The following is a 144,179-nucleotide window of genomic DNA, read 5'->3' as shown; positions in this document are numbered from 1 at the left end:
TTTAATGCTGCTCTTTTACAACAGGCACAAGTAAATAGTTTTCATTCATGCTTTAATTAATCAGATTAATGTAAGCACTAGTTGGAGGGAATGAATGTTTGTCTTCTCCATTCTTCTGCGTTATGATTTGCTTATTGGGAAGTCAGCTCCGTTTCAGATAGCTTAGAGGAATAATTCTGCTTATTCAAGCATACTGACCGAGCTGGTTCCAGCAAGTAATATCCCTTCATCTCAGACTATGGCTCAGAGGTATATTCAGAGAAAATACCATTTCTATCAAATCAGGCAGGAACATTTGTCCCAAAGAAATGAAGCAAAAGGCAATTTCTTTTTAGGCCCAGCTGAATATTCTTAGAGATTACTTCCTTATACCACATTAGTCTTTGTGGTAAGACACCCCCACTTTCCCGCTTAACTCTTCTCTTTCTGGTCTTACTTATTCTCGAGCACGTTGCTACATAGTGGTTATTTTTGTAATTAAACAGTACACTTTTTTTTGCCTTGATTCTGACACATACACATAATAGATTAGTTATCTGAGGGGTGTAAACAAAGAGAGTGTGGAATCGGAACAGGTGAAACCTTGGCCCAAGTATTTACTGGTTCTTTGACCCTAGAAGCTTTGATTAATAGTCTTCATGTCAGGGGACATTTCAGGGATACATGATAATTCTCAGTTGTGACAGGCAAGTAAAGGATGTAGTAGAGTGCCTAGAGCAGAGAGAGTGATTATGTGTAGCGTGGGGTGTCTACAAATGATACCCTAGACTATGAAAAGCTTGCATTCCCACTTGGTATTTTTTGTTTGTTTGTTTTTTGGCCAAAGAATGAAACACATGTTTAGAAATAAATGGGGTTCAGAATCTATTTATTTTAAATATCTCATCATATAACCTTAAAAGCCTCTTCTGGAATGCTAACAGATTCATGCTTTTGTCTCTTAAAAAACTAATGTTTAAATTCCTCCAAATCAAAATTTGCTGTATTCTTAGTTTTTGTAGCATATAACATCTTCTATGGCTTAGTCTTTCCCATACGTTATAGGATCTGTTTTCACTTAAAAAATTTTTTTATTTTATTTATATATACTTATCTCAAATTAAAAATACTTATTTTTATTTGCCTAAGTGTTTTTTTCTTAGCTATTTTTCTAAAGATTTATTTATTTGTTTATTTATAAGTACACTGCAGCTGTCTTCAGACACACCAGAAGAGAGCATTGGATCCCATTATAGATAGTTGTGAGCCGCCATGTGGTTGCTGGGATTTGAACTCAGGACCTCTGGAAGAGCAGTCAGTGCTCTTAACCACTGAGCCATCTCTCCAGCCATGCATGAGTGTTTTGACTGCACATTTTTCTGTTTACCATGGGTGTGCAATGCCCGTGGAGCTCACAAAAGAATATTGCATCCAATGGATCTTGAGTTACAAATATCTATGAACTGCCATGTGAGTGCTGGGAGTCAAACCCGATCCTCTGGAAGAGCAGCCTGTGTCCTCAATCACCTCTCTAGCACAATTTATATTTATTTAAGTGTCTTTGGCTTTTGAGACAAGATGCCACGTAATGCACATCAATTGAGACCTCCTGCTCTTCCAGCCTCTGCCTCCCAGTGCTGGGATTTAGCCATGCACCTCCACACTTGCCAGCTTTCCACACTTCAGTCATTCTGGCCTCTCCTCAGCCTTTCTTTCCCAAAGAATAGATCAAGTTGACAGTTTCTGGAAATTTAGTTCTTTAGTTTATGGGGAAGCAATGAATTACCTTTAAACTTCTAAATATCTATGGAGAAAGGAAACTTCCATAAAAAGAAGTTTTGTGTGGCACACTGGAAACACATAGAGGAAACTACACACACACACACACACACACACACACACACACACATACACACACACACACTAAAATATTTTGAACTTCCTATCCATCTGCCTCAGTTTATATTGTGAAATTCTAATTCTGAACCTGAGATCTTTGAAGACAGAACACTCATTGACACTCTTATGAAAGAGAACCCAGAGGGCTGACACACCACTTCTGCCATGTAAAGTCAGACAAGAAGAGGGCCATCTGTGAGTCAGAAAGCAGACCCTCACTAGATAGATTCCCCCAGCCCTTGATCTTGGACTGCCAGTGTTCAGGTGTCAGGAACGATTTCCTGTTATGTACACAATAGCGCTGGTATTGTTGCAATGCACTTCATTTAAGCACCATTTGGAGAGAATGGTTCCAGAAAACTTCAGAATTCTTTTCAACAAAGGTTGCTGTGTATCTGAGGCACCCACTTAAAGGAACAAAGTCAGGACAGTTTCTGACACCCTGCTGGTAGGTAAACTGATGGAAGCCGGGGCACAGATCTGGGGAAGAACTAAAGTGGAAAATGTGAGAGGAAGGCACAGACCACTTCATCATTTGTTTCTAGAAGGAACAACAAAGTCACAGTGATACAAAGCAAAACAAAACAATCGTAAGAATGGAAACCCTTTGTCTTTCAAATTTAATCACAAAGAAACAAAAAATAAGACCCCCAAAGGGTCCTTCATAAGTTGAAGAAATAATGAGAGATTTGTGCATAGACTACATAGAATTTCTACATATCTATGGTTTAAAAATAACCTAATCACATAAAATGGATAAAGTGTTTCAATAGACATTTCTTCAAAGAAAATATGAAGTGCCCATTAAATGAAAAAAAGAGTACAATATCAATCACTAGATGTGTGTGTGGGGTTGGAGTGGTGGCCCTTTATTCAAGGGCATTTGAAGACTTGGGCCCTAGTTAGTGATGCTGTTCGGGGAGGCTTAGGCAGTGTGACCTTGCTAAAGGAAGTGTCATCGAGAGTGCATTGTGGCTGTAAAGCTCGCTGACACCATAGCTTGACCTCTCTGCTTCATGTTGATGGTTCCAGATGTGAACTTCAGCTTCTGCTTCGAGCTCTCATCACCATCTCTCCCTGCTGCCACAAGTCTCCATCACTGAAGGAAGGCGTGGCAGGATCCCAGGGATGTACCGGGAATCGGGGGCAGAGGCAGAAGAAATGGAGGGTGCTGCCCACAGGCTTGCTCTTCATGGCTAGCTCAGCCTGCGCTCTTAGAGCAAGCAAGACCACTAGCCCAGAGGCAGCACCACCTACGCGGGCTGGGCTTTCCCACACCAATTACGAATTAAGAAAATGCCCTACAGCTTTGCCTACAGCCCAGTCTTATGGAAGCGTTTTCTTAATTGAGATTTTTCTCCTATCAGATAATTCTACCTTGTGTCAAATTGACATAAAACTAGCCAGCATGGTCATTTAAATGGAGTCACTGAATCCATCAGGGAGTAAATTACATAAAAAGGTGAGTCAAGGGTACAAAATGATGGAGAAATACCATGTGACATAAACAGAAAAATATGACCTTGTGCTTGGTAATTGTAGTATATTGGTAACCTGAGGGAAAATGGTTTCTGGAGACTAGAGGAGATGAAATTACATTGTAATCATCAAGGGTAGAGCAAGAGATGTATCTATGACTCCTGCTTAGCTTTCTCTGACAATGTATCTAAGCATGAACACAGGCAAAGGACAACCCGTCTGACTGGTCTGACATTTTGACATTGTGGTATGACCTTGTTATGTATACAAAGGTTCCAGATGCATTCAAAATTACACAAAGCAATGCAAAAACTTCTCATAATGTTCTTTTAAAAGTTGATTTTTGTGTTGGGCCACACGTTTAGCTATCTTGGAGTCCATGTAACCCTTGTGGGGCAGGTTGAACACGCCTGCAGATCTGAACAACATTTAATCTTTTTTCCATCTTACCTAAGTTTAATAATAGTAACCTCTTCTACAATGTGGTGCTCGAGTTACAGGAATTGAAAGGCTCCTCTTACAGTGTTAGTTCCAAGTTCCTATTCGCCATTTTCAAGTGGGATGACTTTCAATGCTGGCTCTAAAATGGGCCCATGTTTTACAATTTTAACATTATCTCTAAGAGTCTTATTATACTGAATAAATAACAAATTCTGGTAAGGAAAACACATAAATTTTGTGGGTCTTAACTATGTATACTTGCAATGGGAAATGGACCTGCTGATTTGCCATCAGCAACCATCAAACAACCCAAAGTTACTGTTCACTCTTTTTTAACTTGAAATAAAGAGAAAAAAATTGTAGTGTTAAAAATAGTCAAATGACCTCAAATATGTGGATGTATTTCTGAGCTCCAAATTCTATTCTATTGACATATTCATCATTCCTTGTGCCAACTGTTATACTGTCCAGGTTACTATAGCTTACTGGTAGATTATGAACATAGGAAGAGTTAATTCTTTAGTTAATTTTTACATTTTATAGAAGAAGTCAACAAGAGTTGCTTAAAGGTTTTGAAGGAAACATAAGAGCCTTGGAAAGTTTTCCAACTTTTTATTATTTTTGCATGTGTATTACGTGTATGTGTCCATTCCTGTCACCTTATGTGTCGAGATCAGAGAGGTCAGTTCTGTAGAACTGGCTTTTCCTTTTGGCTTTCCATGGTTTCTGGGGATCTAACTGAGTCTGTTGAATTTGGTAGCAATGCTTTTCATGCTGAGGCGTCTCACAAATCTTTGGAAGTGTTCGAACCTGTCCGTCTAAGACTGCATTGACAATATTTAAAAAGCATTAAGTTTTCTTCCTGATAGCATTTGGAGTTTCACGTGAGGCAGATCATTTAGGTAGATGGTCCAGGGAGTCACATCTAAGTGCCATCAACAAAGTAGCTACTGCACGCAGATTTTCCTCATGACTTGAGAACTTCAAGGAAAGAAATGTGCTGCTATAAGTATTACCCACTTCTTCACGTTCATAGAAACCATTAAAATAGAGCAACACAGGGGCAGGATTATAGAACCCATTTCCTCCAAGTTTGGCTTTGGACACCCTGCCTTCACCACTGTCCCTTTCTGGGAGTGTCTAGTGGCATTTGGTAACCTTGACACCCTGTGTTTATCTCCTTACTTTCTAACATCCACCCAGTAGTACTTTTTGAAATACATTTTGCCAGGTTCTCAGTTCCTACAGCATGAGGGACGCCCACATTGCATTTAGTTTCAGACAACTAATGTGTAACTTACACTTGGTCAGAACTTATTTTCTGTTGTCACCAAGACTGATTCAAGACTGTACATAAATCCCAATCCAAGAGAAAAGTTGGGAAAAGCAGATCCTTGGCACAACCCAAAGGAGATATGCTTTCCTTACACCCATACTAGGACTATAATGACTTTAATATGGAGCTCCCGGAGGCCACCTGGAATGACAGGGGAGAGCATGCCTAGAAGTACTATCGATTGTGAGTAAAGAAAGGAAAGAGAACAGAGAGTATGAGCCTTGGCTTCCAAATGGCAGGAGCCAAAGATCTAGATGCCATTCCAATTAGTTCTACATCATTCTTCCTGAAATGTATACTTCTTGGCAATTGGAAAAAGACTGGGCAGTCTTTTTGGTGAGCAGTTAAAGTTCCATGTAAAGCTTTATAAATCGTAAGTTGAGGTTGGCTGAACAAATGACTTTTTTTTCCCAAATGATGTTGATGTTTACACACACACACACACACACACACACACACACACACACACACAAACGGGGCAGGGAAGGGAGAGGGAGAAAGAGGGAGGAGAGACACACAGAGAGAGAGAGAGAGAGAGAGAGAGAGAGAGAGAGAGAGAGAGAGAGAGAGAGAGGAAACCTTTTATTTGCCAAGTGCTCAGGGAAAACAGCAGTGGATAAGTGATAACAGTCAGAAGCACTTTTAATCTTAGCCCTTGAGATTCTTTTTAATTACAAATAAAAGGTATTAATCATGTTTTATTTTATTTTTGTTTTCCATCCACACAGGGCTTTGCTTCCACCTCCCAGCAGATGAACTGGGCTTTTAGGAAAATGTCTTCCAGCCTATTTGTGATTGTTTTGCATATTTACAAAGGCATCAAAGCGTCCTGCAGGAGTAGTGTGGAACCCAGTTGCAATGCCCTTAATGTGTTAAAGAGACACGGCAGGAGTCTACACTCTGCATCCTGCGTTTTTCTTTGCATTTGAGATCTAATAACAACCCTAGGATTATTGAACGTGGGCTCTATGAGGCTGAGTACTCATGTCCACATGATTGGGCCACAAGATACCCAGGTGTGTGGAACATTATTTATGAGCCTGTGTGTGTGTGTGTGTGTGTGTGTGTGTGTGTGTGTGTGTGTGTGTGTTTGTGGATGACATTAACGTTTGAACTGGGATGGGAGTGAGCATCCTTCTGTTCATTAAGGACAGAGAAACTGAGTAAGGAAGATTTTATCTCTGCCTGAATATCTCATCCCTGAATAAGGGGATGGCTCTCCTGTTTCTGGACTAGAATTAATGGGCTTCCTGAGTCCCCATATTGTTGAATTCTGTCTCCTTGGAGCCTCAGCCTCCAGAATTGCTCAAGCCATCTCCTGATAGTAAGTATATCATATGGTCTTCCGTCTGTCTAATTTTTTACATTTTGATCTTTTTTCTTCTATGTCTATCTCTATATCTATCAGTCTTCCTTGCTGTCTGTCTGTACACACTGTAGTTTCTGTTTCTCTAGAGACCCTAGATGAGTACAAACTCTCTCTGTGTTCTCACACAGAGATGCTGATTTCAAATATTCATTGGAAATCTCTCCTAGCAAATCACTATAGTTTCTAAGAGTGGCTGAAGAAGCTGGGTACGTTGGTTTTTTTTTTTTTTTAATAATAGAAAAAGACTTGACATTGTAAATAGTCATATGGGTATATGATAATCTCACATAAGATAAGGGCACAAGGCACTATCCGACAAGTATTCTCACATAAGAAGAATGCCCCAGTTCCTATGGTTAACCAACTGTCTACCTGCATGCACGTAACCTGGGTAAATGATCAGATTTGGTTCCCTTCTCTGAAATGGCCATATCACCCAAGTGTGGCCATCTAAAGCCAGTCTCACATTATCCCAGTCTCTGGGCCTGACTCAGTTGGAGTGCTTCCTGAGATTTAAGTTAGCACATAGAGTAAGGTGCATGCCTTCTGACTTTTCAATATTGCTGGATGTCAGCCATGATCTTAGAGTAGTCCATGACAGAGAGCCTATCTAGATAAGGAAGCACAGGAGCCAGACATAAAGAGAAATGGATATTTATTTTTGTAACAGAGTCTGGAACTCATTTTGTAGCCTAGTAGACCAGGCTAGCCTTGATCTTATAAATAAAGATCCACTTGTGCCTTCCATGACTTGGGATTAAAGGCATGTACCACTGTGAACTCTTGCTGAGGACTTAGACACGGATGTGCACTAGTTCCTACCCATTTAATTCCACAAGACCTTTATAATCTCTTCATCTTTAGTTCATTGAGATCCAGGTTCAACCGGTTACAGCTCACAAAGCCAAACACAACTAATACTAAAATAGGTATCTGAGTCTTCTTTAAACTGTTTTTCTCAAAGTGCACATTATTCTGATTTACAGACACTGTTCTGTTCTGTGTCTCTGACTTTAGGACATTTACATTTTCTAAGTCTGCTATCCATTTTTTTTCCAGGCTGTTTCTGTAGTGCATGAATAGGAGCAGTCCCAATCTGGGGCCCCCAAACACCTGTGCATACTGTCGCCTTCCCACACACAGCATGTTAAAAGCCTGGCTGGCTGTGTTAACAACCCTCTTCCATGTGCTACAAGCTCCCTGTGACCAGGGAGCCATCCACTCTTATTCACAAGCCACCACCTTGCACAATGACCGCAGCAACTTACTCGATAATTTTTTTTTTGAGTAAATGAACACCTCACAATTATTTTCGATGCGTCGAAATCATTCCCTGACATTTTTGGAAGAATTGTCTTGACTTGGTGCATCCTTTCTCAGTGATTGTGTGTATATATATATATATATATATATATATATATATATATATAGTATATATATGTATATATATGTATATATATTGTATATATATGTGTGTATATATATGTATATATATGTATATATTGTATATATATGTGTGTATATATATGTATATATACATATATAAATCATATATATATAAATCATATATATCATATATATCATATATATATAAATCATATATATATATATCATATATATATAAATCATATATATGATTATGTTTACACACAAAACAAACTGAAAGTACCTTTTTTTAAAAAATTTATCCCAATACTCAAACCTCAGAAACGAATGCCAATTCTTTCCATTTTCCATACCTAAAGTATCGCGCTGATCAGACCAGCCTATTTACTGGTGTTTCCAAACATACACACGACGTGAAGCAAAAATCTTCCTCTAATCTTGGCTGCTATGTTCTTAGCCTCAATCTTGCAGATAGATAAATAAATAAATAAATAAATAAATAAATAAATAAATAAGGGGCTGGTCAGAGTAAATTAGTGAACTCTACATGAAGGCTGGAAGCTGACGCTTTAAAAACAGTAAGACTAAATCAACAGCCAATGTTTATCCAAGTGCTTACCATTGTCCAGCCGAGACGGAGCACCTGCCTTGGTCCTAACTAGCATTTAACTACTGGGTCTTAATTCCAGGAATTATTCTAGAGTCAAAAGTCTGTGTTTGCATGCTCTGAGCTTCTGTTTGGCTCCCCCCTGAGCCTCCCTTGGTCCTTGCCCGCCCCTCCACTCCATCAGACTGCCTGGGGCAGGAGCCAACACCAGGGTTGAGTCTATTTATTTTCTTCATGACAGCTCCGTCTCATCCACCCCACTCCACCTGAGCCTGAACAATTGAGGCCAGGTGTGCTGAGTCACAGGCCAACAAGGACCAAAGCCAGGTCAGCTGTCTTCTTAGGTGATGGAGGAAAAGACCTTTCTAGAAGGCTAAACATTGCTAATTTGACCTGAATTCTGTTTGTAGCTTGGGAAATGCTTTAAGGAAAGGTAAAGGCATTGCTTGTTATTTTGTTTTTGTTTGTTTGTTTGTTTTTCTTTTTTTCTTTCTCCAAATAGATTTAATAATTTGTTTTTGAGACTTTCTTATGTGAATATTGTGTTTACATTGTTTCCATCCCCTGTGTCCTCCCTCCAACTAGTCCAGTGCCAGTGTCCTGAATCCTACCTGTCCTCTCATGTTCATTGCCCCCTTTTCTTTCTTTTTTTTTTTTTATTAACTTGAGTATTTCTTATATACATTTCAAGTGTTATTCCCTTTTCCGGTTTCCGGGCAAACATCCCCCTCCCCCCTCCCCTTCCTCATGGGCGTTCCCCTCCCAACCCTCCCCCCATTGCCGCCCTCCCCCCATAGTCTAGTTCACTGGGGGTTCAGTCTTAGCAGGACCCAGGGCTTCCCCTTCCACTGGTGCTCTTACTAGGCTATTCATTGCTACCTATGAGGTCAGAGTCCAGGGTCATTCCATGTATAGTCTTTAGGTAGTGGCTTAGTCCCTGGAAGCTCTGGTTGCTTGGCATTGTTGTTCATATGGGGTCTCGAGCCCCTTCAAGCTCTTCCAGTTCTTTCTCTGATTCCTTCAACGGGGGACCTATTCTCAGTTCAGTGGTTTGCTGCTGGCATTCGCCTCTGTATTTGCTGTATTCTGGCTGTGTCTCTCAGGAGAGATCTACATCCAGCTCCTGTCGGTCTGCACTTCTTTGCTTCATCCATCTTGTCTAATTGGGTGGCTGTATATGTATGGGCCACATGTGGGGCAGGCTCTGAATGGGTGTTCCTTCAGTCTCTGTTTTAATCTTTGCCTCTCCCTTCCCTGCCAAGGGTATTCTTTTTCCTCATTTAAAGAAGGAGTGAAGCATTCACATTTTGATCATCCGTCTTGAGTTTCGTTTGTTCTAGGGATCTAGGGTAATTCAAGCATTTGGGCTAATAGCCACTTATCAATGAGTGCATACCATGTATGTCTTTCTGTGATTGGGTTAGCTCACTCAGGATGATATTTTCCAGTTCCAACCATTTGCCTATGAATTTCATAGACTCGTTGTTTTTGATAGCTGAGTAATATTCCATTGTGTAGATGTACCACATTTTCTGTATCCATTCCTCTATTGAAGGGCATCTGGGTTCTTTCCAGTTTCTGGCTATTATAAATAAGGCTGCGATGAACATAGTGGAGCACATGTCTCTTTTATATGTTGAGGCATCTTTTGGGTATATGCCCAAGAGAGGTATAGCTGGATCCTCAGGCAGTTCAATGTCCAATTTTCTGAGGAACCTCCAGACTGATTTCCAGAATGGTTTTACCAGTCTGCAATCCCACCAACAATGGAGGAGTGTTCCTCTTTCTCCACATCCTCGCCAGCATCTGCTGTCACCTGAGATTTTGATCTTGGCCATTCTCACTGGTGTGAGGTGAAATCTCAGGGTTGTTTTGATTTGCATTTCCCTTATGACTAAAGATGTTGAACATTTCTTTAGGTGTTTCTCAGCCATTCGGCATTCCTCAGCTGTGAATTCTTTGTTTAGCTCTGAACCCCATTTTTTAATAGGGTTATTTGTTTCCCTGCGGTCTAACTTCTTGAGTTCTTTGTATATTTTGGATATAAGGCCTCTATCTGTTGTAGGATTGGTAAAGATCTTTTCCCAATCTGTTGGTTGCCGTTTTGTCCTAACCACAGTGTCCTTTGCCTTACAGAAGCTTTGTAGTTTTATGAGATCCCATTTGTCGATTCTTGATCTTAGAGCATAAGCCATTGGTGTTTTGTTCAGGAAATTTTTTCCAGTGCCCATGTGTTCCAGATGCTTCCCTAGTTTTTCTTCTATTAGTTTGAATGTGTCTGGTTTGATGTGGAGGTCCTTGATCCACTTGGACTTAAGCTTTGTACAGGGTGATAAGGATGGATCGATCTGCATTCTTCTACATGTTGCCCTCCAGTTGAACCAGCACCATTTGCTGAAAATGCTATCTTTTTTCCATTGGATGGTTTTGGCTCCTTTGTCAAAAATCAAGTGACCATAGGTGTGTGGGTTCATTTCTGGGTCTTCAATTCTATTCCATTGGTCTATCTGTCTGTCTCTGTACCAATACCATGCAGTTTTTATCACTATTGCTCTGTAATGCTGCTTGAGTTCAGGGATAGTGATTCCCCCTGAAGTCCTTTTATTGTTGAGGATAGCTTTAGCTATCCTGGGTTTTTTGTTATTCCAGATGAATTTGCAAATTGTTCTGTCTAACTCTTTGAAGAATTGGATTGGTATTTTGATGGGGATTGCATTGAATCTGTAGATTGCTTTTGGTAAAATGGCCATTTTTACTATATTAATCCTGCCAATCCATGAGCATGGGAGATCTTTCCATCTTCTGAGGTCTTCTTCAATTTCTTTCCTCAGTGTCTTGAAGTTCTTATTGTACAGATCTTTTACTTGCTTGGTTAAAGTCACACCGAGGTACTTTATATTATTTGGGTCTATTATGAAGGGTGTCGTTTCCCTAATTTCTTTCTCGGCTTGTTTCTCTTTTGTATAGAGGAAGGCAACTGATTTATTTGAGTTAATTTTATACCCAGCCACTTTGCTGAAGTTGTTTATCAGCTTTAGTAGTTCTCTGGTGGAACTTTTGGGATCACTTAAATATACTATCATGTCGTCTGCAAATAGTGATATTTTGACCTCTTCTTTTCCGATCTGTATCCCCTTGATCTCCTTTTGTTGTCCGATTGCTCTGGCTAGAACTTCAAGAACTATATTGAATAAGTAGGGAGAGAGTGGGCAGCCTTGTCTAGTCCCTGATTTTAGTGATCGCCCCCTTTTCTTAATTATCGTTAAATATGTGAATGTACATGTGGGATAGTGGACCATGTCAGGAAACTTGGTACGGTTGAGTGGATTCAGAGTCCCTGGCATTCAGGTACCATAAGACGGTAGGTGGATTCCTGACTTTGAACAGGATGCCACACTTCCCACATAAGGAAATGTGACTTATGATCACATAGCCCCAAAACAGAGTTCTCCATGCTAGAGGTCCTGAGGGTTTTACCAATGAGCTCCCCTTCCCAGACATCATGCCCTGCAAATGGTATTTAATCTCTGGTGGCATTCATTCCCCACAATGAACAGTCGAACAAACAGTACGGATAAACATGTACTGTCTCTTCCATTGAAACCACCATGGGGAGCCTGGAGAAGGCCTTCACCTACAGAGGCACAGCTAAGTCTCCCATAGAAGGCTCCTCTGTGCTTCCAGACAACCTCTACTACCTTCGCTGATGAGCTAAGCTGGAGTCTGCCCCCATTTCCCCAGCCCAGTTGTCTTCACCCTCAGCAATGGTCTTTTAATGCTTCCGGCCTCTTTGTGGGCCTGTGGACCCCTGATTCTTTGTTTCCTACTCCTCTGTGCTGCAGCCCAGCACCCAGGAGTAAGGGAACGCTAACTTTGGCTTCCCCATCTTAGACTTTGTGAGCAGTGTAGATGCTTCCCCAAAGCAGTGGTGGCAGCTGTGCTGGGTCAACAAGCACTCCCCAAGTTTTACCTACCAAGTGGTGGGACATGGACCAACACACACACACACACACACACACACACACACACACACACACAGGGCCTGCTGGCTTTGTTAAGTGCTGCCCTCACAAGGCTGACCACTTGGTACTGAATACCTAATTAGGGGATCAATACAGTCAATAATTGCATATAGTGCTCCATCTAGGATTGGGCCTTGTGAAATGAGATTTCCCTCATCCACATTGGCATGTCAAATGGTGTTATCATTGTTCAGATCTTGTTTAGGCAATTATACTGTTAAGGTTTCATTGTTACAGATTTCATGTAGCGTATAGAAGATACAACCTTGCAGTAGATGTCTTGGTCTTCTGGATCTTGGAAGTTTTCTGCTCTGTCTTCCTTCCTGGATGGTCCCTGAGCCTGGGGTATAGATATTATATTGTAGATATATCAATTGGGTTGGACAATCTGGGGTGAACTGTTTTCTAAGTTTTCACCAGATGTGGATCTCTCCGCCGCAAAATGGAGCTTCTTAGATGAAGAATGAGATCTATACTTACTTGTGGGTATAAGGATACATATACAAAATTAAGTTAGAAATTGTACTGGTTTAGGATAATTGACAGTAGTGGATTTTCCTTTAGGTTCCCTAGCCTTCCTAGCCACTTATAGTCGGTGAGGTTTTTAGCACAAATTTCCTCCTATCAAGTAGGACTTAAATTCAATTATATGGTCCATTATCTCAAAGATATAAGTGCTCTCTGCTGTAAGCACTGGAGATATCTTGCATTTATGGTCATTGTTGTAATTCATAGGCATCACAGCTGGGAAGAATTCTTGCTTTTCTATCTTGGAAGTTTGAATACCACAGTAATATGAGGTACTAGTCTTCAGAGAGATATCAGAGAATCTTCACCATCTATACACTGAAAGAGAATCAATATCTAGAATATGTAAAGAACTCAAAAAATGAAGAGTTAAGAAATCTGCAAGGTACAAATGACCTCATTAAAAATGGGCTATGGACCACAGCTTTGTAAACTGCACTTAAGCCACACTTGATCAGCATGTGTTAAGATAAGAAAACAACTCACAATACATGCTGTGAGGATCTGTGAAAAGGTGTTGGGCCCTACCTTGGGGTGCATCCTTTCCCCCTCACTGAGCCTTTTAGCCTGCTATAGCAAGAAGTTGTTTACACCCTTGGCAGCTGCTCTTGGTCCCTGATTTGGGGCCAGGACTTTCCATGGCACCCTTCTCCCCCACCTAGCCTTCCAGCTTGTTGTTGTTAAGAAGTTGTTTATGCCTCTGATTGGGCCCAGGACTTTCCACCACACAGACTTTTCCTGTTTTCCTGGTTGGGGATTTTCACCTGCCTTGTTGTTTTTCCATGGCTTTTGCCTTGGGTAAATAAGGAGATCTCAATAAAGTCTTGGTGGCACTCTGGAAATGGGTGACCCGTGTATGTGTTTTCTTTCTATCCTGCAGACCTACACCTGATTGTCACACACTGGGAGCGCAGGCGCCGTCAAAAAGGTAGGCCCTATTCACTGTTGGTGGAGTGGCCAGATGGAGCAAAGTATCTGGAGATCAGTGTGGAGATTCAGAAGGCTAAAAAGAGACCTACCTTTAATACCACTCCTTGGCATGAGACAAAATGTCTTGGCACACTACACTTCAGATGCTTGCTCAGTCAGGTTCATTGCTGATCTGCTCACAATAACCAGGAAATGGAAACAACCTAGTGTCCTTCAAGTGATGGATATATAATTAGAATGTGCTATATACACAGTGGGGGTCTACTCAGCTGTAAGGAAATAAAATCATGACCCTTTCAGGTGAATGAATGGATCTAGTCCTTGAGGTAACCCAGATCCAGAAAGACAAATGCACCACACGTCCTTTTTCATCTGCAGTTCTTAGCTCCAAATTCTGTGTGTATGTGTGAATGAATGTTTAATATATATGTGAACATAAATACATATGTATGTGTATATGTATATACATATAACAGTAACCACAGAAATTAAAATAGTGAAAGGAAATGAGAGAGGCTCTAGAGAGAGGACGTTATGATACAAATACAGGTACTATAAAAAGGGAACTGGAGAAGGTGAGGCTAGGAGGGAATGGAGGAGAAAGGACAAATATAGAGGAAAAGAGTACAGATAATGACACTAAGGATGTTTGAAAAAGTCATAGAAAAATATCATTAAGCTAAAATTACATTATGTATATACACCCTACACACACACACACACACACACACACACACACACACACACAGAGGTATATCTCATGGATTGACAAAACTATCCAAGAGTCATGGACTTTTATCAAAATCCCAGTTTCAGGCATAAGGAATTTGCACCATTTGAAGTTTTGATCAGGGAAACCAAGAGACAAACCCCTGCCACAAACAAACAAACAAACAAACAAAACAAAACAACCCCATAGGCTATTGGCAATGCCCTTCATTGCCTCCCAGAATTTGAGGGTAGCCCCTCCCTATTGCTGAAGATACCTTGTACTTCAACCTAGGACTCCAAGATATGACTTGGGAGCTCAATAGATATTTAAAAACAAATAACTTGTGTTGTTACTAGATACCATGTACTACCAAAAATATGCCATTGTGTTGTAAAATATTTTTAAACTGTTTGATACCAATTACCAAGAGAGAAAGAATTAATTTTGACCTATCCAAGTGGATAAGATCTGTTGTAAATTGGTAGTTATTTTCCAGAGAGCCAGATTTTTGTATGTGTACAATTACCTCTAAGTTCTTTCTGTCCTCAACCCTTAAAACACATTTGCTACTTTACCACTGGTTCTTTCTCTCCCAGTGGCTATGTGACTGCTGCCCTTTCACTGGGGCAAGCTGTGAAAACCATTGTTGGTAAACTATTCTCCATTCCGAAAGTATGTGTCTCTGTACACAGCCATTAAGGCTTCCTTGAATTAGAACAACACAAGTTTTCTTAACCAGGGCTTGGTTACAGTGATCATTCCTGCTATAGGAAGGAAAGAAACAGTCCTCTCGTGGGTGATTGCCATTGTTTTCATTGGATCACTATGATCTTCCAAAATTCATTACCATGTACTGTGTAACAAGTGACCACTCAGAAAACTCGGTGATTACAATAATCACTAAGAGTCTTAAACTTTCATATGTTTACAAGCTATCAAATGGTTTAGCATATTTAATAATCATGGCTACGCACAATAAATGATGGAAGGGAAGTGTGTTCTTAATAGAACGTCAAATGTAGTATAGGCGATGGGTTTTCTTTTTTTTTTTGGAGCTGGGGACCGAACCCAGGGCCTTGCGCTTGCTAGGCAAGCGCTCTACCACTGAGCCAAATCCCCAACCCCGGGTTTTCTAATTCATTAGCTTTTATTGCCTAATTATACAAATTAAACTCAAGAACAAAGAAGTCTAGTGCATTTATCATCACATACAATCACTGCAAAGATTTTTATCAAAGTTGTTTAATCAGTCTTTTTATTTCTGTCATTTTAGAACAAATTTCCAATTTTATAATGTTATTTCCCTGTTATTTCAGTGAGAATGTACATTTCAAACATGCTGGGTTTTTTTCATAAAACCCAAATTTATAATTACTCAGAATAAAATAAAGTATCTTGCATTTACTTAAAAATGTGCCTATGACGGTTTGTTTATGCTTGGCCCAGGGCGTGGCACTGTTGGGAGGTGTGGCCTTGTTGGAGTAGGTGTGACCCCGTGGGTGTGGGCCTTAATACCTGTCCTACCTGCCTGGGAGCAAGGATTCTGCTAGCAGCCTTCAGGAGAAAATGTAGAACTCTCAGTTCCTTCTGCACCATGCTTACCTGGATACTACCATGTTTCCACCTTGATGATAAAGGACTGAACCTCTGAACCTGTAAGCTAGCCCCAATTAATTTTTTCTTTATAGGATTTGTCTTGGTCATGGTATCTGTTCATAGCAATAAAACCCTAAGACAAAAGTGAGTACCACGAGTGGGGTATTGCTGTGATAGGCCTAACCACGCTTTGGTTGGAGGAATATGGATTTTGGGACTTTGGAAAACAGTGGAATGCTTTAAGTTGGGCTTTTTGGGCTGTCCTGGTATGAATATGGAAGACTTTGTTACTGAGAGTGATGTGAATTGTGTGACCTGGCTCAAAAGGTTTCGGTGGAGAAAATCAATACGTGGCCTAGAGGCTGTTTTTGTAGTACTTTGATGAAGAATGTGGCTACTTTTTGCCCTTGTCTGAAAAGCCTACCTAAGTCTAAGGTAAAAAGACTTATATTCATTGCATTGACAAAGAAAGTCTCAAAGAAGCCAAACAGATCTCTGAGTGCAAAGCCAGTCTGGGACAAAGGAGGTTCTAGGTGAAGAAAAACTTAAATCTAGGCATGGTGGTACATGCCTTTAATCCCAGAATTACAGGAGACACAGGCTTGCACATCTCTGAGTTCAAGGTCAGTCTACAGAGCAAGTTCCAGGAAAGCCATGCTTAGGCAGTGCAGAAGTTGGAAAACAGACATCTGGTAATAGAAGGGGTGGAGGGACATGCTCCAGCCCCAACAAGCAGTAGAACACGGCAGCTTCAGCCATGTGGCTCTGGTTTTAGAGTGAAAAATAGAAGGGACTACTGGCATAATTGACGCTGGTTAACTGGAGCTAAGAAAATAGTAGTAATTAAGAAGAGACCAACATCACTGAGGTAAAATCTTCTGGTAAGTGTTTTCTGAGAGCACAAAGAAACTGTGTTCCAGAGATAGACAAGGCAGTACCTCATGTTGCAACTGTACTAAGTAATGTGCAAGAGTCACCCATGTGGTACAGGTTTTGAAGGCATGAAAGGGTCATGAAGAACAGTTGAGGCTTGGCACTGTGGAAGGCCATGGAAGGTCATTGGTGAAAGTGTAGCCTCAGCTGTTGATGGCCCAAGACTAAAGGGGTAATGCAAAGGATTTGAGGCTTGATGCCATGAAGAAAGTCTATAAGAAGCTATTGGTGAAGCCTAATTGCAGCAGAAGACCCTAGTGTATTGCAGATGCCAGTACTATAAGATGATCACTAAGAACAGCAGTGGCAGTGGAGTGGATCAACCTGAGCTTAGAGTGTTACAGAGGGCAGAGCTGGAGAAGTGACTCCAGCCCTTTGGAGGAGCCCAGAAGATCATGTGTGGATCCCAGACTTTGAAGCAAGAAGCTGTAACATTGAAGTTGCCTTGGAGATCTCACGATTTTCGAGATGCCAGAGCCCTAGGATATCTGCTGAGGAGTGCTGCTGACAGGGAGTAGAACCAGCCCAGAAAAAAGGTTTGTTGCCATTCACAAAGATGAAAAGGATTTGGAGATCTGGAAAGTGCTTTAATATCAGACAAGGAGATGCAGAGTTTCCAGTTTGCAGAGCTGGTTTCCTATTTAGGGCTTCAGGGATTACAGTTAAGTGATTGGATGGATCTCAGAAGAGACTTTGGACTTTTGATATTGTTGATACTGTTATAGGGACTTTAGTAGTCAGACTAAATGTACTTTTTAAGTTATGCTATGACTAGATATGACCCCCATAGATTCGTGTGTTTGAACAAACCTATGGGGTCCAGGGAGTAGAATGTAATGGTTTGTATATGCTTGGCCCAGGAAGTGGCACTGTTGGGAGGTCTGGTGTTGGGAGGCCCTTGAAGCCCTCCATTGTTGATGTTATTATTATGGTTAGAATTAAGTATGACCCCAGCCAGCAGCAGAAGACTAATACAAATCTGGTGGTCAAAAAAAAATATGATAAAATTCTCCTGCTGACTAATAGATATGACAAACCTGTGACTTTTCTAACAACCTGTCAACATCAGCCGACTCCCTGACCACACGAATATTGTGTCCTTGGCCTGTGTAAATGTTTCTTACTTCCCCCCTCCCTCTGTTACCCCTGTTATGGTATAAATTCAGCCTTAGAAAAAAATAAAATTGTTGCCTTGATCAGACTCTTGTCTTGGTGTCCTTCTTCGAGACTCTTGTTGCCCATTCTCTTCCAGGTACCCTCGGACACCCTTTGCTTACAGTCTGGCCTTGTTGGAGTAGGTGTGGGCTTTAATACCCTTGTCCTAGCTGCCTGGGAGCAAGTATTCTGCTAGCAGCCTTCAGGTGAAGATATAGAACTCTCAGCTCCTCCTGCACCATGCTTACCTGGATGCCGCCCTGTTCCCGTCCTGATGATAATGGACTGAACCTCTGAACCTGTAAGCTAGCCCCAATTAATGTTGACCTTATAAGAGTTGTTTTAGTCACGGTGTCTGTTCATAACAGTAAAACCTTAACTAAGACAGTACCCATCTTAAAATTTTCTTTTTTTTCCCCCCTTTGAAAACAGCTTTTCATATTTGGTTGATTAAACTTGAGAAGGGGCTGCCAGTCATAGATACTTGATTCATGGGTTTAAGGTTGATGACTGGTTAAAGCAGGTGGTGAAAGCTGATTAAAGATTTTGGTGAACAAAGTAGCATGGTGATAATGGTATTCCAGCTAGCATCCTTGGCAATAGCAGGCTTCATCTGGGCTGGACCATCAACCATAAAATGATTTCTTCCTGAATCTGTAAGGAAGGGCTGTGAGGATAACAGTGATGTGGAAACAATGGTGAGCTGAGGACCGGAAGGTTTCTGTGATGAGAAATTGATCAGAATCAAGGAAACAAGGACACAAAGATGTCTGCTGCACAACTAAACTGTCATAATTAAAATAATCATATGTAACTAAAAATAAAATCCTAGTTTTTATTGGGGGCAATGACTGCACCACGTTAAGTAGATTACATACATTTGTTTTTATTTAACCACCCCAAGCATATGAGCTAGGTGCTAGTATTATCTTTATTTTAATGATACTAGAACTACATCTTCAAGAAGTCAAACAACTTGTTCCTGATCACACACAAGCCAAATCTGGATAAGATGCTAGTGTCTACTGAGATTTCACTGTTGATGAAAGAGTTGGGTGGAAGCGGTAGCTTGGTGGGGGGGGGGGCGGGGAATGATAAATTAGTTATTTATACTTTTGGCAGTAAAAGAGGGGAGATAAGCCCTGAAAATAATATTTTGTGTGTTTTGCTACTTGATGAGGATAGGACATCAGAATTCAAACAAAACAAATTTGTATAACAAAAATTAATGTTTATTTCTCACATGGGTAAGTTGTAGCATGAACCTTAGGTTCGTGTCCATAGTCAAGATTAATGCCAAGACAGCACACTCTCCAGGTTCTGGATGGCATCTTCTGGCCACAAAGGAAAGGAAGTCCTTATGTTAAACTGTATTGCTTGCTTCATATCTTAAAGAAAACTACCTGGTCCAGACAACTCATTAACCAAAAGAAGATAAGTGCAAAACAGAGGGTGTTAAACTAGAAAAAATATGTGTCACTCATAGCAAATGCAACTCCCCAGATCTGGGTTAGACGACCAGCACCCACCTCTCTGTTTTCAAATTACACTTCTCACTATGTTGTGAGCTTAGCAACTCTGAAGACGGTCCTGGTATTGTAGTTGTTAAATTTATCTTTGAAAATAAAAAAGGTAAATAAGAATACATCTTTCATAGAATAAAGTTTTAGAACACAGTCTGTCTTCTGGGCTAAGAAGACCTGTGATCTGAGCCTTGTTTCCTATCTTTCTGGTTTTAGACTAATTTTTATGCCTGGGCATCAAGTCAGGAACATTATGCAAACATGTACTGGTTACAGTCTCCTTTAGAACTAACGAATATAAAACAAACAGTAAAAACATAAAGGAAGCTGGAAAATGAGGCAAGTCAACATTTTCAAGAATAAAACATAGAGCTTACAGAATTAAAATCTCACTGCTAGTCACTTGATCATATACAGATTGGACATGGCTGCTTACATATGCTATGTATTAGATGTTGGAATGAAATATTGTCTACCTGCATCATGCCATGCACTTTCTTGTTATTATTAGTAATGGATGCTAAAGCCTTGTGGAAAAAACAGCAGTGATTTTTTTTCCCCTTAGCTTGGATGATCTGACAATCTGACAGTGTGTGTAGGAAAAACGAAAAGGCCTGTTGCTTAGCCACAAAGCCCTAGAGTGGAGAGTGTGTGCATATGGGTAAACAGATGATCTGGCAGCCCTTCCAGAGAGCAGCAGAAGTGTACAGCTCCTGGTACCTGCCCTTGTCACATCTGTCGCTCCCTAATGAAATCCCCACTACAACTCATGGGCACTTGCAGGCACCTGAGAATATTTAGTCATTTGAATGGATGATGCATTTCCACATCTAATGTATGCAGATCTGTGAAATGCAGCAGTCAGGTTGATGTCTTGCAGTGAAGGACAGGTTGCCATGCATTACTGGTGGCAGAGCAATCTTCTCTAACTCAAAAACAAAACAAAACAAAACAAAACAAAACAAGAACACCCTTGTTGTACCTCTTCCTTGGACTGCACAGCTTTGTGGCTGTTTCTCCAAATGGGAGAGTCCTATAACACAATAACATGTAGGTGGCATCATGGTGCTATCCTAGCATGGTGCATGCCTGTCATGTTCTGGGAAACTGTATGAAGCAATTTAAAAAGGAAATAGGCTGCAGTGTTTGTTCTCAAGGAAGCCATAGTCTTGTGAAGTGTTGATGATGACAGGTGGAAAGAAAGTAGTCTCTAGGGTATAGAGAAAAGGTTTTCTAAGTCATTTATGGGAAGTGCAACAGGATATCAAGTTCATTACCCTCGCCGAGTATTCTGGGGTAATTAGCAGTTGCCCAGGTGTTAGCTGGAAATTGGGATAATAACGGCAGTAAAGGAAAGTAATTTTAGATAGAACAGAGCTGCACAGGCGAAGTCATTCAAGATAACACTGTGATAAGAAGCTCTACATCCATAGTGCAGAAGGCGAGCTGCACTAGAGACCACATGGAAATTGAATATGTTTTACTGTACTCCTATTTTATAATAAAAGTTAAAATACGTTAATCTTGCTGAATTGAAGCATACCTAATTAATACATCATACCCAATTAGTAACTATGTCTAGACTATTTGAGTCCATGATAATCATTCCATGGAGTAGGTATATTTTATTTACTTGTTTTGTATTTGTGGGGCACTGTGTGGGTGTCGTACACTTACTTAGCATTGATGAGTGCATATGTGTACCCAAGCACCGACAAATATGTTTGCACATGTATGTAGAGGCCAGAGATCTATGTTGGGGTGTTTTTCCCTGACCTACATTTTCATTTTTTGAGATAGAATCTCTTCTTGAACTCAAAACTCATCAATACAACTAGGCTGGCTGACCAGCTAATGAGTTTCAGGCATCCACATCTACAGAGTTAGGTTTCAGTTCAGTACCTCATGCCTGGCTTCTTATGTGGGTTCTGAGGATATGAACTCCAGACCCCACATTTGTTTGCAGGCACTTCACTGTATGAACCATCTCCTCAGTCCCTCTAGTAAGTAGATTTTACACTGACAATTGTCAAGATTTCTAACCTAATTCTACCACCATGTAATATTTGTTCTCTGCATCTGGTTTTCTAACAGAAAGGCGTGAAACTCATCTATACTCCCTAGTTTTTAAAGACACTTCATAGCACGCGGGTATTATAACCAAGAAAGTATTTTATTGTCTTTCCAGAAGAGGACCACTTGTTCTTTTCATCATTACATTATTATATATTAGGCACTGAGCTAGCTAAGCTACTCTCATATGTACACATGTACATCCTACAATGTGAAGTTGATTCCAGTGTTGCAAAGCCATGAGCACCAAGAGGTGTTAGCCTTGCTTTTTCCACAAATGAAAACACATGGGAAGCAACTTTGTCTTCAAGGTAACAAGACAGAGGTCTTGTCCATTCTGAATGAAGAAGAATTCCAGGACACACTCACCATACCCGAAGGCATCATCCAGCATGCAACAGAAAGAGGGAATGGCCAAAGGACAAAGAAGTATAATGGACATGAAGGTGCATCGTTAATGTATTTGGCATGTTGCATTTTTTGTTTAAATGGCATTGATGTGAGTGAGCTGTGTTATTATGTGCCTTGGAAGACTAAAGCAAAAGGATAATGAAGTCCAGTCTGGATACCACAGCAACATGGAGCTCTAGAAATCCTCACATGAATAAAACTGTAATGTGGGGCTTTAAGTAAAGGAGAAACATAAGCGGGAAATCCTGAGGGTCCCATTCATCTCTCCTTCATTCACCTTTTCCTCTCTAGAGGTGACAACAATCAAATTGTCTGTGTGTATAGGCAATTGGAAGCACAGTCCTCATCATGACCTTTCTCGTCCATTCTTGCCTGTCTTAGGGTGAGACAAACCACTGTTCTTTACTTCCGCCATTGTGATTCATGTAGCCCTCTTTTAAATTTAATAATGACATTTTGTATGTGCCAGCCTTCTTTCTCTTCAGCTGTGAATTCGTGAGAGACATCTTGGCACCTGAATTCCTGTCCTTCATCTATGTTGCTATGCCAGATCAAGGGCAGCCCACCATTCTTTCACCCATCCTCCTGCTGGGGAATGCTTGGGTGGCTTCCCATTCGTTTAGACTGTAGTCATGCAGTCATGAGCACTCTTGTCCACACACATATTTTCACTACATACTGGCAAGTACCGTCACTTGCTCTGAAGGTACGCTTGTGTTCAGTTCGAGCTAACTCCACACTGTCTGAAAAAAAAATGGTTGCACTAATTTCTATTTGCACGAGCACCTCTAAAAACCTTATAAATAAATCAATCAGCATTGTAAATTTTAGCCATTCCATTGTATAAGTAACAGGATATAATGGTTTGGCCCAATAGTGGTCTCCTTCATAACACTGCTTGGGGGACGTCATGCTCTAGAACATATGAAATGGGGTTAAAATCCTGGAATCCTTTCAGAGTCCGTAGGCACTAAAACAAAATATTCTATGGTTGTGCAGCACTTAAAAATCAGAGTCAACCAAAATTAAGGCTCTTACACATTGTTCTTGCAAACCTCAAGGATGCAGAAACCTAAGGATGAGGAGCTGAATCCCAGGGAGGGAGCTGGAAGCTGGGAGTCTACCCCTCTGATTCATTCAGGATGCACTTACCAAGCGTGATGGTTGACCTTAGTAGTATACTTTTCTGGATCTGGAGTCAACTAAAAGTGTGAGAGATTGGCTGAAGATTTATACTATGAGGCACCATGAATCTTCACAGTTTTGTGGGGTTGGTCTATGATTTGACATTACAGGTATCGATGCTGGGATTGTCAAGTATATGCCTTTGTAATCAAAATGGCAGATAGGCTTTTATGGATGTTACAGAAATTGTTGGAAATTCTGTCCTAATTCCAGATACTACCCACCTAATGATTTTTATGAACCTCGAATCGACTGCATGGAGTGACTTTAAATACTAAACATTTGAATACGACACAATCCACAGGTTACTAAATTGGTACCTGCTGAAGAAGGACAGTAGGAAAATATTAAAGTCTTTGTTTTCGATAATTAGGCTATTGTGCTTCTATAGGAGCGGAACACTTTGTAGATACAGTGAAATCACTGCACTTCATAGCACAGATCGATTAATCTCACTCCAGAGGGGAGGTGACTCAGGCAGCATTCTTCACCACTGCCGAATGATGGCATGGGCGGTGTGTATGCTGGGTACTCAGGACCATGACTGCGGTGAGTTTCAGGATGTGAGGTCAGGGGAAACTCCTGGAGTCTGATATATAGTGGGTTCAATTTTGTGTTTTGTCACAGTGTACTGATAAACCTGTTACAACTGACAGGTTTTTAACAAGCCCAGTGGTCAGTTGCAGTATCCACAGGTGGGTCTGAGTCATCCAGCGCAAAGCTTTGGTATAGTGTTCCGGGCAACCAATCACTTAGATGTAAGACGGAGCGATTTGAGAGGACAACATGTAGATCCAGGTTACTGTGGCATAGAATGAGAGATCCAAGTAGGATTATCTGAACATTCTAAGGTACCAGATGTTGTGCCTCACTGGGCAAATGACCACACAGTGCTTGACCTCAGGGGTGCTGAAAACAACGGGCAATGGGTAAATACTTGGGGTAGAGAGTTCACTCATGTCTTGCCTTCTTTCCCAAGGGCAGGAAAACAAGTCACACAGACGTGTGACCTGGTCAGCAGAGCTGAAAACACACTGGGTAAACAATGGCCATCAGCACATAAACCCCAGCTGCCCTCTTGATAAGCATGACACAGGTGATTGGGCCCATGGCTAAGTGTGGACAGGTGACATCTTCGAGTCGGGGAAGATTCTAGACATCAGCAGACAGGTCTAGCAGTCTACTTACACAAGGAAGGAATAGCCAGGGACCATTTCGTGCTTTTTCTACATGCGTGTTTCCTGGAGCTTACCCCTCTATGAGATGGGGAAGTAACTCAGGAAACAATACACCGATTTAACATAAACTTGAAATGGAACAGAAGAGCCTTGGGTGACTCTCTTTATCTGGATCTAATCTCCCCCTTAAAACATCTCAGAATAGCATCTGCCTCAGAGGAGAGTCCTGGTCTTGTGAACTACAGAACTCTGACTATAGGACATAAGGAAATCGTTCCCAGAGACAAATGTTGATTGGCTTGAGAACATCCCTTTTCTATCATCAGGCAAAACGGGGACAATAATTTAAAAATAAAGTAGACATTTTTTATTTCTTGAACACATGGCTAAAAATGTGGTGTCCAGTGTATTTTTCTCGTGTTTGCTAGGAGTAAACTGCTTCCTGACAGAAAATCATGGTCTAGCCTTGTCTTCAAGGCTGGTATATTGTCCACATGGTTCCATGTAAATGTACATTTGTTGCATCAATATGTACTCTCAAAGAAGCAAGCTTATTTTAACCACAAGGTTCTTCTGGAGTCTATGCATGACACCAGGAATAGCTGAAATCCATCTTGAAGAAGGTAAGCTAAGGCTGTCAGAAGTAGCTAGTTGGTAAATTATCTGTCCTAGAAGCATGAGAACCTCCTTTAAAATCCCCAGCTCCTGGCCTCAGCCCTCTCCTAGGCAGCATTGGAGAGCTGGCCCCGAGGGTGGGAGAGCGGTGAGCTTTAATGGTCTGGACGCAGGAGAGCTGGTAGGCTGACCACCCCAGCTACCACCCAGGCCCTGATCCAATGCTTTGAATTGGCCCACTCCAGCATCTACCCTATCTATAAACGGCTGGACCGTGTGACTGTGAGTGGTCCTATAGATCCAAGCTGCAGGATCTCCCTGACACAGGGCAACAACAGGATATCTGAGAGGAGTCCCGGTGTGGTGCGGGGATCCAGTATTGATAGTGTAGCAGAAGCCAGAGGTCTCGAACCAGACCAATGACTCATTGCAATGAGTGTTTGCCAGTAAAGCAGCGAGGACAAAAGATTTACTGCCGGACACTGTGACACACCGCGGCTTCCAAGGTGAGATTTTGTTTTGGGAGGAGGGGTCTCGAAGGCAGAGGGGCTGATACAAAGGGATAGGGAGATGAGTGGGATTGGGGTGCATGATGTAAAATTCACAAAGAATCAATAAAAAAGTTTAAAAAATTCCTCACCACCCAAGACAATGCCAAAAACAAAGACAAGACATTTGCTTCTCTACGTGTTTTAAAGACAACCTCTGATCTGAATATATCTCCCTTATTTTTATTTATTTTTTATGTGTGTGTGGCATATATATGTGCTCATTTAGGGGGTGTGCATGTGTTCATGAAGGGATAGGGTATGTGGGGGTTGACCTTAGGGGTCTTCCGCGGTCTACCTCCAGCTCAGCTTCTGAGACGGCTGTCCTCAATGCCCGCAAACAATCCAATGGTCAAACTTACCTAGCTTCATCGAGATACAGAATCCTTCTAGACTCACATATTAACTTTTTGTATTTTACCAAAATAAAGCCAAAACAAAACAGAGAAATAAAAAAAATATGAAAAGATTACATCTGCCTATATGTTATACTGTTTTCTAAGAAGCCAGATTTTCCACCTTGGTGGGAAAATAACTCATCTCAGAAGAGCAGAGTTAGAGAAGATTTTCTGAAAACAAACGATTTCTATATCAAACAATAGAAAATTTAAAAAAAAAGAGGCGTGAAAGGTTAACTGTGCACACTCGTGTGGTAGCTAGGTTACCCCTGCTCCCATCATCTCTCTGCTGTCACCGTGGGGCCATTACATGATTCATAATGTTTCCACACAGGTTTACCTCCTGCCTTCCAAAGAGATGGGGAATAGCAGCAGTGTTTTGTCGTTTGCGCAATGGCGTGTGTCTGCCAGTAGATGGCAGTGACACGTTGAGTGCCGCCAACCTTTTCTTTTTTCTTTCTTTTTTTTTTTTTTTCCCTTCCAGGGCCGTTTTCTGATATATGTTGGGTACCATAGAGTGAATCTCAGAACAGGAAGCGGAGGCATAAGCAGAGAGGATTCTGGAAAGGTCTCTTTGTTTTCATGTCCACAGAGAAAGCAAGGGGGAAAAATTGAATGTAATTTGCAAATCCCTGTGGCCCAAATCTGAAGAACTACAGGGGGTGGCACCGTCCATTCTAACCATCTTGGATGCTGTCCTTTGTTGAGCTGTGATTCCTAAGGCTCTCCATCAGGTAAGCTGACAAGACATTTAATTATTTGGACTGTCGAATCTAGCCGGCAGCTCATCTTCTCCTTTTAAAATCCTCTCCTCCGTGCTGCCATTTTTAAAAAATGCCTAATGCTTAAATGTAAATGATAAGAACTCAAGGCATCTTTTGATTTGTAAACTGCTTACTATTCCTTTATCTTTCAAAGGAAACAGCTTCGGTCTGGAAATGGTGATTTACGATACAGACCAGGAATTAAGGAGTGTGGTGTGTGTGTGTCTGTGAAACAAGCAGATGTTTGGGGTTCATTGTATGGAGAGAACATCTGTTTTGTTAGAGTTAATGTCAACCTCTAGGTTTCACGACGACACCGCCTATTCGGTGTCTTTACATCATAAATGCTCAGTGAAATTGGAACTATCTTTTCCATGCTTTAGGGTTTTCTTTTTTGTTTTAATTTTTTATTTTATTTTATTTATTCAGCAGCTCTGGAGAGGTCATAGAGCCAGACGGTGATATCAATATGAAGGTGTTTGGCTATTTAGACATTCTCATTTCTCTTCGAAATTTATCTGCATAGGGGGAAAGAGATCACCAAGAGTAACATTAGAACACATTTGATTTGTTAAAAATGAAATGGCCCAAGGATTCTTATATGTTCCATAGCCTCCTTTTCTGTTGCCTTTTAATGCACATAAGCTCGATAGCTGGGTAGGTTTCTTTTCTTCCTGGAACATTTCGTGGTTTGGTTTTTATTATTAGTCCTATTACTACCAATCACCAGAAAAACTCACTTGAGGCCAAATGAGAATAATTTACATTGTGTAGAGTCTGTGCTTGTCACTAAAATATTTTACACCACTCTCATGCTTTATTCAGTTAGCAATCGCACCACTACCACATTAGCAGAAGACCTATAGGCACTAGTTGAAAGACAAGTTTTTAAGATTATAAAGCTCTGTGTGTATGTGTGTGTGTGTGTGTGTGTGTGTCTGTGTGTGTCTGTGTTTGTGTGTGTGTGTCTGTGTGTCTGTGTGTGTGTTTGTGTGTGTCTGTTTGTCTGTGTGTGTCTGTGTGTGTTTGTGTGTGTGTGTGTCTGTCTGTGTGTGTGTGTGGTGTGTGTGTGTGTCTGTCTGTGTGTGTTTGTGTGTGTCTCTGTGTGTGTGTGTGTGTGTGTGTGTGGTGTGTACACACAATAGGTATTACAATGTCTCTTTCGAGGACAAAGATCTTCATCATTAGGTTTGTGAGAATCTGCATGGAAATATTACATCTAATCTAGTCTGAGCAGTGTGTCCTATGAGAAAGAAAAGACCTGTGGTTTCAACCCAGGCTTTGGTCAGCACTAAACAAAGGGCCTAAGAAAACAAACCTTGGGGTACCCGAAGTATATTGTTTTTTTCATCGTGTGGCGAACAAACCAAGCAATCTCACTCGGTAAAATTACACTGGGCCCCATTAAAACATTTCAAAATAGTGTCTGCCGCAGAGGAAAGCCCTGTCTCGTGTGTTTCAGAAGAACTCCGACTATAGGATGTAAAGAAAAGTGTTTTCTTGGAAAGGGATTTCAGAAATAAATGCTAATTGGCTCAGCTGTATTGTACAGTGCACGCCATGCCTGCAGGTGACTGGAAAGTGAGTAGCTTTCCCCTTTGTAAATGGCAGAGCTGGTTGGGTGGGCTAGTTTGCATTTATGAATGGATGTTTATACTTGGACTCTGAATGTTACTTCTTTGGTTTTGTTTTTAAAGTTGCAATGCCTCCTTAGCTCTTCATATGGCTCAGATGCTCACTTCTCTTGGTTGCTTGCCCTGCTTACTTTTCTACACATTGTGGTCATAACCTGAAAAGCCAATGGGCACTCACGTCTCCACCTTGCAAACCATGCCCTTTGAACTCTTCAGAGATGAAGTGTCCTGATTCCATGCCATCTAAAACACATGAGAGTATTTCACTCTTTAGGAAAAAACGTGATGGAGATTTCATTGGTAGGATCCGGACGCACATTACTCTTTCCTTCAGTAGGGTTCAGCTCTGAGCTGGAAATGGGGATATGGTTTAAGTTCAGCCACTTAAGAGTTTCGTAGGCTCCATAGGGACAGCACCTACTACAGAAGTGTCTTCTCCTTCCCTGTGAGAGTTGAGAAGTCGAGTCAAAGCCAGATTCTGATTCCTTCAACTTCCTCCTGTTGATTTCTGAGCTCAACTTCATGGGGCAGATCCCTGGCTCTCCTGACTTCAGTATGACCATGAATGGTTCCTTAGGCATAGGGCTAGAGAAGTGGAGAAGTTTTGGCAGTCTTTGGCCAGTTCCTTCTTTGGTAGAAACACCAAGCAGTGGATGGGAAACTGGTAAAGAGCTTGGCAGACAGAAGCAGGTTCACTGTTTCCTAACTAATAAGTAAAAATTTGTAGCCTCTAGCACAGTGCCCATAACACGGCGATGTGCCTTCTTAGACAACTGTGGAAAGGAAATATTTTCTATCCAGGGCTTGGTGACTACTGACTTCCTCTCTCCTCTGCCACCCCAGCGCCCACAGAAAGATACAGGGATCACTGCTATTATTAGTGCCAGTGATGAAGTACCTTCCACCTCAACAGGGAAGGGTGGAGGGGATGAAGCCAACACCGGATTTTAGCTGTGGGTAACTGCCATCTTGGAAGGGGGCTTTGGCTGAATATTCGACAGACCAATGGTGTTACCGGTGACAACGTCAGTTAGTGGAGACCTTGAAGGCCCTTTCTGGAGAGTTTGTGGAACTTCTAGAAGATGGTTCTTCCTGCCCAATGGTGTCATTATGAACTGCACTGTGCTTGTTTGTCTGTTTCATTTTTCTTTTTAGCAAAATCAAAGCCAAGAGCTTTTATCCTTCCTTCATCTTACCTTAAGAGGACTTGCCTTTCAGACAAAAGGCTTCTGGGAAGACCCACAGAGGCGATCTGTGTTTTGGGGAAATCACATTTTTTTTAAAAGTTACTTCTATAATACTATATGATAATCAGATCACAGCCCCCAAACCTAAGACATGTCTTAGCTCTGACTGAGTCACAAACTCTTTGGGCTTCAATCCTGTTAAGGTCACAGTTAAATGTAGGAAGGCAAAATGCGCCTGATGAAATTGTTGACATGCTCCGAAGGCCCCCGCTTCTCCCTAAAGACTCTCTAAGTGCAGCTTGGTGCTTCTGACAGCTGTGTGCTACAGGGATCTCTGCAAGCCAGAGCTGGGGTGACCTTTCAGCACCCCAGGCCTCCTAATCCTTTCCTTCAACCACCCTGGGCCTCTTTAAACTGACTCCAGTAACTGCGCTGTCAGGTTCATCCTCACGGCAGCCAGGATGACTTAATGGACTCAGGATAGCATAGAGCGGACGGACGGCTGAGAGAGCAGGAAAAGCTTAGCTACTGGAGAGTAACGTTTCTCAGCAGGACAGGCACTGAGCTTGGAATCTGTTGCTAGTCATTTCTCTTGGCTCCAGTTTCCTCCAAGCTCCTGTGAGTCGTTAATTGCAGGGTGAAGTTTATCAGAAACCATCTGTAAGTGCAAGTAAGTAATGATGTATTTTTTTTTTCCAACGAAAAATTGAGCATGGAATGAGATAGTGACATTTCTTGCCTTGAGTGGCTGTCCATGTCACTATTTCTTGTTATCTCTCCTGCTCGGAAACTTCGTGAACTTACTTTGTGACAGTGTCTCACTTGTCCTCAGAAGTGGATTGTTTATTTCTGTGCTTATACAATTGGTTGCTTTATTCACTTTACAGAGTAATGAGGATCCGTTGCTCACCTGCTCTTGAAATATAATTAAAACCAGAAACTATTAATTTAGGAACTTTTAGGTTCTGTGGTTGTAACTTCAAATCGATTGGTTTTTTTAACCTTCATTTGAATATTGCCCCATGAACAATTTTCACAGCCAGCTGGTGTACAACACAGCATCTGGATTCCTATATATTTGGTGTCCAGAAATTTTGGAAAGGAAATGAGTCAGACCTGCTGTTACTGAATCTTGCACCTCTATTTGATCTGGAGGCAACTTTCACCACTCACCTTTACCTGACATATATTTTGCTTTGGTGTGAAGTTATCACATTCTTTGTTTGTCCTTTAATGTGATGTAACAACAAATGGTAGCCACTAAATTCAGGGCAAAATAATACTGATTTTCACTTTGGTAACTGTGAGGCAATAATAAAAGTTCTCTCACTTGCAAAGCAAAGGAATGCTTTGTTCTATGATCTGCCACAACTACTCTGGCTCTCTGGGTCCCTGAAGTTTAAATTTTATCTGAATATATATAATTAGCCTCAGTAAAAATTTTCCACATTTAACCTAAAAATGTAATTTAATTTAACTTTACCTGTTCAACTGGGCATATAAGTTTCAATGTGACAACTATTGATATATTGTTTTCTTAGGTCCCCATGTCTGTTATTTGAAATTCTGGATTTGAAATGTAAGAAGCTTATAGAAGGAAATTTTTGCCCAAAATATATAAATGAAAATCAGTTACAAAGAGAATATTAAAATGAGTACAGATAAACACGGATGTCATTTATATGGGCATTATGAAGGATTACCAATGTTCAAAAATTCCTTTGAATGTCTCTGTTATTTCTGTAATAACTGAATTAGAGTTTCATCCTTTTTGAGATTGCATACAGGAAGTCCTCCATGTGATCGAGCTCCCTTCGGGAGCAATGTAAGAGAAATGATGGTGCCTACATTATTAAAGAGTGATTTAATATTGTTTTAGTCAGTGGGTGACTTCAAAGATGAAAAGTCACTCTTTAAATAACTTTGGCCATTTTCTGCCAAGAAGTTCTCTTTGGGGAATTTTAATTTTCCCAGTAGTCAGAATATACTTTATTCTTGAGTTGTGCAGAACATTTTGTACTTGTGCTTTCCCAGGAGTTGGAGTAATTAATTAAATCACAATTCTCATTACTTAGGGCATTGTGACTGATATGACCTTGCATACGGTTTAACAGTACACAGGCTGTGGGCTTAAGCCTCCGTTTGAGAACTGGCCACTTGTTTGTCAGTTGTCTGTCCTGCCTTCTACATGTCCGTGTGTAACATTACTTTTATGAAGTTTTTTTTTTCCTCTGCAACTTAGGCTGTTCCAAAGTATCCTAGGAATCTTTTTTATATTGGAACTGTGGTGGGAATGACCTTAAAAATCGAGGCCAAAGGAAAGGAACCCAACCTTCTGTACAGACAATGCAAGTTTGAGGAATGAGTGAAACTGTTCATGCTAAGGCCAAGGAGGCAGGAAGTTCATTCCAAGCCATTTGAAGACAAGAGAGCCCCATGTTGTCCTGGCTAGGAAACTGCTCGACCAAGTGATTTTTCTGAAAAGCTGAAAATTCCAGAGTTTTAATAAAATCCCTCTCTATTATCTTTCTGTCTCCTTCTCTTCCTCCTCCTCTTCTTCCTCCTCCTCTTCCCTCTACTTTCCCTCCCTCCCTTCTTCCCTTTCCCTTCCTTTGGTTTTGGTTTTTCAAGACAAGGATTCTCTGTGTAGCCCTCTGCATCCTGAAACTCACTCAGTAGATCAGCTTGGCCTTGAACTCACAAAGATCCGCCTGCCTCTGTGTCAGACTAATTCCTCTCTTAATATCTGGTGTCATCTTCAACTTACTTATACTAAGAGACCCATTTGGTAGGAAGAATCTTGTCATTTCCTGTCCCTCTCTCCAACCCAACCAGTGTTATGCCAGAGACCAAACAAACCAGGCAGAGAAGAGACAACTTGATCGTATGTGGAAGCACTGCCATGTTGGCTTCTTATGGGCAGCTCCAGCCTCGGTCTACTGCTCCCTTCTGTCCCACGGGTTTGTGCTTCTTTGACTGATGCTTACACCAACATAGCACTTCAATGAGACTCATGGCCACCCCGTTTCCCTTTGGTTGCGTTAATGGTTCCTTTGCTGTTGACATCTTGCTCCTGGTACACTAGTTGGTGCTATGTAATGAACCCATTTCTACTTTGCGCTAAAGCTAGTGAGATATATCATTTATAGCTTTACATACAGAGACCGCACAGACCTTCTTTTTTGCTGTGAATTTTACAATGTTACTGATAGTTTCTTTATATGTCCTGAATTCTATATATTCTCAATGTCTTAAATGTATCTTGTTAGTCTTTATTTAGTTAATTAATGTGCCATAAATCCCTCATGTGTGTGTGTACATGTATATACATGTGTATATGTGTGTATGTATGTATATATATGTGTACATGTGTGTATATATGTGTGCATGTTTGTGTGTATATGTATGTGTTCATATGTGTGTGTGTATGTTTGTGTGTGCATGTATGTGTTCGTATGTGTGTATATGTTTGTGTGTATGTGTGTGTATGTGTGTATGCATATGTGTGCATGTGTATATATGTTTGTATATGCATGCATATGTATGTATGCATGTGTGTATGTTTATGTATGTGTGTGTGTATATGTGTGTATGTGTGTGCATGTGCATATTTGCCTGCAAGTGTGTTTATTACTATAGCTTGAATCTAGTACCTCCCACATGCTAGGCATGTGCATTACCACTTAGCTCCATGCTAGCCCAGGATATCCTTCTATCCTTCTGTAACAACAGTTTCCAACAGTTGCACTAGGTTCTACCATCAATCTTTACATATTTGTACCAAAATTGATATAAATTATATCAATATTGGAGGAAAATGCAAAGTAAGATTTATAATCATTCTGCGTATTACACAGCCCAGGTAATACCAGATTACAGTTCATGTGTTTAGAATGAGAGCCTAGCCATTAAGCAAAAAAATAAAAAAAAAAGTATGGAGTTGTGAAACCTTACTAATTGAAATGCCAACAACAACATCAACAACAGTGATGAGTACAGAAAATACAGTGAAGAAAAAGGGACAGAAGCAGGCTGGGGGCCAGGGCTCACTCATCCTGGCCCATACCTGACTATACCTGATGGAGAGCTACAAGAACAATGGCTGGCTTCTCCTCTGGCCAATTTCACTGGATTTTCTGGGATTGAGTGTAGGTTTCAAAGTATGTTTAAAAGCATAGTTGAAATATGCAGCCAGATTAGCATCAGTTAACCTAAAAACGGCAGAGAAAATTATGCAAAGCTAAGGAACTTCGACTTGAGAGAAGTTAGAGAGTTGAAAGCCATGACTTTCAAAACCATTTTAAGATGCTAATGACTTGGTGTGTTACATAAAGGCAGTAGAGATAGCAAACTGCCCTTATATCCACTTCTACAGAGGAAACAATGAGGATAAATGAGCTGACATTGATTCCAGATAGGCAACTTCTTATCCTTACCTCTGAGGGTTGACCTCACCTAAGTGGTGGTTATTGAATACTTCGTGAAGTCATCACCTAGACAGTTGTACTCACTGGGTAGTAAGCGTCAGTAAACCTCAACTCACTTGGCCACAGATTCCCCAACCTCATTATTCTGTTCTTCATGAAACGCTGTCTTGAGAATGAAGTCTTAAATAATCAAAAAGGAGTGTGTTTATTCACCATGTTTTGAATAACCAGGTCATCCAGCTCAAAAGGAGAACCTTTGATTTCCAATATTTTGAAACTGTTAATTCTTGGAAGCTTTAGAAAGAAACAGGTTCCGCAGAACAACAACAATCAAAGCCAAAACTCTTTGTTAAATGTATTTTCAGAGAGTGGTGGTTTTCTGAAGGAAGTGTTTTAACCTAATCGTTAAATAGGTTAATAATTAAATGCATTTTAAAAAAGACATTCCATTCTTCAGGTGAGTCAGCTTTTTAGCTCCTTAAAGAGACACTTCCTGGTTAACACCTTAGGTGCTTTTCTGTGTTGGTTTGCCAGTCTTCTCTGAGGTAAAGAGCACTCTCTGCCCTTTACAGCAGTTTATATCCTAGTCTTTCCCCTGTGAAGTCCTCATCATTCAACACTACTACTTAACTGGACTACATGTCTAGCTTCTAACATTCTATTGATCAAGTCAGCAAAGTGTTCAGTATATCAAGAAGGTCTGCTGAATCTTATGTTGAGAGCATCTATATTTTGAAGCAGGTAGTTGGTGCTTCTAGAAGTACAAAGAATGTATTACTGGGTTCAAAGTCAGATTTATGTTGAAGGTTTGTGAGCCAGTGCTTAGACTCATACACTGGGATTAATTCCTTATTTTAAAAGGTTTATCTTTCTAATACACACAAAATAGTTGGGGTTATCCACTATGGAAATGTGAATAGTAAGTCAGCAAAGTATTAATATTAATGAAACATCAAAGAAGAGTTCCCTTAAACTTGACAGTGTAGAAAATAAATTTATTGTTGATCTATCTATTCCCCTCTACCAACATGACAACAGCTACAAGGATGAATTTGGGTGGGAGGAAACATTTCAACTTTCTATTCAATATCATTTGCGCATTTTGAAAAGAAAGGGTAATGTTCAGGAGTCAAAGGAAAAGTGGAAGAGCATATGCAAATTCATGATGTTGAAACTTGCAAATTAACATAGAAAAATCAAGATATATCACCAGAATAACAAGGGCTCCTTCTTATGTAACTATAAGATACATTTTGACTTCATACCTCAAAGTTGTAACATTGTAATATGCCATTTCTTTACATGCACAGTATTAGTGCTGGTGTCAGACAATATGGGAATCAAGCTAATAAGAAAGAGAAAAAATACTTTTGAATAGTCAACACCACACAAGAAAGCCATCCAGGAAGTTTTATGCAGGAAGAAATTAATGATTGTTTTTCCTCAATTTCTTCTGATTAAGAACCCTGTACACTAAATATTTAAGACTCAGGAAGGGCCGCTTGATGTGGGAACTTTCTGTACTTTCCCATCAAGTTTCTACAAACCTGAAATAGTTCTAATAAAGAGCCTATGAATTTTTAAAATGTGGAGTAGGGGTGGTCACTTGAACAAGGGACTACACAGTCCCATTCAGAATCAGAATTCTGGATCACCCACATCCTCGATGAGATACCTGGTGTGCGTAAAATATCTCCCTTCCCTTCTGCCCTTTTGAGGTTTCCCCTTATGCTTCCTGCCTGCTCCAGCCTGCTTCTTGCTTACTGGATTCTTTGTCTTCAGAAGAGGGAGGACAGAGAGACCATGGTATTGTCCTTGGCTCTTCTGAGCACCTTGCCACTGCAATTCCTATCTAAGACAAAAATCTCACTTAGCCGTGGTATAATGACTCTTCTTTGTCTGCAAAAGTGTAGTTCAGTGACCAGTATCCCTCCTGTCTTTCCATGCGGAGCCCTTCCTCTCTGCCTTCCCCACTGCAGGATGTGGCATCATCCACATCTGAATCAGGCCAGGGCACAGTCTCTTTGCTCTGTTTTAGTGCCACTGCTCTCTGCTCAGTGAGAAGGGGAAAATGCTGGGCTGGAGAGATGGCTCAGAGGTTAAGAGCACTGACTGCTCTTCCAGAGGTCCTGAGTTCAAATCCCAGCAACCACATGGTGGCTCACAACCATCTGTAATAGAATCTGATGCCCTCTTCTGGTGTGTCTGAAGATAGCTACAGTGTACTCATCTATAATAAATAAATAAATCTTTAAAAAAAAAAAAGAGAGAAGGGGAAAATGCAGACTCTCTTGGTCCTGAAGAGAATGGCAGATCCTTGTGAAGATATGCCATTTTTACATTTTCTTTACTATAAAAGTTGACCCTTTAAGGAGCCTTAACCAAGTAATTATTAATATTTCGCTAAAAGAGTGGACAATATTTCGTAGATTTTTTTAAAGCAAAAACAAAAACCCTCTCATTTGTGTAGAGACCCTCTGAGAAGGATTTGATAAGATAATTTCATATATAGTATTGAATATCCATAGTCAGACATTCAGTGTCTAGATCTAAAGGATTCAAGTCTATATTTCTGAAAGGCTTTCACAGTATCTAGTCACCAAAAAGCAGATTTAAGTAGAGATAAAGAGAACCTTGGCCCAGTGCTCAGTTCACTAAAATCTTCTCCAAATCAGTGCACACTCTACTGGCTATAACACTCTTGTGTTGGAAACATTTTTAAAGCAGGGTTCAATGACCCTTGTTGAGAACACCAAGTACTGTCAAACTCTCCAACCCTAATCTCAGAAGAAATGAACATTTGAGTATACTATGCATAGTCCCAAAGTCCAAGCACAGACCTAGACTTTCCCAGATTTAAAAAAAAAGGCATTATTTTCTCTTTCTTTTTTCCTTCTCTTCTCTTTCTCTGGGTGATCTTGGGTGCTACCTCTTACTTTTTTCTGCCCCCCTCTGTCTCTGTCTCTGTCTCTGTCTCTCTTTCTCTCTCTGTCTCTGTCTGTCTGTCTGTCTGTCTGTCTGTCTGTCTCTCTCTCTCTCTCTCTCTCTCTCTCACACACACACACACACACACACACACACTGATCACTTTCTTAAATCTTGTTTCTGAAAGGCAGGAGTCAGCAGCACATACTCTATGATGTCGCACTGTCCCTGTGTACCACCACTAGGTAAGTTAGGCCTCTGGTGTAGGAGCCAACTCCTCTCACGACATTCTTGTCAGAGAAGGCCTCACCATGTGCTTGGCCTTGGGTTAATGAAGAATCACCCAGCACACAATTCAGAACTTCTCAAATCATCCCATCCCTCACCGGGGTTTGCCCCTTGCACTGGTCTGAAGGAAGTGATCCAAGCCTCCCTGGTTGGGAGAAGAAAAACCTCCAGCTCCTCTATTTTAAACCTCAAGTGGGAGGGGTGGCTGAATACCTGTAGGGAAGCCAACATGGCCATCTTGAAGTGATACAAGCAGGTCGTCCCTCAAGATCCCAGATCTAAAGTTTCCTCAGGTTGCCAAGCAGAAAAGGCAATCGACTCTCAGAGCTCCATGGGGAAAACAGTGTGCTGTCATTTTGATTCAGTCAGTAAACAGTCTGTGTTTGCCTGGAAAGAAACTGCCTAAAGCACACGGTACCAGCGAGCAGTAGCAGAAACGCTGCTAAGGGCAAGTCACAGGGCTGTCAATATGGCTGATGTTACAGTGGGTGTAGGGATCGAGGACTGGCCATTTGTCTGAGTGTGTTGTCTGCTTTCTATTCGCGGTGTTAACAATTTATTTCGAAACAGAAAGCATCCCATAATTCTGTTGTGCTCAGATGGAAATGTAAGGTTTGCTCCACTGCACTCACACCGAGAATGCTCGCTTCGGGCAAAGCCAGTTTATTCACTGGAGTATTTCTTCACACAAAAATCTCATGCCCTGAGGACATCAGTCTGATTAAAGGAAATAGAAAACTGTCAATCCAGAGACAAAGACCCTCTCTGTTAGGACTTCTCAGAACATGGAATAGCCCTTCCTGAAGTAATACATTCTCGAGAGCGCTTAGCTTGTTCCAGGCACTGTTTCAGGACTATGGGATGGATGGCTGCATGCAGGAGGGTGATGGTGTGAGGGAGCCCTCTTTACGAAGAAGCCACTATCCCATGGAAAATAACAAGGCCCGCATGTGTGCCTTTGAATTTTCTAGATGGTGACACCAAAATTGAAAGAGGAAGAAAATTCAAAATAATTTTTATGGATGCTATGTTTTATTAAAGATAGCATATCCAATATAGCAGTGTTATTTCAAAATTTGGCACCACAATTCCAGTGCTGAGTCTTTATGTGTGATTAGCGGATATATATTAGACAGACATTTTCAGAATTCAAATTAGGCAATGGTATTCAGCACTACTTCTTTATTGAACAGTTTTCTAACTACTGTAAGTAGTCAGAGTCCTTTTAGCCTGAATGAATTTGCTAGCAGACAGAGAGGCAGAAACGAATCTTTGCAAGGAAACAGAACACAGAGTTTAATTACTGTATGAATTCAAACACAAGTGTACTTTGAGAGGCCTGAGGAAGGCAAAGGTGACTTCTGATTGAGAACTGCTGTGCTCTGTGCTGTGGAACCTCAAAGTATGACTCAAACCAAGCAGAAGGAGCCCATTTGAACCTCACGCCAGAATCCAGGGGCTTTGTGGGGAGTGGAAAGTAGGTCACTTTACCTGTGAAGTCGATGGGTTAAGTGTTTACAGAGAAGTTGGTCACTTTTCCCAAGAAAAGGCCATTGGCCTTTGTGGCCTGTGGCCAGTTACTGCCCCACCTTGCTCAAGATTGTTGGTATAACTTAAATATGAGGCCACTAGTCCACATGTATCCTGTCTGGTTGTTTTGAACTCATTAGCGCCTGGCATACAGTAAGTGCTTAAGCATTGCTCTCTCTGCCATCATTATTGTTTCTCTAAGGCATTTTGGCGTGAGTTACTTGGAATGAAACATTCAGTCCTCAGGTGGCTTTCCTGCAAAGAGAATCCAGTAAACGGCAGAGTTATATAGGTCTGTCTTTGGGGTACACAGTATTATAATGCATGTTTGATCCGTACTGAATAGGACGACACAATAGGAACATGTTGTACCTAGAGGGAATGTGGCTTTGTTGTCGCTATGAATCCTTTTCCTGTTTTTTTCATCCTAATGGGTGAACAAGCTACCTTATTTACTTAACCGACTCTACATCACTGCACACTTCCGCTTTCATAAAATGTCTGCATGCATAGGAAATGGGACTTTGAAAAGTGCGTGTGTGTGCACGCGCGTGTGTATGTGGTGGTGGGGCAGTCAATTTCCTTTTACTAACTCTAAATGCAAAGCCGTGAAATGTTTGGTGGGAAAAAAAGACTTGAATCTTGAGTGATCCAAATAAAATCCATTGAGCCCTTAGCAAGCGCTGTGCTCCAGGAACGTGGGATGGGTGGTAAACAGAATGATCCCCACAAGAGGGCAAACACCACACCATAGACCAGCTTCTGGGAGGCATGCGCCACCCCAAGAGGCAGCAAACGACTAATCAACGTTACAACTAAGGTATGCAGCATATGCTAAGGGGACTCAGGGCTAAGCAGGGTTGAGAATTGATGAGGTAAACAGGTCTCTTTACTATGGCCATTTTGGTCAGTATTTGAAGGCGAGTCCGGAGTTCTCCAGCTCCCTAAAGGAGAAGCATTTCAGGAAAATGCAGTCTTTAGGCTTCCAGGCCTAAAGGAGAACCAGAAGCTAGTTTGCAGGCAACATGAATCGGGCAACTTTTTTTTTTTTTTCTCTGTGCAGCTGCTGGAGGGTTCTGTGCAGAATGACATGATTGAATTTCTGTTCTCCCAAGATCACTCTGGCTGGTGGGATTAAAATAGGCTATGTGGCAATCAGGCTGGAGGCAGGGAGACAGAAAGCCATTGGTGGCTTCTGTAGAAGCACTGCCATCAATCACTTCAAGGCTCAAGATTCGGTGAAGTCACACTGCATGACATTGAGTGGATAAATGAGACAGGGGAAGCTATGTTTGTCATTTCTGAGAAGTCATTAAATGAGAGGTGTATTACATATATACCCGGGACATTGTGTGTGTGTGTGTGTGTGTGTGTGTTTCTAACTTTAAACAAGAAAAACAAAATATTGCCGACTGTGTTGGTGCACGTCTGTAACTCCAATACTTGGGAAGAGGAGAGGCAGGAGGATCAAGTGTTCAAAGCCATACTTAGCTGTGCAAGAAACCAGCCCAGGCTATATGAGATCGTTTCTCAACCCAACGAATGCATAGCTCTGCCCACATTGGGCTTTCTTTTCTGTGCATATTAATCATAAATTAAATAGCGGCATCCTCACTACTCTCTTCGCTCTGCTCCACCCACCACGGTTCCCCTTTCTTTGCTTTGTCTCCCTTTTTAATACTGATTCTATGAACTAGGCACGACCGTGGTGCTTGTGGCTTCTAACCAAGCGTGTCAGCACCAGTTGTGTGCGAGTTAGAAATGCAGAACAAACCTTACCCAGCCCAGCTGTTGCTGCACTTTGGGGAGGAGTTGGGAAAGCTTTGCTGTAACCATAAGCCCTCTAGGTAATTCTGAGGCTGTGCTTCATGAGCCCTGTTATAAACTAGATTAGAGGAGCCAGATGGCTTGAAAGATCATTTCCAATCTGAAGTTGTTTTATTGATTAGTTCAATATTCAATGCTTATTTTTGGTATCAAATTAAGGATATCTCTATAGAAAAAAAAAACAGTTATTCACAAGTGTAGATCAATGCTTAAGACCGAGTAAACTTTATTATTTTTTGTTTTTCTTTTTTTAACAATAGATGAGGAGAGTTTATTTTATTTATGAAAGTTGCATGCTTGGGGTTGAGGATTTAGCTCAGTGGTAGGGCACTTGCCTAGCAAGCGCAAGGCCCTGGGTGGGTTCGGTCCTTAGCTCCGAAAAAAAGAAAAAAGAAAAAAAAAAAAGGAAAGTTGCATGCCTATCCAACTGTACGGTATTGTTTTCGTTTATCAAGACAGGGTTTCTCTGGGTAGCCCTGGCAGTCCTGAAACTCATTCATTCTGTTGATTAGACTGGCCTTGAACTCAGAGCTCTGCCTTTTTCAGTCTCCTGAGGGCTGTACCACCCCACCCTACCCCCAGCAAGAATAAATGAAACTTTTAAAGTAAATACCTAAATCAGTGTGCGTTTTTAATTATCATATCTCCGCTTCTTTGATAAGTGCTATAATGGTGGGTGGGTTATTTTGTGGTTGTTAATGTTGCTTTGATGGAGGTTTGTTTCTTCATTTGGTTTTAGTTTGGGTTTTAACCGGGATCATGTTCAGCAGAAAGTTCAAGACAGGGAAACTATTTTAAATGCATACATGATACAGCACAGTTAGGACTCGTGGCTTAATTAGCTGTCCTTTTAGAATGGGCATTTAGTTGTGAATCTCCTGAGTCCAACCTGTTGAGAGTAAAGCCATCCAGGGGATTTTACCTAAGGAAAAAATTTATTTTAAGTAAACATGGACTACCATGCTTCAGTTTGCTGCAAGGAGAATGGCAGGTACAATGAGGGCTGGATGTGTGGTTGGTTTCCTAGGCACTGCTTGGTATTTCCCACCTGAGACATTTGGGCATATAAAGCCACCTTCATGATAAAGACCGCAAGTCTCAAAATCAAAGAAGCAGGTGTAGGTGGGGCTGTTACCTAGCTACGGAAGTGGAAGAGGATTGTCCCTTTCTCATGCCAACACTGCCTGTGGGTCCTTTTCTGAGCTGCCTTGAGCTGCCTCAGTGTCTGAACCAAGCAGTGAGGAAGTAAGATTTTCCAGGCCAGTGAGCTCCAGGATGGTTTTGAACTGGAAAGTTTGAAGCAGCCCTATGTTATAAACACAGAGGAAGATATAATGTATCGCAGAAGGATGGTCAAATCAATGCAGTGCTAGCGAAATAGAAATATTAAAACCCTAGGAGGGGATCTGGGATGACAGCTTAGTGGGTAAAGTGTTCGTTCTGCAAGCAAAGGAACAGGAATTTGAATCTCCAGTTCCCATATAAGAAGCTGGGCTTAGCAAGGCTTGCATGTTAACTCGTGTTGGAGACTTGATGGTAGGAAGAGAGAAAGGTGAATTCTGGAACGAGGTGAGCAGCCGGTACAGCCAATTAGTTTTGAGCCCTTGGCTCACTAGGAGATCTGCTCTTTAATAATTAGATAGTGAACTGCTGCACTCTGAATGACTCCAGGGATTGACCTAAGTGATAGAATGAAGGTGATAAAATGAAGAAATGACAAACAAGTGGACACACCAAAACCTGGGTCAGGTAGGATGGGCTGTCGTGGAGAAGCTGCAGCATCCCATCCCAGAAGCTTAGTGTATCTATTTCATACAGTTGAACTGGGAGGTGTGGTTACTGCCTACAGCTGAACAAAAAGGGGAGGGGCTTGTTATATACTGATAAACAGGGAAGCAGGGTTGCTATATACTCTTCAGCAAGGGGGAAGGTTTATCTGATCTTCGAAGGAGCAATCTGTAGGGAAACAGTCTTCAGGAGGTAAAGATCTCAGGGGAGAAAGCTAAGGTGGACTTGTTTTTGCACACATGGCCAACATTTGCATATGGACCAGAAGAAAGCTTTCCTGACTCACTGACCCTTCCCGAGGGAAGACTTGTCAGTTCCCATGGATTGGAGCACTGGGGTACTTGACATGGCCATGCCTATGTCAAACCACACATATTCTCCCTCTGCACGGACACGATGGGAATAAGAACACAAATTCACGCTTCCCAACCACAGAACTCGGGGAATCAGAACATATTAAAAGCTTAATAAGCTGTCAGGACAAATGCAAGTTACTATAGTTGACTATAAAAACCTCAACTTTAATTAGAAAATTTAATTCTTTTTTTTTTTTTTTTTTTTTTTTATCGTGTCAAGCCAGGAGAGGAAGAGAGGGAGAGAGAGAGAGAGGAAGAGCGGAAGGAAGAGTGAGAGTGAGAGGAATAGTGAGAGTGAGAGGAATAGTGAGAGTGAGAGGAATAGTGAGAGTGAGAGGAATAGTGAGCGAAAATTTAATTCTTGATGCTAGTGATATCAAATAAAAAAGAAGAATTTGGATTAAAAAATGCTTCAGGCTCTACAGCTGGTATCATTGACCAGTTTCAGGAAAAAATTCCCAACATGCCCTTTGAGTTACCACTTCCTCAATTATGCAGTGAAGTTTCTCAGGGGAGTTTCTAGAGTGCTGAAATTCTGGTAAGATCGGCTCAAAGGTAGGCTCCCCATTTAAGGAGGCTCTCTCTGTTCCACATTCAGCTTCATTCACATGAGAGCCATGTATATGAACCACTGTATCCCGTTCTCAATGAAATTCACTGTTCTGAACTAGTGTTACCCAACAGCAGACTTACAATTAGGCCTCTGCTAAATTAACTTTGGATGCCTACTGAGTACCCTGCCCATTGTTTCTTAGGGTAAGTGCGAAGAAAACTGTCATTTCTCCAGCTTAGTTCTTAGACTAAATTTGTCTCTTTGTGCAGGATTTTTGGAAATTTGTATACAATTGCAGATACCTGGATCCTGTCTGACCCCAACCAACCCAATGAAGTTGGGTAGGCAGGGAGATGGAGAGGATCAGGAAGGAGGTGGGGGAGGGGTATGAATATGATCAAAATATGTTGTATGAAAATCTTATGAATAAGAAAGAACTTATATATTTTTTAAGTAGCCTAGGTGCTAGAAATCAGTGATAAAGAGCACTGACCACTTTTCAAAAGGACCCAGATTCAATCCCCAGAACCCACATGAAAACTCATAACTGGCAGTAACTCTAGTCCTAGTGCATCTGATATGGGTGATCAGGTAAAAGCCACAGAGCCTGCCTGAGTACAAGCCAATATCCACATGCTGGAAGGAGAGTGCCATGTTGCCCTCACTTCCACATGGGGGCTAGCATGATATGCACATGTGCACACGCTAACTAAAATGTTTTTGAAAATAAAAATCGGCCTAATTGACTTCCATCCTGAAGTTCGGGTGTCTAATTTTATATCCCCGTCTGTAAACCATGGCTCACTTTTGAAAATAACTGAGATAGAAGTCACATTAGGATACAATGTAGCCAGGTTTAGTGTGACAGAACTGAAATCCGGGAGGCTGAGACCAAATAACGAGTATAAGGCTAGCCTGAGCTAACAGTGACCTTCAAGACAATCTGATCTGGTCATTGAGTGATACTTTGTTTCCAAAAGTAAAACAGAGATGGGCGTGGCCACACATGCATATTATCACAGAATATTAGGAGCGGAGACAGCCTATCTGGAGTGCTGAGTCTGATTCAGCTACACAGGGAGTTTGAAACGGGGTTAGAGGAGACCCTGTCTTAAAATTAAGGGGGAAAAAGATGCAATGCCTATCAGAGTGGGAGGCCACATGTAACAATCGCTGCTCTTTCTGGTGGGTACTTGAGATTAGAAAAATTGTCCTCCCACTTGAAGCCTAAGCCAGCAGATACATTTCCTCCAGTTTGTAAATACAGCTTCCTAAGAAAGGGGGAGAGAGAGACCAGAGGTGAGCCAGAGTCTTCTGGGCTGGGGTTTGGGGGTGCACGGAGACTCGCCTCTTCTCTGCTCACACCCCACCTCCTCTATGTCCCCAGTGAAGACCTTTCAAAGACTTGTGAAATATGACTAAGCTGATGGTTTGGTTATTTAAAGTCATTCTCATTATATTTCAAGCTAGAGGCCAGAGTATTTAAAATCTAATTACCTGTGAGTCGTGAAGTCAAGGGAAGCAGTGTTCAGCAACAGAGTGTCTGGGAAGGAGAAACATTAGCAATTATGGGGTGGCTGTAATTTCAGTGTAAAGCTCAAGTCTGGGAATGCATGCCGCTGTCTGGTAGAATATGTTACATTTCTGACACTTGGACATGATACCTGAGGAAATCGATTTAAAAGATAATAGGTTTAATTTGAGCTCATTTCTGGAGTCCATGTTGGTATAACCCTGTCAGTGGCATTGGGCCTCTGGTGGCAGAGTTCAGCATGTCCAAATTCTGGAGTAAAGGCTTGTTCACCTCGTAATGGTCAGAAATAGAGACAGGAAGGGGAGGAGCAGGCTCCCAATATCTCCTTCAAAGCTATGACTCCACTAGCCAAAGCTCTTCCTGGTACACCTATCCATGACCCCATGGACTAGGGACCAAGTTTTCCATCAGTGGGCCTTTGATGGATACTCCATATCTAGTTTCTATCACATGAGAAAAATAATATCTGTGATACTATTAATTCAACCAATGCTACTAAAAACTCCCAGTTTTTATGGAAAACCCAATTTATATAAATTCACATATGTGTGTGTATATATGTATGAACACACACATTATATATAATGTAATTATATATATTTTATAAAAAATATATATATATACATATATATATATATATAAAATTTAACCCCATTCGAAAAAACAAAGTTTCTAAATACAATCCTCATTTACATATTTGAAACTAACACCTAGATTGGTGAGGTGATACATGACGCCATACACCCAGAGAACAGGCAACACTGTTGTTACCACAAAGTAAAAGGCTGGAAAGGAATGTCCAGGTCGGGTCACAAAGGCATATCCAGTTTTGGCTAAAGTGGTTCTAAGTCACTGAGAGACGCTGACAGGATTTAATAATATTCTGTGTCTGGTGACAGGATAGAATAGAAGATTGGTAGCTTTGGAGAGCATTCATCTAGAGACAGAAATTTTAATAGATCTTATGAAAATTTTAAAACAAGGATTTAAATTTTTGCCAGAAAGTAGAAAATGGGAATTTCTTAGTAGGCATTGTGGATGTTGTGTAAGTGAATTAAGGCAGGCAATATTTTAAATATCAACGTCCGAGTATAGACTAGTTACCTTGATTGTAGACTAGTTGTGTTTACTGAGTTAGCCTATGATAAGCCATCGCTAATAGAAAGAGATCAGATGGTTATTTTAAGTTAGTATAGTGTTCTGGTTTCATGTGTTTGTCTAAGAGTTACCTTTAGGAGCCACTGAATATGCTTTGTCTTACCTTAATGAGTCAATGAAACCGATTTCCTGATGGAGATGAAAAGTGAGAGGAGCTAGAGAATCCCGGGAATGTCTTGGCTCCCTCTGTGCTCTTTGAGATATTGGAGAAAAAGAGGCGAAAGTGGAGGGAGTAAAAGTAGAGAGGAGCAGAGGAAGCAGGAGGCAGGGCAGATCCCTCCACCTGCCACTTGTCTCTAGAAAGACTGAGTGAATCGAGCACCTGGAGGAGAGGGTCCACCCGCACCCTAGGGTCCTAGCAGTAGTTCCTGGCCCCTGCTTACTATAGCATGCCAGGGCTACAAGGATCAAATGGACCACTTTGCATCAAGTCTGCTTTTCTGATCAAAAGCCCCAGGTAAACCAAGTCTCCAACCCAGGACCCAGAGCCAGAGCACCAACACCCTGCCAGCAGCCAGCCTACCTGGCTAACTTCGCTGTGTTCTCTTTTCACACAGATTATGATGAAGCAAGCGAGCTGAAGTCAAGCACACCCGAGTGAGTCAGCAATGACATATCTGTCAAGGAGTCGTGGCAGAATGACTTGCTGGGGGGAAAAATACAGAATCTCTTCTGGGGGTGTTGTAAGAATAAATGAGATCATCCCCAGAAGGGGCCTGGGGCTTTTCCAAACAGGAACCGTGACTCTCAAAGTACCTCACCTACTACTTAGAGTAAAATTTGGGTTTGTGGAAAGCAAACTGAAATTTTTATTGCTAACGAGGACAGCTCTACCCAAACAAAAAGAAGGCAGTAAAGTGTTGTTTCTCCCCACCCCCTATCCAGTGTGTTCTGCCAAAGAAATGGATGAGGTGTGCCAGGCGTGGCCTCAGGGTGGGTGTGGCCTCAATGACACCAAAAGCCAGAAAGAGAAATGAACCCAGCTCTATTTCTTTTTCCTTTAAGAGGGACATTTGTTCTGTACATCTTATAGATTGCCTAAAATTGTGTTTACTTTCGAACTTATTATATTTATTTGGTAATTGGAGCCATAACTCACCTGTCTCTACTGGGTCAAGGACATCCAAATGGGTGACTAGTGTTTGATTTGCGCTGGCTTCTGCACTGGCTAAGTGTTGAACTGACCAGTAAGTACTTGTTTGTTTGGTATATCAGCAGCAACTAACTAGGAAAACTGTCGGAACGGATTGTCATCAGGAAGGATGTTTATTGGACATAACAGGCAGTGCAGAGGTTGTTTGGGTCCAAGAGCTGAGCCGTCCATCAAGAGCCCAGGGGTAAACATGTCTCCGTGATCGGCCACACTCACTGTGTCAGCTCTGCCCTCAAAGTGGCATCCGCTCTGCTTGGAAGCTGGCTGAGACAATGCTACGGATGGGACTGGGATGCAGAAAGGTGCAAGACAGAGAGAGGATGCCTTCCCCTCATTCCATTTCTAGCTCCTCCAGCCTGCCCCTTGACAAACCGGCCTCGAAGAAGTTCATTGGCCGGAATGGGGCTACATATCATTTCCATAAGCACTGATTGCAGTAGAGCTTGGAGGAGGTATCCAGGGTGGAGAGCACACTGGGGCTCACACAAAACCTGCTTCAATTTGCAAACATTCAGCAAGAAATGTCAAGGGCTATTAAAGCCAGTAAGGCTGATTCCTGTATAACAAGGTTGGCTTAATTGTTGTCATTAGTTGGCTCTTGTCTCCTCGGCTTATAAGTGATCTGATAAGGACAAAGTCACAGAGAACATCAGCCTCTGTAAGCTAATTATTAGTTCCTAGATGATTGTTCCAAAGACAGGTTGAACTCGGGCTTTCTTTCCTTGGAACCCCCTACCCCACATGATATGAGCCAATGGAAACAAAAGACAATGACAAATACACTCATTCAACAGGAAATTAGTAAATAGTGCTCATGTGTTGACAATCCCTCGTCATTAGATTGTGAGGGAACATGAGCAAAAGAAAGAATTGCATTTGACTTTGACAATGGCATGGCCCTCTGGCCACAGACTTACTTCTTAATGGGTTTAGTCATTCTAATAGAGGTGCCAAAGTCTTTGATTAAACACTGAGAGATACATGACCTAGAAGAACAATCCTAGGGCTTTCGCTTGACTTTATACAACTCAGAAGTCCTCTGCGTATACGCGAACATGTATTAGTCACGTATGTGGCTAGTATTTTTTATCGTGTATCCCTTTACGAATGTGTCTATGTTTATTATCAATGCTTTTCTGTTTTCGATATTTTCTACCTGAGACCTCTCTATTGAAAATACAGATTCTACACATACCAAACCCGTAGTAAGATGCCTAACCTCCTAACTCCACGTCAGTAAATATGATTTAAGATTCTGGTCGTTTCACAGTCTTAGAAATGTGGCTTCTTGTCTGAACTATCCAGATTTGAATATTGGTTTCTCAGCTTGCTGACTTCGAAATTTAGACAAGTTATATAGTTGATATGAACCTATGTTTATTGATCTGTAATATAAGAAGAAAACTAGTATCAGTAGAGCAACATTGTAATCAACATGACAAATTTGCTATGGGACTAAGTTTATAGACATCAATTACTTGGGTGTGTCAGAGACATACAAATGATTTAACAGAGTTCTGTTATTATTATGGAATCTCAAGGCCATCTGGCTAGGAAATTAAACCAGCCAGAAATTATTTCAAAGCTCTTTTGAAATATTGAAAGTAGTATGTCACTCTACTTGTGGATATCTAGTAGCTATTGAATCAGTGTGCCAAATGCTCAATGTATATGTTCAGTAAAGAACATCATGGTGTTTTCATGATACTAACAGAATCAATAATAATTATAAGGCGGCTAGCAGTTCTAAATGAGGGTTCTGTTGGAAAAGACAGGTGTAGGTGTTACTCAGTGGCCAAACACTGAAAGTTCTTTCCAGCAGTGAGCCCAGATTCAATCCCCAGCAGGCATGCAAATGTGGGTGCTTGTCCTGCCCCTCCCCCTCCTCCCCTCACACACACTCAAAGGAAGAAGTGAAACTTCTTTTTCAGGTTGAGGAGGATCTAACTTAGTGGTGGAGTGTTGCCAAGGATGCCCAAGGACACCTCAGCACAACAACAACAAAAGTTTCCTTAGCAGTGGATATTTAATTAGTTCATCTTATCTTTTAGACTCTGCCTTTCCTATAAAAATCTCTTGTTGATACCAAGGACACAGCACATATTTTCTTGGGCAATGGGCCCAAGTTTTCCTGTTATCTCATTCATCATCATGAAAATACATTGTGAAGTTTTTGTGGTATTTCAAGTTCTGGGCATAGAGCAACTTTTCATCTTCGAAGATGGTAAATTTATAGACTTCTGACTTAACAGACCAGAACTAATCGATTTTGTCTCCAGTACGCATTGAGAGAGAGAGAGAGAGAGAGAGAGAGAGAGAGAGAGAGAGAGAGAGAGACTGACTTACGTGGAGGGAGGAGTGATACTATTAACCGGTCGTGTATCTAGCAATGAAATTTTCTAAATGTCTGCTCTGAAAATTTTCATGAGAAGTCAGGGACCACATGGCTAGCAACGATGCGTGCTTTGCCTCGATAGGTCCACAGCATGTCCCTAAGGTTTACTGTGTCATTTTTCACACACTCTGATCCACTAACAACTAGTGGAGTGTATAACCATGGTATTGGCTGGTTTCACAAACATTCCTGAGCTTATGATCGAATCCTCGCACATCGATACGGAAAATAAAGCTGAGCAGCCCAGATTAATTTTTCCATTGTCTTTATGCACAACTTAGATCTTTAAACTCCGATTGTAAAATAGCTGGATTCAATGCAACATGACAACTGGAAAAATCTAATTCAACAAAAATGGACTATGTAGACAACTTTGGCCTCAAAGAAACATACATGTTTGGCCACAGCCACTTCAGGAGATAGTGTTTATTTTTTCTGGGTCTGTTTCTTATTTTTCTTAAGAGGAAGACTTCAGCTAATTGCTGGATCCAATACACGGCCTCTAATTGACTTCTTTGAGCTTTCCATTCTGATATGTAGGTAATCACTCTGACTTGACCGCCTGACACCCTCCATGTCCCTCTCCTTCAAGACCCACAGTCATGTTTGCTCTTTTCATCTTCACCCATTGCTCTTAAATGATGTCATACGGGGTCTCTTAATCAACATTTATTCAGCTCCGTCCAACAGCTTTTCTGCATCTCAGACACATATTTTAATTATGTACCAGCAGTCCCCCAGGCACCTACCACTCAGTAAGTGCTGAAGAGAATTTATTATCATGCTTTATGAACCTCCTCCTCTGCTCTCCTGGGTTATTGTCAGTGTGGCTTACTCCAGAGACCTGGGACTGAGGTGCAGCTCACATCAAGTCAGCCATGAAAGCTCACTGACTCTCTGTGTCCTATAATCGTGTCTTGAGTAGACATGTTGGCCATGATTTTTCTTTTTGTTTCCCAGCGGACTGCCTCCTCTCTCTATGGGCCCCTGTGCTCATCCTTTGGGTGGATTTTAATATGTAAATGCCACATTCAGTCTGGGAAGTGTGTGCCACCCTTGCTGTAATTCTTTCTATTACAGAGTGAGGGCATGTGTAGCATACAAAGACTAAAACCCTGGTCTAACGCAGCCGAGTGGCCAGAGTCCATTTGTAATCGCCGAACCCATGCCTGTTCATACAGGCTGTGGCCATACCTTCTCCTCCCCTTTTGATAACTGCTTCCTTCTGGAGAACTGTTGTCAAGGACACAATGGAGGTCTTAAGAATCCTTTATGGGGAAGACTGAAGCTACTCTGTTTTCATAATCACATCAAGATCCCATTTGCCCTCTCTTTTGAGTTAGCTTTTGACATTGGTCATTCAGTAGTTGTAGAGGTTGAGTGTCAGTGAGAAAACAATAAATAAAAGTCAGATCACAAAAGAAACTTCTGATGAAGCATTCAATCTCAAGCCTAAAGAACCCACATTTTAATGCTCTATATAATTAAACAGAAGAAATACCCAAGTATTTTTTCTGTGTACTAAAGCCACTAGATTGTCTCTAGAAAGAACTTAGGGGAATTATTGGAGTGAGAAGCCAAGCAAGTTGGTTCTTTTCTCTTTCTGTCTCTCTGTCTCTGTCTCTGTCTTTGTCTCTCTCTCTCTCTCTCTCTCTCTCTCGTGTGTGTGTGTGTGTGTGTGTGTGTGTGTGTGTGTGAGAGAGAGAGAGAGAGAATGAGAGAGAGAGAATGAGAGAGAGTATTGGATGTATGTGAATGTTTGTGTGTGGGTGTGTATGTGTGTGTGAGTGTGTGTATATGTGTATATTAGTGTGTTTGTGTGAGTGTATTGTGTGTGAGTATGTGTATGAGAGTGTATAAGTATGTATGTGAATGTGTATATATGAATGTGTGTGTGTGTGTGTGTGTGTGTGTGTGTGTGTGTGTTTCACGGAACACCATTTTCACTTGAAAAGATCACTGACAAACAGTGATATTCACACTTGGGTATTTGTTTCATATATTCAAAAAATGAACAAAAGGAAAGCCTGTCGCTCAGAAAAAGGGAATGACAGCATTTGTTGTCAGTGTTAAAACTGGAGCTCTCAAGAGCAGTTGGAAGTTTGGAAAGCTCTCACCTGCCATTCGGAGCCTGACAACCTTCAATACACTGAGACTTTTCTCATACAGTCTCTGGTGACTTTTCTCATGCACTCTTTGGCAACATTAAGGAATGTTGCTTTACAAATGTCATATAATGAAATCCATCAAAATTTGAAAGATTTGCATAACAATGTGTTGATATCTTCCAAATGAATCATTTATGATGGTATAAACACATGCATAATTGTACAAAAGATATATTCAGAAGACTAGATTTGATCAAAAGTTTGTGGATGCTGTTTCCAATTTCACAAAGAAATCAATGTAATGACTTATCATTTGTAGACCCTTGATTTGATAGCAGAGAAAAATATTCTCAGTTCCTCAGAAAGGCAATTGTCTGGTTGCGGATAAACCAGTGAAGGGATAGTAAAGGTTCCAGAAACTCAATCATCCGGAAAGCATTGCTCTGAGATCTCTGTTCCTTCTGAGCATCAAATTTGGGGTATCAAATTCTGTGATCCAGATCCACAATAGGAAACATCAAACGGCAACCTTCCCATTAACCAGCAGATGACTATGTTTGCTTTGCTCACAGGTATCTACATGCAAGCTCTTTGCTTTTTAATCAAGAGGCTCATCCCTTTGGATCCCTCTTTTATTGTTTTTGTTTTGAAAAGATAGCTTTGGAGACAATATGGCATACACTTCATAGTACCTCTGACTTGCTAGTCCTCCAGTTGATTGCATCCCTCAGTCTCAATGCTGACCTGAGCATGTTGCTCAAGACCCTTAGTGCTCTAGAGCTTGCCTAACCTTCAGGGTTTACCTCACACCAATCTTTTATGCAAGTTGGTGTCAACCTTAATGAACTACTGAGACTTCCTACCAAGCTCTTCATGTTCTCTCTCTCTCTCTCTCTCTCTCTCTCTCTCTCTCTCTCTCTGTCTCTCTCTCTCTCTGTCTCTCTCTCTGTCTGTCTCTCTCTCTCTCTCACACACACACACACACACACACACACACTTGCTCAGTGTCTCTTGTGACGTATGTTCTGGCCAACCCTTCCCAGACTGCTGCCACCATTACCATCACCTGTCAAATCCTGTTTAGTCTATAAAGCCTACCACTCCTTCTGGAACATTTTATGAACCATACCTCTCCCTCCCTTTCCTAGTCAGAATAAATTGATCCAATTTGTGAACTTCAGAGAGCCAGTTGTGTATGCACTGTATTTTAGATATCTGTATTAGCATCTGTTAGCATCTGTATCTTGCGTTGATTCTCAATCTTCTCAAGGAAAAAGGCTGGTGAATGTTCTGATATCTTCGATAGTCCACGGAAAGTTTCTGGTATGTATTATTTCTGTGATGAATATTCCCTGAATAAATAGCCCAAGGGTTCCTTCTGGGTATCAAATTCTATGATTCAGCTTCACAATAGGAAACAGTAAATGGCAATTTTCCCATTAGCCCGCAAAGGGCTATGCTTGCTTTGCTCATAGGTACCCACACACAGGTACTTTGCTTTTCATCAAGAGGATCAACTCTTTGGATTTCTTTTATCTTTTCTGTCCTGAAAAAAAAAAAGCTCTGGAGACAACATGGTATATTAAATGAATGATTTTTAATAAATTACAGTGCATATATACTCATTAATAATATATGTTCCACATCAAGGTTTCAACAAGAATTAAAATTTAAGTATCTGTTCTAATATGGATATGAACTTATGTAAGAGTTCTGTCATAAGCTCATGATGAGCTAGAATGAAGTGGGGAAAAATTTTAAAGAGATCCCCTGAAAGCTGATGGGGTTTTACTGTGCAGAAAAAGTGGTGAGAGAAGTTAGCAGCTCCTGGGCTCACTGAATATGGAAACCTGTCCAAATATTGGCCATTCTCTAATTCCCCTAGTCATGGAAAAGCTGAGAAGAAGGCACTGGTCTGCTCAGGGAATAGATATCTAAGAATTTCACACACATTTATACTTTATTTTGCCCAGAAACCAAATTCTTCACTATGTATCCTTGTAAGCAAATAAGGTGAATTTTTATTTCTTTGGAAGTAAGTATTTATGATTTTTGTCACAGTGTCTTGTTCCATATTTTTTTTTTCTCTTTTTCGGAGCTGGGGACCGAACCCAGGGCCTTGCGCTTGCTAGGCAAGCGCTCTGCCACTGAGCTAAGTCCCCAGCCTCGCTCTATATTATTTTATAGAATTCAGAATGAACTGTGGCGAATTTTGAGAGCTTTTCACACGTGACTTTTTTTTAGTTTTATTTTTTAATTTTATTTTTTAATTTTATTTTTTATTTTTCATTTTATTTTGAAAACTGAGACTTAGAAGCTCTCAATAAAATCAGTGTATAACCAGCCATTTTTTTCTGTGACAAAGTATTGGCACCCAAACAATGAGGTTCTCTTAAAAAATAGTTTTACATTTATTCAATGTGTGTGGAGGCACCCATAACACTGTACACATGTGGAAAACAGACTTATGATAGTTGTCCTCTCCCTCCACCATGTGCATTCTGGGAGTAGAGTCCAGGTTATGAGGCTCTGCCACAGGAACCCTTCTCCACTGAGGCCTCTTGAGTTTCTTCCATACTGCTATGGCTTTGGCAAGGCTAAATGACACACACGGGATCTCTGAGACTGACTCCACGGGATCCCTGAATGCCTACCCCATATTCAACATTATTTTCTCTCAGTGCCAGCAAGGAAGGTAACATCAGTTCAACATGATGGTCAAATATAAAATCAACTTTATCTCACGAGGAAAGCACTTTTGCCCCTGTGCTGCCTTCCCATTTTAGGGACTGGGATGACCTGTAGGCCCCAAGCTCATGACCAGAGATATGGAACTGGTATATTTTGACTCTGAGAATTAGAAACTAGCAGGAAGCACTGACTTCTTCTATATTTAGAAACACACGACCAAGAGAGGATTCAAAATGGACCAGAGATGACTGGAAGCCTGAGTTCAGTTTTTACAGTCCGCGATCAGTAAAGAGCACAAAGGAAATGGCTAGTTCACGTCTAAGTAAATCAGAGCTGTTATCTCCCTTTCTGACCCATGTGCTACTTGATCTAGAAAAGTAAAACAAAGTAAGCAAAACACCCAGCGTCATAAAACAGGATCTCTTTTTACAAAATTAGTGAAAGAATAACGTTTTGATGGGACTCAGGATGGTGGTGGGTTGTTACAATGCTAACCTAAAGACATCTTGGATTGAAAACTTTTTTTTTTTTTGTTTTTGTTTTTTTTTTTGACTGGGGGCGAGGCGATGACTGGAAGGCATCAGGGGACTAGTAATTTCAGTACAAATTCAATAAAAACAAAGCAACATGATCTGTTCTCTTTACTAAACAGTCCAGATTTTCTCATTGTCTGCCCGCTCAGTATTTCCACACAACAACTTGCCAAGCATCAGAGGGTGGTTTAGGAGTAAACTGCTCCAAGACTAGACAGAATGTGGGAGCTGGTGGGGGCAGGAAGAGAAGGAAATGTCAAAATGTCTTTGATGATTAGTTCTGCCGCACAGGTGCAGATCCTTCTGGGAGATGTCTGATAGATACATCATGTTTCCTTAGAGTCATAATTTCTACTTTTCTCTCTGGAGTTTACAGGTGGGACTTTTGTGGAGGACAGGAGTGAAGGAACTGCTACTTCTGTTTTAACATTCTTGTAGCTTTGACAATTTTTCACATTTCCTGCAGAAGTAATTAGTTTACCTTCCTTGAGGAGTTGAGCCAGGCTCCTCCATCCCTTTGCCTTCTGTCCACCCATCTCTGGCCCAGTGAGTCTCGTGTCCCTGGATTCTGTAACACTCTCTGCTCTTCTGGAGCCCGGGTCAGTAGTGGCCCCAGCACATCAAGAGCTGGTTTAAAGGAAAATGGCTGACTTGTGAAGAGTCCTGTTAACACAGCAAAGAAAATGGTTGGCAGAGCTGATGATATGTAACTTTAACGAAGTGGGTTTTTTTTTACTCTAAGGAACTATTTTTAGAAACAATATAAATTGACTCATTTATTTCCAGAAATACTAGAAGTTCAAGTTTTCTATTATTCACTTTTTTGTAGATGAGGACAGAGGCAATAAGGGGACACAGTATCCAATATCATACCACCCATAAGCAACAGAGTCGTAGTGCATAACCCAGGGAAGGTTGTCTCAGGATCCATTCTTCAGAGCCTTCCTCTACCTGCAAAGTCTAGTACAACATCAAAGTTGTCTCAAGTACTTGAAAGGCAGTAAACCCAAAGGGGAACTAAAAAGAATTTGACCTGCTCAGAAAATGCCTCCAAAGGGTCCAAGGAATCCTAAAAAAAAAAAAAAAAAAAACCAAAACTAAAAACAAAAACTAAAAGGCAAAAAAAATTAGCTTAATTAGATAAAGGAAATAGGACTTGGGTGTTGGGGGGAGGGGGCAGTACCTCAATTGTTAAAAGTGCTAGCCCTGTAAACATGAGGATCTGTGTTCAGTTCTCAGAACCTGCATAAAAATATCCCGCACAGGGGCACACAATTGCAGTATCAGGGATGCAGAGGCAGATACTGGAGGTTCCCTGGGGCTCAGTGGCTGACCAGGCTATATCCTATTCAGTACCCAGCCAATGAGAGACTGCCTCAAAGGCGAAGGGCGTTCCTGAGCAGGACACCTAGGTTATCCTCTAGCACCCCCTCCCCCACTCAGGCATATGAGTGTGTGTACATCTGTGTGTTCATATGTATCCACACATGCATGTACACCTGCACATACATGAACAGACATAGATATGCACTAATATAAATAACAGAAGACATAGATGTATTTTAAAAAGATGAGTCTCTTTTTTTCTGGAAGCACTGGCTGTTGCTGAGGTGTTTTTTGGTGACTAAGTTGATGATGCTGGCAACTAGAACATGGTTGGGGTAGTCAAAATTTCTTCCTGTCTTACAATGCAATGAATTAGGCATGTATCACAATAACTATATTTTTATCAATACTTCTTTATTTGAGGAGTTAATATATTGTGATGCAGGAAGTGTGGTGAAAAATAGTCTGTTAAACAACTCGACAAGCATTATTTTGCCATTACTGTTTTAAAAAATGTGCACTCTAGTACATTTGGTCTCAGGGTTTCGGAAAAGACTATTTTTAAATGCTTTATTTTTTTTTTCTATTCAACCAATATACCCTATGTATTGGGTATAATTTGAAACACGCATACATTGCAAATGGCTAAATTAGTCTAATAAATGTTCAAAACAGGCTTCTGCTCTGTTTATGAAATTTATCATTTAAAATTACCGAAACATTGAAATAAAATAAAAATCATATTGGATGTTATTTCACAGTAAAAATTTGTAGTTAATCACCAAAGCAGGACAATATTTTCCCCCCCAAAGCCCATGACTGCAGCGTTTTCTTTCCTCCTCTGTCTACGGCTTTCCTGACAATTGTGCATGTTTTCCATCCACTTAGGCAATTCTTATGCAAGAAGCTAAACGTAATTAAATGTGCAGGATGAAAAGATGGCCCAGGCACTGCTGGTACCCCCGGGACCTGAGAGCTTCCGCCTTTTCACTCGAGAATCTCTTGCTGCTATCGAAAAGCGTGCTGCAGAAGAGAAAGCCAAGAAACCCAAGAAAGAGCAAGACATTGACGATGAGAACAAACCAAAGCCAAACAGCGACTTGGAAGCTGGGAAGAACCTTCCATTTATCTATGGAGACATTCCTCCAGAGATGGTGTCGGAGCCCCTGGAGGACCTGGACCCCTACTATGTCAGTAAGAAAGTGAGTGCTTACTTTGTGTGGTCAATACATTCTCAATTAGATGTGCACTAGGGGTTTATGTGCACAAGAACATTGCAATTGCTATCTGTTAAATCGTTCACGGCACTCTTTACTGCTATACATCTTGAGGAACAGAAACATTGATAAGAAATAAAATCTCTGCCACAGGGAAATAAGCATAAACAATTTCTACCAATTCACAGTATCGAGGTGAATGGGAAAACTTAAATCTGATGGCAAAGATAAGTGTCTGCTATTGCTAATCCATTTAACAGTTTGATAGACAAATCATAGTTATAAGGTGGATGCTATATTTATTTTTTAGTTCAGACTTGGCTTGATGTTTCTGACAATCATCCGTGTTCTATAAAGCAGAAATCTCCTTATCTATTCCTATAGACAGGTAATTCATGGAGAAGCTTGTTTCCTGAGATATGCATTTTTGATTGTTTTCCTCCAACTTGGCATATGATTAGGAACTTCTATAGGCTTTATTGAGATTGTATAGGAGAAATTCTAGACCATCTGCAAATAGTTAAATCATTACCACAAGGAACGAAATACCGAGATTAGAAGAGAAAACATGGTGATTATAATAATAGCAAGAATCTCCATGTAATTTAAAGGAACAGCTATGACTATGTTTTTCTGATGTTTAAAACGACTACACTGTTCTGCCAGCATTGGTTTCAATAGTTAAACCAGCCTTGTGGGACCCATAGAGAATCTAAATAAAGAATAATATTTTATTCTTTTTACCTAAACGAATACTTTGGTACCTTTTAATCACACTTTATAGCTTACCTTCACAATGAGAAAACAATTTATTGTAAAGACAAATTAACACTATTTCAAGTTGATGATTTTTGGATTGACAAGTAAACAGAACAACTTTGCTTGTCAAAGTAGAACTTTACAAAAGCAATAGTTGAAGACACTGGCTTCTGTAAGTAATGTACGATATGGACTTTTAAGTCCCGGGGATAGGAGATGGCTCAGTTGTTCAGAGCACTCCCTGTTCCTACAGAGGACTGAGGTTTGGTTCACAGCACCCATGTCAGGTGACTCAAGGCTGTAACGACAAATCCAGCAGATCTGACCCTCTCTCTGTGAGTACTCTCACACACTCGTGTGTGTGTGTGTGTGTGTGTGTGTGTGTGTGTGTGTGTGTACACAAAGACATACACCTAGATAAAAATAAAACAAAGACTAACAAACATTGTAAGTCTTTTTTTACTAAGTTTAAGAAAGGAAGGCATTCACTATGCATTCATATGCTTCTCAAATAAACTGTGATATACTACAGAGATGATCAAGAACTATTTGAAATTTAGGAACTCCAATGTTGTAAAGGATGTTTAGCAATAAGATACTTCTCCCAGAGACTAGAAAACTAGACCTCATTTGAGGGGAAAAAAAAAAGTCTTAACATACACATTTGCAGCCAAGTGTGTTGTGTCCTATTTGTAAGTCCAGTACTTGGAAGACAGAGCCTAAAGTATATGTTTTACAAATTATTTTCAAGACACAGGAGTTTGTTTTACCTTGATATAAAATTGGTATTATTCCTTTAAAAACAAACAAACAAACAAACAAAAATCAAAGGAGTCAATCGGTTTGATAGACTTACCAGGGTAGAAAGGAAAAAATGGAGATATTACCCAATGGAAGGAGAGCTATAATTTCTTTCATTAGAAGCATTTCACTTCCAGTGACAATATCATCTCTGTATGACAGGGCTACCCTGGGCTACACCTACCATTTGATTAAGTAAGCGGTTTGGATCCCATGTTCAACAAGGACTCTCCTGTCTGATTTGTTTTCCCATAGATTTCCTGAGGGAAAAGCACCACTATAATTCTTTCTCTCCGTGAGAATATAACATACCCATTTTCATGTCAATTGATTGGCATCTGATTTTACAGGCCAGGTTTTCAAGTTTGGCTAACGTTCTAGTTTGCTACTGGAAAACAAAAATTGTTCTCCGTGCACGGGAAAGGACAGGCATTGCTCACTGCACACTGGAAACCCGACTTGGATCATAATTCATTGACAGTGACTCTGAACTATCAAGGGAGAAGCCCTGCCTTCGTTTATGAAGTACCTCTGAGCGTGAGGATGCAGGTGCTGCTTGCAGAAACATGATTGGTGACTCACAAACGCTAAAGGGAGAAGACAGTGTGTGAACTCATAGAATCCCACCCTAGTAGAAAGCCATGCTACTACATGACAACTTGTGTGGAAGACAGCATAGAGCTTGAGGGCTTCGTGTAATGATTTGCTGTCACTGATTAGCGATGTGTCTCAGTGCCTAATATAACTAGATGAGTAAGACCACAGTATATTTTAATAGCATTTAAGTTGGCCAGGTTAACAGCTTAAAAATAGTGGTATGATAATAATAGCTAACATTTGCCGGGCTCACCCTATGCGAGGAACCACTTGAACACTCCAGTTCATCTCATACCAACGAGCCAGTGAAGCAGTTGCTACTGTTAGTCTCAGTTTCCAGAAGGGAAAGGAAAGCCAAGGCCAATACTTTCACTTACCAAAGTCATGCTCCATCAGTGATAGATCACGGATTGGACCCGCATCTGGACCACTGGTAACTGCAGTAACAACAAATGTAAAATAAGATGGTCAAGCGTTGGTTGCGCCATTTTTTAAACACGTTTTGCTGATTCTTTGTGAATTCTGCGTGATGCAACCCAGTCCCGAGCATCTCCCTGTCCCTTAGTACATACCTTTTGCCCTTGTAGCACTCCCCACCCTGTATATAAAAACCAAACCAACCAACCAAGCAAAAAATACCTGGCCATGGAAACTGCAGTGTGTCCTGGTGATCACACGGATACTTTTTCCTCCCAAACAGCCCTAGTTGTAAATGTTCATTGCTGTGAGTCATTGCTCTGGTTCAAGGCCTCTGCTCATTGTCAATGCTGGATCCTCATAGGGACTCCTTTCAGATATCCTGTTGTTGCCCTGGGCTGTACCATCTTTTAAAACTCCGTGCTTGATATATTCCATTGAGGTATAAATCTGCTGCTGCTTCCAAAAAACTAAGAATTTCAGTGAACGTATTAGTATTTATCCAGGGGGAAAAGGAGTTAGCACTCCAGATGATAACTGTTGGGACAAACTTCAGTCACAGGGCTTACAGCAATACTGGGGATGAGTACCGAAATCTTTCCGCGGTGAGGCACCGCGGAAAACCAGACTTTAAAGTCGGTGTTCCTTCCAGACATGTCTTATACTCTCATAAGTTTTTGGAGTAGGTACATCAGAGTCCCAGACTTCAAACATCTCTTTGTAATTTCTTTCACTTTCCAGATCATTAGAATTTTACTCCTTGCTTCTCAGCCCCTGAGGTATGCATCGTTACACATTCAGAGTAGGAGCGCCACACTCACCAGTCCAGGAGCCACTCGCACCCACAGGCTAACCTTGCAGGAGAAGCAGAGGGCTTCGTGTTTGAAAGGACAGTTCATTCTTGCGTAGTCTATTTTGGGAGATATTTCGAAATACGCCCCCCCCCCTTTCTAATGTTGCAAGTAGAAATTGCTCTTTCAGGGAAATTGTTTCAAAGAGCATGAGTTAATGCACTTTGAATCATTGGGAACGTTTACACACTATTGCTGCCTCTGATGCCTAAATGGAACTTGATTGCCGCACTGTGAATTCGTGACAGCCCACTAATGCTTCCGTAGTTCAGGGGCAGTCTTCGTGAGGCTCATTGTCACTTGCCCGTAACCCTGATGCTAGCAAGGGACAGGTTACTTGCCCTCTTACTAGAATTTATAGAGCTCAGCTCATTGAAAATGGTTAGTTAAGTAACCGTTGGCTCAGTGGTCTGCAACCCAGAAGGGCGGTGAAAGGGTTGCTTGTTGGCCCTGCCCTTTCTGCTCACAGTGTAAACATTCCTGCCTGCCTCTTCAAACAGACCTGTCGAGAGCTGCTGTGAATGTATGGGATATAGCCTTTAGTAAAAGGGTGCAAACATATTATTAAGTAAATCAGTACATACGGCAGATGTCATGAAGGTGAACAGTGCCTTAAAGGCATATTTAATTAGAATAAGTGTTTATTGGCAAAGCACGCTATTAAAACTGTGGGGGAAAGCAGGTTCTTTGTCCTCAGTCATTTATAAAAGCAACTAACCAGGTTCTCCCACAAATGAATCCTACGTGGGAATTGCTACTTGGTGGTGATTACCAGCAAACACGTGAGAGAGCCAGTGCAAAGCAATATGCTAAGAGTTAGTGGCAGGAGAAACAGCTAAGGAATGATCAGAAGGCAGTGTGATTTATATGGGAAAATGGAAAGGAGGGGGTGGTGATTTGGGTTCTGAGAATGGAAAAAGAGATTGGATAGTAAGGCTGCCTGCATATTATAATTTACCTAAGCAGAAAGTTGAAAACAAGTAATATCTGCCTATACCCCAAAAACTTAAATATTGACAATTCTGAAAAACTTCTAGAACTTCCTAGCACGAGGGTCATGATAGGCACGATAAACTTGAATAGTGAGACCTTTCTACAGGTATAGATAGCTGTCTTCACTGAGTCTATGGCCACGCCCATCACAGCTGGAGGGAGAGATTGACAGGTTCTGTGTGGGACTGACAAGTGGCTTAAATGGCTGGAACAGAGATGACTGTAGTAGTAAAAAATAAAGGATGACCCATCCTGGGAGTCTTGAAAGGTAGCCCTGGGTCTGCATAGCTTAAATGCTATGAGGATGTGTGCTTCAGATCCTAGACTTTTAACCATGGCTTGGCCTTTGAAGTCATGTATTTAAAATTAATTTTCAATGCAGCTGTCTTTCCTCAAGATCCAAGTGGATCCTTGTCAGCACGCAAAAATCAGGTTCTGTAACTTATTTAAATGTCGTAGATCAAGGCAGCTGCTACAGAAATGATGGGAGGCCACCACAAAAATAGGGTTAGAAGGTTTGGAGTTATTAATTTCAATGAATTCAATAATTAACTAATGATACTCATAAAAGATTATTTTGACACTTATATATACCAAATGATCTGAAAAGTCACCAAAGCTGGAGGCATATGGCAAGCCTCAAGTAGAAATGAACCTTGTAAAGTTCTTTAATTTGATTTCTAGTCATGTGTAAGGCTATCAGTTTGGATCGACAAGTTTGGAGGCTTAGAGACAGGTAAGATAGTAGTCCACTGGGCCTTTGTGTGACTATTTCTGTAGGGGAGAAACACTTATGCTGGGTCTAGTAAACAAGATACTGGTTATGTTCCAACTGGTCTAAATGAACACGTTTGTACAAAAAAAAATCAGGTAAAAAGTTCTTGAGTTGTGTTGTAAATGCCTCAAATAAACCTGCATGTCTAATCTCTCTTGTATTTTCTTTTTCAGACTTTTGTAGTGTTGAATAAAGGGAAGGCGATTTTTCGATTCAGCGCCACCTCCGCCCTGTATATTTTAACTCCGCTAAACCCTGTTAGGAAAATTGCCATTAAGATTTTGGTACACTCATATCCTTTTCATGCAAAAATGCCATTTCTAACAGTTGTTTTTCAATGAGATGCCCTTCTATGCTTTCTATATTTATAAAATTTCTTTGCAGCAAATGGTAACACTGTTAGTTTAAGGGGTTGATTTCCATTGGCCGTCAGTTGTTCATAAAGTATATAAAGTTTATCATAAAATTATTATCGTGGGTCTAGAAGCAAATATGAAGCATGCTAGCAAGTTTGTCAGTGAACTAACCATGCTGTATGGCACAAATGAGAGCAAATCCTTTTTCCCTTTCTCATCCTCAATTAAATCATTGATTTTTGCTGAAGAAGCCTAGCCTATTACAGTTATCATAGTGTGTTATACCATACAGTATATATAGTTAGTGTCTCTCTATATATTACCAAATGCTCCGACACTCATACCTTATTTGGCTATCCATCCCCAGCAAATTTTACCCCCTTTTCCTTCTCCTCCCTTCCTCTCCTACCACCCCCCACGTCCTCCATTTCTTTCTTGTTCTCTTCTTTCTGTAAATAAATGTTCAAGAAACTGCTGTGTGTCTATGTACGTGGACAAAAATACGTTAAAAAGCCACCAACCTTAAATTCTTTATGGGTCTGCGATGTGACTTCAGTGATACAAAACTAGCCCAGCATGTTCAGGGGCTCAAATTTGATTCCCAGTATGGCATATACAGGTGCAAATTATAATAGTAAAAAAAAATTCATGTTATGGGAAGAATAGGTATAGATTACAATAGATCCTGAAGTAATGACAAAATACGTTTAAAATGGTGTTCAGTAGTGGGCATGTTCTATAGACTTCAAACAGGCTTATAGAAATATATTATCATATGGACACAGGAAACAGGAGAAAACCTTTTGAAAACCCACATGAATTCTCTCACTCTCAAGCTTGATACTGGAAGGTGTTTATATTTTAAAACAAAATGATTTGTCACATGAATTTCTGTGTAGTGAAATCTATATTGAACAGCGTTCCTACCAATTACCTAATAAGATCATGATACTGCCTTATTAGCACAAAACACACCCCATAGCATGCTGTAAACTATAAAGAAATGGGTTACATCACTACGAGGCTGCTTCATAAGAATTCCTAATCAGTTCCTAATCTTTTAGAGATAATATTAGGTCATAAGGAAGGCTTTGACTTTTCTTATTAACCATGGTCTTAACCCAGCTAAGTAAGATTGATTTCACAGTAAAATTGTGCTTTTGAATCTTTTGTGTTGGATAGAACTTTGGTGTCTATAATGAATTGGCATTTATTCCTTAACTACAATTTACTTTGTTCAGCATGCTTATCATGTGCACTATTTTGACCAACTGTGTATTTATGACGTTGAGTAATCCTCCCGACTGGACAAAGAATGTAGAGTAAGTAGTAATATGTTCTTAGAATGAAACACACACACACACACACACACACACACACACACACACACACACACACGCTCAGATTCTCTGGCAATCTCTTTGTGGTAATGGTCTGACTTGTAGCTTCTGCCTTTTGAAGTCATGCTAAACACTTCTGTCTTTGTTCTATAGTTTTGAGAATGACATCCAAGAAAATGACATCAATTTTTATTTTCAGCACTTTCCGAGATTACCATAAAGATTTCCCGTCCCATTGTAAGCCACCATTTGTCAACAATTTATATCTTAGCAAAACAGCACTTAGAATATTCGAAAATACTATCTGCTCGACGTTATTGTCATAGAGGATCCTGCTCTTAGGTTGAGGCAGCTTTCTCACTGAAAGACCAGGTACCATTTATGACTTATGGTTAACAAAATGGAAACACCAATAAACTTTAATGAAGTTTGAGTCTGTGTAAACTTTTTCCAATGAGACTAAATGAGGCATTTAGACACCTATAAATTTCATTTAATTTTAATAATATAATATGAAAACCTAAGTAAAGGAGATATTTGGATATGAATCCTATTTATTCATTTGTGTGTGTGTGTGTGTGTGTGTATATATGTTTTGCCTACCTGTATGTCTATATAACGTGTGCATGTAGTGCCCAAAGAGAACAAAAGAGCGTGTTAAATTCCCTAAACTGGAGTTCAGAATGCAATCTGTGTCCTTTGAGAGACCAGCCATCTGTGTAGCCCTGAATATCTTTTTTTTTTTAAAGTGAAAAGTAGTATCTTTGAGATGTGCATACTAGTCAAACAGCTTGAGTGTTATAAGACTTTTTGGCTTGGACATTTCAATTAGTTGACTGTACAACTTTTCTAATCAATAACAACTGGTGGAGTTTGTTTTTGTTTTTGTTTTTGCTTTTTTTTTTTTTTTGCATTGTAGCAGGAGACAAGCACAATTGTGTTGTCACTGCAAATAAATAAATACAATTTAACGAGTGAAGCCAGACAGAAACGAGTCACCATGGAATCTAAGGAAAAGAGAAGACAGTAAGATTACCCAGCTCTGAGATGAAAACTGGTTACTTCACATAGGTCATAGACATCCAAACTGAAATAAAAGCAACACGTGATAAAAATGCTTCTTAACATTTACCTACTTCATAAGTACCAATTATACTTTCTTCCCCTGTAACTATGGGCTGGGTAGGGGTGAGGGATGGCGAGAATGTGCTTTGGAAACTAAATATAATGACTTCTGCAACTATTTCTTTGTTCCTCCTTATGAGGGAATGTCTCACACAGAAGCATCGCACAAACACCAATTCTAACACTTCACACATAGAACACAATTCTAGACAGTAAAACACAATGAGTTGCCGCAAGACAGTCAAATGTGTCTATGACATACTCTGAAAAAACACTCAAATTGTGCTTATAAAAGACATAGAATTTAAAAACAAGTACTCTCCACTATTTTTGGAAGAAACAGAAATAACTTAAGAAATAACTCTGTTGTCACTCAGAGAAATGGGTTGGAACGCACAAAGGTGGACCACAAACTCAAAGTCTGTTTGTCGTTCACCCCCCCTAATTTGGATTTCAAGCCAATTTAAATAAAAATAGATTGAAGAATTTAGTATATCTGTGATCTGAGGACTTTAGGCAAACATGGAGGTGAGATCCTTAACAACTGATACATTTTATGTGATCATAAACATGCGTGAAGGGGACACAGAGACAGATGGGGGCAGTTTTATCATTCTCTGCCTGACTCTTAAGAATAAGATATAAAATCTACTTCCAGTCCACTGCAATAGCCTTACATGAGCTCAGTCCTTGAAAACTTGGATAGAAATACAAATAATTGAATGCACACTTTGTGGCCTCTCCAAGAAGATACCAACTGTGTGGTTCTTGAAAGTTAAAACCTGGCTAGTTCTTTTCTATTGGGCACTAGCAGTTAGAACCCTGCCCTTATGGGCACAGAATGCGGGAAACTATTCCTCTTTTTAAGAACATCTTCATCAATTCTTTGAGAATTTCACACAGTGTATTTTGATCACATTCGCTCTCCCCAACTCCTCCAAGAATCTGTGGTTCTAAAATGTAAGCAGTTTGACAACAGTTTTGAAGGACACATTTACGACAAATGTATATTTTCTCTTCAGTTTAGTACTTCATTCAGTCTAATAAGAATAATTAAATTAAGATTCTTAGGTAAGTACAAATAAGAAACTACATGCTATAAAACTAAAGACAAAAACAAAAAAACAAAAACAAAAACAAAAACCAAAAAAACAGAGCTAGCATTTGCCATGCTCACAAAACCATCTCTTTAACGTCTTGTTTCTGGTTGTTAACTTGGCTTGGGTACCTTTCCTAGGTATACGTTCACTGGGATCTATACCTTTGAGTCACTTATAAAGATCTTGGCAAGAGGGTTTTGCTTAGAAGATTTCACTTTCCTCCGTGACCCATGGAACTGGCTGGATTTCAGTGTCATCGTGATGGCGTGAGTAATTTTTTTTTTTTTAAGTCTGGCCAATTCAAAGGAATGAAAAGATGTGCTGTATAAGTCAATTTAAGACATGTTTTGAATACAGAGCTTTCTTGTTAAGTTAGATCAACTCTATGCCTTATACAGTATGACGATATGAGTTACACTATTAAAAGATATGTAAGTCTAGCAAATCAGCAACATATGGAATTACTTTATTGTCCCTTAGTCTTTGAGTGATAAATGGAGTTACTTTCTATCCCATCATATTTTTCTTCATCAAAATCAAGTTACTTATTAACTACAATTTAATAGAAACTACGGTGCCATGATAAATTCCGCAAACAATCGTAATCGTGTAATGAAAATTACATTGAAACACAGCTATATTTTTTTCCCTTAAAGGCAGCTTTCAGCTTTTGGCATCCTGAGCTTTTGACCAATTCTGTTTGAGTCTCTCAAGGGGCTTTAGATGCCAACCCAGAATTAGTCACTTAAAATGAACTTTGCCAAAACTATCAGTAACTCTGATTTAATCCTACAGGTATGTAACAGAATTTGTAAGCCTAGGCAATGTTTCAGCCCTTCGAACTTTCAGAGTCTTGCGAGCTCTGAAAACTATTTCTGTAATTCCAGGTAAGAAGAAAACGGTGTAAGGTGGTAGGCCCTTATATCTCCAACTTTTCTTGTGTGTTATTGTGTTTGTGTGTGAACTCCCTATTACAGATATGTGACAGAGTTTGTGGACCTGGGCAATGTCTCAGCGCTGAGAACGTTCAGAGTTCTCCGAGCATTGAAAACAATATCAGTCATTCCAGGTGAGAGCTAGGTTAAACACAGAGGCTGACTTTAACCGTACCACATAATATTGGAATTGCAACCCCTCCGTTCATTGGCCATGGGGCCTTTTGCTCAAGTCTGTCACATTCAAGAATGCCAGACAGTGTTTCAATGTTGGGTCAGTTCCTTTAACATGTTGATAATTTCAACTTTCTTCATAAAGCCAGCCTCTGAGTTTAACAGAAAGTTGCATGAGATATGCACATATCATCGACAAATGTTTCTGTAATCCCTCTCCTGCATTTAAGATGTACGTCTTCTCTCCTGCATTCTGACAAAGCTTTGCTGTCATGCCCTTAACTGACTGTCCTGTATTTTACCATTTGCTCCAGATCTATTTCAAAAATAGATCATTTTTTCATAAAGGAGAAAAGGCTATAGGGCAGCATGTGTGTGGCATGGGATCCTTATGGCCTTAAAATTCTTTTTGCCTTGTAATTCACTGCTACTTGCAGGCCGGCAGAAAGAATGGGTTGAGAGAAACAGCTTCATGAAACGCAAAAATTGAAAGAAGAAGCAATTTAGTATTCCACATGTTTGGGGCAATACTTGATATCACTTGGTATCACAGAACCTAAAGATTTGTGAACATTGGTTCAGAACCCTCTGGCAGCATGGTGTTCACATAGAAGCGATCGGCTTTCCATCTGTTTGCAAGTCATGAGACTGTACAAAAAGCTTTTGTGTCCATGTAGCCAAGCAGCCATTCATGGAGGGTGTAGAATGTGTGCATTTATTAAGAAGAACTCTGTTCATATATTGCTCTTCTAAGGTGACATATAGTTCTCTCTTCCAAGGTTTAAAGACCATCGTGGGGGCCCTGATCCAGTCCGTGAAGAAGCTGTCCGACGTCATGATCCTCACCGTGTTCTGTCTCAGTGTCTTTGCTCTAATCGGGCTGCAGCTCTTCATGGGCAACCTGAGGAATAAATGCTTGCAGTGGCCCCCGAGCGATTCGGCTTTTGAAACCAACACTACTTCCTACTTCAATGGCACAATGGATTCAAATGGGACATTTGTTAATGTAACAATGAGCACTTTCAACTGGAAGGATTATATCGCAGATGACAGTAAGACTGGTTGCCACTCTATGTTAACCTTAGGGTTGCCGAGTGAGTTTTCAACTAGACACAATGCAGACTGTGTGTCAGCCACTTCCTAGATAGACTTCATTGATGAACCATTGGGAAATGACTAATGTAATCAAACTCTGTTGAATTCTTTAAAAGTTATTGGGGGGGGGGTGGATGCACCCGTGCACAACTGCACACATGAAAAGGTCAGAGGGCTTCTGGGAGTCACTTCCCTCCTTCTAATCATGTGAATCCTGGGGATCAAATTCAGGTCACCAAGGTCAAAAAGCAAGCACCATTACCCAGTGAGTCATCTCACCACAAACTCAGCTCTGTCGTTAAAGTAAATAGAATTATTATGGAACCAAATTGGTTATTTTCTATATTAACAGGTCACTTTTATGTCTTGGATGGACAAAAAGATCCTTTACTCTGTGGAAATGGCTCCGATGCAGGGTAAGAAGAAGATAGTAAATAGTTAATAATAAATGCTAATAATGTAGAAGAGGTGGGAGAAATGCCATATGTGTAAATAATAAAGAACGACTGTCTCTCTAGGAAGCCCAGTCTCTGAACCATAGGGGAGCAATGGTAAGAGAGTCTGGCAATTTCTTAGAGTTAAACATAGTCCCACCACACTGCCAGATAGAGGGCCAGCTAGTTTGAAAACACATTTACCCAGGAATCTGCATGCTAACATTATCCTCAGCTGTACACATAAATCAGACCAAACTGGAAACAGCCGAGATGTCTTTGCATCTGCAAAGAAACACATAAACTGTTGTATGCACATTATGACGAAACATTCTTAAATGATGAATGAATCCGAAACTCATATCCATTTGTGAGAAAGATAATAAAAAGAAAATTCAACCTGAAAAAGCTACAAGATTCTAACCATGTGATATCTGAAAAGGACAAAACAACAGAGATGAACAAAAGATGAGGGTTTAAAGGGACCCATGATGGGGAGAGAACTGGGAGAAGCACAGTATATTTCAGGTAGGGAAAAGTGCTCTGTCTGATCCTGCGATCATACATCAAACTGTTGTCAAGTCATGGAAGACAGATTAAAAAAATAATTGGTCAAGCTTTGGGAGGTAGATTTGGAGATCCCATGATGAAATTAAAAAAATGTATGTGACAAAAGAATTTAAAAATAGCATTACTAACCTCTGACATGTGAGGTAGAGAGAGCAGTGAGGTAAAATTTCCTAAATGTACCTTAGGAGGTGAGCAAAGCACATGACACTAGGAGAAAGGTGCTGTTGCCTAGCAATGAAGTGTTTCCCACCGCACTGTGGATGGCCAATCCTGAAACCCCTGGTATACACTAGTGCTGAACAGACAAGGGAGTGGAGAGAGAATGCTGGGAGCCAGACTGCTCACTGTGAGAGTGAAAGTTACAAAGAAGCAACTGGAAAGGTCTAGAACGATCCTGGATTACAGTTCGTTTGAGGTAAAAGAGGTACTTCAAGTGCAGCTCAGCATAAACATAAATGGATACATGTAGAAATATTTATGTGTTTGTGTGTGTGCACATCACAAGTCAAGATGCACACATGCAGCTTCTTGTTCCATCAGCTGAGGGAGGGGCCAAGAGGTACCAAGAGCTTATGAGCGATAAAGGCCAGCTGCCACCAAGACTGGTTTCTGATACTATTCTCCGTAAGAAGAACTAAGGCTAGCAAAGGAGTGTGTGAGTCTAGCATTGCCTCAGGAAATAGAGATTAGTTTGAAATCTAACGAGAAGATTAAAATGTGCCAGTGGATAAACACAAAAACGAGGGAGTTGTCTGTGACAAGCACCAATTCATACCATTCCCAGAGGTCAAAGATGGCACTTTTTAGCAAGAAATAAAATATCACACAAAATGTAAAATAAATACCCATGACTATATACCAATGTGAAAACTTAAGAGATTGCAGACAAACATCCCATACAGTAAAGTCCCAGGTTGATTTTGGACATACCGTGCCTTTAGAGAGATCTCCACTTCTAAGCTGTTAATGGCATGACACATGTGAATGGCATGACACATGTGAATGGCATGACACATGTGAATGGCATGACACATGTGAATGGCATGGCACATTCTCTATTCCAAGAGCAGAGTCTAGAAATGGAGGAAAATGTAAGCTCAAGAGTGGAGAAACCTATCTGGGACAGAAGGGGGCTATGTTAAAACCGAGGACCTGCGCAAAGGCTGTACTTAACGAGGATGTACTGTCATTAAAACCTGAGCATCTTGATACACGAAATACCGTCTTCATCATTTCTTGTTAGATCACACCTTCTGAAATGTGAGGTCATTTTAGACAACTGACTGAACTGAACTGGCTCACAGGTGATCTCGGTGACTTATTTCTCATCTGTTGATGGTTTCTCCTTCTTAATTTGAAATGATCGAATCTTAGCACTTTGTAGAGAGTGAATAACGATGACATCAGAGCAGGGATGTCTGGCTGCTTCCCCCTTGCTTTTCTAAATGGCCATAAATCTGACTCTCTTGTTCTTCCATTTTTGGCTGGTGTCTCTAACAGATTTCACCTGTGAGCAATCAGCTCAAGTGTTCTGGAAATGAAAGCCTCGTCCCAGATGATGACTCTGGCTTTTGACAATCCCCATAAATAAAGGGTGATTGGGCGAAATAGCTGCACTTTCTCTGCCATCCCCACCATTGCTTCTTTCTTTCCCAGACAATGTCCAGAAGGGTACATCTGTGTGAAGGCTGGACGAAACCCCAACTACGGCTACACAAGCTTTGACACCTTCAGCTGGGCCTTCTTGTCCCTGTTTCGACTCATGACTCAGGACTACTGGGAGAATCTTTACCAGTTGGTATGGACTAAATTTGCACAAGGATTTGTGTTGATGATCTCATACAAAATGCTAAGTACTAATTTACAACACACAGGGACACTAAGGAGGTCACAATACTAGAGGGAATGGCCCTAGAGTCCTCCACACTCACCTTTTCTCCCCTCCCCTGTTGCCTCTCCTTTGCCCCCTATAACTCATATACAAACTCACAGATACACATAATATAGTAAGTTTCATAAATAAAAGACACTCTGCCTATGGGCTTCCTTCTGGAAGTACAGATATTTAAAAATACATACAGAAAAATATGAAGATTTTCTTATATGAAGTATACATATTCATATATATACACACAAGCATATATTGTACAAATGCATTGTGCATGTATAGAGAATTTCTTATGTAAAGGCCATTTAACTAAATTTCTAGACTGGCATGGCATCTGTTGTGTTGTCCTGCTTTTGGAACTCTAATAATGATACTTTAATATGGATTAAACAAGTACTATTTTGCAATGCATTTATGTCACATGACAGGACAGTCATACTGTTGATAAAATCGATTGCTATGTTAGTGTGAGCATACTTGTTCACTTCAACACCAAAAACAATTTGGTCAAAATATTTGGATATTAAAAACCACCAATCTCTTGATTTCTAGCTATTGTAGTCTGATTTTTATTGGGGGATACTATAGTAAAAGATTAACGAAATTATCCCTTTTCTACACTAGACATTGCGTGCAGCTGGGAAAACCTACATGATATTTTTCGTCCTGGTAATTTTCTTGGGCTCGTTTTATTTGGTGAACTTGATCCTGGCTGTGGTGGCCATGGCCTATGAGGAGCAGAACCAGGCCACACTGGAGGAGGCTGAACAGAAGGAGGCAGAGTTTCAGCAGATGCTGGAGCAACTGAAGAAGCAGCAGGAGGAGGCTCAGGTACGGAGTGACAGTTGGCTCTTTATTGCTCTTTTAGTTTCTTTTTTTAAAATTTTTTTATTAGATATATTTCTTTACTTTCATTTCATAGGTTATTCCCCTTCCTGGTTTCCTGTCCATAAGCACCTATCTCCTCCTCTCCCCCTCCTCCATACGAGTGTTCTCCCTATACATCCCCCTTATTGCCCTCCCATATTCCCCTGCACTGGGGGTCCAACCTTGACAGGACCAAGGTGCCCCAACAAGGCTATTCTCTGCTACCTATGCAGTTGGAGCCCTGGTCAGCCCATGTATAGTCTCTGGGTAGTGGTTTAGTCCCTGGAAGCTCTGGTTGCTTGGCATTGTGGTTTTTATGGGGTTGCAAGCTCCTTCAACTCTTTCAATATTTCCTCTAATTCCGCCCAAGGAGGTCCTGTTCTCAGTTCACTGGTTTGCTGCTAGCATTGACCTCTGTATTCGACATGCCCTGGGTGTGTCTCTCAGGAGACATCTATATCCAGTCCCTTTCAGCATACATTTTTTTTTTTTTAGCTTCATCAATCTTATCTAGTTTTGGTGGTTGTATATATATGGGCCACATGTTGGGCAGGCTCTGAATGGCCATTCCTTGAGTCGCTGCTCTAAACTTTGTTTTCATATCCCCTCCTATGGATATTTTTCCCCTTTTAAGAAGGAGTGGGAACATCTGCATTTTGGTCATCCTTCTTCTTGAGCTTCCTGTGGTCTGTTGATTGCATCTTGAGTAATTCCAGCTTTTTGGCTAATATCCACTTATCAATGAGTGCATACCAAGTGTGTTTTTCTGTGATTGGGTTACCTCACTCAGGATGATATTTTCTAGTTCATTCCATTTGCCTATGAATTTCATGAAGTCATTGTTTTTGATAGCTGAATAGCACTGCATTGTGTAGATGTACCACATTTTCTGTATCCATTCCTCTGTTGAAGGGCATCTGGGTTCTTTCCAGCTTCTGGCTATTATAAATAAGGCAGCTATGAACATAGTGGGGCACAGGTCTTTGTTATATGTTGGAACATCTTTTGGGTATATGCCCAGGAGAGGTATATCTGGGTACTCAGGTAGTGCAATGTCCAATTTTCTGAGGAACCTCCAGACTGATTTCCAGAATGGTTGTACCAATTTGCAATCCCACCAACAATGGAGGAGTGTTCCTCTTTCTCCACATCCTCGCCAGCATCTGCTGTCACCTGAGTTTTTTTATCTTAGACATTCTAACTGGTGTGAAGTGTATCTAAATATAGTAAAAGCCATATACAGCAAACCAGTAGCTAACATCAAACTAAATGGAGAGAAACTTGAAGCAATCCCACTAAAATCAGGGACTAGACAAGGCTGCCCACTCTCTCCCTACTTATTCAATATAGTACTCGAAGTCCTGGCCAGAGCAATCAGACAGCGAAAGGAGGTCAAAAGGATACAAATTGGAAGGGAAGAAATCAAAATATCACTATTTGCAGATGATATGATAGTGTACTTAAGTGACCCCAAAAGTTCCACCAGAGAACTACTTAACCTGATAAACAACTTCAGCAAAGTGTCAGGGTATAAAATTAACTCAAATCAGTAGCTTTCCTCTACTCAAAGGATAAACAGGCTGAGAAAGAAATTAGGGAAATGACGCTCTTTTAGTTTCTTAACAGTGACCTGTTGTCACTGAGCTGGACCTGCCATTTTGTATTGTATGTAGCTATTGACGTTAGAAGACTCCAATCTACTCACACTTAAAATTCTTCATCAAACTGGAGTCAAATGCACTGTTTAGACATCATAAAGTAATTAGCTACCAGGCTGGTATTCATCGGACAATGAAGCTTATTATGAAATATCCTCATGGACACTGAAGGTGGAATTTAAGAAACACAGTTGAGACTTCCAACTGCTAATGTACCATCCCAGCAGCAGCCTTTGAAGTTAGTTCATCTTAAAAGTTTTCAAGAGTCCCCCGTGAATGGCTGCTTCTTTTAAAGACTTCGTTGGAGTTTCTATATTTTGTATTGCTGTTCAATACAAAAGGCATCTGAAATGAAGTAACAATTTTTTTTACAGTAATGAAGTTTATTTAGGCTAGAGACATAGTGACTGAGACAGCCATGCTTTGAAGAGGTGGGAACAAGGGCTTGGATAAGAAAGAGTGGATGTGCACTCTAGTTACTGCGGATGAAGGCTGTGGGCGGTTGTAGCAGGAGATTGACCAATGTCTGTCACTGTGACCGTTCCTCTCTCTGTCCCTCCCATCCCTAATAATGTTGGGCAAGGCTTGTCTTTCTGTGGGCCTTGATTATAAGTATTTCTTTACGGTTATAATTTGCACTTTTCTAACAACTAATGAAGCAGATCAACTCTCCATGTTTTTCTTTTTTTCTTTTTTGTCTTCCATGCCTTTGTTTTCTGAAAGGCTGAAGCCTTCAGACACTTCATCCTCTTTCCTTTCCTTTTGTTTGGCTGTGTTTTCATTTTTAAGTTCGTTCATTTTTCTCGCTGAGTCTGACGTGGTCATTACACACTATAAGCACAAGACCGACATACATGTGCTGGTGCTGGTGCTGGCCATTCATCTGATAATAGGTCTAAAGCAAATGGTTTTCTTTTCATTAAGCAGAGTTTATTACATTTATTTGTTTATTTTATTTTTATTTTTTAGATTTAATGCGATGGGCATGACCTCTAAAATGTTTTTAAATAAGTGCCTCAAATTCGCTCCAATCTCGTCTCCCAAAATTATACAACGTCCTGCATTACCTTGTGCTCAGTTCACATTCTAAGTGAACGTTAAAATGTTAGTTGTAGGGCTGGAGAGATGACTCAACAGGTAAAAGCACTGACTGCTCTTCCAGAGGTCCTGAGTTCAATTCCCAGCAACCACATGGTGACTCACAACCATCTGTAATGAGATCCGATGTCCTTTTCTGGTGAGTCTGAAGACAGCCACAGTGAACTCACATACATTAAATAAATAAATCTTTTAAGAAATTATTTAAATGTTAGTTGTATGTATTCTGTATTGTATATATAGGAAGATTATTATTTCAAAGCCATTTGGGGACTACAATATCATTTCTCTGCTAAATTGACTTGGCATTTTTGTCAAAAGCCAGTGCCCTTGTGTGAATCTGATTGTATACTCTAATCTGGCTAGCCAATGGATTAGTTATAGTGTCTCTTACACCAGCACTATACTCTCTGACCTGTTGTACGCTTATAGTAAGCTTTATAGATGACTGTGCTTTATCTTTGTCTGTGACTCTGACTTTGTCTGTGACTATGTCTTTGGTTTTCCTTTCAAAGATATTTTAATTCTTTGTAATTCCAAATGAGTTTTAAAATAACCTTCTCTACTTCAAATTAGATTGTTTCTTTCTTAGTACCTTCAAATTGATCATCTTTTTCTATATTTCTTAGTTTGCTGTTAATTTTATCTAGTGTACTTTTCGTATCAGACATTGGGGCTGTCTCTGATTATAACTAAAACATGTATAGCACAGTCGTAACACTGCTTTAATGTCTCTGTCTCTTGTCTGTTTCTGCTTTTGGTATGCTTTGATTAATTTTTTTTTGTGTTTAACATGTGTTTCATTTTTTTTCTTTTTAAAGTTCTGAAAATCCCGAATTGAATTCCAGAAAGTTCATTTGGGAATTGCTGGATGTTTCTGTATTCCTGTAAATATCCTTGGTCTTTGTGGTGAGATAGTTCCAATGTGAATTAGCAATTTGATGCTTCACGTCTTCCAAGACCTGAAGATTTGGCAGATAGGACCAGAGTAGCATTTAAAGTATAGATTATTAGTCACCCACGGCTGCATGACAACCCTTCCTCAATACTCCACTCAATGTTCTTTAAAATGAAATGCTCAGGAACACACACACACACACACACACACACACACACACACACACACACAGAGAGAGAGAGGGGGGGGGGAGCGCTGAGTAGTTTCAGAAAAGCCCCACAATTCTTTCTTCTTTTAGCCCTTTCCTTATGTGCTTGTTCTGTGTACCATAACCACCTTGGTTAGGTTGCATTCTTAGCTCTGCATGCGCACACACACACACACACACACACACACACACACACACACACTCAGGAGGTGTTCAGAGATACCCTTCCATTGTATTTCCATCTACGAGTCCAGGATTTTGTAACTTTCAACACTAATGCAGCTTTTGTGCTGTACCGTTTTCCAATGTTTTCCAACACCTTGAGGAGAGCATTAGGATCTTCAGAGCCATGACTTTACCTACCTTCTCATTGTATTTATTATTTCAGGAGGGGGCAAATCTAGCTCCCGCTATTCCAGGTGGACCAGAAATAGAAGTCCACCTTTTTATAGCTTGTTTATTTGTTTGTTTTTCTCAGATGAATAGACATAGATCTTTTCATTATCATTTGAACTACAGTGTATAATTGGGATTTATAGAACCAAAATTTAATTTTTCAACAATTCTGAGTTACTTGTAGCTGCTCCATAGATACCTCAGTAAAAGAGCCAGCTTCCCCTGACATACAGCCACTTTGTGGTAAAATATGATATAAATTTAAAATGTACAGTCTTTTAAACTTGAGAAATTAAATATGAAGCTAGGTTTAGACTATATATAATAAGAGTCTAAAGGAGCTGGTTTTCTACCTCATGTTCAAATCATCCAAAAATGGGCTATTTTCCACTAAATTGTCAATTATTGGATTGCAGTGGCCAAATCAACGTGATAGGACATAATGTTAGCTTTAGATCATTGAAAACATAGCTCAGGGGAGGGGACATTGGAACTCAGAGTCCATTTTAGTTTTTATTAATAATATGGTTAATAATGACTGATGATTATTAGTGAGTGATGGGGAGAGGAGTTTCCTTGGTGCTCCTTGAAGCTGTGTGTACCTCAGTGAAGCCCAGGCCTTTCTATTACGTAGGCCCCTTTAGAACATGCCCTCCAGCCAATGACCTCATGAAATATGTTTCATTTGTATTTAACACTTGTTAGGGGTCTTGTAGGCTTACTCATTTTATAGACATTAAATGCACACAGCTCAGTGGATTCACAAAATCAAACTCGAGTTTTTAAAAATGAAAAAGCTAACATTAGACCAAAAATCTCCTCCCTCCATCCCTATAATTATACTCTGTATTTAATTAGTGACGTTTAAACTTCCAAATTATCCAGTTTAGCCTATTCCAGGCTCATTAGGTCCTCTGGGAAAATACTAGCGAAAGCTATAGGACGCAGTTTGAAGTCATGCCATTTAATAGATAAACTACAAAATTGAATCGAACCATGTGTAGTTAACGTCTTGTGACTTTGGGGTTTTTAACTTGATTCCATGTTTAAAATGAATGAATGAAGGATTAGTCACATGACTATTTTTTTCTTTTAGAACTTATAGATACAGTATAAGTTATACAGCTTGAGTCATGAAGAATTGACCTAGGGAAATGTCACCACCCACTCAGACATTAAACACTAGGTTGTTACTGGTCGTAAGAGGACTTTGGGATGTTAGTTGTGAACAGTCGGCTATTCGTGCAAGCAAGCAGGAAGTTGGCAGCATCACAGGGCTGGGCATGGACAGGTGCACACACATAAGAGATGACAGGAAACACCTGCCCTTGAGGGAGTCGGCCAAGCTCTGAGAGTCGAAGTGGTGACAGATTTGAGGTGATGAATGACACGGGAAATGTGTGGTGTCACAGGTTGCTTTTGTTGCCTTAAGAAAACATGCTTTGGCTTTGAATTGTTTGAACTGTTACTCAGAATAGGCAGGGAAATTGTGTCATGGGCAAAACAAACTCCAGAAGTGATTTCAATGATTGATAATTTCAGGACCGTGGTCAGGGGGTATGAGCACTACTTCCTGTGTTTCCAGGGACAAACAAGTCGATAAATGATCAGCCCTGGCAGTTCTGTGTCAGTGTCTCTACAAGGAGGAGAGGAAAACCAGGACTTTATTTGGATAGAGCAAAGAAGCATGTGTATTCATTCCTTCAGCAATGCATGTTACCTACCTCTCATGTGTGACACACTCTGTGCTGTGACTTGCTACCAGCAAGCACTTCTTGACTTGCTTTAGTGCACTACACTATTCCTCATCTGTCTGCATAATTTAACAAATGAAGGACAACCAAGCATCTGAATAAATATTGACTGTCTTCCTATCATACCTGTTATAAACAGCTAAAGGCTGCAGACAGATTTCAGTTACTCTATGCAGGCCTTGTACCGTATCAGTGCTTACATCTGGGACCCTTCATGGGTCCAGTGCTTATTAGGAACATTTCAAATTCAAGATGGGACTTAGTCTCCAACTGAGATCCTGCTGAGTCCAAAGAAGCTGCAACGTGGTGTGTTTTCATTTAAGGCTTTTTATTTTAGTTGAAGTAAAGCTGAAAAACAAAATTACTAGAGAGGGCTTCCCTCTTCTCAGAGAAAGACAAAGCTTGCAGTGCTTACAAAAATTGGTTAAATGGGTTTTGCCTAGATCCCTTTTTAAAACATAGTGCCCTGACACACCGTTCCCACACAGCCATCCATGAGGTCTTGAAAACCAAGGCTAAGTTGTCCCTCCACCTTACACCATTGTCAGACAGTTGATAGTAAGAGGTCTTTTAAATCTTTGGTCACCCAACTTTCGCTGAGGACTTTCTAAGTCAGGGGGAACATCAGCCACTGTAAAGGATAGAGTAAAATGCCTGTGGGACTTCCAAGAGGAAGATAGGGAAAAAAATAGTAGATACATTACAATTGTTTATACCTGATAATGACGCATGTAAAAAAAACTGTGACCAATATTTTCCCAATTTAACCTTTTCTACTCTAAGCTTATGTTTAAAAACAGGAACAAATTTAATGGGCACTTGGCTCGAAGTATGTTGTGTTGTTTCATATCCTTGCTCAGTTGTGGTTAAATCATTTCCAGCCTAAAAATATTCCTACAGCAAAAATGCAAAACATTCGCCATGTTTTTTTTTTTAACCACAGAGCCTGTTTTGCTTCATCAATAAATCCAGAAATTAAAAATTTGTAAAAATGCATGATGCTGAGATACACAAAGAAAATGCATGAGATGTTCTCATACTCTTGAGAAAGATGTTTAGTGAATTGTTTATTAATAGGCATATCACTTATAACAATAGCATGAAATTGGTAAACGTTTAAAATTTTACAACCAAAAGTGCTATGCCGCCCTGTCTGGCCTTAGTTCACACCCTTTAGTTCACACCCTCGTGGTGTGAACTATAGGACTAGGCGTAACCGGAGCCAAAGAAGAAAAGGAATTGGCCAGACCACGGCTGCCATTCCACCTAAGGTAAAAGAGCCACAGACTGGAGGTTGGGGTTGAGTTTGGGATGGGATCCATGTAGCCCAGGCTGGCTTCAAATTCCCTGTCCTCCTTCCTCTGCCTCCCGCATGCCAGGGTTGCAAATATATGCCACCACACCCTGAGCTTCGAATGTCACAAAATTCACAGAAAAGCAAACAAATGAAGCAGGACCACAAGCTTATTCACGATCACACAGAAGAAGAACAGTCCCCGAGGGGAGAGGGACAGCGGTCAAAGAGATTCTCCCTGAGAGGAAACAGGTGCTTTTAAGGTAGACAAGTCCTTTCAGGTTAGCAAATGTCTCCTGAACTAACCCTCCAGAGGATAGAGAATTTAGTATTAAAAGCCAGTCCAAAGCAGACGCTACACTGGGCTGTTCTTGCTTTAACGCACATTGCGCTATGCCCTTTAAAAAGGAAATGGTTCTTGGTAAGTAAACCAGAACACAGGATTCTCCCTCCTATTGATCACTGGTGGCAGCACACTGGCCTGCATTCCTGCTCCCGGGTGCTTACTCTAAGCTTCTTAACTTGATTCTCAACAGGCAGTGGCTGCAGCCTCCGCGGCATCCAGAGACTTCAGTGGAATAGGAGGGTTAGGAGAACTTCTGGAGAGTTCTTCAGAAGCTTCCAAGTTGAGCTCCAAGAGTGCTAAGGAGTGGAGGAACCGGAGGAAGAAGAGGAGACAGAGGGAACACTTGGAGGGAAACCACAGAGCCGATGGAGACAGGTTTCCCAAGTCGGAATCGGAAGACAGTGTCAAACGAAGAAGCTTCCTGCTCTCCCTGGATGGCAACCCGCTGACTGGTGACAAGAAGCTGTGCTCTCCCCACCAGGTATCGAGGTCTGATGATCTGTAAATCACAGCATCAGGTTTTGATAGATCTCTATAACGGGTCCTTTGCGTGACAGGGTGCTGGTGCCATCGAGTTATTTTTTTAAAAATCTATCATTGTCTTAGAAAGGGATTTTGAAAAATCCGTTCAGGCAAAACTTTAAGATAATTAACTTTAAACATTTTACAGTTTTGAGAGAGTATCACTGAATTTTTTAAAACTATGTCCTGTCTCTCAAGATACTTCACTGGAATTATATAGGAAACCTCTATTCAGTTTTCCCCTTTTAAGTACTTTGATAAACTTGGCTTCTTTATGAACCTTCTGCTTTGACTATAGGAGATAATATTATAACACACACAACACACAACACACACACAACACACAACACACACACAACACACACACAACACACACAACACATAACACACCACACACACACACACAAAACACACACACAACACACAACACACATACACACACACACACACACACACACACACACACACACACACACAGGAGTTCAGGAAAGGAATGTCTTAAGAATTGCCTGTTTCTTTAAGATGAAAACTCAACTTAGGAGTCTCCATTGTCATGACATGTTACATCTGAAAGAATTACAGTCTAACTGCTCTTGAACATTAAATTAGTGGTGGGAATTAAGGCCAACCATCTAATACACAGTACCAGTGTTAGCATATCTTTTAGGCCAGAGACAACAAACAACAAAGTAACTTTGACTTTTTTTTTTAAACTTAAATAAGGGTTACAAAATTCAAACAGTAAATAGTACTGAAAACTGAAATAAATGTCATTGTATTTTGGGGCCTATTTTATCTACTAGTACATTATGTGCCATAAATTACAAACTCTTCAAATTATATTAATTTACTTAAAAACTATACACAATCATCAGTGCCTTGAGGAGCACATTAAGCAACCAATTTAAAGCAAATAAACAAGAAGCTGTAAGTCACCCACAGAGTATAGCATCCTCTTAATAAGGAACAGTACTTCAAGAAAATTAATAGTGACCATCATAAACTTTGACAAAAAGAGAGTGGCAATCGCAAATTTTACCGCAGTAGAGTACTTGGCTATTTTCTTGTTTTGATTTTGTTTACTTTTAGACAGGCTCTCACTCTACGGCCCAGACTATCCTTGAACTCACAGCTTTAGCCTTGAATTCACTGTTTTAAAGAGTTATGCAAGAATTATCTAGGAATCCTATGTTATTAAGGAAAAGTTAAAACTGATGACTTCTAATGAAAGGAACTAAAGAAGTGTTGAATGGTTTCAGTCATTTATGAAGGCACATGCATATTGTTGATGTTTGCGTGACAATCGTGTGTCTTTTGAAAGTGGGATTATTTCCCTTTTCGTCTAAAAAGTTATACATTACTTTCTTCAAGCAGCAAATCTTTATTAAGCACTGTCTTGGTTTCTTTTCCAGTAGCTGTGAGAACAAAAGTACCGTAAGTGAGAATGGGTTTATTCTGGCTTATGAATTCAGGTTATAGTCTATCATAGCAGGGAAGTCAAACAGGGGCTGGAGACAGCAGGTCAAGAAACAGAGCCACGATTCTTTCGCTCACCATCCCTCTCTCTTTTCCTTCAGTGTAGGTCTCAGCCCGTGCTTGGTGCCACTCATACTTAGGGTTGGATATCTCACCTCTATTACCTCAACTAAGATAATCCTCTACACAAATGTTCAGAGAGACCCATTCTCGAGGCAGTTCAAGAATCTATTAATTTGAGAATTAACACTAATCGTCAAACTACCATGAATGTAACAGAAAGCTCTCTAGATGTTGACAGTTCCGTAATGAAAAATTGGATTCCTTTCACTGATATCACGGAACTTTATTCTAAAGGTTGATACAGTAATCATGTCAGACATGTTGCATACTACGTTGGATAAGTGCTGTGGGAACAGGGGCCACGTAACTGACGATAAAATTTTTTCAGTTGGATAGTTTGAAATGACATTCTAAGATTTTGGAGAGGTCAAGGGAATAAGATAGACCATGGAACTCCTGGGGCCAGTGGAAGGGACGTAGCAAAATCCTTATGTGAGAATAAGCTCGCACTCCCCATAGAGCAATGATGCTTGAGTAGCTGGGGGGGGGGCAGAGAGAGGAAAGAGCAGAAGGAAGGTAGCTGGTAGCTAATATTTGAACACTGAAAGCAAAAGCAGTACGTACATTTGAACAATTCCTTTTGCATTTGTAGATAGGTGGATGAAAGATACTTGATACTGAGTTATTTGAGTAGAAGGTAGCTAAGTGGATAGACCTTCAAAAATAAAGGAAATACTGATGAGTGTTGAGTCTTCAAATCTAACTGAACAGGAAGGCATTGATACAGGACTCTCAAGCCCAACCATGCCAGAAACTCTTTAGAGTGTCTGCTTTGTAGGTGTCAAAAGGCTTTCTCTTCTATCAAAGAGAGTCTGGAAAGGCAATGGGGACAGCAAACACTAATTGACTGGACATACTCTTCAAAACAATACGAATCTCCTGAAGAAAAATCTCCTGAGAATGTCAAAGCAGAGAAACCATAAGTAATGGGCACCCTGTCTTCCTCCACGGATGTGAATTTGAATGTTATTTTATATTTATTGCTTTATTTACTTTTATAGGCATAACACATAGCCACTGTCCATCGTGAAATTAGTTAAGGCTATATAATGGAGAGTCTTCTTCCTGAGGACTTTTTTTTTTATTAACTTGAGTATTTCTTATATACATTTCCAGTGTTATTCCCTTTCCCGGTTTCCGGGCAAACATCCCCCTAATCCCTCCCCTTCCCCTTCTTTATGGGTGTTCCCCTCCCCATCCTCCCCCCATTGCCGCCCTCCCCCCAACAATCTAGTTCACTGGGGGTTCAGTCTTAGCAGGACCCAGGGCTTCCCCTTCCACTGGTGATCTTACTAGGATATTCATTGCTACCTATGAGGTCAGAGTCCAGGGTCAGTCCATGTATAGTCTTTAGGTAGTGGCTTAGTCCCTGGAAGCTCTGGTTGCTTGGCATTGTTGTACATATGGGGTCTCGAGCCCCTTCAAGCTCTTCCAGTTCTTTCTCTGATTCCTTCAACGGGGGTCCTATTCTCAGTTCAGTGGTTTGCTGCTGGCATTCGCCTATGTATTGTGTGTGTGTCTGTATTCTGTATTCTGTATTCTGGCTGTGTCTCTCAGGAGCGATCTACATCCGGCTCCTATCGGCCTGCACTTCTTTGCTTCATCCATCTTGTCTAATTGGATGGCTGTATGTGTATGGGCCACATGTGGGGCAGGCTCTGAATGGGTGTTCCTTCTGTGACTGTTTTAATCTTTGCCTCTCTATTCCCTGCCAAGGGTATTCTTCTTCCTCAGGACTTTTATCCCTGATGCTTGGACACACTTGTATTTTAAACCAGGGGCTTATAGCTATGATCACATATAGTTGCTGGTGTATTTGAGATGTGACACAGATGAGTGTTTCCAACAAATACTCATTCTACCCAGTCTACTCAGACACCTGTTAATTCCCTGTATCTTCTTCATTGTTCTCGACCCACTTTAGGCTTGGACCTCACACACAGGGTTATGTCACAGAGAATCAGTGCTTGCATTTTCCCTCTCCTTATTGAAATTTGAAGAAAAAGTTCATGCACTTATCTTTTTAGAACGGAGGAAAACAGAATGAAGCCGACACCTGTAATTTATGTTCTGAGAGGCATGAGGCAAGGAGAAATGGTCCTTTAGTTCAGCATAAAAGCTTTCTCTAGAAAAAAGCTTGCCACAGCTGTGGGTATTCCCTTAACTGTGCCGCATCTTACAAGGGTGTTATTTTTGGTTTATTTTCTCTGAATACTATTTTTGTTGTCTTCTTTTTCTGGTTATGTTGCCTTGAAAGCTGTGCCCACACCCATTATTATACTTTCCAAAGAGTGAAAAGAAGTTCAAATAAACTCAAAGATTTGGACCGCCTCTGAAAAATACCCAGACATAAAAACATGCCAGTTTAAGGCATGCTCAGATATGTTATAGGTACAAAACCATACCACATACCCCCAAGGATTGTAACATAAGCAGATTCTGACTTCCAGAGACAGCTTTAGAACACAGGTAGAATAAGATTATTATACTTAACCTTCCTAGAAATTAATGTAAGCTGTACCAGAGAGAAACATGAGCTTATATATCTCTGTGTATAGAGATCCGGCTGGGTTTAGAATTGGCTGGAAGGTGGGTTGAAAATCCAAGTTAGGTAATCGCATCTACTATGTCTTCACCATGGTGTGTGTGTGTGTGTGTGTGTGTGTGTGTGTGTGTATAGCTAAACACCGGACAGTGGGTGGTTTATTCAGATCTGTATTTTGACATATAATCTAGGGGCTGGAACATGAAGATGGCTTCATCCTGGTTTCTGAGAGAGCCTTATGAGGGGAAGGACAAAAGGCCTCATTCAGAAGAGATGAGAGGGAAACAAACTCTGTGATGGAACTCAGAAAAGCATTAATCTATTCATGAAGGTTCTATCTGTAAAAAGCTGCCCCATTGTGGAATTATGTTTCTAACAAATGAACTCTTGGTATATATATATATTCAAATGTGCTCAGAATTCCAAATTTAATTCCCTGTAAATACAGTTTTTAATGTACAAAGTGATTTGTATGGGAAGTTTCAAAGCACTCAGTCTCCTGTAGCAGGTATCTTATTACACAGTCAAGGGTGGGACTAAGCCCATCTTAAAGTGAAGAACACAGCTTTAAGTTCTTGGATAAGAAATCAGTCGAATGCGTGCCTGGCACTGACCCCACACTCTTGTTTGAACTGGGTGCTGTAGAGACATAGGACAGCTTCAGCACTCCCTACAGCTACTGCACCCTGTAGAGAATTTACTCAACAAAAGACAGATTTCAGAATGAAAAGTTCCTTTTAAGAAGTTCCAAAGGACGAAGGCAGTCGTGGGGAAAATCATAATCATAGACTTAAAAATGAGACCCAAGGCAGTCAATCTAGGCTAACTAGGCAGAGAGATAAGAACAAGAACAAAAACAAAAACGAACTGAAACTGTTTTTCCTGTGTTTTCTCCACTAAGATTCTGTTTGGTTCTATACTGGTGGAGAAAATGGGAGCGCAAACCAGTTGCTGCCAGTGTGTGATTAACTTATCACCATATACACACATATGTTAATATATTAGTCTCTTCTGTTTTGAGTTGATTTGTTTTTGAGACAGAATCTTGCAATGGAACACTGACTGACCTAAAATTTTCAATCTTCCTACTTCTGCCTCCCAAGAGCTAGTACAATAAGCATGTGCCTCCCTCCATGTATCACACAACGCTATGTGGTGCATGCATGTGCATTTAAGTGTGTGTGTGTGTGTGTGTGTGTGTACGTCTGTGTACGCACACACGAGTGTTTATATTATTATAGTGGTTATGAAGAGAGTTGAGGCAGGGAATAAGAGGACAATAAAAGAAATACCATTATTAATGATGGGGAGAGAAAACAAATATTTTATTCCCTGACCAGGAGTACTTTTAGAAACTATCACCAAAGTAAAATTAAGCCTGAGTTAGTCAATGTAGTTTAAAATCCATTCAAAGAGTCAAAGAAGGATATAAGATGCATCTTATTTTCTGGTATTAAAGAACAGCTTATCGGTTTATTTATAAATGTATCTGATAAACATGTTTGTAGGCTGGGATGTAACCCAGTAGTATGGGCTTGCCTAGCCAATAGTGAGTGTGGCAGGGGTACATTACCCAGCACAGGAAAGGAGAAAATTGAGAAAGCCCAAGGTGTCTTTATTTCGAGTTACCTAGCTCTCATTAGTGGAATAAACAAGAAGTCACAGGAATCATCTTCGTTGTAGTCCTGCTATTTACTTTGGTTCTTTGAGCTAGTGTTACACTTTTAGTAGGCAGAGTACCACAGATAGTATTAAAATCCTCTTACATTTGCTGTGACACATAGACCCTCAGATCAAGTGAATCACTGGTAGTCCTGTTGGAAATGGTTAGAAAATCTGGAAGATAAGTTCTGTCACACACTTCCCATGTGTCTAGAGACCTTTCTGGTAGAAGCCAGAGGAGAGCAAAGACACAGTGATAACCTTTTCAATACTACAGTTATCAAGGTGACAATTTAGGTATTTTTGGAATTTGATATAAATATTTAGTATCTGAACTAACAGCCTCAAGGCACTTTTTCCCCAAGTTGCATGCCCTTCAGACCACAGCCCTGAGCGGTGAAAGCTACCTTCTGTTTGTGTACACCTTCCCCCACTCCCATTGCGATGGCACAGTCCACCTCACAGTGCAAGAGTGAAGTTTAGATGAAGTGTTTGGGGATTTAGTCAGTTGTGAATAGGGAATCTCAGAGGGGCAGGCTTTATAATGAAATGTATCCTGACGTTTGCACTGCGGTCTTCAATATTAAAAAAGGACACCTATATGTCCCTATGAATTCCATTTACCTGTTTTTAAGAAAAATCTGACAGTGACCCAAAAGCAAACGGTTTCTGCAATCCAAAGATTTATTAAACAATTATGTCCCACCCTGCCCCGATCTCTTCCCTCCTGCTTTCTCCTCAGTCTCTCTTGAGTATCCGTGGCTCCCTGTTTTCCCCAAGACGCAATAGCAAAACGAGCATTTTCAGCTTCAGAGGTCGGGCGAAGGACGTGGGGTCTGAGAATGACTTTGCAGACGATGAGCACAGCACCTTCGAGGACAGCGAGAGCAGGAGAGACTCCCTGTTTGTGCCGCACAGACCTGGAGAGCGACGCAACAGTAACGTTAGTCAGGCCAGTATGTCATCCAGGATGGTGCCAGGGCTTCCAGCAAATGGGAAGATGCACAGCACTGTGGATTGCAATGGTGTGGTTTCCTTGGTGGGTGGACTCTCAGCTCTTACGTCACCTACTGGATGGCTCGCGCCAGAGGTGATAATACATAAACCAGCTACTAGTGACACTTCAATTGAAAAAAAAAAAATGCAGGCCTGGGCAGTTGAGCCTGTTCTGTGATCCTAATTCCTCCAAATGAAAGTGCTTTAAAATAACATGATTAATTGAATGAAAAACAAAATAAAACAAAACAAAAATAAAAAAAGCAAAAAAACCCAAACTTGACTTGTGTGGAACCTTTTTAGGTTAAAAGTATTCAAAATTTAGAATCTGAGATAAAGCATAAATCTACAACTTCAGCCGGTTTATTGCAAATACAAAATAATGAGCACTTTCACAATCAGATCTTTGTTATTAATGTGTCCCTTAAATTATACAATCATCCATCAGGCCATATTCTGAAATGTTTGTATTCGTACAACTAAATATTGTAATGACCAATGTATTAATGATGGACGGTTTTATACAACTGTCGATGTTACAGTGCTATTTGAAAAAAATATTCCCAAATAAAACGTGTTGATGAGATGCCATATGGAAATAAAGAAATCTCAGGAAAGCACACACATTTCATTGTACATCTGTGTTTGTGCATGGAAAAAAATGGCCCATATATGTCAGTTTGTCAATATAGCCTCAAAGAAAATAACCCAGCCTTGAGACTATATAATAATAATTAGTTTTGTGGAAAGATTGACCTATTCCTCACTGCTATAAGTTGAAGAATAATTTGTATTTAAATGAAAAACTAATTATAGCATGCTTATAAAAATATTTCCCCTAAACTTTGCCATAGTGTTTAAAATGCGTGTGTAAAATGGTTGCCTTATAAGATTGCATCCAGCCAGTGAACTCTTGGCAAAGGATCTGTGGTCTTTAAAATAAAAAGTCTTTATAGACTGTGATAATCTATCCAATAGTGTCTTATTATTACTTGAGATTGTTACCTGAAAAAAAAACTTGCATGAAGCATGGTTTTCCAGAGAGATGCTATATATTCTTGTGTTGTCAATGGAGAAGGGTGGTTTGAGCCATCAGTATTTGGTTTGCAGGGTACCACCACTGAAACGGAAGTCAGGAAGAGAAGGCTAAGTTCTTACCAGATTTCGATGGAAATGCTGGAGGATTCCTCTGGAAGACAAAGAGCCATGAGCATAGCCAGTATCCTGACCAACACCATGGAGGGTAAGATGCAGACTGTGAGGGTCCGCTTTCCATGGACTGTCTGCTCTCAACACAGCTTCTTTTCGCACACAGTCTAATGGATTTTCAAGTCTAACATTGTGAGATTACACACACACACACACACGAATGAGATGGTACATCTTTCATAGTGCTTATAAAAGAGAGCATTAATCTGATTCTCTTTTACTTGAGTTTTTACTTTGCTGTAGCGTGGCATTTCTCCCCCTTGAGTTCATATCACTGAAGACTTTTTGTAGTGTTATATTACCCATCAGAGTACACCTTCTTTTCTTTCAGCCTCGTTGTGTAAAGGTCAATGATGTCAGGGTTAGAGAGGGACAGCAATGAGTTGGACAAAGCCAAGCCTGTGTTCCACTCAATTGAGGGTCCCCAAAATGTGCCTTTTCTGTCATCTGCATTCACAACTGTGAAAAACTGACACAAACATTTGGTAATTTTATTCACTGTTTAAAAATCCCCATAGAGTTTCCTTTACAAGTTTTTTTGATAGTGATATATTGCATTTTTTTGCTTCATTATTACTTACCTTGAGGTTGAATATTAAACTTAAAGTACTTGCTTATATTAAAAGTGGGTCAGTATCAGCATGCATTTTAATGAGCATTTTGTGGATTTCCATATGTAATAAGGTAAAATACATAAGATTGTTTTCTATATAGTCTATTAATCCCAGTACTGTGAATTTCTATGTCTGTGAATAAGCATGTTTTACAAACAATATGTCATTTACTAGGAACAGTAATTAACTTATACAGTTATTGAATGTTTTTCTTCTTTATTACCCACCAGAACTTGAAGAATCTAGACAGAAGTGCCCACCATGCTGGTATAGATTCGCCAATGTGTTTTTGATCTGGGACTGCTGTGATGCATGGTTAAAAGTGAAGCATCTTGTGAATTTAATTGTGATGGATCCATTTGTTGATCTTGCCATAACAATTTGCATCGTATTAAATACACTGTTCATGGCCATGGAGCACTATCCCATGACCCAGCAGTTCAGCAGTGTGCTGACTGTGGGAAACCTGGTAAGTGCTATAGGGAAGGGAACAATGTAACAAAGAAAAAGAGATGGCAATGCTGTACCAAACTGTATCTTCTTTCCTCACAAGAAGAAACATCTAAAGGAGTGTTACAGCTCACCTCAGATGGAGTCTGAATTTCATCTGTGTTGATGCTGATCACGCAGGACAGTATCTTTGCAGATTAACCATAATGGTTAGCAGCCCCTCACGCTATAAAGGATTACATACTGGAAATGAAGGCTCAAAGGAAATATGAGGGCCACAAGACTTGAATTTGCAGGGTCGTCACAGAACCCACACCCAATTGAAAGGATAGCCAAAGAATCAATCTTTACTTTTAAAAGGCATAATAATTTAGAAGTGAATAAGGTAATAATAAGTATCCTTAGTGGTAATCAACCAATGGAGAAAATAATTGGTAAAATGCATTGGTAGGACCTTCAGTATGGCAAGGTAAGTGGCCATAAGGAAGAGTATACTAAGATGTATTTGCAAACAAACAACCCTCACGTTTCTTTCAGACTTTAAAACTGGCATCAGTTAACCTGTTCTTTCCCAGATATGCCTAGAATTTGGTTTCGACAACATTAAAATGCTCTATTACGTTTCAAGATGATTTGTCGTATTCAAACCCAATTAAGCAGCCTATAACACATCCATAACATCATCCCTAGGCCTGTGACTTACAAATAACTCAGTATAGCGTTCATTGCCAATTATAAAGTACTGATAGATATTTAATCTTCAGTAAGCAAATACCTGGATGCTTTGTCTTTCTGTGAAGGTTGTTGTATCCTTGCAAGGCTCCAGGGATGGGCCTGACGGAGACAGTGAAGGACTAAAGAAAAGAAAACAGACACAGATTAGCTGGGACTCAGTGGGTGGGCTCTCTGGTAGAGAAACTGCAGTGCCTGGAAGCTCAGTGTGTTCATTACATAGAGTTGAACAGAGAGATGGAGTAGTTGCCTATGGTTGACCAAGGAAGTAGTGTTCAGACACGCAGGTGAGCAAAGAGGCAGGGTTATTCTACACAGCTGGATCAAGTGGGCAGGTTTAGTCCATCTCAGTAAAACAGTCTTTGTTGAGGTGCAGTCCTCAGAGTGTAAATATGGGGTAGGCAGAAACTATGCTGGACGCTTTCTGAACACACTATCAACATCATGGGCTGCAGGTGCACCAGAGGAAGGCTTTGTTCTTCCTTTGATCCTCACTTCCAGGATGAGGGCTTTGCTCATTTTCCCCCATGGTTCTGAGGCTAAGATTCTTGACTTGGTGCCTCACGTCAACAATACATATTCGTTCAAACCTTCATATACCCAGGCCTTCCTTTGGTTGCCCACAGAAGTCCACTGAAGAAAACCACCCAAAGACTTGAACACTTTTATCTATTTGATTTTGGCTAGCTTGCTCTTTGAAACATTCAGTAGCAGTCAAAATGTGGAAAACTGCACTGTGCGAGACTTTGACTATTTAAAGATGCTATTTTTCTATTGGATATCTTTTTCATTGATCTACAGGAAAATGGTTTGCTCTCTGGTTCACTAAGATACAATACTTATCGTCTGTACCTGCATGATATTATGTACTGGTTTTTCCATGTTTATATCCGAGCCATTTGTAGAACCCAGAAATCATGATTGTGAACACATTTTAGGGGCATTCTGAGCATTGAAGCACATAGTATAGGAAACACTGACCAGCTCAGGATGTTCCAAAGCCCTTCAAAATGGCTCAGCAGTTAAGAGCACTGACTGCTCTTCCAGGGGTCCTGAGTTCAATTCCCAGCAACCACATGGTGGCTCACAACCATCTGTAATGGGACCTGATGCCCTCTTCTGGTGTGTCTGAAGACAACTTCAGTGTACTTTATACATAAAATAAATAAATCTTTAAAAAAAAAAGAAAAAGAAAAAAATTCAAGAATCAGTTTTACATTCCCTCTGGAGTACCTGAATGGAATGTTTTGCTCCCCCTGGGTCCTTGTCCTGCCAAGAGCTAGTTAGCATCATAGCACACCTGTAGTGCACTTTGTAATATCAGAACAAAAAGTGTCGATTCTAACACATAATTGAATAAGAGTGCATTTATGCTTTATCCTTCCTTCTCACTCAGATGAGCTGAACTTGCCTTTGTGCCTTTGTACAGATGGACTTTTTTCCTCTTAGACCATAAAACACGGACATGCATAATAATTGTGCTGTCTGTAACCCCTGTGCTACATGACTGTTTAATATTTTAACCTTTTGCATTTAGACATAAATTTGTCCTTATAATTGAACATGTCAAATATAGTACTAATGAACACTTATACCATATGAAAGACAGCAAGAGAATCATAATGAGTGTTCTCTTTTCCTTCTGAATCCTCAGTGCCTAATGTCCAGAAATGTTTCCCACAAACTATTTGGGATAAATGATTCTTTACTGTAGTTTCTGGGAAGTACTTTTTAACTGGAGCATACGACTCTCCTTTGTGGAGTCATAAATGAAAGTGAATGCTGCTCAGCTGGTTAAGGCATTAAGGCTGATCACATTATTCTGATCCAAGAGCTCTAGCCAGGGCTTTCTACTGCAAGGATCTCCAGTTGTGACCAACGAATGTACTCTACAAAACAGGTTTTCTCATTATTCCTATCAGGTTTGCGTTAGAAATCCCCATTCGTTAGGATGTAAAGTCCCTAACGAGAACTGTATCTTCAAAATAGGATGATCAGAAGTAGGCGTGGCGGCACACGCTGAAAATCCGAATGCTCGAGAGGCTGAGGCAGGAAGAACCATGGTTCCCGGGCCAGCATGGGCTACATAGTAAGATGCTGATCCAAAAGAAACGGGAGAGAGATGGAGAGGAGAAAACAGGGAGGGAACATGGGTGAAAAGAAGTCCTAAGGTCCTTGATAGATAGAAAGTATTTTGGAAGTTAAGCCTTGAGCCACGTGAGTCTCTTCAGTTTGAAGGGTGTAAAGGTGAATTCGTTATAAACTAGACCTAATTCCCCCCAAATATTAGGCTTTTATTTCTTCTGCCTGATTTTTCTTCACTCCTACTATCTCTTCCCTAGAGCTTCAACTAAATAGTTGAGTTTACATATTTATTAGTTGACACCTTCCTTTTACTATCCAAGGAGTACTTGAATGATGGGGATAGAGTTGCCTCCTCAAGCACAAAAGACGAAGGGCCAAGCTTTGTGAAGGGTGAAGATGCACTGGTATTGGGGGCAGTGCAAACACTTGCGTCATCTCTCAGGGATAGCGAAGCTCACAGGCGGTACATCTCATATCATTTAATCCGAAAAAAAAAAAAAGGATAAATTCCTTTTTGAATTCCAGCATGATAGATAGAACTATGTTGGGCATATTTCATAGACAGTCACTTCTTGTATAACCAGCCTCAGAAGGAGGACTTGGAGTGGCCATTTGAAAACATGGCCGTCCCGAGTGGTCACACAGGTGGAGAAACTAGTCCCACCAGAAGGGTGGAGAGGGGTGTTGGGGAGACAGAGGTATAAATATGCATATTTATAACTCACCTCATCCTCTCTGTACTGTTGGTCTCGGGAGAACACCCTCCCTTTTCTTCAACTTTCACACCTATAATGCTGTGATGCTCAATCTGTCCCAATTATTTTCTTGAACATGCCAATCACTCCCTCCCTGATACTCTCTGTGACTGCTGTTACCGGCTTTTTGACTCCTTACATCATTCATGATGCTTTTGCACTCAATATGTTCACGTCCCAGCAACTTTAGGGACAATACTATAAAGCATGAGCTTGATTCCTTGATTCCTTGTGCCCTGCTGACACAGATCATTGGCCTAGGATTGCTTTAAGCACTGTATAGTCTCAGCTGAATAGCCATCCGTCCCACCATTTATGAGAAGCGCTATCATCCTCACTTCAATTTTGTGTCACGTTTAACAGAGCCTTCTAGCCACAAAGCTTAGAATTGTTAGAACCACGTGGAGTTAACGTTTTCTTTATTTCCCATGTCTACTTGATAGAAAAATCCATTATTTTTTTCCTTCAGGGTATTTGTCTTTTACTCTTAAAAACTTTAAAAAATATTTCTGGCATTAATGTCTGTTGTTCCCTTTATAACAACCCCCCCCCCACAAGCCACATCAGAAAAACTTTGTCACAGCACCACACAAACACCACACCAAAGTTTATGTGTTTAAATAGTCCACATATAGAATGTTCTCAAATCTCAATTCACATTCTGCCAAGTTCCTCTTCATCCTCTTTTCTTTTCTACCATGGTATTCAGCCCACATTAAGCAACTTCAGCTTATTCCCTAATGAACTTTCTCACACCAGAAGCTGTGGCTTTCCCATCTGTTGTGAACTTCTCCGTGGCAGACCCTGCATCCCTTTTTGTTTTGTGTCTCCCACTGTGTCTACATTGCAGTTCCTCAATAAACAAATGACTGGTTACTTCTACTCCCAAAGAGGCTGCTTCCCGAGCCAGGTTTTTGTAAAAATGACAGTCACTTAAGAGTCAACAGCCAGTCAGACCAGATTATAACTCTCACTGTAGATGAATAATATACTCTCTGGAAATGTACAACATTCTGCGCCTTGTTCTTTTATTGTTGAAATGGGTGTCACGATGCCCATCTCTGAGGCTGCGGTGCAGGTCAAATGAGGTGAGCTGGAAGAATCTAGCAGTGTGCCTAGCATCCAGCATGCTCTCACCGAACAGCTTCCTTCCTCCCACATGCACAGCATTAACCTTATGAACCTTTCATTGAAGTGTCAATGGAAAATATTCCTGCTCTGAGCCCTTATGTTTTTCTCAGGATATTGGGATGTTGGGGGAATTGAATAAATGAGGAATATTTTCAAAACTTTCCAGACTATGGACGGAAATAGATTTTTTTATGGTCTTCCAATGTCGAAGCTGTTGTATCTGTAAGTGTGGGGATGATATAATTTGGGCGATAGGATAATCAGGTGGAAAAGCAGAAGTCAAAAGAGCTTCAAGTCTGAGTCCTAATGACAGAGTTCACTTGTTCTAAATTGTACATCATAGTAAGTGGTCATACTTTGTTGGGAGTTTATTGAAGCTCCCAACGTATGATAGTTTCAACAGGCTAACCTATTGTTTCTCAAATAACTATGTAGTGATTAATGGATGGAAACCATGAGAGAGTAGACAGAATTAAGATCCAAAGACTAGGAAAGGGTTATGGAATCTTCTGACTGGACTTTGATTAAGGAGTAGACTTTTTGTAGTTTGTTTCTACAATACATAAACATTGCATCCCTTCCTGGATGATTGGGTTGACACAGTTTGAGTATCTGGAGACCTCAAAATCTCTATTGAGTCTCTCTCTGCTACTTCATATTTTTGCAGAATGTTAGTTTTGGGGTGTTTGTTTGTCTGTTTATCCTGCCATTTTAAAATTCAAGCTCCTAGTATAGGAATCCTATAAACCAGTCTATGCATCATATAATGTTAGAGAAGCTTTTCCTTTGACAAGTTACCTGACAGTACTAAAACTACAGAAAAATAGAACATCATTACCAGTGCTTTGAGGACCTACATTAGAAAGCTTTAAGGCAAATTCTTGTGATTTTGAGATGAGAATGTTCATTCAAATATTCTTAAGGAGAAGTTTTATGGTGGCGTTATTTCTTTGGAGGGAAGCTTGACTCTGGTTTATGCATTTGCTAGCTGCAGGAGAGCTAGCCATCTCAGCAGACCCAAAAAGATTGATTTTGATTTTCTCTAAGAAGGGATATTGAGGATCCTTTAGCTAAAGAGTTCCTAGCTTGTTTTAATGCATTTCTATCACCAGGGTGCTTATTTCAAATAACATCTGCCTCTGAAAGTTTTACAGAAATCAAATTCATTTGAGTGAGAGCTCATTTGAAGTTCACCAGGGAAACTATTTGTAAAATAATAATAATAATTTAAAAAGTCCCATGGTGAGCTATCATATAAAATGAAAACATCATGTTTTCAAAATGTATTCCACATTGCTTACAGTGTATTTTAGGTCCATCTGACTGACACGTGACTAAGAGCAGTTGATGTACATTTTAGAAATTGGCACTTCCTTTTAAAATATTTGTAAGATTTAAAAATGACATATTGGCTATATTTGTGCTTTAATAAGAGTGGGTCTGGATTTTTAAAAAGAAATATGTTTTAACATACCAAATGACTCTAGTAAATTTATTTGGCCAGAGCTTCTTCAAGATAAAGGCTGACTTACTCTATTAACTTTGACTTTACCATCATAAAATAGACCCTTTCCCTATAGAGATTTAGGGTGACTATTTAAAAACACTTTGGCAGGAATAATTTCACAGCCCATAATTTGTTTCCGTTTTTATTGTCTGTGGTTTTAGATTTGAAATAAATGTTTAATGTGTTCTGTTTTGTTTCTATTGTCAAATACACATTTCTTCTATTCTCACCATATTAATCTTAATTATGGATATGTAATACTGAGAACACTTTCTTGCTTGTTCCAATTAAATACGCAGTTCCTTTCTCTATTAATCCATTAACCTTAATTCTGAGGCAGGCAGCCAGAGACCATGATTACAAAACATTTGTGGCAGACACTCTTTTGTTTCAAGAATGTTTATAAAATACGGGAACAAAATGCAATCCATTAAAGAAAACTACAAAATGTACAAGTAAAAATGTATATTTTTACTGATTTTAAGCATTTTTTTAGACTCCCAATGATATGTGGATTTATTTCCAAGAATGTATTTCGCAACATTTTTATAACACTACAGAAAAGCAGATGTGCTGCTTGGTAGCCTCAACGTGTACCAGAAGGACACTTATGCCACAGCTATTATCAAGACAGAGGTGGAAAATGTGCACAGTGAAAGGTCTTAAAGTTTGTCTTCCCTAGAAACCCAGCTGGTTCATTAAAAAAGACACATCTATTCAGCACAATGCCGGCTTATGGAAAAGTTACAAAGTTGACATTGATCTGTTTTGTTTAAAAGTCAGATGTTTGTAGTTGCTATGGTTTAACGTTCTTGGTAAAGTCCTGCAGCCTCTGAGCTTAGGGCTTCTCAAGTGCCACTCTCTGTTTCCTTCCAGGTCTTCACTGGGATCTTCACAGCCGAAATGGTCCTTAAAATCATTGCCATGGACCCCTATTATTATTTCCAAGAGGGCTGGAATATTTTCGATGGAATTATTGTTAGCCTGAGTTTAATGGAGCTAGGCCTGGCAAATGTGGAGGGGCTGTCTGTGCTTCGGTCCTTCAGACTGGTATCTTCTGTTCTTCATGTTTCCTCTCTCATAAGCATAGCATTTATTTTTAAATGTATGTTTATGTAATTATCATAGTTTGTGCAATAGCATTTTTAATTACATAAGTCAATGTCCCCAGGAAATGTACAACCATGACCTTTCAAGATAAGTATAATCTATTTTCTAAAAATAACAAAAAATGATTGAAATATTCCACAATTCAATATGTAGGAGACATTAATACATTATATATTAATATATATATATTCCTTCTAAATTGGTTTTCTACTCTGAAATTGTTTTCATTTTATAGCTTTGAGGAGAAGAAAGAAAAAAGAAATAGAAGAAATGCAAATAAAACTATTAAGCTCCAGTTAATGTTAGGATTTTAATCAACCTTATTAGAGGAATTGCTTTAAAGCATGTAGAAGTTGGGAGCAGTGGTGTATGTCTCTAACACTAGTACTTGGGAGGTGAAGTCAGAAGAACTAGTTTAGACTTATCCTTAGATAAACCGTAAATTAGAGGCTAGCCTGGGCTACATGAGCCTGTATCTCCAAAGCAAAAGCAAAACAACAAAATCAACACATAAAAAAATGTTTGACACATTTGGTATTTTAAACAACGATATCACAAAATGTTTTAAATTATAGCAAAAATAATGTTGAAAGTACCTACATTTTGTTTAGAATTCATATATATATGTATATATATATATAGGTATGTATATATATGTAGACATACAGATAGATATGTATTTCGAATTGAACAAAAGCTTTTAAAAATTGAATTAGCTTATTTCACAACTTTTTTAAGAAAAGGAAAATGTAATTCACATTTTCAACATTCCCTTTTAGTTTCTAGAGTAAAATCTAAAGTGACAATTGATGTATTAACAGTGTCTATAGTTAAAGTAATGTTTTCTTAGTTATATCTTTCAGTAAGTCTAAAGGAGAATTATAAAGGGGAAATGCACTTAAATGATTTGACTTGATTTACAACTCTAATATTATTATCGACCTTTTGTTTTGAATCTACATTATGATCGACTCATAAAATAATCGCCTGGCTTCCAAGTGTACTACATTTCCTTTCATTTCATTACAGCTCCGAGTCTTCAAGTTGGCAAAGTCCTGGCCCACACTGAACATGCTCATTAAGATCATCGGCAACTCGGTGGGCGCACTGGGCAACCTGACCCTGGTGCTGGCCATCATCGTCTTCATTTTTGCCGTGGTCGGCATGCAGCTGTTTGGAAAGAGCTACAAGGAGTGTGTCTGCAAGATCAATGTGGACTGCAAGCTGCCGCGCTGGCACATGAACGACTTCTTCCACTCCTTCCTGATCGTGTTCCGAGTGCTGTGTGGGGAGTGGATAGAGACCATGTGGGACTGCATGGAGGTCGCGGGCCAGACCATGTGCCTTATTGTGTTCATGTTGGTCATGGTGATTGGGAACCTTGTGGTACGTATGTACTGCAGATCTTTGTGAATAAGAATGAGTGGGGTTGGGGATTTAGCTCAGTGGTAGAGCGCTTGCCTAGGAAGCGCAAGGCCCTGGGTTCGGTCCCCAGCTCCGAAAAAAAGAACCAAAAAAAAAAAAAAAAAAAAAAAAAAAGAATGAGTTTGGGCCGTAGGAAACAATGGCTTAAGCAGTAAATATATCTCCAATTTTACTGCCAGCACTTCAGTGTCAACACCCCCTACAGGAATTACAGAATGACATTATTTAAATTCTCTGAGGTCAGAGCTAGCTCCCTGTGACCATGGAATAAAATGTCTGCTATGGAGGATATGGGGATGAAAAGCATGTTCGCGGGTTACAGCTACTAAGTTTACTTTTTTCATGTCAAAAAGTGTATTTCCTTATCTAGACTCACTATATCATTATTTGATATGATAATCTCTTTAAACCCTAAAAATACAACTACCTCTTACATGTCCATAATTCACACTGTTTTATTTAAAGGTGTGGATTAGACACAAATTCTAAGGTCAAACGTTAAAGATATAAAGTAATTTACTTCAGTTGTGGTTTATAATTACTGTAGGGTACAAAATATGTTCTTATCTGCATTTGTTTTATTAAAAGAAATAACATTGGAGGGTGAATAATTCCACACATACAAACGTGTATGTATGTATATACAAGCATACACAGAAAGACACAAACACACAACACACACACACACACACACACAGAGAGAGAGACAGAGACAGAGACAGAGACAGAGACAGAGAGGCAGAGAGAGGCAGAGACAGAAATGAAGATAGACACAAGAGAGATCAGATTTTACATACTTTCAGCCATTCCTTAGATTCTAGAAGAGGATGGACAAACTGTCATGAGCTGCTTCCCCACAGCTGAGCCTGCTTACCTCAAAAAAGCCATGCTAACAGCAGCGCTCCAGTTGATCACATCGAATAAAAGGAATCGACTTGAACGCAAAAGAGAGCCTTGTGAATAGGTGTAGCAGGGGTGGGGGTGAGGAGTGCATGGCCAGTGTATCTTGTATTCGTGGATGAAATTGTCCAAGAACAAATGGAAACTATTTTAAAAGCCCTAACATAAAGGCATGTGTTTTCATACTTAAATTCCTCTATCATATATGTATATAGTAAGTACCTACATAGTCATATAAGGTCTTCCTTTTAAGGGGTACACTTCAAATAATACTCAAAAGAACGATAGTGGGACATACACATTATTTTCTTAAAATAGAAAAGTGCCCTAGATTCAGATAAAAATATGATGTTTAAATAGAAAACAACCCAGAGATCCTAGTTTGCATTTGTCCTCCTACTATATAAAGAGACTCAGTAATTACATTTTAGGCTAAAATGATCCCTGTGCTTAAATATCCTTTTACATCAGACATTGTGAGTTATCCCTGTAATAGCCACAAACCCCCAGGTATCCACTGCAGTGAGTCACAGCGACACTCCACAAACCTAAGGAGAGAAGGGATTTACATTATATGAGTATGGCTGAACCTTAGAACGTTCTGGAATTTTCTCCAGTTTTCTACACGATTTGAACACCCATGTTTTAAAGTATGCTTGACAGGAAATATATTAACCCTTGTGTAATTCGCTATCTCTGCCATCACAGTTTGTAGCCTCTGGACCAAAGAAATCTGTTTCTGCTACGTACTGGCTTTATACAAATTAGCAGGTTATTAGATAAATTGGTTATTTGTACACATGAAGCTAGACACTCCATAGGCAAGCTGGTAAGAGGAAATAAAACAATGGAACTGAAAATGCCATTGTGTGTGTGTGTGTGTGTGAGTGTGTGTGTCAAACGCCATTGAAAGGGGGATTTTTGTCTTTTCACTGGTGAGACTTTTAATAGTTTCTTTTTTTCCCTGCTATTCTCAGTGGAGAGGGGCTTCTAAGTTATCATTCCCCTTTACCACAGGTAGACATGATCATGTGTGGTTTTAACGTGGACCCTGATGTACACTAATCATTCACTAAGCACTGAGTGAAACCACTATAGTAAAGATCTGAGCCCCTTGTCCACTTCCTATTGTTGCCCGTGTGTCAGTTTTAACTTAGAGCTTTTACTCTCTCCTCTTCAGGTTCTGAACCTCTTTCTGGCCTTATTGTTGAGTTCCTTTAGTTCAGATAACCTTGCTGCTACTGACGATGATAACGAAATGAACAACCTCCAGATCGCGGTGGGAAGGATGCAAAAGGGAATTGATTTTGTGAAAAATAAGATACGGGAGTGCTTCCGAAAAGCGTTTTTCAGAAAGCCGAAAGTGATAGAAATCCAAGAAGGCAACAAAATAGACAGCTGCATGTCCAATAACACGGGCATCGAAATAAGCAAAGAGCTTAACTACCTTAAAGACGGTAATGGAACCACCAGCGGCGTGGGAACCGGAAGCAGTGTGGAAAAATACGTAATCGATGAAAATGACTACATGTCATTCATAAACAATCCCAGCCTCACCGTGACTGTGCCAATTGCTGTGGGAGAGTCTGACTTTGAAAATTTAAATACGGAAGAGTTCAGCAGTGAGTCAGAATTGGAAGAAAGTAAGGAGGTAAGCGTGCGTTTCAGTTCTGGCTGCGCTTTTCATCATCCACAGAGTGTGGCTACTCTGTGTTGTTTTTGCCTGTAGGCGCTTTATCAACAGAAACTAATGGGTTGGGTGTGTAGCTCAAGGGTAGGATGCTTAACAGGCATGAAGTCCTTTAGTATCCAACACTACACACAAAAACAACGTGATATCGGATGATCATGTTGGAACATCATGAAAAATAGGTAGGTTCATTTAATTACAGCTTTCCACAGGCTATCACAATTTGAACGATTAAAATGTTCATTTTCTTAACAACTTGAAAGCCTAATTTCAAATGTAGCCCTAAACAAAAGAGATACTATTTTCCCCTCATTAGTGATTTGTTTTAGAAAACACAAGGAACTATATTTTAATGGTGGCATGCCATCACTGTGAAAAAAATGTATGTAGTCTTTCTTCACACTTAAGTATTTCATTTACCACAAGAGAGTGAATTATCTGTGAAAGTACTAGAAAGTTCCAAGCCTTACTGATTTTTTTCCTGTTACAGATGAGCAACGTGGTCTATATATTACCTTGAAAATACTGAGGTATAACACTTGAGCATTAGAGTGGGTCTACAGATGGGAAATTTACTCTCATATGAGTAGTTGTTAGAATGAAAAAAAGAAAATTTTCATAGGCGATGATTTGAGCTCCTTGGGTCTAGTGATAATAGCTTAGTGACATCACCTCAATTAAAATATTTTATTAATATTTATTGACAGCCTTTGGAGGTAACAGCTGGAAGTTAATCTAGCACAGATGGTGTTATAAGAGATCTTCAGCTGGAGGGGATAACATCAACACCCTAGGAATCCGACCAGTGATGTTGGATTTTGTGAATTCTCTTGGAGCCTTTGAAAACCAGTTTAGCAAGATAATTTGCTCTAAAATCCTTATTGGAAGTCTATGGCATTATAGCTTGCAATGTCACCATTCTTCTCATACTTCAGAATATGTTTTATAATTTAAAGAATATGATCAAAATGAGGTAGCGATGTTTATTTTCAGAGCAATGTTTATTTACACAGGAATCGAGTGTAGCACAGCTAATTTACATTGCTCATCCTAGTCACTAAGACTCAATTCTGGCTTTATTTCCCATCACTAGAGGACCAGCAGGCTTTCATTGATTACTTCGTCCAGTTTGGTCAAAGACAGTCTTTATCATGTGACTCCCAGCAAGCTCATAGAGTCATTAAAACTCTATAAAAGTTTGGTCTTACAGGCCTCGGTTAAATTCTTAGGTGCTTAAGAATGGGAAGAGAGGTTAAGTGAGAGAAGATTGGAATGGGCCTCCTATTTGGTTCACATTGTAAAACGTGGAAAGATATCGTTCTACAAAGAGAGAGCCGGGATTGATAATGAGCTCCTATTACTAAGGAGAGCAGAGAGCAGGAGACAGCGCAAAGGATGGTGTGTCTGGGAACTTCAGACTGCAGCCTTTTAAAGTCAGTCAGAGCTTGGAGTTGGAATTGGCTGCATGGTCAGGAGGGAGTGCTCCGGAACAGAAACAATTAGCAACATTTGTTATTAAAGAGCAAAGGACCTTAGACTGAGAGACCACAGAGAATATCTTATGCATTGTTATAGCAGCAAGGTGTTGAAATTCTGGGCTAAAATAATGAAGGAACTGAGAGGAATTGGCAATTTAACAGACCTCAAGAATCTGAGGGATGAGAAAAGTGACAATTCTGCTGTCTGATAAGGTCTTCTGCAAAAGGTCCCCAGGTTTGTGTGGGAAGAGTTGGACTCGGGATTTAAGTTTTGCACGTCACACCCTTAGAATCTGAATAACAGGGTTCAGTCAAACTCTAATCAAAAAGATCACAGGAAGACACGTCTACTGATACATACTGTTCTCTCATTGTTCCCTCAAAGAGTGCAGGGTAATAATTATTTACATTGTATCTTGTACTGTAGGTAATCTAGATATGAGAGTATTGTGTAGGTTAATGAATATACTACAAATACAAGGCCAGTTTATATACAGAATTTGTACATCTGTTGGTTTGGATTCTTGTAGAGTCCTGGAACTGATCCCTTGTAGATAACAAGGAATGGTTGGGTTGAAGGTAACAGTGTTGGTCAGAGTCAGAGGTCAGAGCTAAAAGTAGACTAAATGATGCAAGACTTAAAATTATTTGGTTCCCTGAAAATAGGAGAGGTCAAAAAATAATTATAAGGCAAAAATAGGGTAAACCTAAGGGCAGAATTGCCTGACTAGTGTAAGGTCAAGAAAAGTCAGAAAAGCCAAAACAAAGGAACTTCTATTGCATTAGTAACAGAGACTGATGACAGTGGCCTATGAAGAAGTACCTCCATTGGTTTCTGCTGAAAACAATTGCTCTTAATATATTTTAAAGCCTCCCTAAGCTCCACAGACATTTCTTTTTAATGGCTTAACCATCATAACCGTGGAATATTAAGATGTAATTTGTCATTCATTATCAATTCCTGGAAAACATTTGTTTCCTCAACAAAAACTTATTATTGGGTAATTTATACAATTCTATACCCTTTGAACCTAATTTTGAAGAGATGAAATCCAGTTACAGAAAGAAGATAATTACATTTTTAATATATAATGCTAGTAGGAACATCACCAAAGTAAACATAAGCATATGTACATATCATATACATATATACATAAATATATACATACATAGCATATATATGCTTCATTAATTTTTGAAATGGTCATAAAAAATCAATATTAAATATGCTTTACTCTGATGAGATGCCTCAGAGACTAAGAGCACTTGCTGCTCTTGCAGAAAACTTACATTTGTTTCCCAGCATCCACCCACATGATAGTTATCATCTGTCTGTAACTCCAGTTACAAGGGATCTGACAGTGCTCTTGATTCCAAAGGCATTGCATGGTTCACACTGTAAGTCCAGGAAAATTTTAACACTATATAAATCGTTATGAAGATTAGTGGTAGGGAGGTGAGAGAGGACCTGGGATAGGAGAAGGAATAGGATCAAAATTCAAAGCATTAAGTTTTCAAAGAACAATCAAAACATTATTATGTAAGTTTCTTGATACATTCTGTTTATACATTTTTTTCATTTATTCAACATTAAACTTTATGTGGATGATATATTTAAGTTGGTACCACAAAAACTTATATAAAAGCAATAGGAAAATTCTCATATATGCTCAGAGACATCACATAACATAGAATTTAAAAAAATAATAGGGAATATTGGTATATTGGTATACTCTAACAGTACAGGACTGGTTTATCTAACTCCCACTTAAGTATACTTCACCTATGTACCACCCTGCACAGGCATGCGCGCGCGCACACACACACACACACACACACACACACACACACACACACACACACACACATGATATTTTGATTTGTCTTTGTTGCTAGTTTCTTGACCGCAACTGAACTAAACATTGAGTTCTACTTTTGAGAGGATGTGATAGCCTTTGGTTTTGCTTACAGAGTGAGCACACAGAAGTAACACAGAGTTTATTACACTTATCCTTAAAACTAAAAACCATTTCTAAACATCTGAAGCAAACAGCTTGGATGATTTGAAAACCTGAGTTACTCAAGTATTTCTGCCATTTCTGTAATTGAATATAACTATGCCAGAGATAATCCCTGGGTATAGGTGTAAACTCTAGTATTTTATGCATTATACAATGTGTACTTATAGATATGTTAATTACATGTGTATATACATGCCACTTATATAAACAGGCTGATATGGAAACGAACTCAAAGCTTTGTATGAAAAAAAATTGAAGGCATGAATTTCAAAATACTTATTTTCTTTAATTTAAGAAAACTCAAAATTCGGCAAATAGTGTAGCAATCTCTAATGCACTGTTCTGGTTTTTTATTTTTTATGGTTTTAATGTTCACATAATCATGATAACTATAAATCTTTCTAATTTAGTGTTTAAAGGATTACTGGCTTATCTTCCCAAAAGAGAAGATTTAGGATAAATGCTTTTAATGACCATGTTCTTAGCTGATTTCCAAATTCAGTCTAGCAATAGCCTACAATGACCTTCACTTGTGACCATTCTTACTTCTCACAGGGGTGAGACCAAGCTGGAGCCATCAAGAAAGCCGCTCTGGTGTTTTTTAAGCAGCCAGAGGCTCGAGCCACCACTTTTACCCAGGTTACCCATGCAAGTTGTCACTTCCTAGATGAATTTTGACTGGCCTGCATGTTCCGCAGCTATATTCCTTCCCCTGCCGTGGCAAGGAAGTGCGAGGCTGGCCCAGCTGCTCTCTGCTGAAGTGTGTGATACATCACGGCATGGTCAGGCGAGACGGGCAGTCCCAACACCATATTTGATTCTTCTGATGGGCTTTCCACGTTAGTCTTTTAGGTCTCAAAAATTGCATGCCCGATAAGATTTACCACAATATCAATTTTAAACATACTAGAAATGCTTACAATTGGATATAATCAAAGACTTAAGCGAGCATGCATATTTTTAATTTGTTTTTATTTCATTAAAATAAGATCATAGCTTTTTTTTTGTTGTTATTGATGATTCAGCCCTTATATGTAAACTGTGCCACCAAAATAAGCCTCAAGGGGTTTGTGTGTGTGTACCTGTGTGTGTGTGTGTGTGTGTGAGAGAGAGAGAGAGAGAGAGAGAGAGAGAGAGACAGACAGACAGACAGACAGACAGAGACAAAGAGAGAGAGGATGTGTTCATGTGTGTGTGCGTGCATGCATGTGTTTGTAGGTCTGTAAGTACTGCCATTTTCAAGTCATTATATTCAGATCAATGAATATCACTTTCAACTGAACCAATTCCTGTGCTCCATATGGAAATATATGCTTTCATGCATTCAGAAAGGCTCTGTAAAAAACAATAGGAGAATCTTGAGATCTTAAAGAAGCCAGGTATTAGTCTGAATATGCGTTTGGGCACTAGGTGTCTTGGACTTTGAAGAGTTTGGAAAATTTTCAGTCAAGCGCCTGAAAAAACACAGTGATCATCATAAAGTAGTCCAAAGTGAGACTCCATGCTGTAAGCATGCGACATGGGACACACATGTCACCAAATCATTGCTCTAAAGTACTTGTTTGGGAGTTTCGTTTGATTTTAAGTATTTGACTTGGTATTTCCCTCTGTGCATTAATTTCTCCCCTAAATGTTCTACCTCAGACTGAGTATGCAAAAATGGCACTTGGAACATTTTCTGGTTCTGACGGTTGGCTATAGTTTTATGAGGAGTAGAGTCATCTTCTGCAAGTGCTGTGGTAGTCTGTCTTAGCTGAGTTGTGACTCTATGGACTTAATTGTCTGCTGTTGGTGTCATTACTTACTGATTTCAAAGTGCAAGGTTTAGGGGGGAAATTAACCAGAAATCAAACATTGCTACATGTTGGATATTTGCTGGACTAAAATCTACTTTTAATTTAGATTTGTCTGTGAGTTTTATTGATACATGCATTCTTCTGTAGGAGCATTGAGACTTAATTGTTGAGTTCAACCAACTCAAAAATACTTTTTAGTGAAAGGCGGAAAAAATACTCTTGCTGTTGATTTAGCTGAATAGAATGAAATAGTGTTGGATAGTTGTAGGTCTCATCATGTTCCTCTCAGGGGAACTCGTTTCTGGAGCTTTTGTGGAAGTTTTAAACAGTAGGTGTTTGACTGAGTTCTTAAGCCCACAACTGACTAGAAAAAGGACTGTGTTTTTTTCGGACTCTGATGAAGGATGGGGAAGTGACTTTAGCTTTTGATTTCTCGACTGTGTCTTTCAAATAACTTTTCAGGAGGCAGAGATGGTATGTAAATAGCCACTCTGACCCATCTCAACCTGTAGAGAACTGTTTCGGTGTTCTTCTGCAGAGAAAACCCCCATTAAGTCTGGTTTTGATGGAAATGTTTGTCTCCCTTCTCAAGATAAGTGGCCTTTCTCTCCTGCTTTCCTAATGCCCTTTGCCTCACTCTTCAACTACGACATAATTACCTTCCATTTTCCATACCATGCTTTTATGAACATGGCTATTTTTACATAAAAGGAGCACTCAGGGTATTATACATTTAACATATGTCAAGGAGGAGCCAGATGGTGGCAGTTTATATTTTTTAACCACTCAGTAAGTGGTTGAAAAGAACGTTATTGGCTTTAGTCACGTCTTTTTGCCTTGGACAAGCAACAAATGGCCCCAGTAGATGGCTACTTGTTGTTCACCCAAAATGTTTTAAAGCAGGATATGAATTTTCATATCCAAGTTGTCAGACCGAGGTCCTCAAAAGACTTTCTTTGTCTACCTGTATGATAAAATCGAGGATTCCTTGAGAGTAATGTCTCGATTTTTGAGGCAATCTGTAATGGCTGAATCTTTTACTTTGTCTCTTGAACCATATAGCAGTTTGTAAGAGTCAAAAAAAAAATGTGAGCGCTGATTGAAAAAAAAAATAATGAATGAAATGTGAGCGCATTTCAGTGGAAGTAGGCCAGTTGCTAACATTCTCTTCTACCTCTGAAAGTTAAATTTTATTATTTAATTGGACAAAATACCAAGAGCGCTATTCTTCACGCTCTTCCTCTAGAGAGGACGTTCTCTATAAGGTCACGTGATCTGGGGGGAATGTCCTCGTGGCCTGTTTGGTTGCTAATTCTGTCATTCCTCTGTGGTGATAAGCCATTCCTCTGAGTGAGTGGTAGTTGTAGTTGACCTTGAAAGCATCGTAATCAGGTACCATGTTTGAGAGCATGGTTCTTGGATCAGCAAGCGCTTCCACAGCATTGCGCCAGGCTTCTGCTGTAGCCAGGCATGTTTTCTATGGCTGAGTTCGGCCTGGAGAATGTTGCATCTTAAATCCTGCTTCCGGCGTGCATCCATAGAGCATAAGCCATCATCCTTCTGTAGATTCAGCAGTCTCTACAAGGGATGGAAGTCTCTAACTTTTAAGGGCCATGTAATATTGGACAGGTTAAGGAGAAAATAGTACAAGGGACCAAGACTGAACTTGTACTATGTGGTCTTATCTGGAAGCCTTCAGCGGTTATGCCTATATTCCCAGATATGTTTGTTTGTTCTAACTTTCTCGGAACTTAGTGTATTTATGTAATTTAATATGGTAAATTTCATTTCTGGTTTCTTTGCTCTTTTGATATCATTGTAGTATCACAACTCTGGCAATATAAATGAAAGTAAGTTTTTTTTCCTTTGTATTTATCATCAGCCACTGCTTTTAAATAAGTCATATGCTTTTCGATCAATCTGGTAATCATTTTGGCATAGTGATAAGAATTTTACCCTCTGCTAGAGTATGGATTTTCTAATGTTTAGCATGTAGTTATTTATATTATAACAACATATAGAATTAGTATAAATTGTTCTTATACCAATGTCTAGAGTATAAGTGCTTATTTTTCTAGAAAGTAAAATAGTGATTTTAAAATGCAGATATGAATCTCTTCATGTATCCAGTGACTCAAGAACACCAGGTAGTATATTGGGCAGTTAATGTCACTTAATCTGAGCTCAACTCATGGTTTCATTTACTAATGTAAGTAAAATTGCTACCTTTGATGTCTTCCCATAGTTTAACAAGATTTTCAAATTTTCATAGAATAAATTATTCACACTTTCCTTTAACCAAAATATGACCTGAGGGTTTCAAACAGTGTTCTGGCCTTGCTCACCGAAGAGACCTCAGTAGGACTAGAGCTCTGACTTATGGAAGCTCGCTCTAAACCCTTGGAGAGGAGAAGCCTCCTGTAAAACACTTATGAGACAGAAGCTAGTATACTATCTTTCAGTTTTGGTTCATGAAGGTCCTAAGGACTTATAAGAGTGACTCTGAACATTCTTTGGGAAGCTTCCCAGGGCTGAAGCTTAAAATGCTTAACAACCAGGAAACCTCTTGGATGGCTACAAAGTAGATCTCCACATAAGCAGGTTCTGCTCATTAGACAGGAGTAGGAAGAAGACAAAGTCTTTCCCCTACCTACTGCTAAGACATGCTGAATGCCAGAGCCCTGGGCAGATAGAAAGGGGAAAACAGAACAGTTTCCTCTTTATTTAAGGTATATATGCATTATCTCCAGAGGCAATTAGAAATGGATATAATGTTGCCCAAACCTGTTACCTATAGTCCTACATTTATCATCATAAGGCAACACAATAGCAAAATTATATCCAGTGGTTCACACTGGGCATTAGTCATCCAGGTTAGTAGCTAGTATTAATTGTACTATGAAGCATGATGCATTAGTAAGTATTTATATTTAAGTATAAGACACAAGTAAGCATTTAAAAGATAAATTTGATTGAAAATTAAACATAATACCTTTGGTTAAGGAGAAGTAAAGGGTAAGTATATTTTCTAAAAATATTCATATGAGAAAGCATATATACACGTATTTTTATATGATGCTAATAACATTCTCCCCTCGAATTTCTATATGGAATGTCTGGTATTATAGGAAAACATTTGGAACTGTATGCTTCTAACATTAAATTCTTTATTATTCATTAAAAACATTTTCTAATGTTGCTAGATTTTATTCAAATTGATGCATTCTTATAATTTATCAAAAAGTAGAGATGAAATGATCTAAATGTAATTCTCTCTATAAGAGTCACATAAAAATACAATCATCTATTCCCTCTTCATGAAAACAATAAAGATCTAATGTCTATTCCATATCTCATTTTATAGTTGATGTTTTAATACATAATGTGTACGTGTACTGTGCACTTGGCATGTATGTGTAAGCATATGTTTGCATACACATACATGTGTATGTGTTCACTCTTCAATACATAAACATGCATGCACGTGTATAAAGAGCATATTTGGCCAAAGCAACAAGTATAGTGAGCTAAATGGACCTGAGGCAATCATATGAAGCAGAACTCATGGAGAAGGTAGATCATGACCACGCCCAGAAGACATAGTTGAGCATAGCAGGCCAAGAAGATGAAGATGAACATGAACCTTTTTCTTTATGACTAATCTCTGAATACTTCTGTTTCTTATCAGTGCTATTTATGCAGTGTCCACTCATCAAAACCCATAGACTCAGCCACTGGTGAAGTTGAGTGCTGGTAGCAATTACCCAGTATGCCCTGGGTTACCACAGAAGCTGCTACAACTATACTCAGTCACAGCTTTCCCAGGCTTTTTTTTTTTTTAAGAATAAAAATATCCTGGCTGAAAGAACCCAAAAGCTTGGGAGAAGAAACTCTGTCTCAGCTTTTCTACATTTCCCAAAGTAAAGGGATTTGAGGTTTAAATTCATATTGTATGACCGTCCTAAGACGCATCAGCTCAAAATGATAAAATGGCTCCCCTCTCCAGCATTCTCCTCACTAGGAGGGATGAAATATTAAACATATATTAATAAATAACTATTTTATTATATACTTAGCTTGCCAGGCTTAACTCAAATAACAATGCAGGAAGCAAGCCCTATCCTAAAATTACTCTTCAGTTTTAGTTCACATTTCAAAAATATTAAAGCCCTACCGGCATTGAGATTTAAGATAAGTCAGCAATTATGAGCCATATTTCTCCCAATAGAACTTCTGTTTGGGGAACCATTTAGGTCTTTTTAGAATAGCGCATCTACTCTTTACAACGGCTAGAACAGTGTGACCCAAACACTTGGCTGCTGAAATTAATGGAGCTCTGAAGCCATTGGTTTGTCCATGAGCTATTCTTGCATCATAAAAGAGTAAGCCTTGTTATATGTCATGTCTTTCCCTCGGTTTCCATAAAACACTGCTCACCCATGATGTCTTCCCACATGATGCCAGAAATTGTATTAGATATTTATTCTGGCAACATTAAGGTGGCTATTCTTGCCGCATACTGTGTCACAATGATTTATTTAAAGGAAAGATTTGCAGCCTGATCATACGCTGCATTCAGAATGAGCTCCTAATAAAGATTCCAGACAATGTCATTTATGGAGAAATTTCCATTTCATTTAGAATTCTTTGCAAGTGTTGAATTTATTTATGATGTTCAAAAAGGAATGAGGGGAGGTGATCCATCATTTTCTGCTAGTAAAGTAAGGAGAAAATTATGTAAGCTAGAGAAAGATATAGCTCAAAGCTGAGACATAATGAGTGTGATTGATGTTAACCTGTAGCCCTGCCTTGCTAAAATTACAGAAACGTGGACAGCACTTAGAAGCAACTGACGGTGTTCTTTGCCCTATGGAAAAATTCCATCTGAAGAGGTGGAAGTCATGATCTGATTTGATGCATTTAATTAAAATAATAATTAGTTAGATGAGAGCATCCTGAACTTTCCTCAACCCTTTTTGATGTGGCATAGTTGTTTGCACATGGCATTCATGTACAAATGAAGATGCTAAAGCACGTTTGTCTGTCTTTCCAAGCATCCACACTAACCACTGTCCTTTCTGGCTGAAGAGTAGACCTTGCCCGTGTTACTAGTATATCATCCTCTCTAGAATCAAAGGCGTCACTTTTAGTGCCATTCTCCCACGTTTTCCCACACATGACAGAGTGTTTCCCGGTCACTTGAGGAAAGGGGGAGAGATTCACGTCTTTGACATGGGCTTTGTTTCCAGAAATTAAATGCAACCAGCTCTTCTGAAGGAAGCACAGTTGATGTTGCTCCACCCCGAGAAGGTGAACAAGCAGAAATTGAACCTGAGGAGGACCTTAAGCCAGAAGCTTGTTTTACTGAAGGTAAAGAAACTCTAACTTATTGAAATCTCCATCCCTACAGAACCTGAATAAGCCTCGTTTAAAAGAGATGTAAAAAAAAAAATGGGGAGGGCATGTTTATTTTGTTTTCCCCATTTCGTCCAGCCTCAGATCTTAAAATTTCCAGATTAGACTACAGCCGAGGCTGTGTCTGGACAAATGAGAAAGTGTGCTAAACACACACGTTCTTTTTGCTGTTTCTTCCTTTTGCTCTTGTTGTCCGTATCATCCAGAATGTAGTATCATTTGAGATGCACAGCATAATGGACTGTCACATCATGGACGTGGCAGTTCCTTCAAAATGCATGAGGAGTGAGATAACTGGACTTATACAAGCTATAGCAATTATACCCACTCTTCCCAGTTGCAATTTTGTCTAATGTGTGCTCTAGCCAGAGCTGTTTGGAAATGGCGCTGTGCTGTAGAGTGTTGGCATGCCGCCATGTGATTCTCCCAGTGACCAACTCATCTTGCACAGAAATCAATAAAGATTTATTGGTTCATTGCGGTTGGATTCGATGTGACAGGTAGTAGCTGGGAGAGAGCAACAGATTAGACAGAAATTGGAAGTCATATGACGTCTAGGAGGCAGAGGGGAAGAGAGCAGAATAAGAGGCAGGGACTGCAAAATGAGTCATAGGTGTGACTAAGAAAAGAAGCAAGGCTGAATAGAAATTAGCTTGAGAAAACTGACAGTGGCTGACACCTAGGGAGACAGTGGGGTTTTCTATGCTTGAAAAGAAGGGAGAGAGTACCCAGGGTCACATGGGAAGATGAGTAAACAACTTACATATCTGTCTTTGCTCCCAAACCAGTGAGATGAAAAGGGACTTTATTTTCCTTAGTGTCCTCAAGGCAGAGAGATTTTAACTTGCATTGAAAAAAAATAAGCCATTTTTTTAACTCAAGCAAATGTATGGAAATTCCATCGATGCTAAATCTGTAAGTTTAAGTGGGACTCATTATATGCTAAATCTATAAGTTTAAGTGGGACTCATTATATAGGAGAGTATTGCAACAAAACTGGGCAGTAAAGCAGCCAGTTAACTATGACATGAACTGGGGTTAGGGTAAGGAAGAAGGAAAAATGTTATTTCTCTTCATATTACTGTTCAAAGTCTATTTTTCCTAATTTATTTTATTAATATTGCCTTTTAGGGTGCATTAAAAAATTCCCCTTCTGTCAAGTAAGTACAGAAGAAGGTAAAGGAAAAATATGGTGGAATCTTAGGAAGACATGCTACAGCATTGTGGAGCACAACTGGTTTGAAACGTTCATTGTGTTCATGATTCTCCTCAGTAGTGGCGCTTTGGTAAGTGATTGTGTCCTGGCATGAACCAAGTTCTGCCGAAGAAGCCAACTCTCTGGTGACACTAGGAGTGCCCACTCAGTTTAGAAATCAAAAGAATAGGTGTATCTGTGCCGTGCAGAGCTGAGAACTCTGCAAATTTTTGTTCAAAGCAAGTCAGGAACAGGCTGAATTTCACGTCTGGTGACTGATTGCCCACCAGGTGTTTTCCTCACTTGACAAGCCATCTGCAGACATTCCTCTGGCTGTGCTAGCATGCCTGTCAAATGTCACCCGGTCTACCTTAATAATTGCGTTTCCGGATTATCTGTGGATCTTGCTTTCTTTAAATACCGTGAACTTATTCTTTGAAAATAAGAGATGGAATCACAGAAGATACTGTTGGAAGGAGCCGGTTCTAGCTCTTATGAACTGGATGTCTTTAGTTCATCTTCCATGAGTGGAAGCATGCCTTTTGGTAGTGATTGACGTAGATACTTTTCGGGGAGACGTAAAGATGTCAGCACATATAAAATCAATATAGATGTCAACAGTCCTGTGCCAATATTCCCTCAGCTAGCTTTGGTCTTTAGCTTCAGCCTGATAGAAAATATTTGAGTGATTTAAGTAGGTTGGTTCTTAGACTAGAAATATTCATAAATGTTTTGGGAAGCCATTAAAGTAAGTAAAGTTTCCTTGATTCACAGGCCTTTGAGGATATATACATTGAGCAACGAAAGACGATCAAGACCATGCTGGAGTATGCAGACAAGGTCTTCACGTACATCTTCATCCTGGAGATGCTCCTCAAATGGGTGGCCTATGGATTTCAAACCTATTTCACCAATGCCTGGTGCTGGTTGGACTTCCTGATCGTTGATGTGAGTATCAGAGCTGATACCTAGGAATTACTTCTTTAGAATGAGTTTCCATGTACGTCTGTGATTGAGACCTGAGCGCCGAGAACCTTGGTTCATTCGTGCTAATGTAACTGTGGAAATTAAAACAAAACAAACAAAAACGGACAACGTCAACAAAGCCTGCAGCCAACTCCACAGTGAGACCTAGCTCTCGTGTAAGAAGAGAGGAAGTGCCCCAAAGGTCGAAGTGGTAAGAGAAAACACACAGAGGCCTCTCTGTACCACAGGCAGGTATTGAGGTTTTGCCACACGTAAAGTAAGCAAGCCTATTTGCAGATGGATAAGATCTAAGCATTCAGCTTATTAACGGATCATTTAAAAGTCTTCAGGAGACTCAGTCGGGATTGATTGGGGGCCAGGAATTGTGAGATTTTCACTTTAAGGCCCAACTAAATTACTTGTTACTAACTAATAACAAATTGACTTGTTTTCTGTATTCCTTCAGTCACGTATCTGCAGAGACAATAAAGTACTTCTCTATTTTACAGTAGGTAGTTAGGAATCCCCATAGCTAGTGAGATATTTACCTTGCAAAGAGTAAGGAAAAGGTCTGTTTTGACTGACCTGAGGGGAGTGTCAAGAGGAGCCTCATAACATGGAATCTGTTTGGCTTTGGGGCTATTTTAGCTTTTTAATATAAATAATAAAGACACACTAGGAAAAGAACAGCCATCTGGTGCCCTGGAGTCTGAGGTGTCTCCCTGTAAAAGGCCACACAGTATCCTGAATGAAACAAGGCTCTCCATGCCCTGCCTTCAAGGCAGTCAAAATCACTCTATTTCTAGCCATAACATTTGAGTATGAAACAGTGACTGCTGAATAAACACGTCCATTCATTTTAGCATTTTTTAAAGTAAGCCTGGGTCTGTTCAACTACTACTGTCCTTCTCATGTACACCCACTCATTGTTCTACAGCCAAAATGTGTTCAGCCCTCTAAGTTCACCAGAAGTCTGCTAAGTTTCATTTAATACACCATAAACGACTTCCAATCTTTGTGGCTGGTCTTTCATGAATAATAATGATTAATCTTAGGTTGTCCTGAAAAAGCTCTTCATAAAGGAAGGTTTAATGTTCGTGACTATGAGCTGGAATGGGTCTTTAAAGATGACCTTCACTGTAATCTAGACATTAGGAAGCTGAAGTTTAAATAATTTTCCTGAAATAACTACTAATCACAAAGTTGACACTGTTCATATTTAACTGTTGATGTTTTGTTTTTGTTATGTATGCTAACAATTTACTAATGAGGTAATCTACAGGGTTTTACATATATATTATTTTACATACTATAATTCATACAGCATATTATACTTAAACTATATAATATAGATATTTTCATGTCTTCTGTCAAATAATTTTAAAGGAGCAAGTCAATTATGCCAAAATATTTTGTCTTTCAGTGAGTAAAAATATTGCTGTACTGATTAATGAAACCCTTCTACTTCTAGGCAAGTTGTTTTATATTAGATTTTTATCTTCTGACTCCAAATAAGATCTGAAATATATAAATTCATGTCAACAGATGATAACAGCTTAACTTCAAAGAACTGGACTGACTGAGTTAAATTACAATATATACCAAATTAATATCATTTTTCAAAGTACAAAAGTTATTCTCTTATTTCCCATTATTTTCATTTTTATGTGTGAGGGTACATTGGTGGCATCTATGTCTGTGTGCCACATATGTGCCAGGTATCCACACAGTCCAGAAAAAGAAATCAGATCCACTGAAACTAGAGTTAGAGATGGTTATAGGCTGCCATGTGGGTGCTGGGCATCAAACCCAGCTCCTCTGGAAAAGTAGTCACTGCTCTTAACCTCTGAGCCATTTCTCCGCAACCTAAATAAAATACCTCAGAAGCACATTGCTGACTGTTAGCATTTTGTCTAAGCTCTGCCCCACCAACAGCCAGGTATGCACTGTCCCACAGTTACCTGGCAACAGCCAGGTGTGCCTGACTCACTATAAAAGGGGTTGCTGTTCCTGTTCTCTCCCCATTCCCTTCCTCACCCACTCCATGTGCTCTTGGCTGGCCTCTACTCCTCTATCTCTCCTCTCCTCTTCTCTCTCTCCCCCCCCATCTCTCCCAGCCTTCCTCTGCCTCTACTACCCTCTTGACTCCCCTCCCCATGCCCTGAATAAACTCTATTCTATACTATACCATCGAGTGACTGGTCCCTCAGGGGGAAGGGGTGCCTGCTGAGGTACCCCCATTCCCCAATACCTGACTACAACTCCATAGAACATATCCCCCATCCCTTTATCTTCTTATAAACACATCACTGATCCTGTCCCAAACTGCCACAGAAAGGTCAGACTTGCAACAAGGAATATTTATCTTTGAAAAATGCAATCATATATGTGAGGCACGTAGCTATGTTTTTTAAAATGTTGCTTTTCTTCAAATCCAACAAAATGTAAACATGGTGGTCTTTTTACCCTCCTAAAATGAATCCATTTACTCAGCAAATCTATTTGGAAACCTTACTGTTTTCAGACTCAGACTACTACAGACCAAGGAGATGGGTGGGGGATAGGCAAGCATCCTGCAGAGACTATACTCCAACAGATGGGAAGAAGTCGCCAAATCAGCTTCAATTATTAAAACCACTAAATCTAAATGTAGGATCACCGCTGTGCAATAACAAAGAGTCATAGGACAGGATGTGACTCTGGGTTGGGGGCAGGAAGTCACTGTCAGCTGTTGTCCAGTAGGTGTCCTGAAGAGGTGCTCAGAGGTGCACAGCCTCCATTGAGAGAATGGAGGGAAGAGAGAAAGAGTCCTGTGGCTCTCACACTTGGCTCTAACATGAGGATGAGAAGTAGAAATGCAATAAACAAGGAAGAAAATTGCTCTGCTAGCCTAGGATGAAACACAGGGGGAAAGATGGAGACGGAGTCCGAAATGGGCCAAGACATCACCAGACACTGTAATTATATATGCAGAACATGCTGCAAGTGATACAGAATGAAAGGAAGACTTGGGGAGTCAAGCCATGCGAGGTGTAACTAACGTGCTTAAGTGACGACATTTGGAGGAAGGAAGGTAAATCATGGAAGTGGGGAGATGGATGAGGAAGTTGTTTTAGTCATCCAGTGAAGGAGATTTTGGCTCAGACCAAGGCTAGGATTTCCTGATGAGCAGTGCATACGGAATGAAGAAAGAGTGGACCCAGCACATGGGTTTTCTTCTACCTTGAACACAAGAGCATCAGGCAGAACCACAGCTGTGATGTGCGCTGTGAGAAAACAAGTTTGCCACAGTGGGTGAAGGAGAGAAGGAGGTGTACGTATCGGACGTCAGGAGTAGATGGTGAGTTTTATACAAGTCTCGTGCTCAAGACAGAAGCCAGAACTCCATGAGTGAATTTAGGGGTTATCGGGCTTTTTGAACCTGCAAACATGCTTTAACTCCTAGGCGGAGAATAAAAATTAATGAAGGAGCCCAGAAGTAAAGTCTGCAGAAGGAAAGTCTGGACTTTAACATTAAGAAGGTGGGCAAAAGAAAACACCACTGACAAATACATAAACAAAATCCCAGAATAGACAGAACGTGCATAGAGATTTTTCAAAAGAAGGCGTTTTCCACCCTACGGTTTCAGTTGGATTTAGAAGTGTAAGCACAAAAGAGAGACTTGGGTACAGAGAGCAGAGGTCAGTGGTGATGTGGGTATCACATGGAGGTGATGGGATAAAGCTCTGAATGAAAGGAACGAGTAAGGAATGGAGATGAAGAAGTCCCCGCAAACATGATGCTTCCACTTAGAATCAAGAAGGCCATCCTTCTCTATGTCTCTGTCTACAGCAAGATTGTACTAGACAGATCACCTTTTCCCTTTGCGTAACTTTTTATTATCAAAACATATCATCCTCATAAATTGCATACTATGCTGTAATATTCCCAGAACTAGAGAAACCATTTTTTACCAATGCTGGTAGATTAAACGCATAACCTAATTAATATTGACTTGACATTTCTTGAAGACAACCAGAATCCGTATGGTCCTTGTGAGTTTTTAATACAAGCATAGCACCATCCATTAGCAAACTGATCCTCATCACTTGTAATTATAGACATCATAAACAGACGTAATCATTTTCACAGTCAAATCAACACTTCAAATTCGGGCTCACACTTGATTAAAGATGATATATCCATTAACAAAGACACTGTGATTGGTTTTTTTAGCATAAATAACATGCAGTGTGATTTTGTTGTAATCACCTTAAAGGATCAAAGAAGTAAATACGGAGGAACCACATGTTTCAAAATATGCATTTTTTTAAACAAACAAAAATAGTGTTTAGAATGTTTATGGAAAATATCTGTGTAAGCCATGACTTGTAAGTATCACATAGTACTCTCCAGTGATGTGTCTACCACACTGGACTTACCCTTTACCCTGAGATGAGCTTTTAGGTCATCTTCTCACTACCAAAAACAAAACTGCAATGACCAGGATACTTGTGTTTCCATAACTTCAGAGCCTTGGGATTTTTCTAATCAAGACCAACACATATGCTATAAAAGCCTAAGAGTAAAGAAGCAAATAATTTCAAATGTCCTGCACTATAGATCCCCATTGTTACTGGTGGTGAGCGGTGTGTGTGTGTGTGTGTGTGTGTGTGTGTGTGTGTGTGTGTTTGCACGTGCGCACACATGTGTGTACTCAGGAATGCTCTCAAGTTCAGAGAGCAAACTGAGACTTCCACCCAGTGTTTCCCAGTTCAAGCCACCAGTAATGAAACGAGCAAACAATCAAAGAATGGCAAGACAATTTACTATAGGACACAGTGCACACTTAAGAAGGGATTGTGGGTATTTGAAGGGATTGAATGGAAAGGCATTGAAGAAGGGATTGTGGGTATTTGAAGGGATTGAATGGAAAGGCATTGAAGAAGGGATTGTGGGTAAAGCAAGACTGGGGCTGAGCTAAATTAGCTCAGCACCGTTCAGCAATGAGGCCTCACATTCAGTCAGAGGGAGAAGTCACAGATTTGGACAGCTCCTTTAGACAAACTGTAATGGGAAAGAGGTATCAGTTAAAGCAAGGAGAAGACATGGAATTCTAGGAATGTGTTGGGAATTTCCCACAAAAATGTTACTCCTTTGTGCCTTAAATTTTTTGAGGGAGACACAGACACATTTCACCTTCCTTCTGGGGCCCTGAAGGCTGAAAGCCCAACTTAGTACTACTGAGTTTATTGGAGGTGAGTGGCTTTAAGTAGGCACACAGACACCACAGCAAAGTCCCACCCTTCATGGGTGGTGACATCTTGGAAATTGTGTGGCGTAGTCCAATTGAAATTAATCTTTTGCTTTTCCCATAACCACCAAATCCCTTCCAGCTGAGGGAAGAAACAGAGAAACAGTATTTGGAATCTCAGGTGAGAGTCTGATCCTCACTTTTTCTTCTTCCTGGGGAGTGTCACTACCATTTCCTTAGACTTGTCCACTATCGCCATGGTTACCTGGGCTGGAGTCCAACAGTGCCATGCTGTACCCAGAAGAGAAAGCACCATACCACACAACATCCTATTTCTGCTCTTACATGTTTTCTGATAACATAATATGAATGGAGAGAATAGATAGCTTTGCAAGGCTAATAACATGAAGGATTTATTATAATGATACAAAGAACAGTGAGGTTAGTGGGGTTCCAGGCTTCTAGATGGTCCCTGGAACCCACAATCCCTTCTTCAATGCCTTGTGCTCTTTTGCTCTAATTCAGCTCTGAGATTCTACAGTTCCATCAATCTTTGGTAAGAACTCAGCTAGCTTTTGAAAATTATTGTTATTTTTATTAATCCTAATTGTCACAGGATAAACTGAGGAACCTTTTTCAGTCTCATTAATGATAATAAAAAACTAAAAGAAAAACTTAAAATAATGCTCAAGGACAAATCTCTTGCTGTCTCAGAATAATAGAATATGGCAGGCAACTAACTCTAAGTCCTGCCACCTTCTCAGGACAAGGAGATAAAAGAAGAGGACAAGAGAACGCCATGCCATTTGTAAGAAGCCATGTGATATAAGGGACATGGGGAAGACTTTGCAAAAACAAAGAGATTGCCCTGAATGCCAGGGAAAGCATGCCTTGATTTTTGACCAGCATCTAAGAAAGGGAAAAGGAAGAAGAGAAGAGAAGAGAAGAGAAGAGAAGAGAAGAGAAGAGAAGAGAAGAGAAGAGAAGAAAAAGCTATATTTTTTTTAAAATTGAGACTCAATAAAGGAGACAGGCCACATGACAGAGGAGCCACATAGCCTGACAGAAGTTCAAGTGGCAGAGTGGGGCAAAGGTTTCTGGGGGAGATACATATACTATCTCATTACAAGAATAATTGTTCTTCTCATCTCCTTGGTATGGTTTGAGGTGAATCAGTCTTCATGAGAGGTATTCACCCAGCCAGGTGATTGACAGTCCTAGCTGGATTAACTCTTAAGGGAAGAGACAATAGCACACAATGTTCTAGTCTTTGGAGCATAGTGATAGGTCTCTACCAGGACCAGAGTGATGGTCCATTCCTTTGACTGGGTGCCAATCGCTGCACTTAATGGGCTTCAACAAGACCCTGCTGCCCACCCTCAGCGGCCTCCAAAATCACTGTAGCACTCTCCTCTTCAAGACTGGAGACACTAATTAGACCAGGGTATATATCTGGATCTCAAGGTTCACAGACTGCTTACTATCCTTCTACATTTGCTATTTTTCTGACCAAAACATAAAATTTGGGCATGTTTCCCTCTTTACTCAAAGTAACACGGGAAAAGTTCCATTAAAAAAAATTAAAAACTTTTATTTTCAATTAACTCATTTAAACTCTGGGATGGGGAAAAGAGGGACAAACAAGAATTAAAAATTAAACTTTTTAACATTAAAAAAGGAGTGTGGGCCCTAAAGTAATTTATGAGATGGGCAAATATATATCATATATATGTATGTCATATATATAAAACTATATTATATATCATATAAACAATAAAGCATAGTTTTCTACATATTATAAAATATAAAAATATATAATTTGGTGTATACAATAAAATATAAATATATATAATTGCATGTGAGTATATATTTATATATGTATGTATATATAGATGCATATATATATATACATACATTTATTTTTTTTTGGTTCTTTTTTTTTCAGAGATGGGGACCGAACCCAGGGCCTTGGGCTTCCTAGGCAAGTGCTCTACCACTGAGCTAAATCCCCAGCCCTATATATACATACATTTTTAACATGAAGATTCAGATATTGATCCCAGATTGTTTGCCAGAGGGAATTAATGTCTGTCTGGACTGGAGCTTGAGCCACAGCTCCACAGGTAGCCTCCACAGAGCAGATGGAGGCACCGTGACATCCAGCAATCACTTTCTGTGTTGTTCCAGTCTGTTTTCAAGCAGTCTGGTGGCTACAGGTCCAGGGCCTTTTGCATGTTCGTTAAGCTGCTTCCTCACTCCTGTAGATGTGTGGGTCTCCCTCGCTTTTCCTTTAAAGAGAAACCCATCATCTCTGGGCTTCCCAGGATCCTCCATGTTCTAAAATTAATCTGTTCATTTTTCTCTCCAGTTCCTTTTTCTGTATCCCTCTACCTTCCTCTTCTTTAGCAAGTCTCATTCAAACGGGGAGCAGAAGTAAATATTTACTCAAAGAGATAGGTTAAAATTTGAGTTCAGAAAGAATCTGCATGTGTTATTGTTTGGCTAACGAGGGAGGCCAAGGTAGGAGCTTAAGGCAGAAAGCTGGAGGCAGGAGCTGATGCCAGTGCAGAGGCAGCGGAAGAGCTCTACTTTCTGTCTTGCAACCGTCATTTAAGGTTTCCAAGGAATGCTGTGTGTGTGTTTGTGTTTACCTGCTAACAGTTCTCCTGTCGGCCCACTAAGAATCAGGCCTGGTTGGGCTTGGGCCATCATTCTAGGACATTGTCGCAGCACTGCCCTATCAGGGGACCTGCTTTAATTTGTCAAATGTAAAGCTCAATTAAAATTGTGACAATCTTAGAGACGCTTGCACGAAAATAATTATTTTAAATTTTAAGTTGCTTGACGAAACAAACCTACAACCAACCCCTCCCAATTTTAAATTTATTTTCCAAAGTAAATCAAATTCATTATCGATTCCCCACAAGGTCAGCTAACTTTTGATGATCTGCCCTGAAACTTTCATATTATAGACATAAGGGGTGAAAGAACTGGCTTGGGCAGAGTTGGGGGGGGGCTGCTTGCCACAGTAGGAGGAACTGGGTTCTGAACTCCAACACTCAACGTGGGTGCTGGGAACTGAACCCAGTCCTTTGGAAGAACAGCCAGCGCTCTGGACTGCTGAGCCATCTCTCCAGCCCATCCTTCCCCCTTTTCTTTCTCTTCTCCTTCCCTTCTTTGTTCCATCCTTTCTTTCTTCCTGTATTTTACTTCTGACTCTTTTGTGTGTTCGGTGTGATGCTCAGTTTCCTCATCAACGCAGAGGAGACAACAGCAGTTCAGATGTCTTCAGACTTGTGCCTGTAGCATCGAAATGTATTGAAGGAAAATCAATGCAAAGTAGCTCCTCTAACCCCCAAAAAGATATGTGTTATTTAATGTCGTGTATGTTTAACTAAAATTCAACATAATTACAAGCATCAGAAAGAGGAGTGATCATGATCACTGTGAAGCACTGTATTCTTATTAAAAGTCCACTGCAGATACAATGTTTTTGGATAATGTCTTCTTATTAGTCGAATGCATTGTAGTTCTGAATTTTGTAAGTGATACGCTAAATGATTCAGTGAGGAGACAATGGTACCACTTATGTATATCTAACCAGACCATAATAGGTATGTTAACAACAGAGTTTCACCTCAGGTAATAAAACGCTTATATGATACAGAAGGATATCTGCTGCTACCTGGCAAATATCTCTAGGATTCATAACCTTAATATCATGAAATTCAGGAGAGCAGTCTAAATTTCATTTGGCAATGTTAAGCAAAGGTCAATGAGGGAATCAGGGTTTTGAATTAAACCATGAGTTACCTGTGGTAAAAAAAAATACATATACTTTGCAAAGAGTTCTGTGGCCTGGTATACCTATAGCTGTTAGTACGTATGATCAACTATCACATTTGAAGGTAGGGAAGGGACAGCGCAGAACAAGGCAGGCAGCATCAGATGGTGCAACTGTGAGGAACACAAATGTGGAAGGGTTATATTCATATGTCACTGGCTCTCACAAAAGAGTGGCCAGTGCATGCTGGGTCTCTTTCTAAAGGTTTATTTTGTAGTGGATTAATGGTTTATTTTCCATCTATAGGTTTCTTTGGTTAGCCTGGTAGCCAATGCTCTTGGTTACTCAGAACTTGGTGCCATCAAATCCCTACGGACACTGAGAGCTCTGAGGCCACTCCGAGCCTTATCCCGCTTTGAAGGCATGAGGGTAAGAAGATTCAATGATGCTTCCTAAAACTCAAGTCTCAGTTACATGCTGCTAGTGACTCAGAACCGTGGTAGTCTCCTTACAAAATTAGATAATTCAGGGCTAAAGTCAAAGAGAGCAGCAAGCCTTGTGGAAACGGCAGTTTATTTAAATACACACCCAGGAATTGAGACAGAGCTACACACACACACACACACACACACACACACACACACACACACACACACACCTTCCTCGTGCTATTCTATTTATTGTTTGGGTACTCAGGAATGACTGATAACAGCACTCATCCTACCAAGGCCTTCAGTAGCTAAGTTTGAGGTCCTCAAAGGCTATCAGGTTAATTTTAAAGGCAAAGTGATTTCAGAAGGCTTTATTTCTTGAATTAAAGCAAATCATAGAATTCAGCAGAACCAGCACATCCCTCACATCCAAATCGAGTTGCTAGGAGAATTAGCTACATTATTTCCCACAAGCCTGACTTCACTTCATGGATCTTTTAAGCACCGTTCCCAGTGAGCTTTGCTTTTTCCACAGCCCCAGCCTTGTCCTCCCCTGCTCTCTCCTTTAGCAAGTGTATCTTGTCTCACAATATGAAATGCACACTGCCACGCCTTCAGAGCTGCTTTGCACAGAGGCCAGCTTGGTTTCATCTACTTTGCAAATGCACACGGATATTGAATTTCTTCAAGGCCACGGGGTTTTTATATTAGGAGGTGGTTTGTTTGGGGCAATAAACCCCATCAGCCTTGACTGCAGAATTTACTCATCGTGGAAAATGAAGCCACCCTCCAGCTGCTCTTGCAGCACTGAGCAGAGAGACACGCTTGGCTTGCCCAGTGTGAATTCTATCTGATTGCCTATGTTAACAAATTCATAAAAAAAAAAAACTGTTGGAAATAACAATCTTCTTTCAGTGCTGACATCATCTGAGCCTACGCTATGCTTCGTGACTTCATAGAAATTGTTTATTTAATTTTACTTTTTATCAAAGAGAGATTGTTTTTCTCATATACTATATCCTGATTACAGTTTCCCCTCTCTCTCCTCCTCCCAGTTCCTCCCTGCCAACCCTCCCTTTCTGTCTCTCATTAGAAAACAAACAGGCTTCTAAGGGACAATAATAATGTAAGATGGGGAAAAAAAACCTAAAATACTGAAATAGGGTAAAACAAACAATAGGGAAAAAAGCTCAAGGAACAGATGTAGATACAGAGATCCACTCATTGGTATACTCAGGAAACCATAATGACACTAAACAGGAAGCCACGATAGAGATACAAATGACCCATACAGTAAAAACAAGAGAAAGAATATATATCATTAGGCGTGTTATATATTCTAATGTATATGAAAATAAAAATAAAGCTTAAAGAAAATAAGTCCATGACATGACATTGTGAGACAAGGAGTCTCCAAAGACAATACTGATTTTATTTTATGTTGACCATTGACTTCTGGGCAGGCAGTCTACCCTTAAGATGATTCGTTTCCCCAGTGAAACTCACTTTGAATCTAACAACATTTTAATTTTCAAGTAATTATCAATTGGAGATAGTTTTGGGGCTAGAAATGAGGGAACACATCCACTTATTTCATCTCTAAGATCGCACCTACTGCAGACCTGTGCAGACCCCACACATGCTGCCCCGGTCTCCGTGAGTTCACAAGGACATTGATCCTGTTGACTCCGAGGGCCTTGTTGACTTGGTGTAAACCCTCTTTCTGCCTACTCTTCTGCAAAGCTCCCTGAACCGGGAGGGGAGCGAGTTGATGGAGACATCCCGTTTAAAGCTGAGCATGTTTTCCAAGGTCTTACTACATGGATAATGTGCAGCTGTAGGTCTCTGTTTTTATCCCCATTTACCTCAGGGAGCAGCTTCTCTGACGATGACTGAGCAAGACACTGATCTATGAGTACAGCAGAATGTCGTTTTATTGCTATGTTTTTGTTTGTTTGGTTTTTCTGTTGTTGTTTGTCAGTTTAGAACAATACTATTTGGTTTTACCCTGGACTAAGTTACAGGTTCTAGGTCACACAAGCAATATCAGGTGTGGGTTCCATCTTGTAAAGTGGGCCTTAAGACACATCAGATTTTGGTCTGATACTCCCATAAAGTTTCCTCATAACTTGCAGGCAGAACACCATTGTACATTCAACGTGTTTGTAGCTAGGTTGGTTTACGTTTCATTTTTGGAATCCTGCAGAGCACCCTCCTGTACCAATGATACTAGCACATGGTTGTAAAGGCTCTTTGTAGGCAACATCTTGACTTCTCCATGTTCAGTGAGTTGTGTAAGTGTTGTCTTTGGCAATCAGACCTTGGCAGGAGTTTGAGAGCAACCTAAAGTCTTGGTAATAGACTGGATTGTTTGAGGGCTCCCATGGCCAACATCTATTTGAAAATAAAAAAAAAAATGGTAGAGGTATGGAAACGGTCATCGTATGTAATTTTAATCCAAAAAGGAAACTAACAAGTGTAACAAACGTGACTTAATTTCTAAAGGAAAGAAAACTCAATTAACATAGGAAAGCACTAGAATTTTGGATTTCACATTTTCATGCTGGTTTATATTTTTTCTTGTCTATTTCTACAAGAACATTTATTGTATTTCTAAATAAAACAATAGTTTTCATTGACTATAAGCCCTTAACCATGCCGTCCACTGTGGATTAGAATAGTGGTGCTGGAAAAGCTACTTTTGCTGTCCTTGAGATCTGAAAGCACATCTTCATCTTTCCTGGATTCAGAAAGAAACAAAAGGTGATGGAGATTTTCCCCCACTAAGCAGGTCAGCCTTATAAAAACAAATAGCATAGGCTCAAGGAGAACAACGGGAGGATTGCCAACTAATAATAATGGGATATATTTGATACTCATACACCTGAAGATAAATCTTATGGTAATATATTCTATGTCTAGAAGATTGAGGTTTTTTTTTTCCAATATGAAACGAAGAACTTGGAAACCCTTAATCCTGACCTTCATCGTCATAAATATACCTGACCTGAGGATACAAATTTGCTGCAATTTTCATGCTTTGTTTGTGAAGGGGCTGCATAATTCCTCTTTCAGATTATCAGTAATTCACACATGTTCACAAAGCTTAATATGAGTTATAGCAAGCAATTATTTCTGTGTATATTTATACAGAGTTTTAACCTTACCACTTCCACCCCCCACCATGTACACTTTCCAACTTCATCTTACTATTTCAGGTTTTATTCGTTTCTTTTCAATGTTTCGTGTATTTTTTGCTTTCCTTTCTTGCTTAACTCTTTAGCTGTGCTGTTGTTTGTCTGTCCCCATTAATATGTACTATAAAACACTAAAAGAAACATTCTAAGGTTAGAAATCTACGGAGATACCCATTTAACCCTATCTAAATGTGTCTTCGGGCCAAATGCATCTTCAACGGCTTCCACTTTAACCAGCGATTGCTCTCCTGTCCTCCACAGGTGGTTGTGAATGCTCTTGTTGGTGCAATTCCCTCCATCATGAATGTGTTATTGGTGTGTCTCATCTTCTGGCTGATTTTTAGCATCATGGGTGTGAATCTGTTTGCTGGAAAGTTCTATCACTGTGTTAACACGACAACAGGCAACATGTTTGAAATAAAAGAAGTGAACAATTTCAGTGACTGTCAGGCTCTTGGCAAGCAAGCCCGGTGGAAGAATGTGAAAGTCAACTTTGACAACGTTGGGGCTGGCTACCTGGCATTGCTGCAAGTGGTGAGTATGTTTGAACCTGAAAACGGTTCAAACCATGCTACCCAAGACCCCCCTCTGCGGCATGCTCTGAATCATTCCTATTTAAAGTAGGAAGGTAGGTAGTTGATGACACCTCAAGTTAGTTCTTTGGTTCTGAGGAAAACACTGCAGTTATTTTGTTTCCCTAGGAGTGCAGTTTTGAATATTTTCACAGAATTTCTTTCTTCTTCCTATATCTTTCTTGTTATATTGTTGCCATTGTTTCAGTGTTTAATTTTCTGTAAAAAAAAAAAAAGTGCATATACTATATCGATGATTTAAATGTATGAATTCTTAGCCAGAAACTTTCCATAGTGTCTAAAATAATGGGATGCTATTGTGTGCAGAAATACAAATCTCAAAGGATACTTTTCAAAATAGGTAATGGTTAATGTTTTTAATGTCACGAAAGCTTATTTGCTAATCAGTTATTAGTGGAAATGAGTTGTGCTTGAATACAACTATTGCTTTCATCCACAGACTTTATCTTCTTAGTGGAAGGTTTTAAGATAAGATTAAGATGGGATTTTCATTAATCAAGTCTCCATTGTGTTTTACTACAGAAAAAAATAGCATAGAATAGCTCCCAAGAGAAGTGAAGAAATCCTAAATTCCTAATATAAATTTTGTTACTTAGTAGTAGGAAGGTACTTGATGTCACCCCATTCAACTCATTTGAATGTCATAGAAAATGTCATGGTATTATGTGAAGAGATACTTATAAAAATGCCCTTGTATTGACGTCTGGTAAGTGCAAGGAGTTTGAATGAGATATTCATAAATATTTTTAATATGTATTGAACACAGGCCACATTCAAAGGCTGGATGGACATCATGTATGCAGCTGTTGATTCGCGGGACGTAAGTAGCTCTCGGATGCTATGCACAGCTACTAGATTGCCCATGGTAAACCCTGGTGAGAGCTGAACTGAGAGACTTGGAATCTACATGGCATAAGCATTTACCAAGAGCAGAAATGATTGGCAGAGTGCTCACAGTGTGGACAATAGTTTGATTGCTGTGGGTATAATATGTAATAGATAACATGTCTACTGTAAAAACAAAATTCTCAAATTACACAGAGTGTAAGACATCAGATTAGCCCTGCAAATAGAACTGTTCAGAGTAGGAAGATAACTCAGTGTGCTGGAGTCACTCGCTTTTCTGTTTCCTTAGAGAGCATGATCAAGTCCCATGCAGCAACTTCTAGGAACTCAGAGCACAGACAAGCCTGCAGACTTCAAGGAAACTCAAACTCAGAGATACGAAGAACTGGTTAAAACCTGTCGGCTTATCCTGAATTTTTCTCTTAGTTGCTTTTCTTCTATTAAAGCTTTTCCAAAGACAAATTGAAGATATTGCCAAAAATGCCGGAATAATAATGGTGATGGTGATAATAAATTAGTAAGCCCAAACTGTTGGCTGAATTTGTATCCTGAGGAATACTTGTCAGGCAGGCTACGATGGAAAAACATATTAGATTCCAAAAGTCCAAGTTTCAAATGTCATGCTAGTTTGAGAAAATAACTATTTTTGGAATGATAATAAAATGATATGTGAAGGCATGATGAGTTCCTATTACGTAGCAGCACTCACTCCATTATTTAGTCCAAGGGTCCTCTTCGCTAATCATGTTACATATTTTCATGATTGTTTAGGTCAAACTGCAGCCCATATATGAAGAAAACCTGTACATGTACCTGTACTTTGTCATCTTCATCATCTTCGGCTCGTTCTTCACTCTAAATCTATTCATCGGTGTCATCATAGACAACTTCAACCAGCAGAAGAAGAAGATGAGTATTTCTCATCCCCTACCCTTCCCTACTCAGGGCATCAGTCCGCCGTACAGCCAACCAGTCAGGACATAACTTAGATGGTGTTTACATGCTTTTCAGTCTCACTACGTGGCCGTCCTTAGTGGCCTCTCTCCTTTCATCCATGGTTACAGCTGTCCTTTCTGACTCAGTAATATTCCCCATTACTTCAGGACATCAACGATTATGCAGTTCTTCGCATGGTGCATGGGGTCTTGCAGGAATGACCCTTACCAGTTTCTCAGTCTCATCTTCTCCCACACCTCATTTTCGTCTTCTACCCCTGTATGTGCTCATTCCCGCAGGCACCCACATCACCAGCAGCACTTGCTACACGGCAGCTACACAAGTCTTCCTGACCTTTTCTGAACTCAGCCACACAATGGCTTGCCCGTGGCTTTAGAAGTGATATTTTCTCTTCCTGAGATGCGTTGCCGAGCAAACTCTATATTGTACATTAAAGCCTTAAGCTTAAGTCTGGCTCTCTCGATTTTTGCTGTGTCTACAATGACTTTCCTTCCTTCCTCCTGTTCATTCGCTTGATCTTTGTTTTATTTTTTAACCTACCCCCATTTTGCACAGCATTGAACATTTTTTTCCATGGGCCCACTGAAGGAACATGATACCATGCAATATACCAATGTAATTCTTATGCCAAGGTTAAATACAGCAGAAAAACGTTAAACAGCAAGAGAGGAAGAAAACATATTTGACTCCCTGAAAACATATTTAAGGACTTTAAAATTCATTGCGAATATAATATAATCCAATTAGGGTGCTGGACTAATCAGAATTTTATGGGCTTATGGGCTTTGCATAATATTAAAGTCTTCGGCATTTCACATAAATGGGAGAAGCAGAAAAATAAATCTATATTTAGCAAGATAATATCCATTTAAACTAGAGACAAGACTAAAGGAAGGCTTAGTAATACTTCAGTTTAAATACTATTGTAACACAGGTTGGGATTGTAACCAGGCTACTCTGTGTATTTACTTTGGAGGTCAAGACATCTTTATGACAGAAGAACAGAAGAAATACTACAATGCAATGAAGAAGCTCGGCTCAAAGAAACCTCAGAAGCCCATCCCTCGGCCTGCAGTAAGAAAGCTATCTTGTACTCATTAAAACTCTAAGACGATGTTTCAGTTTTAATGTTTGGATCAGAGCATATTGCATGATGTCACTAATCTATCACACCAATCTAATCATGAATCCCATATTAATAGGGCAGCAGACCCTGCAGCTGCTGCAATGCTAGGTAGCAGGTGTCAAGTTCCTAAAATACTAGGACCTTCTTGCGAGTTGGTGAGATGAGACCTCCAACTCAGAGTCCAAAGAACTGGCACCAAGTCAAGAGTCACCCTCCTGCTGCCAACATGTGTGGTTGCTGCCCTTCTGACCATATTGATGTGTCCTTTTTAAGTGGATGCAGGCTTCCAGATGACCCTTTCCATCTCTATATCTTGCCTCCACTTTCTGGCTTCTTCCTTTCCTTTCTGCCCTTCCCTGTTATAAAGCTCATTTTAGCTTTTCCTTCTTTTATTACCCTTTATGGTATCATACGAAGTAAACAACATTTTATAGCATTTTCATAATAAATATGTATCATTAGACTGTTATAACCTCCATCTCCTTCTGCCCTCTCTTATGCTCTCCGTATGCTTCAGTCCAGGTGCCTTCCTCCCTGTAACTAGTAACGTCCTGTCTTCACCTCATATCACATATACTCCATAGCGCTCTCCACAATCCCTTACACCCTTTCCATTTTCATGTTCTACTGTCTATCTAGATTCATGACCTTCTTTCTCTTTGTATTATCTATAACTTAATATATATTAAGTTTAGGTTCTACACATGAGAAAACCATCTGACTTTCTGGGTTTTCTTATTCTTGAGGCTGGAAAATATTCCCAATTTGCTTGGAAAGGAAAACTGTCTCAAGAATTTTGTTTCACTGAAACAGAATAAAGATCATGCAAATGCATAGTCTGTAACGCTTCCTAACGTGGACCGGTGTTATTGTAAAATTATAAAAAATGGCTGTCTTTTACCCCGCTAGGTTCAGCACTGCAGTGCCCCAAGATATCTGGTAGATACCTTGCCAGAAACACACAACCCAATTCTGTGGCGGCTTAGCGTCTCTAGCAGCCACACTCTCTTAATCTTAAATCGCCACATGAAAGAACACACAACACAATAACCTCTGATCCAATTGATAAGATATAATTGTCCACCTCAACATACAAAGCCCTGTACACATCCATCCCTTAAGAATATTCATAACAACCTGTAAATACACACAGTGGAATCTTAACGTCAGCCTCCATGTTCTCGGTGGCTTCTCTGCTGTCTCCTCCAATCTCCCGTCCTTTCCGTTCCAGTCTCCTCCTCTTCCCTCAAACTTTTCTCCCACCCATCCTTCCTTCTAGTCCAATGACAGGCCTCGTTCTATCCTGTACCTGCCCTCAACTGTTTGACATCCTAAGACTGGCATGATGACGGTGGGTCACGTTCACAGAACTGCACCCTAACTCACCTACCTTCTCAGATAGGGAAAAAAGTAAGGCAACTGAAGTCCACAACATAACTCTACCCCTGTTCACAAAGCCCATGATCAGCAAAATTCATAATTAAAACGTTCATGAATCCCATCAGTAAGTTCACTTTACCATATATTTAAAGTAATTGAAACTGGGAGACGTAAGATAGGGAGGAAGGATAGGAAGGCACCTCACATAGAAAGGAATGAATGAATCTGCTTCATCAAAGGTCACTGATATCTGGAAAGCTGAGGGGTAAAGTAAGGAACTTCAGAAAAGTCTTAAAATAATGATAAATGAAATAAATTATTCATCTAAAGGTCTATATTTACATTTTCTCGAATCTTCACTACTAATTGAGATCATTTTTAGAGAAATAATCATAATTAATCAAAACAACTTCTAAATATTTTCAACTAGTTGCCACCAGTTTCTGGATTATTTTGCTCTCTTTTCCTATGAGACCCAGGTAAACAGAATATGTTTGTTATAGGCATGTGGTATGATACCTCTCATTTAAAAAGAAAAGGAAGTGAAATAGAGCTGAGAGATTATTTAGTGAACGGTAAGGAGGGCGCATACCCCAGGGCCACATGTGTAAAGATCTTATTTGCAATGTAACCAGAACACTGATTATTAGTTGTCCACTAACCCTATCTCTTCTCTTTCTAGAACAAATTTCAAGGGATGGTCTTTGATTTTGTAACCAGACAAGTGTTTGACATCAGCATCATGATCCTCATCTGCCTCAACATGGTGACCATGATGGTGGAAACGGATGACCAGAGCAAATACATGACCCTGGTTTTGTCCCGAATCAACCTAGTGTTCATTGTCCTCTTCACTGGGGAGTTTCTGCTGAAGCTCATCTCCCTCAGATACTACTACTTCACGATAGGGTGGAACATCTTTGACTTTGTGGTGGTGATTCTCTCGATTGTAGGTAAGAACAGTTCAGTTACAGAGACATGTTCTTCAAGAGAGCCCATGGGAATGGCTTCTACTCAAGCCACAACATTCTGCTAGTGGTAAACAGAGCCAGGTTAGGGACAAGGTGTATGTTTTTAAAATACATCATGATGACACAGTGGTGTTAGTACTTTTCTTGGTCATGGTCTTACTGTTGTGAAGACCCTATGCTTATAAGAGAAAGAAAGCATTTAATTAGGGATTTGCTTACAGTTTTAGAGGGTTAGCTCATGATCATCATGGTGGGAAGAAGAGAGGCACAGCACTGGAACAGCAGCTGAGGGCTTTAAATCCTGATCCACAGGCAACAGGAAAGGGGTGCAATATTGGGCCTTGTATGGGCTTTTAGAAACCTCAAAGCCTTAGATAGGACTGGCAAAAACAGTCAATGAAATGATTCCTGATAATATTCTACTATACGTATAGACTGGAACCCTAGCACAATCATCATCAGAGAGTCTTTTTAAAAATAATTATTTATTTTTATTTTATGTACATTGTTTCTTTGCCTGCATGTCTGTCTGTATGTATGAGGGTGTCAGATCTTGGAATTAGAGACCATTGTTAACTGCCATGTGGGTGCTAGGAATTGAACTCTGGTCCTCTGGAAGAACAGTCAGTGCTCTTAGCTGCTGACCCACCTCTACCATTCCCATCAGAGACACTTTATCCAGCAACTGATAGGAGCAGATATAGAGACACGCAGTCACACATTGTGCAGAGCACTAGGGATCCTGTGGAAGAGGAGGAGGAAGGATTATAGAAGCCCAAGGGTTCAAGGACAGCACAAAAATACTATCCTCAGAATTAACTAACCAGGGCACATAGGGGCTCAAAGAGACTGGAACAACAATCAGGGAGCATGCATGAGTCTGAACTAGGTCCTACACACATATGTGATGGTTTTGTAGTATTCTTGTGGGACTCCTAACACTGTGACAGGGGGCTGTCTTTCACTCCTTTGCCTGCTTTGAGGATCTGTATCCTCCTACAGATCCTCATCCTGCCTTGACATGAGGGTATGCAGGTAGCTTTATTGTAACTTGTTGTGGAATGATAGGTTGATATCCCTGCTCTTTTCTGAAGGGAAACAGAGGAGTAGTTGAGTCTGGGGGACAGGGTAGGTAGGGGAAAGGAGCTGGGAGGAAGGGAAGCTGTGATTGACATGTAAGATGTGAGAGAAGAATAAATTATCTACTTTTTTTAAAAAAAAGAAACCTCAAAGCCTACTCTCAGCAACATACTAAATCTAAAAAAGCTATATCTACTCCAAAAGCCACACCCACTCCAACAAAGCCACACCCACTCAACAAAGCTACATGTCCAACAAAGCAACACTACTCCGACAAGGCCCTACCTCCTAACCCTCCCAAAACGGTTCCACTAACAGGAGACCAAGCATTCAAGCTTATGAGCCAATGAGAACCATTCTCATTCAAACAGTTCTATATATAACTCAGAGAGAGAGAGAGAGAGAGACAGAGAGACAGAGAGAGACAGAGAGAGAGACAGAGACAGAGAGAGAGAGAGACACAGAGAGAGAGAGACAGACAGACAGACACACACACAGACACAGACACAGACACAGACACAGAACAAGAAAGAGAAAAATCAAGAGGAGATAGCCAGCACTGCACAAAGCATTAAACAGTCTTTCATAACAAAGAGCAAAGGCATTTGACATGAGTCTTGTAAGAAGGATGGGGTTTTTAACAAGAGGAAAAGAAAAATGAGACTATTACAAAGCTCCAAATGTAGAAACTAGTTCAGATGTGGTCCACTTTCTCAAACTAAAGAACGTCACTCTCATTGAGAACAACGAATTAACTTATTTCAGAAATAATCTTTACTTTCATTGCCATATTTTATGTAGAGTGGTGAAGTATATAAGGGTAAACTTGAATTGTCACAGTAATATTTTAGATTACTTTGGATTTTACAAAAAAAATCACATTCCTTTATAAAACCATGTCATAGAATCATTTTATTAAAACTCTTAAACATTTAAATCTCAATATTAGAGTAGATTCAAATGTGAGGCTCAGTTTTTTGTTATTTTATTTTTTAAAAGGAGGAATAGACATACGGCACTCCTATAACATCGATATACTCACTGTCCATCTGGCTTCTATAATTTTCCGTAGGAATGTTTCTCGCGGAGCTGATAGAGAAGTATTTCGTGTCCCCTACCCTGTTCCGAGTCATCCGCCTGGCCAGGATTGGACGAATCCTACGCCTGATCAAAGGCGCCAAGGGGATCCGCACTCTGCTCTTTGCTTTGATGATGTCCCTTCCTGCGCTGTTCAACATCGGCCTCCTGCTTTTCCTGGTCATGTTCATCTACGCCATCTTTGGGATGTCCAACTTTGCCTACGTTAAAAAAGAGGCTGGAATTGATGACATGTTCAACTTTGAGACTTTTGGCAACAGCATGATCTGCTTGTTCCAAATCACCACCTCTGCCGGCTGGGACGGACTGCTGGCCCCCATCCTCAACAGCGCACCTCCCGACTGTGACCCCGATGCAATTCACCCTGGAAGCTCGGTGAAGGGGGACTGTGGGAACCCATCCGTGGGGATTTTCTTTTTTGTCAGCTACATCATCATATCCTTCCTGGTGGTGGTGAACATGTACATCGCTGTCATCCTGGAGAACTTCAGCGTCGCCACCGAAGAAAGTGCAGAGCCCCTGAGTGAGGACGACTTTGAGATGTTCTACGAGGTCTGGGAGAAGTTCGACCCTGACGCCACTCAGTTCATAGAGTTCTGCAAGCTCTCTGACTTTGCAGCTGCCCTGGATCCTCCCCTCCTCATCGCAAAGCCAAACAAAGTCCAGCTCATTGCCATGGACCTGCCCATGGTGAGTGGAGACCGCATCCACTGCCTGGACATCTTGTTTGCTTTTACAAAGCGGGTCCTGGGCGAGAGTGGAGAGATGGACGCTCTTCGAATCCAGATGGAAGAAAGGTTCATGGCTTCCAACCCCTCCAAGGTCTCTTATGAGCCCATTACCACCACCCTGAAACGGAAACAAGAGGAGGTGTCTGCTGCTATCATTCAGCGTAATTATAGATGTTATCTTTTAAAGCAACGGTTAAAAAACATATCGAGTAAATACGACAAAGAGACAATCAAGGGAAGGATTGACTTGCCTATAAAAGGAGATATGGTTATTGACAAATTGAATGGGAATTCCACCCCAGAAAAGACGGATGGGAGTTCCTCCACAACCTCTCCTCCTTCCTATGACAGTGTAACAAAACCAGATAAGGAAAAGTTTGAGAAAGACAAACCAGAAAAAGAAATCAAAGGGAAAGAGGTCCGAGAGAATCAAAAGTAAAAAGAGACAAAGAAATGTCTTTGTAATCAATTGTTTACAGCCTCTGAAGGTAAAGTATCCGTGTCAACTGGACTCTAAGGAGAGGTCCATGCCAAACTGACTGTTTCAACAAATACTCAAGGTCAGTGCCTATACCAGACAGTGACCTCTGTCACTGCCACTCTGTGAGACAGGGTATCAACATTGACAAGAGGTTGCTGCTTCCATTACCAGCTGACACTGCTGAGGAGAACTCCATTGTGCAAGTGACCCGTCATCACGCCCCCAAACTCCATTAGTACAACGCTCCTGTCATCTATTTTTAACATTCACATTTGCCATATTTTTACAAAATCTGTCCCAGTGTATCTTCCTGGTCCCCACTTCATAGTCTGTTCATAATACTATGTCACTATTTTTGTAAATGAAGTTTACGTTAAGGGAAAATATATATATAAGAATCCCATGTTGCTAAGTCCACAAGTTTCTCCAGTAATCATAAAAAAATATTTTGCCTGAGAGATGAAATTATTGCTCAAAACAAAAAAAAAATAAATTCTAATGTTAACAGTTTCAAATGCTTCCACTTTCTGGATGGTGTTAGCTTACAAGTATTTTGGTCTATTATGTTTGTTTATATCTGAGCAGTTATGTGCCTGTAAAGACTCCTCTAATATTTAAAGGATTATTTTTATGCAAAATATTTTGTTTCAGCAAGTGCAAATTTTATTCTGTTTCAGAGTTCTATATTTGATTTTAGTTAAGCATCCTCCCTCCAAAAAATTTATCTAACATTTCTGTTATTTAAAAAAAAAACTCTCCAAAGTATCACTTTAGAATAGTTGTTCCACTTCATGTCGAGTATTTCTTTGCCATCTTCTGCTCTCAGCAAAACTGACAATTTATATCAATTAAATACCCTCTGTTATGTAAATAGTTATTTTATCCTGTGGTGCATGTTTGGGCAAATATATATATAAACGTATATATAGCCTAATACACAAATTCTATTAAATCGAATGTGTACCACAGTGTATGTGTCTTTTGCAAGCTTCCAACAGGGAGGTATCCTGTACCATTCATTACACAGAAATAGTTGGGGAGGCTATCACTAATGCATGCTAATATTGCCTAAGCTGCTCTATTTTAACCAATCCATTTATCACACGTTTCGGTAAGAAGAGTCACATGTTGGTGGCAGAATGAATTCAACCTGCTCTCTGTCTCCATGTCAAGAAATTCTCATCGATATTACTTTAAAATAATTTTTTTTGCATCGTTAGTTTAACTCGAGTATCACAATGTGTCTTTATTAATTTCAAGGAGACACACTGTACAGGGCCTATTACCAAATCCTACACATCATGGTTTGCTAAAAAACAAAAACAAAAAAAGATCAAGATTTGTTTAAATATAAATAATGTAAAATATAATCCGTTTTTCTTTGTCAGCATTTGTACATAAGAAAATTATTTTCAGGTTAATGACATGGCACTTTATTTTACCTTATCCTTTTGCTTCTTATTTTTAAATCGAAACTCCAAACTTTTGCATCCAAAAAAAGACTTTTCAGCAGATAATTTCCTAAAATAAAAGTTAGACAATGGGTTTTATGGATTTCTTTGTTATAATATATTTTCTACCATTCTAATAAGAGATACGTTGGTCAAAAATCTCAAACCCTGACCATTTTCTACCAACTCTGGTTGCCTGCAGAGAATCCTTCACTCATGGAAGTTTGGTTTTTTTTAACTCAGCTTTTGTAGCATTTGCAGACGCAGACTAGGTTTATTTTTTTAAATCCTGCTGCACTAAAGTTATCACGGCTATAACATGGGCTCTGGCCTTTTTAACCAGGAACAAAGTGGGAAAGTTGTGCAATTACCTAACATGATACAATTCTTTTCTTCTTTTACTTCTTTCCTTTTTGTTTTTTTCACAAACTGAAAGTTTAAAGTTCATTCCTTTTACAAAACTATTTACTGTAGTGTACTGACAAACTGCATGCAGGGAATTGCTACTACTAAAAGAATGGTGAGCTACTTCATTATTGAGCCAAAAGAATAAATATTTTGTTGTTTTTTGGTTGTTTTTTTTTTTTACTGTATCTCATTTGTTGGACTGAGGTTTTTTGTTTTTCTTTTTTTTCTTTTTTTTAACTATTGGCGGGTAAAAATTTACACAACAAAAGAAAACCTGTATTTGATTCGACATTTGTATTCATAGAAGTTCACATGAGTTTTGTAACACCCTGCTACATTATCTACCGAGAAGTTTGTCAAAATAAAGACTAGTTAAAAGCAGTCTTGTGAACTATTACTTCATCCGAGGAGCAGTCCATACGATCGAACCTTCGGGTCTCTTAATAATGGCAGTAGCCCTCACCACTGACTGTCGATTTCAGTTAATTTATTGAATCACTAAGAATCTAATCTCCGTGCTTCTGGGTCGCAATGGCGTTGTGTCCTAACATGTTGGTGAATGACACGTCACTCACACTTCGTTTCCTAACGCACTCTGTAGCCTATCTAGTGTTAGTGACACAGGGATTGAGAGTTTATTATTGAGAGTTTATTATTGAGAGCTTTTCAGGGTTTCTGACATGTTTGTCAATTCAATACTGAAACTTTATCTCAACAGAAACAAGTTGCAATGAATAATTTTAAGAGGACTTAAATCTAAATACATATTTCATAGTGGCCCCCAAATAAATTCCATAACGTGAGTAATGGGATTCACTTATTGGCTTCTTCTTGGTCAAGTCGATTTACAGGTTTTACCAGAGAGGCTAAATACTGACTTGCAAAATCCTAAGTCTTTTAAAGCACTGTGATATATAATAAGTTGCCAAGCTTCTGGAAGCAACCAATGAATAGGAATTACATCAGATGAGTCCCATCTTTGAATGTAGTGTGTAGTGTGTAAGTGTGTAGTGTGTAGTGTGTAGTGTGTAAGTTGTTCTCACTTGAGAAGAGAACACCTCTGAAGGATAACTTCTAGAAAAGTGTTGTTATCCAAACACAGAGGCATAGACACAATTTGATACTTTTAAAATAACTGATTCTGTACATAATAAAACCCTTCCCATTAAAAATTTTATTTTGGAACTTCTTGTGAAAAGTAACAGTGACCCAATCAAATTCTCCCTCCCTGAAACAACAATGCTATGACATGAAGAAAACTTAACTTTATTAACAATGGATATTGGTATAAATAGCTAGGGACATCTTTGTTTTGAGAAATGTGAGGAAACTGGGCATTCTGATTTTCAACAATTGCAGGCAAGGAAAATAATGCCTCCGACATGTCAAGTAAGTAGGATACAGTAAACACCACGAAACCCACGTCTACGCACTGCATCCACTCAGAATAATCTTGAGGAAGTCAATGTTGACATTTTATAAAAATGTAATATGATCAGGGCCAGAAGTTCTGACCCCTGTCTTCAGCTCCATTTTTAGCATCAGATTAAAGGTTTAATTCAGTTCTCGTTCTCTCTCTCTCTCTCTCTCTCTCTCTCTCTCTCTCTCTCTCTCTCTCTCCCCCTCCCACCCACCCTCTCATAGCAAGGTGACCTTGAATTGGAGTTGTTCTCTATACATTGTTACCAGATAGTCAAGAGCTCCCATTTGACTGCTTACTCTCCTAATAAACAAAAATGATAGCAACAGCAATATAAAGATTAAAAACAGACTCAAGGGAAAGGTTGAGAACAATTTTTAGTAGAGTCTGAAAGACAAGCAATGGGTTGGGCAATCTATAGTTCTGAATAGCCGCTGGAGGTGGGAGATTGAGTTGGGGAGGGAGAAAGTCATGCATGGGAGAAAGTCATAGAAACAAAGAAAGCCACACGTGTCAAAGGAAAGCACTCTGACTTTTGGGTGAGCATCCAGGAGGGCAAAATTAGAGAAAAAGAAAAACTACCACAGGTCCAGGCAAGCCCCTTTTGCCCCAAGACAAAGGATTGCACCAGAAACATGTGATTAGAAATATAGACAGTTTATTAAAATAGAAAATACAACCAAGAATGGCAGTGGGTGGGACAGCTGAGGGAAGAAACCAGGCATTGGCCACAGATGTATGCCCTTCACTGGACATTTACACAACACTTAGCTCTCCCAAGTTTGTATATTGGACTTCCCCATGCCTGTTCCGTTCATTATGTGAATTCCAGATAGAGATCGACTTCCAACCTTTCTATGCAAGTTAGCTTATGATGGTTGTTATTGTTGTTGATGGTGATATTTCAGCTTCTAGTCTGTATTTTCCCATCGTGATCATGCCTTCAGTTTAATGTTCAAAAATCAAATTGAGTATTCAAAGTGAATTGTGTTCTTTAAAGAATACAGTTTAACATTTACCTAGAAAAATGTATATAGTCAATCTGCATTTTAAAATTTACTCACATAACAAATGATAGTCAGAAACATACTATTCAATCTGACATTAATCAAATGAATAAAAATGTCTTCTTAGAGTTGAAAGATACTCCAAATAATTGAAAGAAAGGTTACTGTTTCTTTTGTATATTACAGAATTCTAATAGACAGAATCTGGTATACAATACAATGTATTTAAGCCAGTCATTTGGAAAATTGTCCCAGAGGAATAAACTTGGTTGTCATTAAAAAACATTTAACATACTACCCCAAGAGGTTGAGTTAATGCATATTTTCAACCATAACTCTTATTATAAAAAAATTAAACATATATGTTATTCTCTTATAACAGCACATAATATTGTACAAGCCAAAGTGTGTAATATTTCGATGCTTCCATCAAGGTTCTTATGATCCTTCTGTTTGCAATATTTCTCCTCACTCTTCCCCAGAGCCTTTCTGGCCTCCATAATTCTAATGTCCTGTTGAAGGACATATCTAAAACTCCCAAAACTGAACAGGACTCAAATATCTAGGAAGTCAATTCTCCTTTTCGTGAAGTAAGAAACAACCATATAATATGCTCTACAGGTGCTCCGCCACCACCATCTATCAAACGCTTCAAACCCCAACACCCCTCAAACTGTGTGTTCTCCAACACCCCAGTGCTCTGGCCTCTCTCCAACTGCACTTGCTACCTCTTCACCTGCATGGCCTTTCCTCTCCACCCCCCTCTTTTTAATTTTTTTCTGGATAAATCATGACCACTAAGGCTGTCTCAAATGCCATCATCCTTTAAGAAAATTCCAACTTTAATTAATAGAGAAATGCCCTTCTCCTTTGGTTGTACTGCGCATGTGCACTGGTGTTAATGAACCTGCGTTATCACTGCTTCCTTTTTCATTCAACTCTGTTAATTCATCAGAGTGTACACAAGATATGGAATACAACTTTTTAATTTCCTCTCCCCTATTTCTTTCATCGACTATGATTAGCAGAATATATTGTTGTCAGTATTTAGATATACAAGCAGTAGAATCAATTATTTCGGGAATATGAATGACAATAATAGTGTTTAGATATTTAATGAAAATAACTCTTCAACCTATTATCTACATTCACACAGTCCGCCCTATGATCAGGTGAAAAAATAACAAACACATAAACACACGCACACAAGAAAAATACTGTACCTTGTATTATGGATTAGAAATAATAGTTATCATTAACAGAAGCTCTGGGACCAAAGAACTTAGTTAAATTAACTATTAGTGAAGCGACAGTTTCGTCTTGCATGACTGAGGTTTTATTTCAATACTTAATTATGTCGATCTTCATTTTAATAACCCACAGGTACTCTGGTAAGGATAATTAGAGGATTTAGCATACTGAATATGTACTTTTAGCATAGGATGAGACAACTACCCTAAAGCCTTCAGGTTGTCAGGTATTTAAGGAGAGAGATGAAAGGGTTTTAAATAGGCTGCAGTAACGCATGGATGAACTCACAGTCATTCCAGAGAGATTCTCTCAGACTCCGGAACAAGGTGAGAGGGCTCTGAAGTCCTTGCTTTTCAGTCTTCGTTTTAGAGACCCTGCTTGCTTTGGACTGCCTGCTGCAGTGGTTAATTTTAATTGAACTAAAACACCTAGGGGGTTACTAAAGCACACCAGGGGTGATGGTATTTCAGTTAGATGGCTAGGTCCTTTGGGTTCTGACATAATACATGAACCATCTGAAACCATAAGACAAATCCTTTCTTCCTTAGAGTGTCTCATGAATAATTTGGGCACACTTTTGAAAAGATAACAAAAAAAATAGAAAATAATACCAGAAAATACTAGCAAAGTTAAAACTGGTATGTGCATATGATTAAAGCAAAAATAGTTGTAAGAGTCCTAAGAGTCTTAAATGTTACACAGTAAACTTTAAAATGTACGCGTGCAGGCTTCAGAGCTCCAAGAGGTACTGCTACTCTGCCATTTTATCTATCTGTGGCACCTCAGCTTGTCTCCCAGACTTAAGCTGACACCACTTCCCATCGGGTACTGTCCTTGTTAGGTGTCCACCAGCTGTGGGTTATCTACTGCAATGGCTGCTTCTCCTTCAGCAATGGCCTTTAAGGCCCTCTCTGCATGGATTCCAAACCTGTCACAAGGTGCACTAGCACAATTGGTTTACGTGTCCCAAACCCCCGCCCCCAACATACACACAGTCCTATGTTTTCCATGCCTCCAAAATCAATACCATGTGATTGACTCTTAAATTGACAAGTTTGGCTACCAGCTTAAGGTGTATCCTTGGCTTGCCTGGACCATAGCTTCAGAGTATTAATCCCCAATCAACGGTTTCTGTTATCCAAGTGAGGCATGAGCTTCATGCAGCTCAATGATGCTGATCTCTTACTATAGTGAGTGTTTCAGTCCCAGCTTGACCAACATTCTATCATCACAGTGAATCTCAAAGGTGTTCACATTGGTGATGCTAGCCTCTTGTTAATCATAGATTATTCCTCAGCCCCAGATGATCAGAACACACAGGTTCTTAGTACAAAATTCCCAATACAGTCTTTGCTTCCTTCGTAAAATTCAGCAAGCCAGGCTTCCATGGACCATATTTCTCTCAGCATTACTATCTTCCATAGTTCCTACAAGGTCAGCTCAGTTATACTGGGAATCCTCCAATGCTTTTATATCCCAAAATTCTAAATGTTTTTATAATCCTCTAACTGAATATTTGAAAACATAAAGGACCACATAATCAGGTGTGTCATAGAAATACACCATTGCTCTGGTACCAGTTTCTGCTCTTACTTCGCCTCTGTTTCTATGATAAAACCCCAACCAAACTCCAAGCAACGCAGGATAAGAAATAGTTTATTCCACCTTATATTTTACTGTCTGTCATTAAGGGAAATCAAGATAGGAACTTGAGCAGGAACTTGAAGCAGAAAATGTGCAGGAATGCTACCTGCTGACTCAGTCACACGTTCATGTTTAGCTAACTTGCTAATTAATCTTATCTGAATGCAAGTGAGTTAGGTTTTCCTGGGTAATAAATATTTTGGAATATGTGTGATGGCATAGAGCTGTAGTTCTAGTTTTTCTCTACTGAAAACCATGAAGTATCTGTCAGACAGTGCCTCTGACATAGAACCTAAAGTCCCAAATAAACATACTTGCTTTAAGGTAGCTCAGAGACCACTTAAAGGATGAGACCGAACGGACAGTGGACTCAACAGGGTCAATCTACTATTATTAACAGATATAAGCAGACAAAATTAAAAACAACTATTTTCTGGGGGCAGAATTTATTTCTAAAAGAAAAAACTGTAAGATGTTCAGGATGTGGGGTAAATGTAAATCAATTGCTTAGCCCCCTTAAAAATTAACTTGGTAAACTTAGGAGATTTGGCTGTTTACATTAATTTTTAGTAAAAATATGCAATGGACATAAATATTTAGACAGCAATCACTCCAGTACATCATGTCCCTTTATCAAGTCAACATCAGTAGCTTCCCCATAAGGGCCTAAGACCACTGCATCAGCAAGTTTTTGACTGGTTTATGGTGCTAGATGTGAATAACCTCCTGCGAAGCCCCACATCCAATCAGAAAGCAGTTACTTAACGCCAGTCTTGCTACCATTGTTCCAGTACAAGCTTCGTGGCATCTGCTGGTGCCATGAGAGCAAGCCAGTGGGGAAGAAACGCTATGCTGGGATT

The 144,179-nt window shown here is 39.9% G+C and overlaps 1 protein-coding gene across 9 annotated transcripts; it reads left to right on the top strand.

Moving 5' to 3' along the window:
- The first annotated feature begins 26,675 nt into the window (after positions 1-26,675).
- Scn3a (sodium voltage-gated channel alpha subunit 3) lies at positions 26,676-138,378 on the top strand. Of its 9 annotated transcripts, none has more exons than NM_013119.2 (27): positions 26,676-27,037; positions 57,369-57,682; positions 63,064-63,182; positions 64,479-64,568; positions 66,949-67,077; positions 67,789-67,880; positions 68,700-68,972; positions 69,368-69,431; positions 71,676-71,817; positions 72,532-72,738; positions 80,617-80,907; positions 87,497-87,697; positions 88,861-88,993; positions 89,804-90,042; positions 97,110-97,283; positions 98,373-98,729; positions 100,849-101,319; positions 111,903-112,023; positions 113,200-113,354; positions 114,038-114,211; positions 123,554-123,676; positions 127,137-127,409; positions 128,235-128,288; positions 129,086-129,223; positions 130,241-130,345; positions 132,460-132,730; positions 134,901-136,650. In NM_013119.2, the coding sequence occupies exons 2-27, from the start codon at positions 57,419-57,421 to the stop codon at positions 136,094-136,096; spliced, it is 5,856 nt and encodes a 1,951-aa protein (NP_037251.2). In that variant the 5' UTR covers positions 26,676-27,037; positions 57,369-57,418; the 3' UTR covers positions 136,097-136,650. The 9 variants fall into 9 exon arrangements, with proteins under 9 accessions (NP_037251.2, XP_017447461.1, XP_008760142.1 ...); XM_017591972.3 differs by having other exon boundaries at positions 26,748-27,037; positions 87,497-87,793; positions 134,901-138,378; XM_008761920.4 differs by lacking the exon at positions 67,789-67,880 and adding an exon at positions 67,607-67,698 and having other exon boundaries at positions 26,748-27,037; positions 134,901-138,378.
- The last annotated feature ends 5,801 nt before the right edge of the window (positions 138,379-144,179 follow it).

Source organism: Rattus norvegicus, chromosome 3 (genome assembly GCF_036323735.1).
Source record: "Rattus norvegicus strain BN/NHsdMcwi chromosome 3, GRCr8, whole genome shotgun sequence".
NCBI classification, from domain to species: Eukaryota; Metazoa; Chordata; class Mammalia; order Rodentia; family Muridae; genus Rattus; species Rattus norvegicus.
This window is presented reverse-complemented; position numbering and strand designations above follow the sequence as displayed.

Excerpts from the sequence above, each read along its gene's own strand:
- Scn3a (XM_017591972.3), top strand. The coding sequence starts at position 57,419 with ATGGCCCAGGCACTGCTGGTACCCCCGGGACCTGAGAGCTTCCGCCTT. Across the intron at positions 67,078-67,788 it reads TTCAGTGTCATCGTGATGGC|ATATGTGACAGAGTTTGTGG; the intron begins GTGAGTAATTTT and ends TCCCTATTACAG. Across the intron at positions 123,677-127,136 it reads CCCGCTTTGAAGGCATGAGG|GTGGTTGTGAATGCTCTTGT; the intron begins GTAAGAAGATTC and ends TGTCCTCCACAG.